Here is a 144,179-nt window from a genome sequence, read left to right as displayed (position 1 = left end):
TGCTCCTGGAGAAAATCCATTCTCCCTGGTGGAGGAGGAACACCTGCGCTTGATTTACTACAGAGAGCCAATGTTCTTAAAGAGGCCCCAGGTGAACCCCCCAAAACATGTGGAGAAACTGTTTGTTTACTGTCTTTATGTGTATACATAATATGAATGCTGAGCCGTGTGTGTGTGTGTGTGTGTGTGTGTGTGTGTGTGTGTGTGTGTGTGTGTGTGTGTGTGTGTGTGTGTGTGTGTGTGTGTGTGTGTGTGTGTGAGTGAGTGAGTGAGTGAGTGAGTGAGTGAGTGAGTGAGTGCGTGCGAATGTCAATGAAAGACAATTAAATAAATCATGTTTAGTTAGGAGGAATGCTGTGGGTACAGTATGTTTCATGAGATACTAGTTAACATTGCCATGGTCTAGACTATATTGTATATCATCTGTACCTGTTCTGTTAGTCTAAATCCTCCCTTCTCTTTTATGTCAGGCTGCATTACTCTGCTACGGTAAGTCAGAGAAAAGAGCAAATAATGCTCAGTACAAGCTAGTACTAAGCTAGTTCTCCTCTCCAGTTATGGCACCTGTTTAATGATGGATGTACCTGAAGGTATGGCCCCATTTGACAATCCACTGTCAGCACTGGCAATCTGAAATGAGTGAAGGATAGTTCCGATATGTTGTCAGCGCCTGGTGGGCTTCCACTGGCCCTGGAGTCCCTGAAACCAGGTAGGGTGTGTGTGCGAGACCACCCTACCCTGACACATGCCCACACTCCCGCCCCTACACACACACACACACACACACACACACACACAGACTCCCACTTCCATTTACATGTACAAAACATTAAGAACACTTTCCTAATGTTGAGTTGCACCTCCTGTTCCCCTCAGAACAGTCTCAATGAATCAGGGCATGGACTCTACAAGGTGTTGAAAGCGTTCCACAGGGATGCTGGCCCATGTTGACTCCAGTGTTTCCCACAGTTGTGTCAAGTTGGCTGGATGTCCTTTGGGTGGTGGACCATTCTTGATACATACGTTGTTGAGCAGTTCTTGATACAAACTGGTGCGCCACTACCATACCCCGTTCAAAGGCACTTCAATATTTTGTTTAGCCCATTCACCCTCTGAATGGCGCACACAATCCATGTCTCAAATGTCTGAAGGCTTAAAAATCCTTGTTTAACCTGTCTCCTCCCTTCCGCTACACTGATTGAAGTGGATTTAACAGGTGACATCAATAAGGGATCGTAGCTTTCTTGATGTGTTCTTAATGTTTTGTACACTCAGCGTATATTCTCACAAGAACACACACAGGCACAGACAAACATGTGCACATTCTCACAAACACACACACTCCACTTTACACACTGCAGGTGTAAAGTTACAGTGCGCCAATCGCTAATTAACGCCACAGTGCCAGCATCCTCTGCTCTGGCTCCAAATTACACGGCTCAACCACAAAAAGGGCGACGTGCCCGGCAGTCATTTGTCAGACTAATTATTTGTCTTGGGCTTGTAATTGCAGTGCGAACAGGTACTCAGGTAATTGTCTGGTGAGCTGCAATGTTAAGTGATGCTTTCCCTCCATTTGCAGGCAAGATGAAAGGAGAAGAGAGCGAGTGCTGAAGTGCGTGTGGTTCAATTCGGCCTCGCAATCAGTTGTGTTGTAGATTCTCAATGTAGCGCAGTGGGACTGAAACGTTTGGAGGTACGGTGATAAGAGAAGTGCAACTTGATGTTGATATTATCGCCGGTAAAGGCTCTTCATAACGTAATCTCGGCTTCCCGAGATGCTGCGAGTAATCAAGTCTCGGGATTATAAGAGACTTTAAGTTCATTAATCACAAGACACAGTCAAATGAGCGGAAAATGTATTAGATGTAAAGGGAACTAGTTAGTGTCAGGGAAGATTTATGTCTCTGGGAAATATTTATTGTGCTTTAAAGGAGCACTTTTTACTTCCCGCAGTATTTTGCTGCTGTATACAAATATAAACACACAGGCCACTGTCATTTGCAATGACGTCTGGCTCGCTACCACTGTCACCTATCATCATAATTACGGATGCGGCCTCTCTTCTTGTTATTTTTAAACGTGTATCCCATGATTCCTCACTTGGGTTACGCAAGGCCGACTGGACATGATGTCAGGTTGAATATTATAATGAGCAAAAAATAACTCATCGAGAAATAGAAACAGAATTGTGTGTATTTGCCCTGAATCCAATAGCTAGACCCCTGCTGTCTCAAAGAGTTGTCTGATCTCCACGATGGTCACTGTGGATTTCTACACGTCTCTTCCTGAAGATCAAATCAGTCTCACCGCGGGATCGTCTCCGGCCATCTTGGTAATGTTGTGCTGTGCAGAATAGCTAGCCCCTGGCTATTCTTGTTCTTCATGGTGGAAAACACGCAAGCTTTTGAAAAGGATCCATAACTACCCAAGACAGGGAGGGCCAGAGCAGGCTGGCCTTACAGAGAGAGGCCAGTTAGACATGAAAAGGTAGAGGCAGAATATAATCCTTTCACCTCCCTGTACTCCTACCGTGGCCCCTCTTTTTGATGGGCTTGAGCAAAAGAATGTCGGGCATGCCACTAAATCATCAAATACACATTACAGGCATTTCTGTCTCTCTCTCTCTCTCTCTCTCTCTCTCTCTCAAGCGTGGAATTGAATTGACTTTCCATCAATATTTTCTTGTCACTTTTTCTCCTGCTATTCTCCTGCCTTACATGAGTGAGGTTCGTCATTCCAGACACCTTTCCACTCAACACACTACAGTGCATGTCATGTAATGTACGCTCCCTTCGTGAGTGAGCGTGCATGCCGGAGGATGAGAATGTTGGAGTAGGCGTGTTTTTCTTTCTCTCTGTCTCCTCGCAGAGACACACGGTGCCATCTGCTTTGCATTGGTTCAGCAAAGATGTATTGTGCTGTGGCACACTAATCCAAAACACACATCACGCCTTCTCCTCCTCATCAGAGACCAGGGCTAAGTGAGGGATTGTGGGATTGGAAAAAGAACACTTGGCTCTACTCTCCTGCTTTTGTCAAACTCTCACTTGACAGAGGAGAGGAAAGCTCGCTGGCACACAGAGGTGAGGAATGCCAATTCCGTACCCTCCTCTGCCTCCACAGAAAAATACTGATTTAGAGTTACAATTATAAACGTGTCATGGACGTCGTGTGTACCGAGAGGCAAACGGAAATGTACAGGGCTTTGGGAAAATAGAAGAAGGAAATCAGAGGTACAAATTGCTTCGCTGTAGTTCTTCTAAAGACAAGGTCATTCATTTTTAAATGTGGCGCGGTGGGTCGTTAAATGCGCACATTAAAACGTCAAACATGTTACTGGATGTAGGGATTTCTTGCTTTCAGTGAAAAGAGGTCAAAGAAGCTCTCAGGAACAGTGTTTTTCATGTCAATTTGGGGAACATGAGCATGTAGCCTAGCCTGTTCACTCTTCTGTCCTGTCCAGCCACACTCTGCTTTCTGGTGACTCCAGGTGCCCCCCTTTGTCACACACATGCCAGGTAAAAGAGAGGTGTCCCTTGGGGGCAGAAGAGAGGGGCCCCTCATGGCCTTTCTACTAGTGGAGGCCACTCCAGAGGGTTGGTAAGGCCCCTCTGATACGACAGTGGGGTGAGAGGGCCTCTGGGATATGGCAGTAGGGTCAGTGTGTTGAGCCTCTCCTGAAACACTCGTCTCCATGTTTCTCCACTGTTAGGGAGGGGTGGTGGAGGTCTCCATCTGCCAACAGGCATTAGTACCGTGTTCGTCATTTGAGCACTAAACAAACACACACAGAAGTGTGCAAACACACACAGAAGCACATAAACATATACACACACACACACAGACACTCACAGGCATGCACACTCTGCAAATCAGGATGTACCCTAGAACTCCAGTGCCAGTGTAGAGTGGGGGCCCTCCAACCCTGGGGTGAGGCCCCTGCCAATTGAGCTGCCATGTCTGGACAAGGAGAGAGCCCCCAAGCCCAGCCAGGGCCGCCCTTACACTTACGTACTCAGCGTGGCAGGTCAAGGAGGCTTCACCCGCGCTTCCATTTCCTCTCTGCCAAACATAGCCTCCTGTCGCCACATAGCCCCTGCCTGCCTCTCAACAACCCACCCCTCTACCCCACACAGTCTGCCAGCCCTAGCCTTCTCACCATACAGGAAGTACACTTCAGTGGTGGATTGTACCATAGAGATCCTATAATACACCATAGAGATCTATATGTCATTCCATAGATTGTTCATACTCTCCTTTACCCCCATTCCCCTACCTTTTACATGGTATTGTGTTGACTTTTCTAGTCTTGTGTCATAATCTGCAAGGATAGCTCATGTGAAGACATCTTCCTGTTCCCATTCAACCTCTAGCTGTGATAAAGCGGTGCAGTTTGGTCAGATTGAGATGGCTTCCGACACTTCTCTCTCGGTGTGGCTTGACAAACTCACAAGGATCTGTATAAGCTTTTCAATCTGCCGTCTGCTTGCAGCTACTGTCTGCCACAGACATACAGGGGGGCCCTATCATACCTACAGTACATCTCACTTGTCATCCATCTCACCTGTACCCTTCCTCCCATACCCACATCTAATTAAAACAACAGCAGAATGGCACCAAAGAGTGGAGGTCCAATGGGAGGAAAATGCTGAGTTTTATTGTCTTGTTGCTGTCCCTTCCTCTTGTTTTCCAATGGTCTCTCTCTCTCGTTCTAAGTTGTTCAAAATACGTACTGTTCTTCTTGTTAATTTTTTAGGGTCCTTGCAATGGATTGTCCACTCCCTCTGTTTAAGTCTTTATCATTACATTGTTCTTTGATCTATTAAAGGAACAGTTCAGCGAAATTACATATTTGTTTCAGGGGTTGGAACCGAAAACCGGAAAATAACAAAACATTTAGAGGAACAGAATCAGAACCGGGAACGAAAGTGATCTATACTGTTCCAGAACAGTAAAGAAAGCATGTGAACTAGCAATAACGTTCTTTTATATTCCAGGCATATTTTTCCAGTCCCACAAAAAACTCAACAAAGCAAATATGCAAAGCCCTCACTCTGTCACTCAGAGTTCCAGTGTCTGCCTGCCTGCCTGCCAGCTGAAGATCTTTGCCAATGTGTGCGTGTAAGCTACCTGCCCCTCCCCCTCCAAAGCATAGTCTACTGTATCCTACTGACATTACAAGCGTGATTCAGAAATTACAGAGAGATATTTTTAATGGATTAACTTTTTCAATGCTAGTTAAGGATGTTATAGTTATGAATGTATTAACTACAAAAAGGTAAGATGTGTTTTTATTTGTATGCACATACAAGTTAGTTAGCTAGCTAGCAAGCTCCGGTCCAACGTTAAACCAACTCTCTGAAGTTCAAAGACATTCAATGTTCCTTCATAGATGCCGCTCCTCCTAAGTATAATTCTGTGGGCACTTCAAACCAAGCCTCCTCCTCCACCCTCTCTCGCTCTCTCCCCACTCGTAAAATTTCAGTAGTATCTTGCGCCCTACACTTGCCTGTCCAATGTACGTAAATAGCTTGCCTGCTCCATAGGAAGTTGCTCTATTGCACTGATTGGTGAAGTAAATTAATGTCAGGCAAAATGTAACAAAAATGCAGATTTCCGAGGTTTAAAAAGGAACAGAAAGGAACGATATAAACCGTTACTTTTTGGGGTTTGAAGCGGCTCAGAACTTTATTTTGCTGGTCGGAAGAGTGGAACGGAACGCAGAAGATTATGGAACGAATCAATAGAAAAATTCATTTGTTTCCAAATACTGATTTGTTTCCTTAACCTTGAAAGGAGTCTATGGACAAGGAGTGACTACTTTCAAGGTTTCAGGATACAAATATCTATGCATGTCATTTAGCTGAACTATCCCTTTAATAGGCTTGCTATAGTTTGACACCATTGAGAAAAAAACATCAATCAACATAGTATGACGTGACTGAACCATACAAATTATACAGTCTTGAAATACAGTTACTTAATAATTTCATAGATTCATATTCATTGAATTGTTTAGTTGACTTGTAACAATAAAGCACAAACAATTTACATGGGGGTGGGGATGGCTATATACGTACAGCGTTGTGTCCCTCAAAGTGTATCAAATTCCAATCTCAGATTGCCTTCTAGGATAATGTGGGAATATTAGAAAGGCCTTGATCTAAAATGGAGCATGGAAATGGAGAGGGGGAGAGAGAGAGAGGGAGAGAGAGAGAGAGAGAGAGAGAGAGAGAGAGAGAGAGAGAGAGAGAGAGAGAGAGAGAGAGAGAGAGAGAGAGAGAGAGAGAGAGAGAGAGAGAGAGCCCTGAGGACAGCCAGCCGACTGATCCCTTCGTCAGGCAAACATACCTTTGGGAGGGACCGCAGTCAGCCTCTCCTCTCTCTACTATGGAAATGGCCCATTCCCCACATTAGTCATACTACCTTAGTGTATGCTAAATTCTGCCTCGCCCATCAAACGGCCTGCCTTTTTCCCCCAAGACCCTTCGGATGTGCTGGTGATAAAGACCCAAGAGACCCCCAACCCCCTCGGGCCCTAAAGTGTATAGGCACACCAGTGCTTGACTGGTTGGACACCGCAGGTAAATGGTGAGGTTTTAAAATTCATTTTATGCTGATATGGTGGTTGACAGCTCTGTCTTGAAACTGGGAAATGCCAATAAAGACATGGATTTGTTTGAATATTGTTACAATGAGATGAAGCAACTAAATACCAAAATATCAAAATATTCTTTGATTACTTGAAAAGGAACATGATTTGTCTTTCACATACAGTAGGAGGTAGTTTGATTTATTGTACCCATGTAAAAGAGCCAGGATTTCAATCAAGTCAAATTGTCTTTACTTTTCACCGATCAATGCCTATGTATGGATCTTTGTATGGGCTCATCTTTTATTTTTAGATCTCTGTGTATTGTTGTGAATTGTTAGATATTATTGCACTAATGGAGCTAGGAACAAAAGCATTTCGCTACACCCACAATAACATCTGCTAAATATGTGTATGCGACCAATACCATTTGATTTGAAGGACCCTCCAGCCACGTACAGTACTTACAGTACATTGCCCATGTCACACCATCCGCCCCCAGATCTGAGCCGCTATTTCCATTGTTGAGTGTTCAGGTCCTGACTATGTTCGCAAATTTATTCCACGATTAATTGGTCTCTTGCTGTACGCCTGATTAAAACCTGTAAATCGGTTACATGGGAAATAAAATGAGAAAAGGGGGTGGGGATACTGCTGCTAGTGGAATGACTCAATTAGATGTTCCATGTCCAGTGAGGTTACACTGCTTCCATGTTGCATAGATTTTAGTAGAGAACAGATTAGTAGAGAACAGTTTAGTAGAGAACAGTTTAGAGTATCAGTCATAATGGATTTGTAAGTATTTCTGTTACATATTTACAGCTGGTGCACGATATCTAAGGAAGTCTCAAGGTTTTGCTCGCCTGAGATAGAGTATCTCATGATAAGCTGTAGACCACACTATCTACCTGGAGAGTTTTCATCTGTATTTTTCGAAGATGTCTACATACCACCACAGACCGATGCTGGCACTAAACCCGCACTCAATGATCTGTATACCGCCATAAGCAAACAGGAAACCGCTCATCCAGAGGCGGCGCTCCTAGTGGCCGGGGACGTTAATGCAGGGAAACTTAAATCAGTTTTACCTAATTTCTATCAGCTTGTTAAATGTGCAACCAGAGGGAAAAAACTCTAGACCACCTTTACTCCACACACAGAGACGCGTACAAAGCTCTCCCTCGCCCTCCATTTGGCAAATCTGATCATAATTCTATCCTTCTGATTACTGCTAACAAGGAAAAATGAAAGCAGGAAGCACCAGGGACTCGGTCTATAAAAAAAGTGGTCAGATGAAGCAGATGCTAAGCTGCGGGACTGTTTTACTTACACAGATTTGAATATGTTCTGGGATTCTTCCGAAGGCATTGAGCAGTACATCAGTCATGGCTACATCAATAAGTGCATCAATGACGTCTTCCCCACAGTGACTGTACGTACATACCCCAACCAGAAGCCATGGATTACAGGCAACATTCGCACTGAGCTAAATGGTAGAGCTGCTGCTTTCAAGGAGCGGGACTTTAACCCGGAAGCATATAAGAAATCCCGCTATGCCCTCCGACGAACCATCAAACAGGCAAAGCATCAATACAGGACTAAGATCGAATCGTACTACACCGGTTTCGACGCACGTAGGTGTGGCAGGGCTTGCAAACTATTACAGACTACAAAGGGAAGCACAGCCGAGAGCTGCCCAGTGACACAAGCATACCAGATGAGCTAAACTACTTCTATGCTCGCTTCGAGGCAAGTAACACTGAAACATGGATGAGAGCATCAGCTGTTTAGGGCGACTGTGTGATCACACTCTCCGCAGCCGATGTAAGACCTGTAAACAGGTCAAAATTCACAAGGCCGCAGGGCCAGATGGATTACCAGGACGTGTACTCCGAGCATGCGCTGACCAACTGGCAAGTGTCTTCACTGACATTTTCAACCTCTCCCTGTCTGAGTCTGTAATACCAAGCAGACCACCATTGGCCCTGTGCCCAAGAACACTAAGGTAACCTGCCTAAATGACTACCGACCCGTAGCACTCAAGTCGGTAGCCATGAAATGCTTTGATAGGCTGGTCATGGCTCACATCGACACCATTATCCCAGAAACCCTAGACCCACTCCAATTTGCATACCACCCCAACAGATCCACAGATGATGCAATCTCTATTGCACTCAACAATGTCCTTTCACACCTGGACAAAAGGAATACCTATGAGAGAATGCTATTCATTGACTACAGCTCAGCGTTCAACACCATAGTGCCCTCAAAGCTCATCATTAAGCTAAGGACCCTGGGACTAAACACATCCCTCTGCAACTGAATCCTAGACCTCCTGATGGGCTGCCCCCAGGTGGTAAGGGTACAACACATCCGCCACGCTGATCCTCAACACGGGGACCCCTCATGGGTGCATGCTCAGTCCCCTCCTGTACTCCCTGTTCACTCAAGACTGCACGGCCAGGCATGACTCGAACACCATCATTAAGTTTGCTGTTTACACAATAGTGGTAGGCCTGATCACCGACAACGATGAGACAGTCTATAGGGAGGAGGTCAGAGACCTGATCGTGTGGTGCAAGGACAACAACCTCTCCCTCAACGTGATCAAGACAAAGGAGATGATTGTGGACTACAGGAAAAGGAGGACCGACCATGCTCCCATTCTCATCGACGGGGCTGTAGTGGAGCAGGTTGAGAGCTTCAAGTTCCTTGGCATCCATATCACCAACAAACTAAAATGGTCCAAGCACACCAAGACAGTCGTGAAAAGGGCACGACAAAACCTATTCCCCCTCAGGAGATTGAAAAGATTTGGTATGGGTCCTCAGATCCTCAAAAGGTTTTACTGCTGCCCCATCGAGAGCATCCTGACGGGTTGCATCACGGCCTGGTATGGCAACTGCTCGGCCTCCGACCGCGTGGCACTACAGAGGGTAATGCAGACGGCCCAGTACATCACCGGGCCTAGCTTCCAGCCATCCAGGACCTCTATCCAGGCGGTGTCAGAGGAAGGCACTAAAAATTGTCAAAGACTCCAGCCAACCTAGTCATAGACTGTTCTCTCTGCTACTGCATGGCAAGCAGTACCGGAGCTCCAAGTCTAGGTCCAAGAGGCTTCTAAACAGCTTCTACCCCCAAGCCATAAGACTCCTGAACATCTAATCAAATTGCTACCCAGACTTTTTGCATTGCCCCCCCCCCCCTTCTATGCTGCTGCTGCTGCTACTCCCTGTTATTATCTATGCATAGTCACTTTAATAACTCTACCTACATGTACATATTACCTCAATTACCTTGACACTGGTGGCCCCGCACATTGACTCTGTACCGGTACCCTCTGTATATAGCCCTGCTATTGTTATTTACTGCTGCTCTTTCATTATTTGTTATTCTTATCTCTTACTTTTTTTTAGGTATTTTCTTAAAACTGCATTGTATGTTAAGGGCTTGTAAGTAAACATTTCACCGTAAGGTCTACACCTGTTGTATTCGACGCATGTGACAAATAGAAATACAGTAGCATCCTGCTGTGGGGATGTTTTTCAGCAGCAGGGGCTGGGAGACTAGTCAGGATCAAGGGAAAGATGAACGGAGCAAAGTACAGAGAGATCTTTGATGAAAACCTGCTCCAGAGTGCTCAGGACCTCAGACTGGGATAATGGTTTACCTTTCAACAGGACAACGACCCTAAACACACAGCCAAGACAACACAGGAGTGGCTTGGGGACAAGTCTCTGAATGTCCTTGAGTGGCCCAAGCAGAGCTTGGACTTGAGCCCAATCTAACATCTCTGGAGAGACCTGAAAATAGCTGTGCAGCTACGCTCCCCATCCAACCTGACAGAGTTTGAGAGGATCTGCAGAGAAGAATAGAAGAAACTCCCCAAATACAATAGTGCCAAGAAGACTCGAGGCTGTAATCGCTTTCAAAAGTACTGAGTAAAGAGCCTGAATACTTATGGAAATGTTATATTTCAGTAAAACAAATATTGTTTCTAAAAACCTGCTTTTGCTTTGTCATTATGGGGTATTGTGTGTAGATTGATGAGGGAGAAAAACGATTTAATCCATTTTAGAACAAGTCAAGGGGTCTGAATACAGTACGAATTACCTGTATAGTGTACCAAAAGTGGTAATTGGACCAAGTGGAAAGCAGTAACCTTGTAGATGTGGGCCAGATTTGGGCCATAATATTTTTACTGAGTAGCTATGTAGATTTCTATGGTCTGATCACCCAACCTGCTGAGGGTGTTATGACCAGAACATAGTAGGTATGTACATGCTAAAGATGCTAAAGATATTTCACTCTTTTCAAGTAGACCCACAGATAAGCGCCCCAGACATTTTCACTACACATGAATTGGATAAGATTGCCTGTTCTCTGCAGGCAGTAGTTATTTGACGTACATTATATCTCGAAAGTGCAGTTTTGCACCAATTCTCCCATATTTTTTTAATTGGCAGTGTACCGGTCGTATTGGACAGAATCAACCAGATAATCGCTATTCTCATCATGCTCTTTAAAACTGGACTCCTGGCTCCAAAACCTGCAACCAAGCAAATGTCATTAAATAAATAATGAATGATATGTATTATCTATCACTCCATCCAACTCAGGATTACCTATGTATTATGCATTATCTGGTCTAATTGATTCATTAAGTCTTGTTAGCCTCATTTTCCAGACCCGATTTTTGCTTCCGCTGAATACAGAGACAAACTTTTTATCTGCTTTGTGTTTGGGAACTGTGAAAAGGTGTACCTGACACGAGTAGATAGTGTATCGTTTTGTCACGTACAATGTGTTTGTGTAAGAACATCTCCCCCACTCTCGTTCGTTCCCACACTCACGCTCGGGAATATGTAAACATCAATAAAAGAACATCACGGGTTAATCTTCAAGCAAAGGAAACAGGCACATTTTATCTAGAGCGGCATGGGTTGATTTGCTGTAAGTCACAAGTGATATTAGCATTCACATTAGTGCTTCTCTTCTCCCCATGTATGATATCCTTCATTGCGGTTCGAAGCACACAAAACACTTCTCAGCATACTTATCTCACTAGTCATAAATTACAGGATGAATCCCTTCTCCCCAAAACATCATTAAAGGATGGAGTCATTGTGTGGTGTGCTGTTTTGACACCGTAATGATACGTTTTACAATCACCCCTTCTCCTTTTCATTCTGAGGAGTGGACCTGTCCACTCTAGCCCGAGAAATTAGCTTCTCAGAAATGACCACCGCATGCCAGGGGAGACATAAATGAGAGAGTGACATTGAGGAGACCAAATGTCCAGTGGGCAGCCCGGTCACATACACTAGACGTACTTTAGTATGATATGTTCAGTTTGGTGGGTTACAGAAGACACAAGTTTACTTAAGGCAAAAATGAAAGTAGGGTGGTTGATCGGGGTGGATGGGTGGGCGTATAACATGCTCCTGTTGCGTGTTCGAATCTCATCCTGGACAACTTTAGCATTTTAGCTAATTAGCCACTACTTACTACTTTTAAACTAATTTGCACCTACTTAGCATGTTAGCTAATCCTTCCATTAACCCTAACCTTAACCCCTAACCCCTAGCCGAGCTAATATTAGCCACCTAGCTAACATTAGCTACAACAAATTGGAATTCGTAACATATTATATATTTTGCAAATTTGTAATATATTGCACAAATTGCAATTCGTAACATATCATACGAATTGTAATTCGTAACATATCATACGAAATGGATGATCGACATCCAGAAATTAATATATACCATATGAAAGGTAACAAATCATACAAATTGGAGTAGCCTGGGTTTACATTTACTGTGTTTTATGTCTGGTTGAGCGGGTGGAGAAAAAAGGAAAAGGTAGCTAGGAGCTGGAGTGTATATTGATGCAGAGAAGGGGAAAAAGTGTTTGTTCTTAATTGCGAAATGGGGCTGCTGCACAAGCAAGAGGGGTACATCATTACTTACCTGAAAAAGTGCCACAATCACAACTCCTGCTAATAAATACACAACGAATACAAATAAAGTGAAGGTCTGTGGGAGGTGTGATCTAGTCCAGGTAGATATATCCTCACCACAGCAACCCATCTCTCTCTCATTACCGAGGAAGCCATGCTGAGCTGCTTAGGGGAACATGATGAGCCTTGGGAGAAATATCTACTGGGAGAGAGAGAGAGAGAGAGGGAGAGATTTTAATAAAAATCTACTGACTTGTCTTCAAAGAAGAAAAAAATAATTGAAATAGGTGGTGGGAGATTGAGTGCCTCCATGTTTGAGTTTTCCATTAAGTGAAGAAGAGTGTTGAAAAACTGTGTGGTCCTAGACTGAAACCAAACTGACACACACACACACAGATTGACAGAGGAAATGGCGAGAGAGTGAGATATGAAAGGATGGAAAATTGCATTGAAAACAATGAAATTGTCAGAGAATAATGTGATAACTGAAACTGTGGGAGAGCGAGAAACAGAAAGGGGCAGAGAGAGAGAGAGGAGGAGGAATAGAGAGAGCGAGAGGGAGGAAGAAGAGAGAAAAAGAGAGTTCAAAGTGTGCACAGACTGAGTCCTGTCCTCGTGGTGTCCTTCCTGGAGCCCCGAGTCACGCATTGCTCATCTTGTCACATTGAACTCCAGATGCTCCTACGCTGGAGAACGCACTGACGGTGGCCATTTTTCTTCATTCTCGCTAACAATTTGGTAATGAAATATTGATTTTTAGTTAGATTCATATTGATGCTATTAGGTTTGCATTGATAAATCGCGTTTGCCTGCTTCTCCGTGTGGCAGAGAGAGCCGCGGCAGGGCCGGAAAAGATTACAATCAAAGCCACTGACGTGTTCATTTGATGGATATTTCCCGGCCCTTTCTCTATGTTTCACTGCGTTTCATAACATTGTTATTTTTTATTACAAAGCACCTTGTGAGGATTTTATGTCCATTCTTCCAACGAATAGTCTTTCAGACTCCTGCCCATGGACCATGGATACAGGAGAGCAGAGAATAGATATATTCTCTCCATACAGTAGGCCGATACACATTACAAAATAGCAAGGCCATTTTCAGACCTGTTGAGGTAATAGAGGATGTATGATAGAACAGGACATGTCTCAGGTGTTATGTTGCCAAATAGCTAGATTCTGCGGGAAATTGGGGGAAATCATATATTGTTCTCATCGCTGAATGACAAAACCTCCTAACATGCATTTTCAGAGAGAGGGAGTCAGTCTAAACTCTCTAAATGCTACAGCTATCATCTTGTAGATTAGGGAGGTTTTAAATGAGTCTCCTGCTGCTGTCGACGCTGCTGCTGCTACACCTTACAGCTGCAATATGTGTCTGCACACAGTCCATCCTAATAAAAGGAAATGATGGCGTTCTCTTTAATGATGTCGAGTTCAAGGATTGCTATTTGTTCCAGAAAATAGCCATCTTTTCATGCTAATATGAGTCTGTTTTTTCATACTGCAATTTCATTTGAGAAACAGACAAAGAAGGTTAAATGTGCTAAACATGAAAAGGAAATCTGGATGTGAAACAGATATATTGATAACATCCTCTCTTGAAGATCGCATCATTTTGATAAAGCGCTGTCCTTATTCTTCCGATTTTTTATCTTTATGGTGATTATGCAAAACAGAGCGTAATCATAATTATCACAGACGCATGGACCATCCTTTTTGTTTCACTTCAATTCAGAAACTCTTCTACCACAACCATCAACTCAACCACTCCCTTTAAAAACGCCCTACACTCATCTCTAGAACGTCTCAACCATGAAAAAGAATTCAACCACTGACAATCCAATTTACAGCATGTTTACTGCGCATGTCACAAAGGGGTTCCTAGTTTACATTTCCCTGCTAATTTACTGCACAGCATGGAGCGAATCCCCAACATGCTCGTTCTCTAAATATTTTGGTCCAAATGTGATTTTGTTTGATAGAATGACAAAAGCTGGTATTATGAGGAGGCCGTTGAGTCCCAGACGTCTGGGGTGCACTGACATTTACTCCAAACATAATTAACCCAGAAAGTTATGGCTGCTATGTTTTCCATAGTTTCGCTTTGAATCCCATAGTGCCCCCTTCTGTCATAGATTATAGGGCCATTCTGGCTCCTTTGAAAAGGCACTGCCCATGACGTAACCATACATACAGATCCAAATGGAGCGGAATAGGAACATACAAGTGGGAGAATCTCAATTCCATTTCCCAGACTCCTCACATCGTCTCTCCTCGCTTCCTTCTCAAAAACCATTGGATAAAAAAAGTTAGAGGTCCCTCCCCTCTGACCTTCTCCTCCAATGAGTTTTGAGAAGGAGGTGAGGAGAGTGGACGCAAGGAGTCAAGGAAATGAAATTGAGATTCTCCCAGGGATGTCTTGCTTACTACGTCAAATACAGTGCATTCGGAAAGTATTTAGACTTTTGTTACGTTACAGCCTTATTCTAAAATTGATGAACTTGTTATTTTCCCTCATCAATCTACACAATATACCCCATAATGTCAAAGCAAAAACAGGTTAAGAAATGTTTGCAAATGTAAACAAAAATACAGAAATATTACATTTACATAAGTATTCAGACCTTTTACTCAGTACTTTGTTGAAGCACCTTTGGCAGTGATTACAGCCTCGAATCATCTTGGGTATGACGCTACAAGCTTGGCACACCTGTATTTGGGGAGTTTCTCCTGTTCGTCTCTGCAGATTCTCTCAAGCTCTGTCAGGTTGCATGGGGAGTGTTGCTACACAGCTTTTTTCACGTCTCTCCAGAGATTTTTGATCGCTTCAAGTCCGGGCTCTGGCTGGGCCACTCAAGGACATTCAGAGACTTGTTCCGAAGCCATTCCTGCATTGTCTTGGCTGTGTGCTTAGGGTCGTTGTCCTGTTGGAAGGTGAACCTTCGACCCAGTCTGAGTTCCTGAGTTCTCAGGAGCAGGTTTTCCTCAAGGATCTCTCTGTGCTCCATTCATCTTTTCCTCGATCCTGACTAGACTCCCTGTCTCTGCTGCTGAACAACATCCCCACAGCATGATGCTGCCACCACCATGCTCCACCGTAGAGATGGTGCCAGGATTCCTCCAGACGTGATGCTTGGCATTCAGGCCAAAGAGTTCAATCTTGTTTTCATCAGACCTGAGAATCTTGTCTCTCATGGTCTGAGAGTCATTTAGGAGCCTTTTGGCAAACTCTAAGCGGGCTATCATGTGCCTTTTACTGAGGAGTGGCTTTCGTCTGACCACTCTAACATAAAGGCCTGCTTGGTGGAGTTCTGCAGAGATGGTTGTCCTTCTGAAAGGTTCTCCCATCTCCACAGAGGAACTCTGGAGCTCTGTCAGAGTAGCCATCAGGTTCTTGGTCACCTCCCTGACCAAGGCCCTTCTCCCCCGATTGCCAAGATCTGTGCCTCGACACAATCCAGTCTCGGTGCTCTTCGGACAATTCCTTTGACCTCATGGCTTGGTCTTTGCTCTGACATGCACTGTCTACTGTGGGACATTATATAGACAGGTGTGTGCTTTTCCAAATCATGTCCAATCAATTGAATTTACCACAGGTGGACTCCAATCATGTTGTAGAAACATCTCAAGGATGATCAACGGAAACAGGATGCACCTGAGCTCAATTTCGAGTCTCATAGCAAATGGTCTGAATTATGTAAATCAGGTATTTCTGTTTTATTGTTCAACTAGCAAACATTTCTAAAAAACAGTTGTCACTTTGTTATTATGGGGTATCGTGTGTAAATTGTTGAGGATTTTATTTTATTTCATCCATTTTAGAATAAGGCTGTAACGTTTCAAAATGAAGGAAAAAGGAAGGGGGTGTGAATCCTTTCCAAATGTACTCTATGTGCACAAGTCATTGCTCTCTCGCTTGCTCTGCTGTGTGTGCATCTTACTAGCTATCACAAATGGCAAGGGGCTGAACCCTAGTCAAAATAAAATAAAACCAAATGTTATTTTTCACATGCGCGGAATACAAAAGGTGTAGACCTTACCGTGAAATACTTACTTACAAGCCCTTAACCAACAATGCAGTTCAAGAAATAGAGTTAAGAAAATATTTACTAAATAACTAATGTAAAAAAAAAAAAAGAACACAAGAAAATTACATAACAATAACGAGGCTTTATACAGGGGGTACCGGTACTGAGTCAATGTGCAGGGGTACAGGTAAGTTGAGGTAATTTGTACATATAGGTAGGGGTAAAGTGACTATGAACAGATAATAAACAGTGCGGGGGGGCCAATGTAAATAGTCCTGGTGGCCATTTGATTAATTGTTCAGCAGTCTTATACCATGGGGTTGAAGTTGTTAAGGAGCCTTTTGGACGTAGACTTGGTGCTTTGGTACCGCGTGCCGTGCTGTAGCAGAGAAGACTGGAGTCTTCAACAATTTTTTGGGCCTTCCTCTGACACTGCCTAGTATATAGGTCCTGGTTGACAGGAAGCTTGGCCACAGGAGACTGAAAAGATTTGGCATGTGTCCCCAGATCCTCAAACAGTTCTACAGCTGCACCATCGAGAGCATCCTGACCGGTTGCATCACCGTCTGGTATGGCAACTATTTGGCATCCAACCTTAAGGTCCTACAGAGGGTAATGCGTACGGCCCAATATATCACTGAGGGAAAGGTGTTTTCGTGAAACTCTCGACCCGCTGTTCGGCCCTGCTTTTCCTGTAGTCCACGATCATCTCCTTTGTATTGCTCACATTGAGGGAGAGTTTGTTGTCCTGGCACCACACTGCCAATTCTCTGACCTCCTCCCTATAGGTTTTCTCATTGTTGTCGGTGGTCAGGCCTATCACTGTTGTGTCGTCAGCAAACTTAATGTTGGTGTTGAAGTCGTGCTTGGCCATGCAGTCGAGGGTGAACAGGGAGTACAGGAGGGGACTAATCACGCACCCCTGAGGGGCCCCAGTGTTGACGATCAGCGTGGCAGATGTGTTGTTGCCTACCCTTACCACCTGGGGCTGGCCCATCAGGAAGTCCAGGATCCAGTTGCAGATGGAGGTGTTTAGTCCCAGGGTCCTTAGCTTAGTGATAAGCTTTGTGGGCTCTATGGTGTTGAATGCTGAGCTGTAGTCAATGAACAGCATTCTCACATAGGTGTTCCTTTTGTCCGGGTGGGAAAGGGCAGTGTGGAGTGCGATTGAGATTGGTTACATTTAGGCAGGTTACCTTTGCATTCTTAGGCACAGGGACAGTGGTGGTCTGCTTGAAACATGTAGATATTACGCACTCAGTCACAAAGAGGTTAAAAATGTCAGTGAAGACACTTGCCAGTTGGTCAGCACTCATGATCACATGCTCCCTGGTAATCCGTCTGTCCCTGCGGCCTTGTGAATGTTGATCTGTTTAATCGCCTTACTCACATCGGCTGCGGAGAGCTTGATCACACAGTCTTCTAGAACAGCTGGTGCTCTCATGCATGTTTCAGTGTTATTTGCTTCGAAGCGAGTATAGAATTAGTTTAGCTCATCAGCTCTTGACTGTGCTTCCCCTTGTAGACCGTAATAGTTTGCCATCGGAGGAATCCCGGAACATATTCCAGTCTGTGCTAGTAAAACAGTCCTGTGGCTTAGCATCTGCTTCATCTGAGCACAATTGTATTGATCTAGTCACTGTTGCTTCCTGCTTTAATTTTTGGCTTGTAAGCAGGAATTAGGAGGATATAATTATGGTCAGATTTGCCAAATGGATGGTGAGGGAGAGCTTTGTATGTGTCTCTGTGTGTGGAGTAAAGGTTGTCCATAGTTTTTTTTCCCTCTGGTTGCACCTTTAACATGCTGATAGAAATTTGGTAAAACGGATTTAAGTTAAAGTCCCCGACTACTAGGAGTGCCGCCTCTAGGGGTGGGCGTTTTCTTGTTTGCTTATGGCGGATTACAGCTCATTCAATGCTGTGTTAGTGCCAGCCTCTGACTGTGGTGGTATGTGAACAGCTACAAAAAAATACAGATGAAAACTCTCTAGGTAGGTAGTGTGGTCTACAGTTTATCATAAGATACTCTACCTCAGGCGAGCAATAGCTCGAGACTTCCTTAGATATCGTGCACCAGCTGTTGTTTACAAAAATACATTGTCCGCCGCCCCTTGTCTTACCAGACACCGCTGTTCTATCCTGCCGGTGCAGCGTATAACCAGCCAGCTGTATGTTGATAGTGTCGTCGTTCAGCCTAGTCTCCGTGAAGCATAAGATATTACAGTTTTGAATGTCCCATTTGTAGTTTAATATTCCGTGTAGGTCATCTATTTTATTGTCCAAAGATTGCATGTTTGCTAGTGGAATGGAAGGAAGTGGGGGTTTATTCGATGGCCTACGAAGTCTCAGAAGGCAGCCCGCCCTCCGGCCCCTTTTTCTCCGCCTCCTCTTCATGCAAATCATGGTGATCTGGGCCTGTTCCCGAGAAAGGAGTATATTGTTCGCGTCAATCTTGTCAGACTCGTTAAAGGAAAAAAAAGGATTCTGCCAGTCCGTGGTGAGCAATCGCAGTCCTGATGTACAGAAGTTCTTTTCAGTCATAATAGATGGTAGCAGCAACATTATGTACGAAATAACGCAAATAAATGAACAAAAAACACATTCAGTTGGGGGCACGTAAAATGTCTGCCTTCTTCTCCGGTGCCATTTTACCATGTTATCAGACTTTGGAACCAGTCCTGCTGGACTCTATGGGTTTCTAACTTATAGGATTGTATCCTATAGGATCCTGTAGGATTCCAATACAAGAATCACCCCCCCCCCAAAAAAAAAAGTTTTGGGAACCACTCATATAGATCAAAATCCTATAGGATAGGTCTTATAGGAGACAATCATATAGGATAGGTTCCAAGAGTTTCTAATAGGATCGTTCTTATCACAATCCTATAGGATTATTTTGACTAGGGACATCTCAAAAACCACATGGAAACTGGAAATATTGTTACATCACTCATTAGAGGACAACCAGCTACATTTTGGAGTGATGCATTTTTATTTGGAGGTCGCCAAAAATGGAAAAAGAAACGCGTTGGACTCCTATGGGATTCCAATACAAGAATCCAAAAGAAAAACAATATCTGATTTTGGAACCAGTCCTATTGGAGTCCTGTAGGGAAGCTAATTGCCTGGAACTGGAATTGCTGGAGGACTGGCCCACGTGAGGGAAAATGTAGGGAAAATGGCACTTCACAGCTTCCAGTAAACATTCACTTTCAAACTAGGGATTTTGTGGCTAATTGAGGTAACACAATCATTCTTCTCATAGATAATACATGTATGAACTAATCATTGACACATCCATCCCAAAGCGGGAGGTTTTAAAAATACTTACTATTTGCCAAAGTTCCGGAGTACGTCTTTAATAGAGGCTGAAAAAAACGATGACTCATTCCACAGTATGTGATGACCCATGTAGAGTAGGCTACAGTGACACCCGTGTACATTTGTTTTATGTTTGTTTATTCCATATTTAAGTTATTGTCTACACTCGAACTTACTCCAGTTGGTTTATAGCACCGGCCTGAGTCATATCTCATACCAGTCCAAACTTCCATCAAGTCCAAGGGATGTGTGTCTGTACTCCCCATTGATTGGTTAAGACCATACCCTCTACTCCCCTCCTATCTGTAGAAATATCCACCAGCTCAAGAGGATTTACTATTGATCTCCACTTCCTCTGGCTTGATACATTCAGCTACACATACACACTGGGGCTTTGCAGTCAAGGTGTGCAGCCCAGATATACTGTAAAATGAAACTGGACAGACACAGAGTTGTTTTCTGAGACACACTTCATAAAAGGTGACCAAAGGTTCAATCTTGGGTGAAAAATAATATATGCAACATTCCACAATCTTGGAACTACACATGGTAAAAAAAGAAATACCGAGCTCACTTGATCGGTTATATGCCGAATGGTCATTGAATCTGTCTTGTAAGGTGACACATATTTTTGTCCTACAATATGCCCTGACATGTCTCTCTGTTGTGTGTCATCCTGAGGTCATTGTCAGGGACCAAGGCCCTCTCAGGAGTTCTGATTGGCAGGGCCTACATTGATCAGCAGTGGCATGGCAGCTGTTTGGCAGGGGAGGGCGGGGCATTGTTAGCATTGTTAACATTGTTAGCCAGGCAGTGGAATCAATATCTGTCCCCCAGGCAGTGCCATGCTCCCCTAACCACGGAGAGAGGGCCACGTAGCTCCAGCATAGCTCACACATAGGGAACCACAGCAGCTAAATGAGAACGGGGCAAGCGAGGAGGAGCACAGAGAGCGAGAGAGAGAGAGAAAGAGGGAGTGGTGAGGCAGAGGGGTCTGAGAAGAAGACAGAGCAGTCAAACATTTCAGGCACGCCATTCCAGAGTAATGAAGCATAACAAGAGAATATACCTGTACAACATTTGATAAAGATGGGCTGACACACCAGTCCAAATAGGTTCTTCTGCATGCCAGCACATGTCTATCCATCACCGCTCTGGGCTACAGACAGGAAGAAAGAGAGGGAGGGAGGGTACACACAGACAGAGAAACAGAGATGAAATTGAGTGACAGGCAGAAAGTGAGTGTGAGGGAGAGTAAGGGCGGGAGAGAGAGAGAGAGAGAGTGAACGACTGGTGTGTATCCATGGCAGCTGGTGAATCCTATCAAGGCTGAGTGGTTTGTGAACGAGGCCCTGGCGGCCCAGGTGTCCTTGTACTCCACCCATTTGTTTTCACTCCTTCCCTCTCTTCCTCCCTCCTTCCTTCCTTCCTTCCTTCCTTCCTTCCTTCCTTCCTTCCTTCCTTCCTTCCTTCCTTCCTTCCTTCCTTCCTTCCTTCCTTCCTTCCTTCCTTCCTTCCTTCCTTCCTTCCTTCCTTCCCTTTTTCTCCCAGGGCGAAAGACAATAATGAAAAGAATGAGTAAATGTTACACATTTTACCTCCTTATCATCCCCTCCTTTCTGTCTCTTTTCATCTGTCACTCCATCATGCCACGACAGAGAAGGACAGATAGAAAGGGGGTGAGAGAGAGAACGAGAGGAGAAGACAACGACAACAAAAAGCATATGGTTGGTCTGCAAATGGTCTGTAAGGCTTATGTATACCCAGAGCTTGGTGCAAGGCCTGCTAGCTAGGACCAGGTATGCTGCTTCTCAGTAGTCTTTTGCGTGATTAATGAAATCTTAACGCCATGCCGGACACAAATATTCATCACCTCGCTGCCCCTATTGTACTGCGTCTGGAGTAGCGGGAGCGTGACAGAGAGAAGAGAGGAAAGAGAGAAAAGGAAAGAGCAAAGGAACAAAACACAACGCGAGGCAATGGGATTACTACCAGGCCCGCTGAAACACACTGCTTTTTTGTTCTCAAACAAAATGGAGGTGATTTGATTTATGGACAGCCAGCATCTGTTTAGTGCAGAGAGACACAGATTCATGTCTGCTATTATCAGCTGTATGTGTTATAAGGGTTGAAATGGGTAGTGGGGCCATTTAGAGCAAGACCCTAATGGAAAAGTACAGGGTGTGAATTACTTTGTGTGCTGTTATTGTATAGGATGTCAGGGTGTGTGTCTCAGATATTGTGTTGTATTGTACTGTATATCACAAATAGACATGACAAGAGCAACTAAAGGATGTTTTTGAAATAGTGTTTGAAAGTGATTGTGTGTGTGTGTGTGTGTGTGTGTGTGTGTGTGTGTGTGTGTGTGTGTGTGTGTGTGTGTGTGTGTGTGTGTGTGTGTGTGTGTGTGTGTGTGTGTGTGTGTGTGTGTGTGTGCGTGTGTATGTTAAGTATATGATGTGTATTTGTGTATGTGTAACAACACCCTAGAGTGCTCGCTGTTTATGATTGGCTGAGAGAGCGATTGTAGGATCATCCAAGAGAGTGAGCGAGAGAGAGACATGCTAGTAGGTGGATACCAGGCCCACCCACTGGGCACAGATGCCAATTCAATGTAATTCTGTTGATTTGACGTGGAAACAACGTTGATTCAACCAGTATGTACCCAGTGGGCAGACACTAGGGAGGAACTGTGTTTGATCTACCATGAACATGTGATGGAGGATATAGGGTGCCTTTTTCCAAATGTTGTTGTTTTACAGCCTGAATATAAAATGTATTAAATTGGGATGCTGTTTCACTGGCCAACACACAATACCTCATAATGTCAAAGTGGAATTTTATTTTGTCAAATTAATACAAATTAAAAGCTTAAGTCAATAAGTTTTCAACCCCTTTGTTATGACAAGCCTAAATTATGTTCAGGAGTAACAATTTGCTAAACAAGTCACATAATAAGTTGCATGGACTCAGTCACTGCAAAGATATACAGGTGTCCTTCCTTACTCAGTTGCCAGAGAGGAAGGAAACTGCTCAGGGATTTCACGACGAGGCCAATGGTGACTTTAAAACAGTTACTGTGCAGAGTTTAATGGCTGTGATAAGAGAAAACTGAGGATGGATGAACAATGTTGTAGTTACTCCACAATATTAACTTAAATGACAGAGTGAAAAGAAGAAAGCCTGTACAGAATAAAAATATTCCAAAACATGCATCCTGTTTGCAGTAAGGCACTATAGCGATACTGCAAAAATTGTGGCAAAACAATTAACTTTTTGTCCTGAATACAAAGTGTTATGTTCGGGGCAAATCCAATCCAATACATTACTGAGTACTACTCTCCATATTTTCAAGCATAGTGGTGGCTGCATCATGTTATGGGTGTGGTTGTATCTGGAGTCAAAAAGAAACGCACACCTGTTTAGATGAGGTGCTAGCTAGCGGAGTACAACACTTAAAAAAGAAAAGGAGAGCCACACACTCAAGGAGCTCAGATGCAATAATTTGATAACCAACGTTTCGACAGACAAGCTTTCTTCATCAGGGTATAATGACAAGCAGTGCGGGTCACTAGTTTATATAGTTTCAAAGGACACACAGGTGTCTGTAATCATGGCCGGGTGTGGCTTGATATCATAGGTTAATTTACAGATTAAGGACTGGGGAGTTTTTCAGGATAAACAATTTATGGAATAGGGCTAAAATTGGAATGGAGCAAAACCGTAGAGGAAAACCTGGTTCAGTCTTTTTTCCACCAGACACTGGGAGATGAATTCACCTTTCAGCAGAACAACAACCTAAAACACAAGGCCAAATCTATACTGGAGTTGCTTACCAAAAATATATATTTAATCAATTTTGAGTTCACAACAAAATGTGGAATAAGTCATGGGGTACGGATGCTTTCTGAATTCACTGTATGATGGGTGAGGTTTAAGGTGTTCTCACTGGTTTGTATTAACATCACATGATCTACATAAATAGCAAGTTGCTTGTTTAATTGTATAAGGTGTGTCTGCTTTCTATGGCTGTGTGTGTGTGTGTGTGTGTGTATGTGTGAGTGTGTGTATGTTTACGATGCACATGTGTGTGTACGTTTATGCACACGTGTGTAAGTGTGTGTGTGTGTGTGTGTGTGTGTGTGTGTGTGTGTGTCTGTGCATGCGTGTGTGTTTGCGCATATGTGTGTCCACTGTAGCATTGACTTTTGCATGCTCCCAGTGATAGATAGTGGTTAGGGAGCACAGTGGCAGGTCTCACACTGTCAATGGCATGGCTGTGGATGGGGAGGAGGGCTGAAAGGTTTCCCACACATCACTGATCCCTGTCAACATACACACTAACACACATGGCATCACCCAGGAATGTCTGAAATGTGTGGAACCCTGCGTGTGTGTGTGTGTGTGTGTGTGTGTGTGTGTGTGTGTGTGTGTGTGTGTGTGTGTGTGTGTGTGCATACGCGTGCATGTGTGTGTGCACATGCATGTTTGTGTGTCTATGCGTGCATTGTGTGCATGTCGGTGTGTGTATGTATGTATGTGTTTGTGTGTATGTTTGTGTTTGTGCGTATCTATGTGAACTCAGATTCATTCCACCTCTGTTTGAGGTTTAAGAAGCCTGTTTTCAGAGAGTATGCTTTTCACAGGCAAATAGACCATTCTTTTGTATGTTCTAGCATCTTGTCTCGTCTATTTTTTCAGCCATATTTAACATCCCTGAATCAAAAGCTTTAGAAAACAATTATACCAGCCCAGTTTTGTTTTGTTAGGATCTTTTCCTCCAGGCAGCAACAGAGAAAAAAGGCGTTCATTGTTCTATTGTTCACATTGTGTCATTCTTTGCCTCCGAACAGCGATTGTTTGCTGCATAGTTAGGAACACAATGGTGTTCACATAAAAAGCACCCACTTAGCTCACACACTAAATTAGTGCAGCCGAGGAGTCAGACTTTCCAAATTCGCTTATTCACATTTTCCTCTCCTTATTCCCTCATAAAACCGAGGTTGTTGCTGAGGTGGACAGAAACGGTGACAGCTCAAGTGAAAGCAGTATCGTTTTCAGCATGTTATGATAATGTCTCAAATGATAACATCCTTATACTAATCAGAATAATTATGATCATTATGATTGGTATCACCACCATCCTCATCGTTTTCATTATCCTCTCCTTCATCATTGCATATGTCATTGTTATCATAATCTTCCTCCTCCTCTTCCTCCTCCTGCTCCTGCTCCTCCACATCATCGTCATCACCCGCATCATCATCATCATCATCCTCTGATTAAGAGTATTGGTAGGGTAAGTTTGGGTAGGGTAAGTTGATGTTCGGACATGTTAACAAATTATTAGGTTTATAGTTAGGGATTAAGGACCTGTGCGTTGTTGACACTTCAATAATGGTTAGAATTATTTTGGTAAAAGTACGACAGTACCAGCCAATCCAACATCCCGTAAACCATCACTCTCTGCGGCCCATACTACTTTGATAATGACATGGGTAGCATGATGCTCTGCTGTAGCTTTAAATCAGAAAGGTGGCCATGAGGTAGGTGACGTGCGACTGAAAAGTATTGTGTCATCTGCGCACCCACACAAAATATTGAAGTACAGGAGAAATCGATTTTTCCAGGCACCGTTAAAAAATAGTTTTGCTTCGGTGCCTTTGCACTTCCCGTTAGTAAAACATGTCTCTAAACCCTCCTACTGCTGTGACCAAGAATGAAGTACTCTCCAGAGCCAGACAAAATCAATTTCTCACTTTTGCAAATTTCCTCCAACCATCTTTTTCTGTTTGGCTATTTGCTTTTAATGCTGGCATAGACTTATTGGTTCAGGAAGGTCGTAACGCGGAACTGCATAAACTCAACCTCTGACAAACACTCCAAATTCTATTTAACTTTCATTCATTTCACTGTGTCAGCCGTAACTTTTGGAGGCATTGTCACGAAGAGGTACCGGTATGAATTCCTACATTGCTCAGGAATGGCAGCCGGAGATATATTTGAAGAATTCTGCTCACAGATCCATCTCTGTCTGTGGAAAAACAATATTTGTCATTGAGATCAGTCTATCTGAATGACCTGTTAGAGGACAATACGGAACCAGAAGCATAGCAGGCAGGACCGCCCCACAGGGAAATCTGAGGCAGTGACACTACATCCAGCACTATCATCCCACTTGCAGCCTGTATCCCCCCCTAACCGCAACAACACATCAGCTAATTCACCTGATGGGAACATGGAGTGACAGTAAGGGTCTCAAGTGTTCCATATTTCTGCCTATACTAAATATATACTGAATATATATTTAGTAAACATATGCTTTAGCGGATACTTTTATCCAAAAGCACTTACAGCACAGTGAAATATGCATTTGCACTTACAGTAAATGATAACTGTTTTGTGTAAGCATGTGATCCCTGCAGGAATCAAACCCACAGCCTTCACGTTGCTGGCCCCACGTGCTAACTATCTGAGCCACAAAGGACCACAGCATGATACCAGTATATGAGCCTGTGACTCATTTTCTCTGCTTTTCTAATTCTATAGTGTTGGCTCCATGAATGGCATACGATTAGTAACTGAGCCAAACCACGTAATTTGCTCACGCTCTGAATGTGACATTAATATACGGAACGATCAGAATTGTCTCTCTAATCTATAAGCTATAGATTGAAAATACATTGTAACGCATTTGCAGGGGAGGAGCCCATTGTGCTCACAGAACTTCTTTTTTGAATAACATAAAAATCCCCTTGTGAGCAATCAGGCTCCCCAGTATTTGCCAGAGATGGGTTTCACACGGTTGTGAACCCCCCCCCCTCTCTCTCTCCCTCCCTTCTCTCTCTCTCTCGACAGGGTTGATTTCCATGAGAATCACCGTGGTGATTAATCACTAGCGTTCCTCCATTCACAGATGTCATTCAGCGCCTTTTAAAGCCATCACCCCTCATGATGTTTATGGGAGGAGAAAGACATGGTGCTCCACGGCCCCCCCCCACCCCCAACCCTTTCCGCCCCTCCCTCAGGGACCTCCACACAGTCAAGAACTGAACTGTCCCGGACCATCTAGGATCCATCCACCCTTCCCTTCCCTCGCCGCCAGCTGCCTCTTGTCCCCACAGCACTTACAGAATCTCTCAGAAAACCTTCCCCCACTTCTCAAGACGCTGACCGGAGCCCTCCACTCTATTTTTGGGATGAGGCTGCTGCAGCTTTTGATGTCACAAAAAAAAAAGCTGTTTATTTTTTTTAAATGTTTTCCTCACAGAAATGTTTGGTGAACCTCTTTCTAGATACATTTTTTCAAAAAGGGTAAGCGAGACAGGTCTTTTAAATAGTGCACAGTGACATTTGCCTTTACGTTAGCCGTTTAAATTTGCTGGTGTCAGCTGAGTTATCACCACTGAACAAAAGAAAACAAAAAGAAAGGGAAGAAGCGGGGGGGAAGGTGAAGTTTCCAATATTCTGCAGGTCTATGCTGATAACAGTACAAGCGTCAACTGTGTGAGTGAGGATGGTGGGTATCTGGGTGGAGCGGGTAGCACCAGCAGCTTTAGCTTAAAGGCCCTGGTGAAGTCAACGACATGTTAATAAACACTTATGGAGGAGTTTGGGGGGGGGGGGGGGGGGGGGGGGGGCACGAGGGGCTTGTGTGAGGGGTGAGAAAGGGTGAGGAGGGGGGGTCAGGCTCATGCTAGTCAACCCGCTGTTTCCTCCTGGGCAGGAGAAAGGAGTTAATGACACCCTAGAGCTTCACGTCCTTCCGCTCCTCCCTCTCCTTTATGGGCCTGTGAGCGACACCACACAGCCCTGCTGAGGTGTGGAGGCGACGGAGACAGCCCTCCCATCCTACCAGCCTGCGAGTGGGAGACTCAAAAAAAAAAAAGGGAGAGGAGTGGGGGGAGCCGGGCCACAGATAGCTGTGATTATTATGACTAAATATAATATAAACCGCTAGCGAGGGGGCGAGAGAACGATCCACCCTCCCACCCCCGCAGGGCCCCTATTGAAACCTCAACGCAAGGGCGCTGGATGAGGACAGGTTTAAAGACAGTGCCTTTTCAATGCCAGTGAGAGGAGGGTTGAGGGTGGGGAGTTAATGAAGGGCTTGGTGAAGAGAGTGTTCAGCGGGGCCAGGATGAGGGGAGGTGAGGCTGCCACGCTGTCCATCTCATCCCAGGGAAGAGGTGGGGATTCCAGAGAAGATTCCCGGGGACGAGGAGGGGGGCGGTGGAGGCGGCAGTGCAAGTCAAGGTCAAGGAGGGACTAAGCACCCTTAGAGGGCGACGGTCCAGTGCTCATGCGCCACAGCTCTCCACAGGTCTGGACAGAGGCCAATAACTCTGGGAGAGTCCAACTATGACTCCCAGGCCAATAAATCCCTCGTCTCCCAATCCAAAATTCATTAATGGCTACACAAAGAGAACAAGAGAGGAGAGAGGGGGAGGCAGTGTAGTAGTGTGATGCTTCAGCGTATGCGGATGCCAAGCTGGTGGGGGATTATACTGGTATTTCCATTGTAGTGTGAAATTATAACGCTTTACCTGCTTTAATTTTCCAAATACAAATTAAATCCTCAGTAAGTTGACTGTAAATCGATAGTTTCATTTAGGGGCCAGCATGATTTAACAAAAATGAAAACTAGCTGGTCTGGTCAATGGAAGCGGGTCATAAATCACAGAGCTTTGGGAGGCAAAAAGCCGATTTGACTTGTATATGGAGTGGCCCCTGGCCAGGGGGAGAGCAGGGTAGAAATGAACTCCTGGTTTATTAGAGGCCCTATTGACCAGAATCTGTTCTACCTCGTCCCCTCTGTATCACACACACACACACACACACACACACACACACACACACACACACACACACACACACACACACACACACACACACACACACACACACACACACACACGCACAGACTGCATCACAACGTCACACACCAACATCTTATTGAAAACCAAGAGGTTTTCCAATGGAAAACATTTATTACAAAAAAGTTATTCACCCCAAATGATTAATATTTTTTAAACAATTCAATTTGGGCAAATATATGATTAAAAACAATGCAAACTTTCAAAGAACGGAAGGGAAAACTCGACTAGATTCTCGAAACAACAGAAAAAACAACAAACGCTGTGTAAAAAAAAGCTGTCTGGTCTCTCTGGTAGGGTTTGTATTTGTACATCAGACCGACACACCTACATCAAACATCTAATGTCATGGCTCTTCAGAGACGCAGACGAAAGGGATAGAGATGCAAGCCTCACATTGTCATCAAACAATCAAACAAACAGTCATCCACTTCTCCAAACGCCTTGGAGCTGAGCAGCTGAGCTGCAACTAGACAGCAAGCCAGATTACAACAAACGTCCCCCTTAATGTAACACTAAGCAGTTAGCACTACATGCTAACACCATGTCACACAAACTGTGACAATACTCTTGTCTAAGTTGAAGTAGGGGTTTGAGTTCAGGGCCCATATTCACAGAGCATCTCAAAGTAGTGCTGATCTAGGATCAGGTTCCCCCTATCCATATAATCCTAATCAATATGATCTAAAATGCAAAACTGATCCTACAACAGCAATACTCTGAGAATCTTTGTGAATATATACCGGCTTCGGGAGCAGAAGAACAATTATTGGAGTAAAGGGCTTATGCCCCAAACACAGGTTAATATGACTGTTGTCATATCTCTGAGACCTAAACACAGACTATATCACATGCCAACCTGATCACTTCCTTCCCCTTAGGCCGGGATTCGATCCTGTTGCTCCTTTTCGGGTAATTCTCCATTTAAAGGCAATGCAACCGTATGGTTCTTCCGTCGTCTGGATTGAATCCTGGCCTCAGTCATGTAAGTCATGTATAAATCACAGACTATCAGCATGATGGAATATACTGTAGGTCTACTCATCTCAAAGCAGAGCATTATGGAAGGTGGCTGTGGATATTATCGCTGATTGTTAATGAATGGTTGTGAACGCCACAGTAAATCCATTACGAAGCTGTTATGTCCTACTTAAATTCTTCTCCAAAGTGTTTCTCATATATCTTTGCATTGGTTCATTACGGCCTTGGACAGGTAAAGCTTTCTGAGTTCTGCCCAGGTTGACCCCCACATGCTGCCTTTGTGTTTCCACTTAAAAATAATGGACATCCCTTGTCCTACACCCATCAATCAGCCACTTCAAATTCTCCAGGAAATAGTTTAGGGGTTACGCATTACAGTTCTAAGGGTTTTCTGACTCGGAATAGATTAGCGGGGCATTAACAATGTTTCATTAACCTTGCGTTAAGTGACATCCTCCCGTGATTAATGGACATTATTAACAAAAGGGAGATTGTGATTCCTAAAATGAACCTTTTTGTGAAATGTCTGCTGCAATGTTAATAGATTTGTTTATTAATCAAATCTCTTCAACAGATAGATAGAAGAACTCCCCCCTCTTGGCGCTTTGACTGACGGACGGACGGATGGACAGACAGACAGACAGACTTTGCCCTGAGAGAGAGAGAGAGAGAGAGAGAGAGAGAGAGAGAGAGAGAGAGAGAGCATCTGGGATGGGATATGTATGCTGAGGGAAGACTGAAACCTGTCACGTTGATTTTCAGCAGTCTCATGTTTGTGTGTGTGTGTGTGTGCGTGCGTGTGTGCGTGCATGGAGGTGTACTGGGGACAGAATAGCTGTAGTCAGGCTGTGGGAAACAATCAGTGTACCCATCTCAAACCCATTGCTTAGATACACTGTGGCAGCATTCAAAAACACAAAATAAGAGAGTCTTCATTTACGAAGGTTTATAAAGGATAGTACTGTATATTTATAGTTAATTCTAAAAATGAAGGTTCATTCAAATTATGAAATTAGATTGAATTATAGGAATATAATAAAAATGAGATGTTTTGCATTGGTTTTATTGCTAACTGATGTGTTAAGAAGATAGCACCACTGTTGTAAATCTTTACAGTAGACGTACCGACATAGCAAAAGGAGCTCACGTTCCACAGATTATATTTCTGTCAGTGATAATGTAATGATTCCCAGAGAGAGAGAGAGAGAGAGAGAGAGAGAGAGAGAGAGAGAGAGAGGGACATCGTAGGGTCACACTTCTCTTCTTGAGTTCCCAGTGGAGATTCTCTGTCCATCACCTTCAGTCCGCCAGGCCCTTCAGAGGCTGGCTGCTCTGCGTGTAAGAGGCAGGCATGGGGTGAGGGTACAGGAGGTGTTGGTATCCAGGTCTCCTGTCCCCCTGTCTCAGATATCTGCAGGGCCACGTGGGACCTCACCTTGCTGAGTGCTGTCTGAAAGGCTGACAAACCAGGTTGCCATCACATTTGGTGTGTGCACGTGTGTGTGTGTGCGTGCGCATGTGTGTGTTTGTGCATGTGTGTGTCATACTCTCTACTCCTCTGGGCCAACATATTGCACACGCTCTCCATCTGAGCTTCAGAAATAAATAAACATACAATGAAATAAAAATGAGCGTCTACCCATCAAACTTGACGGGACAAGCACCTCAATCAGCCTCAATCTGTAAAAGTCCCCACCCCTAACACACACACACACGCACAAACACACACACGCACACACGCACGTGCGCCCGCACACACGCACACACGCGCACACGCGCACACACACACACACACACACACACACACACACACACACACACAATCACAGCAGTAAGGACTCGACGGCATATACACACACACACACACACACACACACTCACGCATACAAATAAATATGTACACACACAGTTACAGTACCAGTCAAAAGTGTGGACACAGCTAGTCATTCAAGGGTTTTTCTATATTTTTTATATTTTTCTACATTGTAGAATAATAGTGAAGACATCAAAACTATGAAATAACACATATGGAATCATGTAGTAACCAAAAAAAGTGTTAAACATATTTAAATATATTATACATTTGAGATTCTTCAAAGTAGCCACCCTTTGCTTTGATGACAGCTTTGCACACTCTTGGCATTCTTTCAACCAGCTTCATGAGGTAGTCACCTGGAATGCATTTCAATTAACAGGTATGCCTTAATGCTTTTGAGCCAATCAGTTGTGTTGTGACAAGGTCGGGGTGGTATAAAGAAGATAGCCCTATTTGGTGAAATACCAACTCCATATTATGGCAAGATCTGCTTAAATAAGCAAAGGGAAACAACAGTCCATCATTACTTTAAGACATGAAGGTCAGTCAATACGGAACACTTCAAGAGCTTTGAAAGTTTGTTCAAGTGCAGTCGCAAAAACCATCAAGCGCTATGATGAAACTGGCTCTCATGAGGACCGCCACAGGAATGGAAGACCCAGAGTTGCCACTGCTGCAGAGGTTAAGTTCATTAGAGTTAACTGCACCTCAGATTACAGCCCAAATACATGCTTCACAGAGTTCAAGTAACAGACACATCTCGATATCAACTGTTCAGAGGAGACTGCGTGAATCAGGCCTTCATGATCGAATTGCTACAAAGAAACCATTACTGAAGGACACCAATAAGAAGAAGAGACTTGCTTGGGCCAAGAAACATGAGCAATGGACATTAGACTGGTGGAAATCTGTCCTTTGGTCTGATGAGTCCAAATTTGAGATTTTTGGTTCCAACCGCCGTGTCGTTGTGAAATGCAGAGTAGGTGAACAGATGATCTCCGCATGTGTGTTCCCCACCGTGAAGCATGGAGGAGGAGGTGTGATGGTGTGGGGGTGCTTTGCTGGTGACACTGTCAGTGATTTATGTAGAATTCAAGGCACACTTAACCAGCATGGCTACCACAGAATTCTGCAGCGATACGCCATCCCATCAATTTTACACTTAGTGGGACTATCATTTGTTATTCAACAGGACAATGACCCAAAACACCTCCACGCTGTGTAAGGGATATTTTACAAAGAAGGAGAGTGATGGAGTGCTGCATCAGATGACCTGGCCTCCACAATCACCTGACCTCAACCCAATTGAGATGGTTTGGGATGAGTTGGACCGCAGAGTGAAGGAAAAGCTGCCAACAAGTGCTCAGCATATGTGGGAACTCCTTCAAGACTGTTGGAAAAGTATTCCAGGTGAAGCTGGTTGAGAGAATGCCAAGAGTGTGCAAAGCTGTCATCAAGGTAAAGGGTGGCTACTCTGATTTGTTTAACATTTTTGGGTTACTACATGATTCCATATGTGTTATTTCATAGTTTCGATGTCTCCACTTTTATTTTACAGTGTAAAAAATAGTACAAATAATAAAAACTTTTGACTAGTACTGCACACGCACACACACACACACACACACAGTCCATGTAACTAGTGGAGGGCTCTCAGCTCCCTGTCTCTCTGTCTCTGTACTGCTTGTGGGTACACACTGGGTTCTCTGAGCAGATGACTGACACTGTCAGAATGCCTGGCAGTCAAACAGGCCTGGCCCTGACGCTTTCTGGCAAACGCGATGTGACACAGCGAGCAGTATCTGGTTTCTCCTGCACAGAGTACATTTCATATGGCTCATAGGGGCTTAGAACGACCAGGGGGAGTGTGTGTGTGTGTCCCTGTGTGTGTGTTTATACGTGTGCATTTGTGTTTGTGTATGTGCGCATGCATGCGTGTATGTGTGTGTGAGTGTGCGTGTACGCTTGTGTGTTTCAGTGCATGTGCATGTGTGGAGGGGGGAGGTAATGGATCAGATGTCAGAAGAGAATCTGGGAGATGCTGAGGGAAGACTGAAACCTGTCACATTGATTTTCAGCAGTCTCATGTTTGTGTGTGTGTGTGAGTGCGTGCTTGCGTGTGTGTCAGTCTGGAAAGGAGAGCTGTGTATTTGAGTAGAGTAAGTTAAGGCAGGGACCTGAGCTATGGAGGTGTACTGGGGACAGAATAGCTGTAGTCTGGCTGTGGGAAACAATCAGTGTACCCATCTCAAACCCATTGCTTAGATACACTGTGGCAGCATTCAAAAACACAAAATAAGAGAGTCTTCATTTACGAAGGTTTATAAAGGATAGTACTGTATATTTATAGCCAACATCGGTTAATTCTAAAAACGAAGGTTCATTCAAATTATGAAATTAGATTGAATTATAGGAATATAATAAAAATGAGATGTTTTTGCATTGGTTTTATTGCTAACTGATGTGTTAAGAAGATAGCACCACTGTTGTAAATCTTTACAGTGGACGTACCGACACAGCAAAAGGAGCTCACGTTCCACAGATTATATTTCTGTCAGTGATAATGTAATGATTCCCAAATCCCAAGTCCGTATGCAATTAACCCAACTTAATGGGGAAATTCCAATCATCCCTATCTGCAAATACAAGTGGCTGTCTAAAAAGGAAAAAAGAATCAACTGCAATCAACAGAAGCCGTGCTTAGACAACAAAATAAATTGGACAATGGAAGAAAAACCCATTTAAAAGGAGAATGTGCTTTTTGATACATGTATAATAATAAAACAATGTTATTTATCATGTGATACGAACAGTACATCAGAATTACAAGATACTAGCACTGTACAATATTACCTTAAATGAAAGAATTACATTTTCTTCTGTTTGGGGTTGATAAGAATAACTCAATTAGAGACACTGACAATTCACTTCAATGAATGATGAATAAGACAGTGACATTTGGGGCGGCAGCGTAGCCTAGTGGTTAGAGCGTTGGACTAGTAACCGAAAGGTTGCAAGTTCGGAATCCCTGAGCTGACAAGGTACAAATCTGTCATTCTGCCCATGAACAAGGCAGTTAACCCACTGTTCCTAGGCCATCATTGAAAATAAGAATTTGTTCTTAACTGACTTGCCTAGTTAAATAAAGGTAAAAAATTTGAATGTTTATACTCCCCTAACATGACACTATATTATCTCTAGATGAAATGTGCCAGTGTCTAGATGAAGAGTACCCTAAATGCCATGGTAGTATATCCTCCAGTCCATCACTGTGTAAACGGCCAAGCTTGTTAAACAACAGGGGCAAGGATATTACATGTACACATTACATCTATTCACATCAAGTGCTTCTCTTGCTCTTCCTCTATGAAACCTAACCAGCGGTGTGTTCAAAAAGGTGAAACGTTCAGAAAGTTTCAGATAGAATCGGAACGAATAGAACTGACATGTCCCCCTATTCTACATGGCAGACAATCGGTTTTGTTCAACACAATACACGTCCATCCGAAAGTTCTGTCAGAATGTTGCAGATAGAAGTGGAATGAATAGAGCTAACATGGCAGACAATCGGGTTGGTTCTACGTAATACATTTCTATCTGAACGTGCTGTAGTGTTGCACCGTTCTGAACAGACCCCAGTAATCTCCCAGTAGAGGAAACAGAGAAGGTTTTTTCCAGTCCCTCTGTTGTAACTATAGAGCGGTAACAGCAACAGTAGCACATGGCTCAGTCCTACCAGTAGTATACTGTAGGCTACAGGCTACTCGCTTACCATAGTGTGCCATCTTTTGGTCATCTGAGGAACTGCACCTTGTTGAGCTCATCTGTCTCATACCTGGAAAATGAATGGAGCTAAAATGACTGAACACCAGTGAAATGGGTGTCATCGTCTTGGGATATGTGTTGGACTAATGGGAATGGTAAGTTGAAAGAAATAGAAGCATCTTCTGCAACTTGTAGCTTGAATGGCAGTGCTGTGCCAACAGTGCAGCCTGATCACCAGCAATACACTTCGATTTCAGACGTTTGAAAAGATATATTCTCTCGGCTCTCACAAAAAAAAGAAAAACCATCACCCAGCACTGGGGGCGAACTCGTGATGCTCAGCACCAGAACGTGCTGCTTAGAACACTGCGCCACCACATTTTACAGTGCTCTAGCAAGCCGTCAGAATACTTGATGATACTTGATGGTAATAGCGTATCATTTTTTATTATTTTATTTTTAGCCTTCCCCAAACTATAACCTTAACCACTCGGAATGAATGCCTAAATGGTAAACCTTTGAGTTGTTTAGGTTTTAACCCTGCAACCACGTGGAATTAATGCAGCAGAAATAGACGTTCTTTCATAACACGTTGAGTTTCAAAGGGAAACTATGAGATCTTGTTGGCTGATGATGATGAAGGTGGCATATTTTTGAAATACAGTACCACAATTTATTTTGGAGTAGTTTGTAATGTTTCTCTTTTCTGTTTTCTCACAGAATGGATATTTAACAGATAGGCCTTCAATGAACCTTACAGTCATTGACACAGTCCGGGGGAAAAAAACATGTGAATATGACATACACAGTTTTGTTGCCGACCACATACATATAAAATATGCACACTAGCAAAGTATCATTTTCAGTGCAGAGATAGATCTATGTATACAGCGTGTGTGTGTCTGTGTGCACGCGCGTGTGTGTGTGTCTGTGTGCACGCGCGTGTGTGTGTGTGTGTGTATGTGTGAGCATAAGCATCAGATACATATAAAATATGCACACTAGCAAAGTATCATTTTCAGTGCAGAGATAGATCTATGTATACAGCGTGTGTGTGTCTGTGTGCACGTGTGTGTGTGTGTGTGTGTGTGTGTGTGTGTGTGTGTGTGTGTGTGTGTGTGTGTGTGTGTGTGTGTGTGTGTGTGTGTGTGTGTGTGTGTGTGTGTGTGTGTGTGTGTGTGTGTGTGTGAGCATAAGCGCGTGTGTGTGTGTGTGTGTGTGTGTGTGTGTGTGTGAGAGAGAGAGAGATTCACACCTTCGTCGGGTCACTCCTCCCTTCCTCTTCCTTGGCTCATTAAAAACAGGCCCATTAGCAACACTCCTTCAGTGCCTAGCTTTAGATATGCGTGTGTATGTCGTCTCCACATCTCTGCCGTTTTGGAGGCCTCTCGGCAGCCTAGGAATACATTAAAAACCAAAGAGCCCCTTCTCCCTGACTGACTCCTGCTGGGAGTACTTAGCATTTCTGGGGTGAAACTTTCCAGCAAGGTTGTCAAATGCTATACAAATTACAATAGACCTAAATTGCTCTTGTTTATTTATATATTTATTTACCTCTGTGGTTTGTTTATCTTAGCCCTGACAAAGCCTACTCCCCTGGCGCAAAGCAGCACACTGTGGGCAATGTCATAGGAATGGGGCAAAGAGAGAGAGTGGGGGGGAGAAAGATAAATCTGTTTAGTTTCAAACGTCTATAGAACCACAACTCCCAATAGACCTGCCTTATAGTTGATGATATGCCATTCAAAATGTATTTTAGCCTTTGATAAGACTCTGTAAATAACGATGTCATATTGTCTCTATTGCCAGGCAATCATTGGTGGGAGTGTATTTGATCTTTCACTAATCACTAACCCAGGGACAGTTCTATTCCTAGTCCCTACACAGCAGGCAACATGGATGTAAATTGGATTTCAGGTTATGAAGACATCTTGTAACCAGATTATAACCAATTGGTATCTGTTAAGCAGATAAAGACAACTCATAGGGAAGACATTGCATTTTGTCAAATCACCGGTGAAGCCAAGCCAGTAAAAAAGCCATATTACAACTTATGTTGCTCTATAACCCATTCGTTCATACGCCACCGTGATATACAGTGCCTTGCAAAAGTATTCATCCCACTTGGCGTTTTTCCTATTTTGTTGCATTACAACCTGTAATTTAAATGTATTTTTATTTGGATTTCATGTAATGGACATACACAAAATAGTCCAAATTGGTGAAGTGAAATGAAAAAAATAACTAGTTTCAAAAAATAAAAATAAAATGGAAAAGTGGTGCGTGCATATGTATTCACCCCCTTTGCTTTGAAGTCCCTGAATAAGATCTGGTGCAACCAATTACCTTCAGAAGTCACATAATTTGTTAAATAAAGTCCACCTGTGTGCAATCTAAGTGTCACATGATCTCACATATGATCTCAGTATATATACACCCTGCCCCAGAGTCTGCAACACCACTAAGCAAGGGGCACCACCAAGCAAGCAGCACCATGAAGACCAAGGAGCTCTCCAAACAGGTCAGGGACAAAGTTGTGGAGAAGTACAGATCAGGGTTGGGTTATACATTTTTTTTGTTGACATTTTGAACAGCCATTAAATCCATTATACATTTTTTTAAAGAATATGGCACCACAACAAACCTGCCAAGAGAGGGAAGCCCACCAAAACTCACGGACCAGGCAAGGAGGATATTAATCAGAGAGGCAACAAAGAGACCAAAGATAACCTTGAAGGAGCTGCAAACCTCCACAGCTTGGAGTATCTGTCCATAGGACCACTTTAAGCTGTGCACTCCACAGAGTTGGGCTTTACGTCGGAGTGGCCAGAAAAAAAAACATTGCTTAAAGAAAAAAATTGTCACGAATTCCACCGAAGTCGGCTCCTCTCTTTGTTAGGGCGGCGTTCGGCGATCGACGTCACCGGCTTTCTAGCCATCGCTGCTCCATTTCTCATATTCCATTGGTTTTGTCTTGTTCCATTACACACCTGGTTTTCATTCCATAATTACTGCATGTACAGTGCCTTGCGAAAGTATTCGGCCCCCTTGAACTTTTCGACCTTTTGCCACATTTCAGGCTTCAAACATAAAGATATAAAACTGTAATTTTTTGTGAAGAATCAACAACAACTGGGACACAATCATGAAGTGGAACGAAATTTATTGGATATTTCAAACTTTTTTAACAAATAAAAAACTGAAAAATTGGGCGTGCAAAATTATTCAGCCCCCTTAAGTTAATACTTTGTTACGCCACCTTTTGCTGCGATTACAGCTGTAAGTCGCTTGGGGTATGTCTCTATCAGTTTTGCACATCGAGAGACTGACATTTTTGCCCATTCCTCCTTGCAAAACAGCTCGAGCTCAGTGAGGTTGGATGGAGAGCGTTTGTGAACAGCAGTTTTCAGTTCTTTCCACACATTCTCGATTGGATTCAGGTCTGGACTTTGACTTGGCCATTCTAACACCTGGATATGTTTCTTTGTGAACCATTCCATTGTAGATTTTGCTTTATGTTTTGGATCATTGTCTTGTTGGAAGACAAATCTCCGTCCCAGTCTCAGGTCCTTTGCAGACTCCATCAGGTTTTCTTCCAGAATGGTCCTGTATTTGGCTCCATCCATCTTCCCATCATTTTTAACCATCTTCCCTGCCCCTGCTGAAGAAAAGCAGGCCCAAACCATGATGCTGCCACCACCATGTTTGACAGTGGGGATGGTGTGTTTAGGGTGATGAGCTGTGTTGCTTTTACGCCAAACATAACGTTTTGCATTGTTGCCAAAAAGTTCGATTTTGGTTTCATCTGACCAGAGCACCTTCTTCCACATGTTTGGTGTGTCTCCCAGGTGGCTAGTGGCAAACTTTAAACTACACTTTTTATGGATATCTTTAAGAAATGGCTTTCTTCTTGCCACTCTTCCATAAAGGCCAGATTTGTGCAGTATACGACTGATTGTTGTCCTATGGACAGAGTCTCCCACCTCAGCTGTAGATCTCTGCAGTTCATCCAGAGTGATCATGGGCCTCTTGGCTGCATCTCTGATCAGTCTTCTCCTTGTATGAGCTGAAAGTTTAGAGGGACGGCCGGGTCTTCGTAGATTTGCAGTGGTCTGATACTCCTTCCATTTCAATATTATCGCTTGCACAGTGCTCCTTGGGATGTTTAAAGCTTGGGAAATCTTTTTGTATCCAAATCCGGCTTTAAACTTCTCCACAACAGTATCTCGGACCTGCCTGGTGTGTTCCTTGTTCTTCATGATGCTCTCTGCGCTTTAAACGGACCTCTGAGACTATCACAGAGCAGGTGCATTTATACGGAGACTTGATTACACACAGGTGGATTCTATTTATCATCATTAGTCATTTAGGTCAACATTGGATCATTCAGAGATCCTCACTGAACTTCTGGAGAGAGTTTGCTGCACTGAAAGTAAAGGGGCTGAATAATTTTGCACAGACAATTTTTCAGTTTTTTATTTGATTTTATTTATTTAACGGATTTAAAGTGCGCCTGTTCACTACACTCTGCTCTCCTGCACCTGACTTCGCCTCCTGTACACACCCTTGACAGAATTACACACCAAACTATGGAGTCAGCAGGAGCAGGGACCCCGGTTAGAGGAGTCGAGGAGCGCGTCCAGGAACATTCTGCTATGTTACATCATCTTGGTACCATGACGGATCGCGTTGTCCAGACTATGGACCGCTGGGAGAGACAGGAAGTCTCCTCAGTGCCTCGACCAGCGCAACCGGGGTTACCTCTACCTGTCCCGTCCGGACCCAGTCCCAGTGGGATACATTTCTCCCTTCCCAGGGAATATGATGGGACGGCAGCACAGTGCCAGGGATTCCTGTTACAACTGGACCTCTACCTAGCCACTGTGCACCCAGCTCCCTCGGAAAGGGAGAGAGTGTCTGCCCTCGTCTCATGCCTCTCGGGGAGAGCTCTGGGGTGGCCCAACGCCGTGTGGGGAGAAGAAGACACGGCATTGGACCACTTCGGGGAGTTCACCCGTCGCTTCCGGGCCGTCTTCGACCATCCACCCGAAGGTAGAGCGGCGGAGGAACGGCTCTTTCATTTGAGGCAGGGGATGAGGAGCGCCATGGAATTCGCCCTGGAATTCCGGACCTTGGCCGCCGGAGCAGGCTGGAACGACAGGGCCCTCATCGACCACTATTGGTGCAGCCTACGCGAGGACGTCCGACGTGAGCTGGCCTGCAGGGATGCCACCAACTCCTTTGACCAACTGGTGGATTTGTCCATCCGGTTGGATAACTTGCTGGTCACCCGCGGATGTCCAGAGGGGGCTCTGTCGGTGCCATCTTCCAGCACCCCCGCTCCGGTGCCCATGGAGTTGGGAGGGGCTGCGCGTAGGGAAACTGGAGGAGGAGCCATCACGTGCACCATCTGTGGCCGCAGAAGGCACACTGCTGGTCGGTGCCGTGTCGGTTCCTCTGGGAGTAGAGGCAACAGGCAGGGCACTCTGGTGTCACCCCAGGTGAGTCTGCACCACACTCATCCAGAGTCCTCTGTTGACCACCTGTTTGTACCTGTTTGTTTTCCTGATTTTTCCCCGCATTCCCAGCATAAGGCGCTCGTCGATTCAGGCACAGCTGGGAATTTTATCAACAGAGCGTTAGCCCTTAGTTTAGGGATCCCCATTATTCCTGTAGTTAGACCTTTCCCGGTTCACGCTCTAGATAGTCGACCATTAGGGTCCGGGCTAATCAGGGAAGTCACAATCTCCTTGGGCATGGAGACGCAGGGGGGTCACGAGGAGAGAATCAGTCTCTTCCTCATTGACTCTCCTGCGTTTCCCGTGGTACTAGGCCTTCCCTGGTTAGCTCAGCATAACCCCACTATCTCCTGGCAACAGAGGGCTCTCACGGGGTGGTCGCGAGAGTGCTCGGGGAGGTGTGTAGGGGTTTCCGTTGGTGCTACCACGGTGGAAAGTCTAGACCAGGCTACACCGTGCGCATCCCCCCAGAATATGCCGATTTGGCTCTCGCCTTCTGTAAAAAGAAGGCGACTCAATTACCACCTCATCGACGGGGGGATTGTGCGATAAATCTCCTGGTAGACGCTGCGCTTCTCAGGAGTCACGTGTACCCCCTGTCGCAAGCGGAGACGGTGGCCTATGGAGACATATGTCTCTGAATCCCTGCGTCAGGGGTACATTCGGTCATCCACTTCACCCGCCTCCTCGAGTTTCTTATTTGTGAAGAAGAAGGATGGAGGTCTACGCCCGTGCATTGATTATAGAGGTCTAAATCAAATCACAGTGAGGTACAGTTACCCGCTACCTCTTATCGCCACGGTCGATTGAATCAATGATTGGGGCGCGCTTCTTCACGAAACTGGATCTCAGGAGTGCGTATAACCTGGTGCGTATCCGGGAGGGGGATGAGTGGAAGACAGCGTTTAGTACCACCTCAGGGCATTATGAGTACTTAGTCATGCTGTACGGGTTGATGAATGCTCCATCAGTTTTCCAATCCTTTGTAGATGAGATTTTCAGGGACCTGCACGGGCAGGGTGTAGTGGTGTATATCGATGACATTCTGATATACTCCGCTACACGCGCCGAGCATATGTCCTTGGTACGCAAGGTACTTGGACGACTGTTGGAGCATGACCTGTACGTCAAGGCCGAGAAATGCCTGTTCTTTCAGCAGGTTGTCTCCTTCCTAGGGTATCGTATTTCCACATCATGGGTGGAGATGGAGAGTGACCGCATTGTAGCCGTGTGTAATTGGCCGACTCCCACCATGGTAAAGGAGGTGCAGGGATTTTTAGGTTTTGCCAATTACTAACGGAGATTTATCTGGGGTTTTGGCCAGGTGGCTGCTCCCATTACCTCACTGCTGAAGGGGGGTCCCGTACGGTTGCAGTGGTCGAGGTCCCCAATTCACATCGAGCGTTTGGAAGGCGTTCATGGAACGTCTGGGTGTCTCGATCAGCCTAACCTCGGGTTTTCACCCCGAGAGTAACGGGCAGGTAGAGAGAGTCAACCAGGATGTGGGCAGGTTTCTGCGGTCCTATTGCCAGGACCCTGGCCGGGGGAGTGGGCGGCGTTCGTGCCCTGGGCCGAGATGGCACAGAACTCGCTTTGCCACTCCTCTACTAACCTCTCCCCCTTTCAGTGCATATTGGGGTACCAGCCGGTTCTGGCGCCATGGCATCAGGGTCAGACCGAGGCTCTTGCGGTTGACGACTGATTCGGGCGCGCGGAGGAGACATGGGAGGCCGCCCATGTTCACCTCCAGCGAGCTACGCTTCGCCAGAAGAACAGCGCGGACCGTCACCGCAGTGAGACCCCAGTGTTCGCACCGAGGGACCGGGTCTGGCTCTCGACCCGAAGCCTGCCCCTCCGCCTGCTCTGCCGGAAGCTGGGTCCGCGGTTTGTGGGGCCATTCAAAATCCTGAGGAGGGTGAACGAGGTGTGTTACAGATTACAGCTTCCCTCTGATTACCGTATTAACCCCTCGTTCCATGTGTCTCTCCTCAGGCCTGTAGTGGCTGGTCCGCTCCAGGAATCTGAGGTGCGGGATTTCCCTCCGCCCCCTCTGGACATCGAGGGGGCCCCGGTGTACTCCGTTCATTCCATCCTGGATTTGAGGCGTCGGGCAGGGGGCCGTCAGTACCTCGTGGAGTGGGAGGGGTACGGTCCGGAGGATGTCTTGGACCCCGAACTGCTGCGGGAGTTTCACCGTCGCCGGCCGGATCGCCCTGCGCCTCGCCCTCCGGGTCGTACCCGAGGCCGGTGTCGGCGCTCCGCTGGAGCCGCGCGTCAAGGGCACTGTCACGACTTCCACCAAAGTCGGCTCCTCTCCTTGTTCGGGCGGCGTTCGGCGATCGACGTCACACGCTTTCTAGCCATCGCCGCTCCATTTCTCATATTCCATTGGTTTTGTCTTGTTCCATTACACACCTGGATTTCATTCCATAATTACTGCATGTATATAGTCCTCTGTTCCCCTCCATGTCTTTCTATGTAATTGTTTGTTTGTGATGTGGATTATTGTCGGGCACTTTACTTTTGCCATGCTCTGTGTTTTTGGCACGTTATTGTTTTTATGTGCTGTATTTTGTGGAACAGAATTAAAGTGCGCCTGTTCACTACACTCTGCTTTCCTGCACCTGACTTCGCCTCCCGTACACACCCTTGACAAAAATAAGCAAACACATTTTGTGTTTGCAAAAAGGCCTGTGGTAGACTCTCCAAACATATGGAAGAAGGTACTCTGGTCAGATGAGACTAAAATTGAGCTTTTTGGCCATCAAGGAAAACACTATGTCTGGCACAAACCCAACACCTCTCATCACCCCGAGAACACCATTCCCACAGTGAAGCATGGTGGTGGTAGCATCATGCTATGGGGATGTCTTTCATCGACAGGGACTGGGAAACTGGTCAGAATTGAAGGAATGATGGATGGCGCTAAATACAGGGATATTCTTGAGGGAAACCTGTTTCAGTCTTCCAGAGATTTTAGACTGGGATGGAGGTTCACCTTCCAGCAGGACAATGACCCTAAGCATACTGCTAAAGCAACACTCGAGTGGTTTAAGGGGAAACATTTAAATGTCTTGGAGTGGCCTAGTCAATGCCCAGACCTCAATCCAATTGAGAATCTGTTGTATGACTTAAAGATTGCTGTACACCAGCAGAACCCATCCAACTTGAAGGAGCTGGAGCAGTTTTGCCTTGAAGAATGGGCAAAAATCCCAGTGGCTAGATGTGCCAAGCTTATAGAGGCATACCCCAAGAGACTTGCAGCTGTAATTTCTGCAAAAGGTGGCTCTACAAAGTATTGACTTTGGGGGGGTGAATAGTTATACACGCTCAAGTTTTCTGTATTTTTTGTCTTATTTCTTGTTTGTTTCACAATAAAACATAGTTTGCATCTTCAAAGTGGTAGGCATGTTGTGTAAATGAAATGATACAAACCTCCCAAAAATATATTTTAATTCCAGGTTGTAAGGCAACAAAATAGTAAAAATGCCAAGGGGGGTGAATATTTTTGCAAGCCACTGTACAATAAGGCCGTGACAACAAAGAGATTCAACCGCACGTACATTCGTTTCATCTCAAAACCGGAGAGCAAAGTCCACAAAGCAAATATTCCAAGTAACAAACAGTTATATGACCTGCAGCAGGGTCAAGGAGTTAATGTTTTCGACAGTTTACTAAACAACTACTGATTTAGAACCATGTAGTAACCGCAAGTCAGCACAAAGACATCAGGAGTAATCCTCAGAAATTCCAGCACCATTTCAGTTTAAACATTTGAACATCATCAAATCAACAAGGCTATACAGTATGCTTAGTTTAATACATTGAATTTAAAAATACCAAAAACAATTTAGTCCAATCAATGTTGCAAAGTAGCATGTGGCTGTCCATGGTACTGATTTCTCTCTCTCTGTATGTGTGTGGGTGTGTGTCTTTGTCTATCTGTGTGTGTGTTTGCCACATGCCAGCAAGTGTGTGCGTGCTTGTGAAAGTAAAACAATTGTTTTGACTACATCTAGGCAACATCTAGGCTACATATTGAACTTCAATCGTCTCAGGCCAGTGGCACAACATATGAATTTATGGTTAAATCAGAATCGCAGTCATAATCATTGGCCTGTACAGAGAACTAAGTCAAAACCACAAATCCAAATGCACATCTCCATCCATGGCTTAGGCAAGGGCTGATTTAGCAAGCTAGATACTGCAGGACATCAACACAAGCAGACCAGAAACAGACAAGTTTATCTGACAGTGATGAAGTTTAGCTTAGGATGTGATGATAGTATACAACTTGGCCATAACGTCATAAAAGACACCAAATTGATGCTTTGCAACCAGTTTTGCCTACTTGATATTGGTAATATACTGAACAAAAATATAAACGCAACATGCAACAATTTCAAAGATTTGACTGAGTTACAGTTCATATAAGGAAATTAGTCAACTGAAGTGAATTCATTAGGCCCTAATCTATGGATCTCACAAAAAGGTAGGGGTGTGGATCAGAAAACCAGTCAGTATCTGGTGTGAACACCGTTTGCCTCATGCAGCGCAACACATATCATTCACATAGAGTTAATCAGGCTGTTGATTGTGGCCTGTGGAATGTTGTCCATTCCTCTTCAAATGGCTGTGCGAAGTTTCTGGATATTGTCGGGAACTGTAGCGCGCTGTCGTACACATCGATCCAGAGCATCCCAAACATACTCAATGGGTGACATGTCTGGTGAGTATGCAGGCCATGGATGAACTGGGACATTTCAGCCTCCAGGAATTGTGTACAGATCCTTGCAACCCGGGGCCATGCTTTATCATGCTGAAACATGAGGTCATGGCAGATGAATGGCACGACAATGGGTATCTCACTGTATCTCTGCATTGAAATTGCCATCGATAAAATGCAATTGTGTTCAGTGTCCGTAGCTTATGCCCACCCATTCCATAACCCCACTGCCACAATGGGGCACTCTGTTCACAACGTTGACATCAGCAAACTGCTCACCCACACGACACCATACACGTGCTCTGTGGTTGTGAGGTCGGTTGGACGTATTGCCAAATTCTGTAAAATGATGTTGGAGGTGGCTTTTGGTAAAGAAATTAACATTCAATTCTCTGGCAACAGCTCTGATGGATATTTCTGCAGTCAGCATGCTAATTGCACACTCCCTCAAAATTTGAGACATCTGTGGCGTTCTGTTGTTTGAAAAAAATGCACATTTTAGAGTGGCCTTTTATTGTCCACAGCACAAGGTGCACCTGTGTAATGATCAGGCTGTTTAATCAGCTTCTTGGCAAAGGAGAAATATCCACTAACAGAGATGTAAACAAATTTGTGCACACCATTTGAGAGAAATAAGCATTTTGTGCTTATGGAACATTTCTGGGATCTTACATTTTAGCTCACTTTACATTTTTCGTTGATATTTTTGTTCAGTGTTGAGAGGAGACAGTTGGTTCCAGAGAGTCAAGAAGAAACAGGGGGTTGTCCAGTCCGGATCTCCTCTGTTTCTCCCATGGTTTCCTCCATTAGATCTCTCCTGTTGGTGTAATGAAGGATGCTGGGTAGAGTCAGTGATTGTCTCATTGGGACGTGCAGACAGAGAGTGGTTGGGGGGTGAAATCGTGAGCTGCTCCCCTGCTCCCCACCACCATGCAGTCATCCATTAAAGCTGAACCTGGACTCAAATACTTAACCCGTCACAGGTGCCAATAACGAGGGGCCCATGGAAAATTACAGGGGAATTTAAGTCTGCTGGCTAATGGCATTGGCACGGACAGTTTGCCAATATGCATTTAGCACTGTAGCCGTTCGGCCGGCCTGGGGTGCCTAAGGAGAGTGACACGTCTCTCTTGAGCCTGTCCAGGCGGGAGATTGGGCTGTCCATCAGCGCCAGTGCCCCTGCCATTACCCATGAGCACCCACCACCATCTCTCCCCCGTCCCCCCGTATCACCCCTCCACCTCTCCTCTTCTCCCTCCCCCAGGGGAGAGTGACCAGTTAGAGCGATTAGATGGAACAAGAGGAGATGAGCTCAGCTGCTGTCCTCGCTGTCTCCTTCTCTGACACTCAGTCACCGAGCCAATGCTGATGTGTTCATCTGCACGTTTGGTTTACACACAAAGAACACATGGGACTGCCAAGCCACAGGAAGGGACTGGCTGTTCAGTGCTCAATGTCCATGTTTTTCTTCTTTCTGTGCAGTCCTAAGAATGAGTAGGAACACATGGTAGCATTCCTCCTCTGATATTATATCCACGTTGTCCTTTCTGTGATTTGGCGTTGAGAGGAAGACTATAGGCATGCCACAGGGTTGGAGTTTGAAGATGAAGGGTATCGGACAGCATTTGTTTAAAGAGGGGGAGTGGGAGCTAAAATTAGAGATGTGCCCAGAAGAGACAAGAGAAAGCCCCCCCCCCCCCCCCCCCCCCCCTTAATCTCTGGTGATGCTGATGTCAATTGGTAAAGAGTTTGTGACCTATAGAATAGATTCTAAACTTAAAGGGGTTTACTACAATCCACAATCTCTCGCTTTAAGTCTTTCTCTTCTCCTTTCTTGTTGTTACTCCTCAAAAGAAGCAGGGTGGCTGTTATGGAGAGAGAGAGAGAAAAAGTAAAAGCGACTGAAGGATTTCTGCCAAAAGTGTTCCATTAAATTTAAGCTGTAAGAAGAAGCAGCCACAAGCATTAGCTGGTTAAGTATCAGCAGAATAGGGGGACATGAATGTGGAGGGGAAGACATATGAAATGTCATTAATGTTAATTCTAATCACTTTTTTGGCTATTAAGCACAAATTAGTGAAGGAGATGTTAAATGCCATGGTCTGTCCAGGGAATCATACAGAGGGTGGTGGGGGAGCACAGAATAGGTTCTCATTTGCATACTTAAGATCCAACTTAATTCTTGCAAGGAGTGATATAAAACGAACCAGAGCGGTAAACCGTTGATGTTGACACGTAGTGTTAAAAAACACATACGTTTTTTTGGCGGCTGATTGCTCATTGTTCGCTGGCTCAAGGTTATTTTCTTGAGCGTGTCATCACGAGAATATCATTCCCTTAAATAATTCCACTCAGGCTTCTCTTCCTTTTTGGCTTTAAGGTTCCAGGGGTATTTAAGACCAATCACGTCAACGTAAAAAAGAATTAATCCCACCTAAGAGGAAATTACATGACTGGAATGTATGTATTTCCTGATTCTGTCTCAGAATTTAGTACCCTGCAGAGTTTTACGGCAGGGCCGTATATAGTTGTTGCTTATATATGGCTTTGGTTTGGGGTAAAACTATTAAACAGACTGATATACCTTTAAGAAATAATTAATTATCATCTCTATTCACAATTCCATATTTGTGTGCTTGATGAATGAACCCTTAAACATCCATCCATGAAAAATAAAACAACAAACATGACATGTTATTTTAAATGAGTGACAGATGACCTCCACTCAAAGCGAAGTCCACACAGTCCTCCTATGCATTGTGCACAGAGGGCTCTGCAGCCCTCTCTCTCTCTATTTCTTTCCCTTTCTTCGTGTGGTTCATATACAGCCCCTTTCTATTCATTACTGTCAGTGTTGGTGGAGTGCAGGAGGCGCGGTGAGGCACAGGAGGCAGAGGTCACCATGTGAAGGTCCTCCTCAGGCAGGAGGAGTGCCTGTGGAAGCTGTCACTCCGACACCCTCTCCTTCTCGACCTCCCCCCAACCCGCCTTCACTCTCCTATTACCACAGGCTCCAGGTCATAACCTTTTCTGTGGCATTTGGCGATTCCGGAACCCTTTGATTAACGCAATATTTACATATTTCTCGGCGGAGAGGGCATTCTCGTGTCGCTGACACTTGAAGTGTTGTAAATGTGTTTGGCCTTTTGCCTGGATTTGCCGAGCAGAGTTCTACTGTTCTGTGTACGCGAGTGTGTGTGTGTGTGTGTTTTTAAAGTTTATTTCGACCCCCTCCCCCACTCACACACCCCCACACGGTACAAGTGCCATTTGGTCAGGGTTGGTGTTTGATGTGGCCCTTGTCCTCCCGAAGATGGTAGTTTAGTGACTATTAGAGCAGAATGCTGCACTCTGGTGGCAGGCTCAGATCATGCCCCCTGACACAGACACAACAGAGGGCCGTACAGAGACAAGAGACACATAGGAGAGCTAGTCTGAGGAGGCGATAGATACAGACATGTTTACGCAGTAGAACAACAGCAAAGAGCACTGGAGATGTGTCCTGTGGCTGTGAGTGTGAGCTGTGAGGTATACTATACACGTAATACTACCACGAAGGTCTGAGCTGTGTATTGTAAAGGGACGCTTGATATTTTGTGTCTCTCTGGGGGGTGAAAGCAGATGTATGATCACAAACATTTATAAAATATAGGCCTAATGAGTTTTATCCACAGGTGGTTTTATTTGGCCCCTCAAGTTTTTATTTCTTTTTCATGGTTGGACATAAAAGACCTTACATTTTTAACACATAATATAGACACGTGATCGCAAACAATGTAAGCAAGGTTTGAAATGATTATGTTTTTGTCAAATATTATATGTTTGGGCTTCTTGAGATCAATTTTCAATCTACTAATTATTTGTAATGATGTTTCGGCCCCCCGACTATCCACTCAGGAGAAAATCTCCCAGCGGCTGAATCTAGTTGATGATCCCTGGAGTACTCTAAACTGCAAAAACTGCATTTCACAAGTTTATTCAAGTTCAAATGGATAAATCTATTCAGAAGGCACATATCATATCCGTCATCAAAATGGAGTCTGCTGCCTGAAGGTTGATCCTCTTTCCTCTCTCTCTCTCCCGTCAGTAAGACAGAAAGCAGAGATGTCAGGGAACAGGTTTCTCAGTGAGTGCTGCCTGCATGGCCGTCATGTTGGGCGGCCGCTCTCAGTGACTGATGAGGGGGAGAGTGACAGGCAGCTGCTGTCTCTCTGTCTTTCCACCGGCCTGCAGGCCTCGCTGGCATTAACGTCATGTGCCATGTTCTCCGGGAAAACCTGTCACTCACCACTCAGCCAGTCAGTCCTTCAGTCAGTCAGGTCTCAAAGCACACAGTCACAGGCTAGTACATGAAAAGGACTGGTAAAGTGAGCAGCAGTACTGTCAAGTCCTAGGCAGTCATTGTGTCTCTGCAATATGTGGGTGGGAGACTGGGAGTCCATTTTTGAACATTGCCTCAAGTGGCCTTTGCCTTAACTAGGCAGAACATCAGAAATAGAAACAAGCTCAAGCAATTTTTCCACATTAAAAGGCCAAATGTAGCCATTTTTTTATCAAATAATTTCTGGGTATTAAGTACCTCTACTGTATTCGTTTTTGATTAAAATGGACAAAAATAGCTTTTTAGCAAAAAACTATTCTGGGAGTGGTCTGAGTGGGCAGGGGAAAACTAGCTGTTACTGGCAGAGAAGTTTGAAACACCAATTTACCACCTGGTGATGTCCCCAGGCAAGCTGAAACTTCCACCCAAGCAAACCTGCTGATTAGAAGATCCTGAGTAGATTGTATTTTCAAACAGCAACTATCAGGAAATAACACTGATCAACATTTTTCACACTTTTAGTTAGTTTCATCAGCTGTTATACAATACGATACAAAACACAGGGAAATGAATTTTGACTGGACTGGGCCTTTAAAAAAAAAACAGCCAAGATGGCGTAGCAGTCAGACGTCTTTGTCCTTCGTCTTGTCGTGTCCCATGTATATATTTACATCTTTTCTTCGCATATCTTGTTATATATTTTTTTCTAAAAACTCAACCTCAAAACACTCTCCTGCAACCCGCCTCACCAATAAAAATAAAAAAAGTATTATTTACCTCAAATCTGAAACCTACAATAGAAGCTAGCCAGAGGTTGGCCAGTTCACTGGCTAACGTTGGAGTTCAGCTAGCCACGGTTGGCGGTCATCAGCTATCCCTTAGCTCGAAAAGCTATCGCCAGTTTTGTACAGCGCGACTCAGACCAGAGCATACCGGACCTATTTTCTCTCCATATCCCCGGATTTCTACCGCAGGCTCTGGACATTTACACCGGGATCTTGCAGCTAGCTAGCTGCTACCCGAGTGACTATTGGCTCACGTCGGTCCCGGAGCTAACATCAATTATTCCAGAGCTAGCCAGCTGAAGAGTTCCATCAGCCACTCCTGGGCAACAATCACCTATCGGGACCCGTTTTATTGCCGATGCGGAGCCCCATCGGGCCTTCACGACTGGACTACCGACGTTATCTGCCCGAGGGAGTTATCCAACTGGCCCCTCCGTCGCGACGTAACCTGAACACCCATCTACGGCTGCTTATCGTTAGCTGTCTTATCGGCTGCTATCTGAATAGGTCTATCGAACAATTTTCTTGGGCCACTATAACTATAACTATTTTGCCAATTGGACTGGTCCCCCCACCACACGGAACCCCACTAATCTACAGATGGAAACGCACGAGGTGGCTAAAAACAGACCTTCCTCCATCTTCTGCCAGCTTGCTACCTATGGCCCGGCTAGCTGTCTGAATCCCATGGGACCCTTATGATCACTCGGCTAAGCATGCCTCTCCTTAATGTCAATATGCCTTGTCCATTGCTGTTCTGGTTAGTGTTTATTGGCTTATTTCACTGTAGAGCCTCTAGCCCTGCTCATTATACCTTATCCAACCTTTCAGTTCCACCACCCACACATGCTATGACATCTTCTGGTTTCAATGATGTTTCTAGAGACAATATCTCTCTCATCATCACTCAATGCCTAGGTTTACCTCCACTGTATTCACATCCTACCATACCTTTGTCTGTACATTATAACCTGAAGCTATTTTATCGCCCCCAGAAACCTTCTCCTTTTACTCTCTATTCTGGGCATCATAGACGACCAATTCTCATAGCTTTTAGCCATACCCTTATCCTACTCCTCCTCTGTTCCTCTGGTGATGTAGAGGTGAATCCAGGCCCTGCAGTGCCTAGCTCCACTCCTATTCCCCAGGCGCTCTCTTTTGATGACTTCTGTAACCGTAATAGCCTTGGTTTCATGCATGTTAACATTAGAAGCCTTCTCCCTAAGTTTGTTTTATTCACTGCTTTAGCACACTCTGCCAACCCGGATGTCCTAGCCGTGTCTGAATCCTGGCTTAGGAAGTCCACCAAAAACTCTGAAATCCTCATCCCTAACTACAACATTTTCAGACAAGATAGAACTGCCAAAGGGGGCGGTGTTGCAATCTACTGCAGAGTTCTGTCCTACTATCCAGGTATGTACCCAAACAATTCGAACTTCTACTTTTAAAAATTCATCTCTCTAAAAACAAGTCTCTCACCGTTGCCGCCTGCTAAAGACCACCCTCTGCCCCCAGCTGTGCTCTGGACACCATATGTGAACTGATTGCCCCCCAATTATCTTCAGAGCTCGTGCTGCTAGGTGACCTAAACTGGGACATGCTTAACACCCCAGCCATCCTACAATCTAAGCTTGATGCCCTCAATCTCACACAAATTATCAATGAACCTACCAGGTACCACCCCAAAGCCGTAAACACGGGCACCCTCATAGATGTCATCCTAACCAACTTGCCCTCTAAATACACCTCTGCTGTTTTCAACCAAGATCTCAGCGATCACTGCCTCATTGCCTGCATCCGTAATGGGTCAGCGGTCAAACGACCTCCACTCATCACTGTCAAACGCTCTCTGAAACATTTCAGCGAGCAAGCCTTTCTAATCGACCAGGCCCGGGTATCCTGGAAGGATATTAACCTCATCCCATCAGTAGAGGATGCCTGGTTATTTTTATTTATTTTTTATTTATTATTTTATTATTATTTATTTTTTAAATGCCTTCCTCACCATCTTAAATAAGCATGCCCCATTCAAGAAATTTAGAACCAGGAACAGATATAGCCCTTGGTTCTCTCCAGACCTGACTGTCCTTAACCAACACAAAAACATCCTGTGGCGCTCTGCATTAGCGTCGAACAGCCCCCGTGAAATGCAACTTTTTAGGGAAGTTAGAAACCAATATACACAGGCAGTTAGAAAAGCCAAGGCTAGCTTTTCCAAGCAGAAATTTGCTTCCTGCAACACAAACTCAAAAAAGTTCTGGGACACTGTAAAGTCCATGGAGAATAAGAACACCTCCCAGCTACACACTGCGCTGAGGATAGGAAACTCTTGTCACCTCTGATAAATCCACTATAATTGAGAATTCAATAAGCATTTTTCTACAGCTGGCCATGCTTTCCACCTGGCTACCCCTATCGCAGTCAACAGCACTGCACCCCCCACAGCAACTCGCCCAAGCCTTCCCCATTTCTCCTTCTCCCAAATCCAGTCAGCTGATGTTCTGAAAGAGCTGCTAAATCTGGACCCCTACAAATCAGCCGGGCTAGATAATCTGGACCCTTTCTTTCTAAAATTATCTGCCGAAATTGTTGCAACCCCTATTACTAGCCTGTTCAACCTCTCTTTCGTGTGGTCTGAGATTCCAAAAGATTGGAAAGCAGCTGCTGTCATCCCACTCTTCAAAGGAGGGGACACTCTTGACCCAAACTGCTACAGACCTGTATCTATCCTACCCTGCCTTTCTAAGGTCTTTCGAAAGCCAAGTCAACAAACAGATTACCGACCATTTCGAATCCCACCACACCTTCTCCGCTATGCAATCTGGTTTCAGAGCTGGTCATGGGTGCACCTCAGCCACGCTCAAGGTCCTAAACGATATCGTAACCGCCATCGATAAGAAACAATACTGTGCTGCCGTATTCATTGACCTGGCCAAGGCTTTCGACTCTGTCAATCACCACATCCTCATCGGCAGACTCAATAGCCTTGGTTTCTCAAATGATTGCCTCGCCTGGTTCACCAACTACTTCTCTGATAGAGTTCAATGTGTCAAATCGGATGGCCTGTTGTCCGGGCCTCTGGTAGTCTCTATGGGGGTGCCACAGGGTTAAATTCTTGGGCCAACTCTTTTCTCTGTATACATCAATGATGTCGCTCTTGCTGCTGGTGTGTCTCTGATCCACCTCTACGCAGACGACACCATTCTGAATACTTCTGGCCCTTCTTTGGACACTGTGTTAACAACCCTCCAGACGAGCTTCAATGCCATACAACTCTCCTTCCGTAGCCTCCAACTGCTCTTAAATACAAGTAAAACTAAATGCATTCTCTTCAACCGATTGCTGCCCGTACCTGCACACCCGTCCAGCATCACTACTCTGGACGGTTCTTACTTAGAATATGTGGAAACTACAAATACCTAGGTGTCTGATTTGACTGTAAGCTCTCCTTCCAGACTCAAATCAAACATCTCCAATCCAAAGTTAAATCTAGAATTGGCTTCCTATTTCGCAACAAAGCATCCTTCCTTCACTCATGCTGCCAAACATACCCTCGTAAAACTGACCATCCTACCGATCCTCGACTTCGGCGATGTCATTTACAAAATAGCCTCCAATACCCTACTCAATAAACTGGATGCAGTCTATCACAGTGCCATCTGTTTTGTCACCAAAGCCCCATATACTACCCACCACTGCGACCTGTACGCTCTCGTTGGCTGGCCCTCGCTTCATACTCGTCGCCAAACCCACTGGCTCCAGGTCATCTACAAGACCCTGCTAGGTAAAGTCCCCCCTTATCTCAGCTCACTGGTCACCATAGCAGCACCCACCTGTAGCACGCGCTCCAGCAGGTATATCTCTCTGGTCACCCCCAAAGCCAATTCCTCCTTTGGCCATCTCTCCTTCCAGTTCTCTGCTGCCAATGACTGGAACGAACTACAAAAAATTCTGAAACTGGAAACACTTATCTCCCTCACTAGCTTTAAGCACCAGCTGTCAGAGCAGCTCAAAGATCACTGCACCTGTACATAGCCCATCTATAATTTAGCCCAAACAACTACCTCTTCCACTACTGTATTTATTTATTTATTTAGCTCCTTTGCACCCCATTATTTCTATTTCTACTTTGCACTTTCTTCCACTACAAATCTACCATTCCAGTGTTTTACTTGCTATATTGTATTTACTTTGCCACCATGGCCTTTTTTGCTGTTACCTCCCTTAAATCACATCATTTGCTCACATTGTATATAGACTTATTTTTCTACTGTATTATTGACTGTATGTTTGTTTTACTCCATGTGTAACTCTGTGTTGTAACTCTGTGTATGTGTCGAACTGCTTTGCTTTATCTTGGCCAGGTCGCAATTGTAAATGAGAACTTGTTCTCAACTTGCCTACCTGGTTAAATAAATGTAAAATAAAATAAATAAGTAAAAATAATCATAGGTGTCAGTAAGCATCTAATTTCAAGTGTCACATGTGGTTCATAAAAAAATTATGGTCAACCCCTAAAAATGTATTTTTGTCCCTCCTGGTCTACCATACTTGCATCTGAAAATGGTTAATGCCTAATGAAAATAGCATGTTACTACAAGTTGAAAGTCAGTTCTCTGAATTATAAGAATAGTAGAATAGTGTAGAACAAGGTCGTGTTCATTAAGGCACTAAACAACAACAACAAAAAACATTTTAGAACCTTATGTAACAGTAAACACAAACAAGTGTTTGTTATTGGACAAGTTCAGGCTGTCCTTCCCTATTTTCTTCCATTTGGTGCCAAATGAACATGACCCAGTACTTCTCTGGACCTGTAGGGAGAGGGATAAATTGAGCTAAAGGGGTAAGTTGAGTAGCCCTTGTTTCGAAGAAACCATACACAAAATGTATGATTTGACCAACCATTTTGGTTAGAGGTAATCATTTCATGGAATTGGTAAAGGAAGCAACCACATGGAAAAAGTGATAAGCAAGTTAGGTCCAAAAAAACTATTTTCACCAAGTCAAATTAATTTATTGTGTTAGAAGTTTCATGATGCTTGTATCTAAACCAAAGTAGATCTGTTTTATATTGTTTAATACATCCGTTGGAGTCTCTAAAAGCTTCAAAATGAGGTCCTAAATCTAGCATGAAAGTGCATCCCTGTAGCTGTGTGGGCTAATATAGTCAAAATGTGTTTATTTCTTAACCTTTATTTAACTAGGCAAGTCAGTTAAGAACAAATTCTTATTTACAATGACGGCCTAGGAACAGTGGGTAAACTGCTTTGTTCAGGGGCGGAATGAAAGATTCTTACCTTGTCAGCTCTGGGATTCAATCTAGCAACCTTTCGGTTACTGGCCCAACGCTCTAATCACTAGGCTACCTGCCGCCCCAAAATGTTTGCCTTGGGGTAAGTTGAGCCAATGGCCATTGGCTAAGTTGAGCCAATGGCAAGTTGAGCAAATGTAAGTGTTTTTTCCCCCAGGTGTAATGCAAGGCTTTATCGCTGGAACGATGTTCAAAGTGTTTAAAAAAAGTGTTTGTTAGGTGTTAAGCCTGTGTTAAAATATGCTTAAAATGATTAAAAGACAAAAAAGTGAATGAATTGAATTTGGGAAATAAACATAGACATGGTTTAAGGTAGTGGGAATATTTAATTCAGTCAAAAAAAATGTATAGGTACCTTAATTTAAGTAAACTGTGCCAAGAGACCACTTTATTGTTCAAGCTATGTTTTCAAAACTGTAACGGTAACATGAATTCTGATTATTTCCAGAGATACACAACATCCTGAAATATATGTAGATATTTTTGTTAGAAAGAATACTATATTTCCTTTGACGGAGTGATCCTGAATGTAAAAAAAAAATGGCACAACTTACCCCACTCTCCCCTACTGCATCAGGAGCCTAGAGTATTTCATCTGCAGATCCAAACAGGATGCTGCTCATTCTATCACATGCAAGCAAGGGAGACTGATGAAACCGGTTGAACGGTGCCATATTTGTGTATTTAATGTGGACATGATGACTTTACATTTTCTGCAACGATGTACAAAACTTTAACAGAACTGAGAAGGTCTCAGACGAGGTAGAGCTTTCACATCGGGGACAGTGAAAACCAAGTATAAAAACAAATCTGAAAATAATCAAATAAAACAACTCCTGTCTGCTTCTGCTCTGATCATTGTAACTAATAAATACAGATGTCAACCAAATACATTCCAAATAATGTCATCTACGGAAAAATTACAATGTAGTTAATTACAAATAAAAAGCCAACACACACACACACACACACACACACACAACTTGGAGGCATTGTTAAAACCCCAACCAAATAGAAATAATGACTTCCACCACGTTCTTTGGGATGGTAACCATGGCTATCAACTGAAGAAGTCCTACTTTTTAGCAAAGAGAGAGAGACTAAAAACACACTCTTTATGAAAAAGATTTATGCGCCTATCATTTTCCATTCGAAAACTGAACTAAGCAGTGTAATACAAACCAAACGCCTAAAAAAAAAAACACATAGCAAATGATATTAAATAAATCATGGATATCTATAATAATAGAAAAATAATGATTAAAAACCAGAGGTGACATTGAACTGGACCACCTTTACCAATCAAAGACTGAATGAAATGAAGACAGTTAAACGGGTTAAAGCAGTAACCTAGTCTAAGTGCACCGGAAATGCCATTTGGTATCTAACGCTGTAACGGGTTTGGTAAGATTAAAAATACACACACACACACCTACATACACACACGCTCAAATACTCACTCTCTCACTCCCGCGTGGTCTGTTCATATCTGCTTAGTCACACTTAGGAGTACAAATGTGTATTTTAGGAGTTCATCTTAAAGGGTACAAATGTGTATTTTAGGAGTTCATCTTAAAGGGTCATTCTGTACAACAGTATTTAAGGGCACTAATTTATTAAGGACACTACTTGATAGGCTATATTATCCGTTTCAAGTATTTGACTATCCTCATGTTTAATATACACATACAGTATGTGTAGGTATACGCAAACACACTGTTGTATACGTATTCAACCAACCATACAAAGTAACTGACACAGAAATCGTTTCATCTTGTGTTCATGTAAAAACTACTACCGAGGTCTCAAAGTAGACAGTATTATATCCCATGACAATAATTCCATATCTTTGAATCCCCCCCCAATTTTTTTTGTTTTAAATCTAAACAGCTGATAATTATTCACTTCTATCTGTCTCACACTTTGACATTTGCGGTGTCTTGTACAGTGCATGTGGCCTTGCGTGTATACAACGTTTGCTCAAAAAGACTGTCTGACCAATAGTCTGCTTGTCTGAACGAACGTGTTGACATCCATGCACCAAAACAAGAACTGCTAACTTATTAGAGCTTCACCTCACCTGGGTTGTGTTCATTAGGCACCCAACGGAAGAAAGTGGACTGAAACAGTGGATTTGTCCAATCGGAAATGCTCATTTTTGTTTTCCGTTGCAAAATGTTTTTTTGGTGTCTGCCCTAACGAACAGGTAATCCAATAGTCATAGGCATGGCTATGAATCCAGGAGGCGTTTTATGAGGGTGAATGCAACTTTGAGAAAAACATTACACATATGGTTACAGTGAAGCCTCTACTTATATCGTATATACAGTATACAAGCATGGCTTTGGTCCTCACTTCATACCTGGCCGTACAAAAAACAAAACAAGCTTTTATTGCAAAGGAGGTAGTATGCAAAGCGTCTAAAGGGAGTCTAATACGCAGAGGTAACCAAGGAGGGGCAAAACACACACACGCACACACACACACACACACACACAAGCAGCACACGCACGCCAACCCTGCGACGGCTCCGCAGCCATCAGAAACAAAACACTGTCTCTAGTCGCCTGACCTCTCAACCTCCCCCCCCCCAAAAAAGCCACTGTTGAGAGGACTAGCTTTTAGGAGGGTACTCTTATTCAAGTAGAAAAGAGAGTAAGGGCAACTTGAACCAAACAGTCCGACCACTTTATTCCTGCTAAGAGGTTTCAGTAAGTGGGTCTAATTTGAGGTTGGAGGTGTGGGTGTGGGAGGAGGACTACGCTCGGATCAGAGGGATCAGAAAATGGCCTCTTCTTCTCCTCCCAATAATTGAATGACCGTTAAAACCGCACGCTCGTTTATACCCCCCATTAAAAGCGCAGACTCTTTTTAATGAGCAGTAAAGCAGGCACCTCCTCTCACACTGTCATTAGCCCTCTCTCACTCTCTCTCTCTCTCTCTCTCTCGTTCTCTCTCTTTAATGACCGGCCAAACAGCCTCGGAGTCAGATCGTGTAGTGGTCACCTCACTACAACCACTCATACTGGACTCATCATTGTGGTGCTCGAGAGGATAGAACACACACACACACACACACACACACACACACACACACACACACACACCGTCTTAAGCTTGTCAAGTTAGCTGCAATCAAAGGGTTAGCTAAGTGAGTTCAGTTCAGCATGGCTGCTCCATTCTGCCGTGTGTTATTAAGGGATCAGTGTCCTGAGGAATGCACAAAACCATTTCATCACAATCTAAATCAAATGGGGAAAAATAGGAAAACAGAAAGCTATAGGGATGTCGCTATGCCACCATGCCATCCTTGCCCATGGGTCCACAGAGGAAAAAAACAGCATTTGGTTGCACAGTGTCCAATTTTTCTTCTCTTTCCAAGAAATCCTTTTATTTCTTGTTTTTAAACACATTTCAAATAGTCCTGGTAATATTTCATCTAAAAGGGCAATAGGGGTGAGCTCATTCTGATGTCACTCTGTCAGGTGGTGTCTCTGACACATCTCTCAGGTCTCTCTGCTGTCTTTGGGGAGGGGCTGGGAATATGGATGGAGTCTCTATCTCTATCTTAGGCCCTGGGGATGTCACGTTGGTGGGTCTGTTATTAGGTCGGGGTGGGTTGGTGGTGGTGGGTGAGAACCAGTCCCCCTGCTCCTCCTCCTGCTCACGGCCCAGTCCCGGTGGTCTGTAATCAGGGTACTGGGCGTTGTCGAAATGCACGTGGTGGACACTCTGAACATGGGTCTTTAGGTTCCCTTTCTGAGAGGCTCGGTACGGGCAGAGGCGGCACCGGAACGGTCTCTCCCCTTTGGGACACACACAACAACACACACAGAGGTCACACATAGAGTTCAAAGGTCACGCAGAGGGCAGACATGGCATAACCTTTCAGAGTACAGGCGGCGGCAGAAATCTCCCCTGGAACGGTTTCATATGCGAGGGATCTAATACGAGGAACAATACATAAAATGACGTAAACCATGCTGCGACTGACTGTAGTTAAACAGTACAATGAATAAGACATGAATACATACACACAGTTATAACACAAAACAGGCACAAAAACAAATTTAACCCCAAATCATGAAACCTCATGGCAACAGACCACCATTAAAATATACTGCACCTGATTCCAAAAACCACAAGTTCACTTTCCTCTTTTCTAACCGACATGAACCTGCCCTCGTCTCCTGTGAGAGAAGCCTGACGTGTGCGTAAAAGGGCCACACAACCCTGATGTCAGTGAAGTCCTACTTCACTTCTCTCTCTCTCTTTCCCTCAATCAGCCGGCCCCACCCACTCGCTTTGCTAATTAGACTGACCTACAACGGCTCTGACGCCATCACATAAACAAGCAACAGCACACCATAACTAAACAAATGACAGTGCCATTTAATTGCGCCTAATTATCATTATGATAAATGGAAGAATATAAATGGGGGGGGGAAACAAATGACTCCTTCTGCCCTCAACCTCTCTTCCCTCTCTCTTACCTGAAGAAGAAACAGAAAAATATGTGTTATCATACATCATTATATTGCGGTGGGGGAAATAAAACCACAAAAATACACAATTAATCACGCGGAATCTAAAAGCAGAGCCAGGCGATCAGGCGGGCAGGTTGAGACGTGAGCGGAAAGCGAGCACCTCTAGGACACCGTCGTCCTGTTAGGAAGAGAGGCGGGGAGGGAGGCTGGATGGGAGTGGTGCACTAAATTACACTAAAGGTTATCGTCACTGTAAAGCACCGCCAACACTACATCTAATTGGACCCCGACGCTGTTTCTGCTCCCATCATTCATAGCGTTGCGATAAATTTGCGGATGGGTGATTCATTAAGATGGAGGTGCGGCTTGCAGACCTGGCTCTTTCCGAATGTCAAAGCAGAGGAGATTTACCTCGCCTAACCCACAATCTCTCTCTCCCCCGCTCGCTCTCTCTCTCTCAGAAAACTTTCATCTGATGCAGAGAGAAAAGATACATTTTGTGTGTTCTCAGGGCCAATCCTTCATACAGGGACAGACTGCCGGAACTCTATTGTTGCTGTCTATGGTTCTAGTCGCTTGGTGACATAGTGACAACAAGAAATATGTTACGTCTGAAAGTGGATGATTCCAGAAGGACACATAACTCATAGGTGAAAAAGACAGAATGAATATAAAACAATAAGGACATGAGCACCGGCAAACATGCATGCACGCAAACATACACAGACAAACACATGCACACAAAACTAACGGGCATAAGCAATGGGAAGCAGCAACCCAACGTGAATCGATGGGAACAACATACTTGTTTGGGAGCTTCCGAGGGGTTGGTTTGAGCGTCAGCACCTCGGAGTCCGTTATAATCAAACACGACTGTGGGGAAGAAGGAGGGTGGGGGGTGGTGGGGGGGGGGGTACTTGTTAAAAAAACCTCATAGTCTCCATTCACCAGCATCACCACAGCAACAACCAGTTAGTTAGAGAGAGACAACACAACAACAGCAGAGCGGAGTGGAGCTAGATGATGATGATGATGATGATGATGATGAGACCTGGTGGAGTGAAGCCAGTGATTTAATATGACACAGACATGCTAATGGGAGGCCTCGGGGTGACTGGCCTTTCGCGTGAGGATGACGTCCATGCTGAATAAAACCATCGGTGACAACATTAATTACAGCTCACTCTCTGTGTGTGTGTGTGTGTGGTGTGTGTGTGTGTGTGTGTGTGTGTGTGTGTGTGTGTGTGTTTACAGTGGATGCTGGGGGGTAAGAGGACTCCCTCTGCATCACTTACCGTTTGGCTCCTGTCACTTAGCATCACTGGCTGTGCCACAAATCATTCACACTCTCCATAAAGAAGTTACTTATCTCACTGTCTACCACTATTACAGCCGGCCCCCACTGATGGACATGACCAGAGAGGAGAAAGAGGACAAAGGAGAGGAGGAGCAGAGGAGAGGAAAAGATAAGAAAGGAGGCACAATAACTGGTTTGGCTGCTGAATAAGGATGAGTGATAATGGAGGCATATGTCGGTATGATGGATAAATTCTATGGTTCACTAGCATGCACAATTCCTTCTCTCTAACTGACAGGTGATTAATAATGTATAATATTCGTCACAGGTCAGCAAATCATATTAGTTTAAAACCTACAGACAGCTATTCTGGTCGAGGCCAAAGAATGGACCCACAGGGCCGAGGAGCGCAAATTAACAAATAATCTAGTTGAATGTTACTGATGTTCAATATTGGATATGTGTGTGTGTGTGTGTGTGTGTGTGTGTGTGTGTGTGTGTGTGTGTGTGTGTGTGTCTGTGTGTGTGTGTGTGTGTCTGTGTGTGTGTGTGTGTGTGTGTGTGTGTGTGTGTGTGTGTGTGTGTGTGTGTGTCTGTGTGTGTCTGTGTGTGTGTGTGTGTGTGTGTGTGTGTGTGTGTGTGTGTGTATGTGTGTGTGTGTGTGTGTGTGTGTGAGTTAATCCCCATTTACCTGTGTGGGATCTCATGTGTGTGCGGAGGTGACTGGGCTGACTGAAGCTCTTCCCACACTCTTGGCAGCCGTATTCCCCTTGTCGAACCAGAGACCTCAGCATCCCTACAACACAGAGAGAGAGGAACATGGGTTAAAACGTCATCTTAAAACACACATCCTCTGTGACGACACAGAGAGAGGGATATGGGAAGAGAGAAAGAGAGGTAACAGGGAACGGGTGATAAAGGAAGCGTAAGGGGAATGGGGAATTGAGACAAATAAATTAAAATCCACACAAAAGACCTGATGACCAAAATGAAGATGTAGAGATGGATGGGAGGATGGAAAGGAAAAAAGGAGAGATAGAAGGGAAGGACTAAATGAAGGGCACACGGGTCGCACCTGCTGCCTCGACCTCTGGATGCTCGGCTATGAAAAGCCAACTGGCATTTACTCCTGAGGTGCTGACCTGTTGCACCCTCTACAACCACTGTGATTATTATTATTTGACCTGGCTGGTCATCTATGACTGTTTGAACATCTTGAAGAACGATCTGGCCTTAATGGCCTTGTACTCTTATAATATCCACCGGCACAGGTCAAGGCAGAGACGGCATGACCTTCCAGAGAGGGCAGGTGGTGGCAGAACTCTCCCCTTGAGCGATTTCATTTGGGAGGGATTTAATATGACAAACAATATATAAAATGACGTAAACTATGTACTCTTATATGTACCCCCCCCCCCCCCCCCCCCCAGAGCCTGGTTCCTCTCTAGGTTTCTTCCGGGCCTTTCTAAGGAGTTTTTCTTAGCAACCATGCTTTCTACATCTACATGGCTTGCTGTTTGGGGTTTTAGGCTGGGTTTCTGTATAAGCACTTTGTGACATCTAGCTGATGTAAAAAAGGACTTTATAATCACATGTAATTGATTGATTGGAAGTGTATGAATGGAACACAGGGCCATGAAGGAGCAGACACCGACAGACATGGTCAGACTAGTCTCCAGTCTCTGGCTGGAGAGAGCTAGCCTCAACTCTAGTAGAGAAGAGTAGAGTGTAGAGAGGGAAGCATCATTAGTATGTCTAATGTGTCATTATGGGAGGCTAGCTCCAGGGGCTGGACTGCAGCTGTCACACAGCATCATCTCAGGCTCTGACAGGCAGACACACACAGCCACACGGCCGCCGCATAAATTACAGCCAATTAAAACGCCCCGGCTGTGATGTGCCCGCTCCGCTGCCCAGCCCGCGTGTCACATGTCAGGTGTGTGTGTGTTTGAGAGAGAGAGAGAGAGAGAGAGAGAAAGAGAGAGAGAGAGAGTGTGTGTTCTGTTTATTTGTACGTGTGTGTACATGTGCAGAAGGGGAATATAAAAGATCGCCGGCGTGTCACCCCGGTGATGCAGGATGCAGGGAGGCAGCAGGAAGACGAGAAAGACCAACTTGGTCCATCCATCGTCACATATCCCCTGTCCTCCCCACCACCGCCACTACCAACCCCTCCGATGACCTCTTCCCCTGCCAGCCAAAAAGCCCTTGGGGTGTGTGCAATGAGTGAGGGGGTGAGTTCCCAGCCCTGCCTTGGCATGTACCTGCGCTCGTGGTACCCGCTGGTGGTATGGGTGTCAGGGGAGGGGAGGTGACTGAGAGTGTCTCTGGCAGATCTGACCCTGCCTGGCCCCAGGAAACATCCGGCCAGACCCACAAGCCTCTCTCTCTACCTCTGAGGCACCAATGAAAGACAAGTGAGCTGGACTAAACACACTAATGCACACACACACACACACACACACACACACACACACACACACACACACACACACACACACACACACACACACACACACACACACACACACACACACACACACACACACACACACACACACACACACACCCACCCCCCTGCCACACACACACACAAACAACACACATCCTGGCTTTCTCAAAAAAGGTCACTTTATAGCATCTGACTCAAAGGGCTAAGGCGGAGCGTGACGGTATCTGCCTGGACGGGTGACAGCGATGTCATACGTCTGCCTCCCAGGCTGTTTCCTCTCTCTGGAACATGGGGAGGAATAGAAGCCTGCCAGCTGGGTGTCTTAAGCAGAGGCCCACTTGACCTTAGGAAAGCAGCAGCAGAATATGGGGGGAAATTCAGGATGTTTTGGTAATCACCATTTCTAAAGCAGCTGCTGCTGGGTTAATTATTATGTCTCTACCCCCTCCGTCTGTGGGAGCATCATCAGACGGAGCCCTGAACCAAACAGTCGGCGGCAGGTCACCGGGAGAGCGGAGATATGCCTCGCAGAACAGAGACCCACGAAGGTCCTGCCACATCTTTCACTGTTATAACATCACTCGCTACCAGTGGAGGCTGGTGGGAGGAGTTATAGGAGGACGGGATCATCGTAACGGCTGGAATGGAGTCAATGGAACCGATTGAAATGTGCGGTTCCCATATGTTTGACGTGTTTCATACCATTCCATGTATCCCATTGCCGCCGTTACAATGAGCCCGTCCTCCTGTAGCTCCACCAGCCGCCATTGCTCCCTACATATAGAACACACAGTGCCCCAGATACAGACTTTTTACAATATACAGTACCTTGTGTGCTCCTACACACAAACACACACACACACACACACACACACACACACACACACACACACACACACACACACACACACACACACACACACACACTGTATTCTGACACGGTCAGCACACGCACACACACACAGCTACTTTAATGCATCTCCCTTTCATTATTTATGCTCCTGTCAGACTGGCCAGTCGGCCTGTCTATCAATCATCTTCTGCCAGATGGTGTGTGTGTGTAGGCGTGCGTGTGTGTTTGTGTGCGTGCGTGCGTGCGTGGTGTGTGGGCATGCCTGCATACATGTATGCGTGTACACAACTGAGCCTATGTGTTTGTGTTGACCACCTCAGGGGCCAGTCCAGCTGGCAGATCCAGTCCAGTGAAGCTCCCCGCCACATGTGACATGAGCTGTCAATCAGCGAGCCAAAAAAGGTCTGCTCAACATCTCCTGACGTTTGGCCTTTCCTCTAAACACATGATCCTAAGGCGTGTTTATCATCATCCCTACTACCCTTCTCAATGTCTCCCCTTCTCATCACGGCACTGACAGGCTGCTCACATAATATAGATGAAAAACATGTCTGAGGATCTGAGTATTAGAGTAGGCCTAAATGTAGAAAAAAAATGGCATTTTTTTTCACTGTTTGTGAGAAGGGTGACTTTTGTGCCAGAGGGTGCCAGAGGGTGACTTTACCGTCATTAAAGATATCTTGTGAGAGTGGCAAACAATGAGTGGACGTTCCCTCTATTTTCTTGATGTTATTTTGTATCCACGTCATGTGCCAAGTTCGCTAAACATATTTTCCTATCGATTTAAGGACCTACGGTTGTTTCATAGCTCTGCCCTGGCTCTTACCTGTGGGGTCCAGTAGGGGGTTGGCGGCACCCCAGCGGTGGTATAGTGTCGCCAGGTCATTGGAGTTGCAGTTCTTCAGGAAGCTCAAGATGTCCATGGGCAGCTCTGGTGTCTCCACCCCCCGTGCCTCCTCCTGTTTCACCTCCGCATGCTGGGCTGAGGAGGAGTAGGAGGAAGAGGTGGAAGATCCCTGGACGGCGCTCCCAAGTGTCTGGGAGTGGGAAGCTCCATAGCCCTGGCCTGCCGTGGTGGTGTTGTGGGCTGGGCGCTCTGCCCGGGGTCTGCCCTGGGACTGGGGGTGAGACTGGGTGTGGGACTGGGAGCTGCTGGACTTGGGCTGGGGCGAGCTCCTGGCTCTGCTGTACTCTGCCAGGCCATGTTTGCTGGACAGCATGAATCCAAGGCCTTCCTGAGGCAACATGTACCTATCCACCAGCCTGGTGGTTCCTCCAACACTAGGGCTAGGGGCTGAGGGTCGCTGGGGAGCCCCGGCCGCAGTGCTCTTCTCCAGGGAGCTGGTCGAGGAGCCTCCCCGTGGGTAGATTTCCACCCTGGGCCTGGAGTTGGAGCGAGAGAGCTGGCCCTGATCCGGTACAGCCTCGCCTCTCTGTCTGCTGCCTGCCCTGGGAGGCCGCATACTCTGGGAGCCTGAGGCAGAGGAGGAGGACCCTTGTGTGGAGGAGGAAGAGGTGCTGGGTTGAGTGGCTGCCCTGTCCCTGCCGTCTTTCTTCTGGCCCAAATCCAACGATGGGGGGCGTGTGCGGTGGGTGCGCACCACAGGGGGCAACGGGGGACACTCCCTCCCATCCAGAGCGGGAGGAGGGCCCGTGCGTCTCCTGGAGGACGAGCCCTCTCGGGGGCCCTTGAAGCCATTCTTCAGGAGGGCCCATTTGGGGGCCAGGGCGCTGCTGTTGATGCGATGGGCGACAGTCTGGTGCATCCACAGCACCTCCAGGTAGTGGGTGGAGTGGGAGCAGTAGGAGCACTTATGACTGGGCAGGCCCTTCTGCTGAAGGGCTGAGGAGGCTGGGCCCCTGTGGCCCTCGGCTCTCACACACAGGTCCAGAGGAGCAACATGGTGAGGGTCAGTGGGTGAACTGCTCTCGGCGGTGCATTTGTCTCTCGACGGCCGGGCAGAGAGGTAAGGGTGGGGGGCAGAGGATTGAGCAAGCCCGTCGAGGAGGGCTCTCTTCAGCTTGGGGAAGCTACTGGGGGTGCCTCTCTCAGAGCTGGAGCTGGGGTTGGGAATGGTTCGGCCGTCACAAGTGTGCTGGAGACGTAGGTGGGACAGGAAGGCAGAGGACTCTGTGCTGACAAAGTCACACAGGCTGCAGACGTAAGGCTTCTCATCTGTGGAAGGCAAAACAGAACAGAGATGGTTTGGTCACTTCTCTGAAACATTCGACCAGCGGTGGGAAAAGTACTCAATTGTCATACTTGAGTAAAAGTAATTAATACACAATGACTCAAGTAAAAGTGAAAGTCACCCAGTAAAATACTACTTGAGTAAAAGTCTAAAAGTATCTGGTGGGAAAAGTACAACATTTTCATACTCGAGTAAAAAGTAATTACATCAAATTCTTTATATTATATTAAGCAAACCAGGTGGCACAAATATATTTCATTTGTATTTTTTTATGGACAGCCAAGGGCACACTCCAACACTCAGACATTATTACAAACAGTAGCAAATAGAGCCATGACTACATGGAAGTCTCTTTCACATCAGGTAGCTCAAGCTAGCATTCAAATCTGATTTTTAAAAACAGATAAAACAACACCTCATGGCACAAAGAGACACAAACTAGTACATTGTAAATTTGTGATTGTGGAGCAGTGTACATTTTTATAGCGCACAATGTCTTGTGTGATGTATTGTTTTATTAATGATGTAGACAATGTTTTTGTTGCGATCTGTTGTTTTATTCCTGCTTGGACCCCAGGAAGAGTATAGGCTGCCTTGGCAGCAGCCAATGGCAATCCTAATAAAATACAAAATACAAATCCAGTATTTGTGATTAGTGAGTCCGCCAGATCAGAGGTAGTAGGGATGACAACACGTTATATAGATAGGTGCGTGAATTGGACCATATCGCTCTCCTGCCTGAGCATTCAAAATGTAACGAGCACTTTTGGATGTCAGGGAAAATGTATGGTATGAGTAGAAAGTACATATTTTCTTTAGGAATGTAGTGGAGTAAAAGTAAAAGTTGTCAAAAAAATAAGTAGGAAAGTAAAGTACCGATACCCAAAAAACAAATAGAGAAGCCAGTTCAGAAACAGAACCTGAGTCCCTGCCACAGCTGACGCATCAGCTGAGATTTCACCAATTAGATGCTAGTAACAATCACACCTGCCTTATTTGGTAGTCTATTTAAGTGACCGGTTCTGCTCACATATCCTGCTACCACTTGCTGCTACTGCTACTATGCTTTTGCTTCTTTTGCCTCCACCTGTTAGGTTCTGTTTTCCTGCTGGGGGATATTTATAGCTTACCGCGCTCACTGCTCATTTTATATTTTGGGCAGTGAGCAACCCTGAAGGAGCAGAGCCTATATCGGCAAGACTGGCATTATCCATTCTTTAATAAATGGTTAAACATATTTCTACTTGGTGTTTCCTTTCTGAACTTTCTGTATTTTTACTTTGTTAATTTACACCACTGCATTCTACAAACATTATATGAACATTCTGTCTTACTAACGTCTATGAAACATTCTAAAAAACATTGATCTGCCTAGAGATATGCTTGAAATAGTAGCTGACAAGTTTAATTGAGTCATGTTCCATGAAAAAGGGGGTGTTGTGCTTCCTCATGACCACTTGGTGACAGTGTTGGCCTAAATACCAAACCACTGGTGGAGAGAATCTGAATTGATACCTCATGTCCCTTCTCCTCGCCTCCTTCCCAAAACCAATAGGAGCATAAGGTCACAGGGGTGGGAATTCTGATTTTCTTATACAATGGGTTTTGAGAAGGAGGCCAGGAGAGAGGACAAGAGTCAAGGAAATGCAATTGAGATTCTCCCATAGGCTAAAATGTATGGCATTCGCATCTGATTCAGTGCATCTGTACATGTCACAAAAGAGTGTCATTCCAGATTATTCCGACATATGAGAGTAAACAGTGTCTTTTATCAGGAAATTAACAACATGTAGAAATTGTAGGCCTAATGATGAGTATGATCATGGTTTCTGATATCACGATAAGAATAACTGAAGGGAAAATAGTCGTCCTGCCTTTTGATACCCTGCTTAATGTATTTAATTGGCTGCATTACTACACTGAACAAAAATACAAACATATGTCAAGTGTTTGTCCCATGTTTCATGAACTGAAATAAAAGATCACCAAAATGTTCCATATTCACAAAATGCTTAACTCTCTTAAATGTTGTGCACAAATTTGTTTAGATCCCTGTTAGTGAGCATTTCTCCTTTGCCAAGATAATCCATCCACCTGACAGGTGTGGCATAACAAGAAGCTGATTAAAAAGCATGATCATTACACAGGTGCACCTTGTGCTGGAGGCAAAATCCCACTCTAAAATGTGTAGTTTTCTCACACAACACATTGCCACAGATGTCTCACGTTTTAAGGGCGCATGCAATTGGCATGTTGACTGCAGGAATGTCCACCAGAGCTGTTGGCAGAAAATTGAATGTTCATTTCTCTACCAAAAGCCGCCTCCAAAGTTGTTTTAAAGAATTTGGCAATACATCCAACCGGCCTCACAAGCGCAGACCACGTGTAACCACACCAGCCCAGGACATCTGCATCTGGCTTCTTCACCTGCGGAATCATCTGAGACCAGCCACTCGGACAGCTGATGAAACTGAGGGTTTGCACAACCGAAGAATTTCTTCACAAACTGCCAGAAACCATCTCAGGGAAGCTCATCTGTGTGCTCGTCATCCTCACCAGGGTCTTGACCTGACTGCAGTTCGGCGTCGTAACCGACTTCAGTGGACAAATGCTCACCTTCGATGGCTCTGGCACGCTGAAGAGGTCGCGCTGCATGAGGCAAATGGTGGCCACACCAGATACCGACTGGTTTTCTGATCCACGCCCCTCCTTTTTTTTAAGGTATTTGTGATCAACAGATGCGTGTCTGTATTCTCAGTCATGTAAAATACATAGATCAGGGCCTAATGAATTGATTTCAATTGACTGACTTCCTTATCTGAACTGTAACTCAGTCAAATCTTTGAAATTGTTGCATGTTGCGTTTATATTTTTGTTCAGTGTATATTTCTACTGGTTGTAGAGTGCAGTTGTCAATGTTTGCCACATGGTGGCATATATACTGAGTTCCCCCCTGCACACACATATAAACAGAACCCCACGCAATCTATCACACATAAACATGAATACAAAAACACTCACACACCCACACTACTCCCGAGCATTGATCACCCACCTCTCACTCTCTCTCCCTCATACAGGAAGAAACACAAAACACACACAAATGTCCAGTAACACTTCTTGAGGCCCCTTAAGGCGGCAATCAGCAGTTGAAACAATAGCAAAGCATGCTCCTCGCCCCTGGAGATGGGACTGGCGATACGCAACCACTCTCAAATTCATAGACAGAGCAATGGATGTTTACTTTGTTTACAAACATCAGGGTCAAACAAGCTGGGGCACCGGAGTTGAACTAAGCTCATGAGGCATTTCTAAGTTATATTCTTCAAGAATCAAATAGGTACATATCCTTCATTTATCATTACAAAAATGGATGTAGCAACTCCAGATTGCCCCTTTAATTAAGAAGGACATGTGTCCACACACTCAGAGCCTTGTGATATACAAGACCTCCCTTGCCCACTGAAACAAATGGACACACACACACCACACACACACACACACACACACACACACACACACACACACACACACACACACACACACACACACACACACACACACACACCCCCCCCCCCCCCCCCCCCCCCCCTGTGTTTCCACTTCTCAATTAGAACATGCCACTGCCATCTGCTTTTCATTTTGGCTTCCCTATTATCCACATACTGCAATGGCTAACACCCAGCCAGGGTTGAGCTGGAGGCTAATCTGTGTGTGTGTGTGTGTGTGTGTGTGTGTGTGTGGTGTGTGTGTGTGTGTGTGTGTGTGTGTGTGTGTGTGTGTGTGTGTGTGTGTGTGTGTGTGTGCGTGTGTGTGTGCGCGCGCGCGCGAGTGTGTTTTACATTTGACATTTTAGTCATTTAGCTCTTATCCAGAGCTACTTATGGTTAATGCATTCATCTTAAGATAGCTAGGTGATACGACCACATCTCTCAGTCATACATAGCTACTTTATTGAGTCAAAATGTACTATCAGAAAAGTCAGTGCTAGTAGGCGGTGCATGCCTGCATGTCTGTGTTTGAGGAGGGGAAAGCCCTGGTTCCCATAGAGCTGTCAGTGCCATAACCTGCCTTGCTGCCAAGGGGAAACCACGAGGGGGGGGGGGAATAACATCCTTCTGACATAAACAAACACTGGGTGGGATGTCCGCCATTAACTGCAGCCCTCCCTCGCTCCCTCCCCCTCCTTCGCTTGCTCCCTCCCTCCCTCGCCTCTCCCACTCAGCACTCTGTGGGAGTCAAGGCAATCGAGACTGACACCGTGGCGACGCTCTTCTCCTCCACGTGTAGTGCAGACATGCAGGTAATCCTGGAACCCAGAACCAGATCTTGCCTTGTGCTCGCCATTTCCAGTGCCTACAGTAACCATACAAACGTTCTAAACGTACATTACTCAGCCATTTAGAAAGCCTATCCACACTTCATAAGTAATGGCCTGAAAATGATCATGTTCTCCTGTACAGTATGTACTGTAAATAGTAAATAGGTTTTAAAAAAAGGACTTTAAATACTGTCTCTGTCTGGGGATGATAAGAGTGGACAGGGTGGCAACCTGCCAAGTCCTCAGCAGTGTATCACCTCACCTCCATAGACCTGGTCACCTGATAGGATATCACCTGAGCAGCACACTCCTGCAGCCATCCAGTCATGTTCATTGGCATTTCCAAACTATAAACAACATTGCCAACAGCGCAAACCTTGAATGAACCCCTGATTTGAATGACTTGGGGACCGATTCGATCAAATCCGCTTTAACCAACATCCGCACGCTGATGTTTTGACGTGTCGGAGGTGGAACTGCATTAGAGCTGTCAAATCCACAAGAGGCTCACGGTATACCTAAAGCAGACATTACCATTGGCTGCACGGAGTCGCATTAAGAGAAATCTTGCAGCCATGCAGCCTTGTTTACTGGAACGCGAGATGCAATCTACAACCTGATTAGGCTGATATAAATCCTTATTATTTTGTTTAATGATTTTAATTTGGAGTATCGTTATTTTTATATAGCCTAGACTTTCTCTCTCTGAACTTCTAACGCGAGTGGGAGCGGTGTGGCTTCGTGACAACGATCACATTTGACAGCTCCAACGCAGTTCCACCTCCGACACCGCCAGAACATCAGCTATGCGGTTGCCGGCTATCGCCGTTCAACGCTTGATCTGATTGAATCTAGGCCTTAGTCTGCCCACCTGCCAACCTCACTCACGCTCGAGTGAAGTCTGGGAGTGAGTATGTGTGTGTGTGTGTTTGTGTGTATAACTGAGTGTGCGCATGCATTCATTTGTATTTTACCCTTATTTTACCAGGTATGTTGACTCACAATACATTCTCATTTACAGCAACGACCTGGGGAATAGTTACAGAGGAGAGGAATGGGATGAATGAGCCAATATTAGAAACTGGGGAAGATTAGGTGGCCATGATGGTATGAGGGCCAGATTGGGAATTTAGCCAGGACACCGGGGTTAACACCCCTACTCTTATAATAAGTGCCATGGAATCTTTAGTGACCACAGAGAGTCAGGGCACCCGTTTAATGTCCCATCTGAAAGACGGCACCCTACACAGGGCAATGTCCCCAATCACTGCCCTGGGGCATTGGGATCTTTTTTTAGACCACAGGAAAGAGTGCCTCCTACTGGCCCACCAACACCACTTCCAGCAGCATCTGGTCTCCCACCCAGGACCAACCCTGTTTAGCTTCAGAGGCAAGCCAGCAGTGGGACACAGGGAGGTATGCAGCTGGTGCATGCTAGGTGTGTGTGTGTCCTCTGAGAGTATGTGTGTCCATTAGGAGTGTCTCTATAAATAACAAATCCCTGAGACGTGGGGAGCAGGAGAGGGATCAGGGTGACTGGATGGCGTCAGCGGGGATTAGGTAACCAGCCAGTGGAACAGAGGGTATAGGTAGGGCAGAGGACGCCCTACCAGGCCCTGTTACCTGACTGTCTGACAGGGGATCTGAGATGGCTCTTTCCACCTTCTCCTCCCTACTTAATCTTCCACCCTCTCTGCCTCCCTCCTCCCTCTCTGCAGACGACTTTGTCAACCACTTTGAAAAGAAGGCTGACGACATCTGCTTCTCATTCGCTCAGCCTATTGAGTCCCGTGGTCCCACAGAACTACCCTACACCTTGACCGCTTCCTCCCCTCTCTCTCCAGATGAAATCCTGCGGCTAGTGAGGCCCGGCTGCCCAACAACCTGCCCGCTCGACCCCATCCCCTCCTCCCTTCTCTAGACCATCTCTGGAGGCCTTCTCCCATTCCTCACGACCCTCATCAACTCATCCCTGACCACTGGCTGTGTCCCCTCTGACTTCATAATGGCCCGAAGTCACTCCCCTCCTCAAGAAACCAACACTCAACTCCTCTGACGTCAAAAACTACAGACCTGTATCCCTTCTTTTCTTTCCAAAACGCTTGAGCGTGCTGTCTCTGATCAACTCTCTCACTATCTATCTCAGAACGATCTCCTTGACACCAACCAGTCAGGCTTCACGACGGTTCACTCAACCGAGACCGCTCTTCTCTGTGTCACAGAGGCTCTCCGCATTGCCAAAGCTGACTCTCTCCTCTGTTCTCATCCTCCTAGATCTATCCGCTGCCTTCGACACCGTGAACCATCAGATCCTCCTCTTCACCCTCTCAGGGCTGGGCGTCTCAGGCTCTGCACACTCTTGGATTGCATCTTACCTGGCAAGCCGCACCTACCAGGTGACGTGCAGAGGATCTGTATCTGCACCACGTACTCTCTCTACTGGTGTACCCCAGGGATCAGTTCTAGGCCCTCTCCACTTCTCTCAATACACCAAGTCACTCGGCTCCAAAATAACCTCACATGATTTTTCCTATCATTGCTATGCGGATGACACTCAACTACTTTTATCATTCCCCCCTTCTAATGCCCAGGTGGCAAAACGCATCTCTGTGTGCCTGGCAGATATCTTAACTTAGAAGTTGGCCCACCACCTCAAGCTCAACATCGACAAGACGCAGCTGCTCTTCCTCCCGGGGAAGGCCTTCCCACTCCAAGACCTCTCCATCACAGTTGACAACTCCACGGTGTCCCCCTACGAGAGTGCAAAGAACCTTGACGAGACCCTGGACAACACCCTGTCGTTCTCTGCAGACGTCAAAGTAGTGACTCTTGCTCCTGCAGGTTCATACTCTACAACATCTGTAGAGTATGACCCTACCCCAAACAGGAAGTGGCACAGGTCCTAATCCAGGCACTTGTCATCTCCTGTCTGCACTACGCTGTTGGCTGGGACCCCGCTTGTGCCATCAAACCCCTGCAACTTATCCATAATGTTGCAGCCCGCCTGGTGTTCAACCTTCCCAAGTTTTCCCATGTCACTCCGCTCCTCTGCACACTCCACTGGTTTCCAGTCGAAGCTTGGATCCACGACAAGACCATGGTACTTGCCTACAGAGCAGCAAGAGGAACTGCCCCTCCCTACCTTCAGGCTGTACTCAAACCCTACACCCGCAACCCGAGCACTCCATTCTGCTACCTCTGGTCTCTTGACCCTCCCACGAGGACAGCAGAGTCCCTGCCCATCTTCCGTAAACATCTGAAACTCTACCTCTACAAAGAGTATCTTAAGTAATCCCACGGCACCCCCCCCCCAGAAAAGGTTTTGTGAACTAACACACACTTCACTTTTTTCGCCGCCTTACTAGCTCTGACTTTACTAATAGCTACTTTATTGAGGGAAAATGTACTTGCTATGACTGTGATATGTGTTTGTCCAACCTAGCTTTCTTAAGATGAATGCACTAACTGTAAGTCGCGTCTGATAAATTACTAAAATGTAAATGTAAAATGTGGCCATCACTGCCACGGCCTGCGTCCTGTTCATTTGGCATCAAATGGGGGGAAAAATGAAAAGCAATGAAAAACCTGTCCTTGTCCAATAAGAAATTATTATTTTCATTTTCAGTTGTAGAACATTTAAAAATGTATTTCATTGTGTAACCTAATGGACATGACCCTGAGTTATGTTTTAAACCGACTGCCATGAGGAAAAAAAACAATGCTCACTCCTCACTCAGAATCCATTGCTGTGATCTTAAAATCTCCTCAATCTCTCATTAGCCTGGTCCCAGATCTGTTTGGACGGACTCCTATGGTCATTGTGATGACAAACATGTTGAGTTGTCTATACTGCACTAACAGTTCTGGAATCAGGCTACTCACTCATGGCTCTGACTGCACGAGTTAATATTCTTAATGTTCTCATACTTAGGCTACTGCACATAACATCCTAAGGGATATCATAAGTAAGATCCATTCTCTGCATACTAACTGAATAAATACATGTTTCTGTCTGAGGATTTAGTACATGAATGACAAAACAGGAAGTTCACAACAGACATGAAAAAGTGTTTTCTTTTTTTCTTGTGTGTGACACTATGTCGACTAAAAAAGCAACAAGTGTTCTTTTCTTTCTTTAGTCTACTGAACTTTTATGGCTGGGTGTTCTCATGCTATTTCTCTATTTCTCTCTGCTCAATTTTCAAACCTTCTCATGTTGAAAGCTGAGGGGGAGAAAAAAATACAGATTTTTCACTGTAAATAATAAAAAAAAGGAGAACAAAAACATATTCACACAGATAAAAGGGGGGGGGGTTTCCTGAGACAGGAAAAGCTGAAATAGCACACTGCTCGAGCCCGAAGAAAAGCTACTTCTATTTCTGACATTCTAAACTGCCAGGGAAGAGACTGAAAGACTAAGCTCTGATTCTTAACTGTGTATGAAAACATGATAAGCAGAGACATATTTTCAACAAGTCAGTGCTAACACTGACACCCACTCAAATACCTGTCTGTAGCCTACTGAAGAACAAAACATACATACCAAGCAATCTTGAATGTTAAATCAACCCAGATGTATATGTTTATCATGATTTTTCCCCCAGTGTTTATAGCTCAAGATTTTTGTTCACAGTGTTTATTGCTCAAAGGAGTGAAGAAATGATAGGCATTCCAAAAATTCCAACTCCATTGTAATGCCACTTTCAAAGCATAAGCTTTCATCAAACCACCCATTGACTTTTCATCTTGGTCTGCTTTTGTCAACAGTCTTGTTGTTTTCAACAGTGGCTTGAACACAAAAGAGAATATAATGACCTGACATGATGCAGTCTATCATGTTGTTTTTGTGAAGCTCACTCAAAAACAGATCCCGAGCAGTTCCGACTATCGCCACAGGGTGGCTCATGTCCCCACTCCATATGGGGCTGAGTTGATGAGATGGAATCACAAAGATAGGGATCTCACCAACAGATGTTTGCTAGTGAGAGTGTCAAGATCAGGGGCCTTGAAAGAGCTTGAAAAGGAATGAGCTCCTACAGCATGCTTAACATATTCCTTACATTGAAGCTTATCTCTTGGCTGCGCGTTGAGGACAGAGCTAATTAACTTGCTGTTGTCAGAGAAAGGGTTTTTTGTTTACATTCTATTTCCTCTCAAATGTTGCCCAATTCCCCCCTCACTAGTCCAACTAAGGTCACCCGACAGAAGGCTTATATTAGGGTCAGGGACTAACAGTCGAGGTATGTTCACTAACCTGCCAGTTGGACTGCATTGGCGGTGCCCATCTCAGGGGCGTCCTCTCCCGGGGTGGAGGCTGGTGGTGAGTTCCCGTACCCTGGGGTGCTGGGCCTGCTGGGGGAGCCTGATTCGGGGTCACTGGTGGATCCCCAGCGGTCCACTCCTTGCCCTGCCCTGTTGTCCCCTCCGGACCCGGAACCCCTGCCCCCGTCTCGCCTCTGGTGGACCCGCTGGTGCACAATCATCTGGTGGTGGCTGCGGAACACCTTTCCGCACTCAAAGCACTCGGTGGACTTGGCCTGGCTCTGCTGGAAGGACGAGGGACGTCGGCCCTGGCGGGAGGAGGGACGGTACTCCGAGTCGCTCAGGCTCTCGGGGGTGTGCTCCCCTGGGGAGGTGTAGTGGCTACTACCCCCTCCCCCGCTGGTGCTGCTGCGTCTCCCTGAGCGTCTCTCCCTCTGCTGGCCCTCCAGGATGTAGCGGCTGCTCTCCTTCTCGTACACCACGGTCCCTCCAGCCAGGACCTCATCCCCTTCTCCACCTGCCGTAGCCTTTATACTGTATGCCTCCACAGGCTCCAGAACCCTTCCCCGAGTAGCCAGCTGCCAGGCCTGGTAGCTACAAACTGGGTCCAGCTCGGGGATTCTCTGGCCCAAGCGCCTCTTCTCTTCCTGGGGCTTTTCTTCGGCAGCTGGGTGGAGGCTGAGGTAGTCCAGGAGGCGCCTTTTGGCACTGGGAGAGTCCCCGTCATCACTAGGTCGTCTCTGGCCCTGTGTCGGCTGCTTAGCCTGGTTGTGGACCTTCTCGTGGGCCCTCAGGCTCTCTCTGTCATGGAACAGGTTGCCACACTTGGAGCAAACCTGGTAAAGGCTTGTGGAGGTCACATTGGTCTCTGGGTCTTGGGCCACGTCATTGATGGTGGCTGCGGCCTCTTGGGAGTCTGCCTTGAGTTTCCCCCGGCCGGAGGCCTTGGAGCCAGTGTGGGTCTTCATGTGGCTCTTGAGGAACCAGGCTTCCCTGAAGCGGCGGCCGCACACCCGACAACAGTGCTCAAGGAGGCCTGCGTGTTTCTTCATGTGGGACTTTAGGAACCAGGCCTGTGTGAACACCTGGCCACACGTCTCACAGGGGAAGGCCCCATCAGTGACCTGAGTCCCTGCTTCTCCCTCCGTTGCCACTGCCTCCTGACTCACTGGGTTAGTCTCGTCCTCCATGTCGGCTGTGATGTGGACCTTCTCTATGTGACTGAGGAGTTGGTCCTCGCGCTGGGTCTGGTACCCGCACAGACGGCAGCAATATGGCCGCTGCTCAGAGCTCGACTTCTCCCTTTTGACGCTCCTCACCGCCGTCTTCCCTATGCCCTCTTCTGTGTTAGCGTCTCCGTTGACGACCCTGTTACAGGCCGAGCTGCTCTTTGTCGGACTGGTTCCACCGTCCAGGCCCTCTGACACACCCACTTCACCTGACCCCTCCTCTTCCTCCTCTGGCCCCTCCTCCTCCTCCTCGGGGTGGTGGCTAGTGAGTGTGCGCAGCTTGTGGCTGCGGATGTGGACCTTGAGGTTGCCCTTCTGGGAGGCGCGGTGGTCGCAGTAGGGACACTTGTAGGGGCGTGCGCCTGTGTGGCGCCGCATGTGCTGCGACAGAGAGCTCTGGAAGGGGAAGCTGCGGCCACACACGTTGCAGTCGTAGGCTGAGGCCTTGTCTTCTTCCCCCTCTTCTCCATCTCCTCCATGGCTGGCCTTGCCACCCTCCTCCCCCAACGCCAGCCCTCCCGCCTGGGTCTCCATGGCCTCCACTCCTCCTCCTCCGCTCTCTCTGGGGTTCATGGTGCTATGCCTCCCACTCCAACTCCCTGCCTGCGCTAGCTCGCTAACAGTGGATCTACACTGCTATCTGCAGTAGCTCATCTAGCTCTAGCGTTCTCCGTCTGTATCAGCCAATCCCAATGCTATCTGTCCGTGCTCATCCACTGCCAACTGTAAGGGTGCATCCAGTGCTATTTAGGCCGCGTTCATCTAACACTCTTTTCTTAATGAATCCAATGCCATCTATCAGTCTTCATCCATGCACTGACAGTCAGTGAATCCAACACTGTCGATGTCTCTGCACCTGCTATAGGGCCCTTTGTGAAATAGCTTACACAGCGCTATCTGGAATCGTACATCTCTGGGTACCTTACACTGTGTCAGACAGAATCCGTCATGGTATATGGCAACACATTAACAAGCTCTATCTGTCTGCGGCTGTGTATAGTCAGACACTGTTACTCCATGTCCCCTCTCCTGTTCAGTTCACTGGCTGGCTTTTCTTTGGCTTTATTTTTCAGCACATCAGCAGCTTCCAGGTTGCATCACTCTCTGTGAGCTCTCTGCACAGCCTGTGCTGGTCCTCACCCTGAGAGAGAGAGAGAGAGAGATCAAATGAAATCGAGTAACTCACTAATTCTGATAAATGTTTCTTAATGTCTTTTATATCTTATTGAATTGTTCAACATCCTTATTTTGGCAATACAGAAATGGAAAGAGAGAGAGAGAGAGAGAGAGAGAGAGAGAGAGAGAGAGAGAGAGAGAGAGAGAGAAAAACCGAGACAGAACAAAGAGACAGCGTTAGCATAGCCAAAGCATGCCACTTCACCTACAGTGATCCGTTACACATTTGCATATCATATCTCCAGGTATGTGTCAGAGCATGCAGCATGTGTGTACGTTTCTATGTAAGTTAGCACCTCGGCGTGTGTATGGGGTGATATCATATGTAAGTCTGTTGAAATGTCAGACAGAAAGGGCCACTGTGTGTGATTGTGCATGGCGCTGCCACTGACGCCACTCCAGCTGAGTTGACACTTTGAACACAATCGCACCGCAGAGCAACGTTCATTCACATCAGCAAGATCAGCACCAGCAGCCTGAGCCTAGCCACCATATTCCCCACGCCCGCTTCAACTGACACTATCACATGGCAGGGATCTTAAGCACACAACAGGAAGTGGCTCTTTTTACTCTTCCAGAGTAAAGAGAGAGAGAGAGAGAGAGAGAGAGAGAGAGAGAGAGAGAGAGAGAGAGAGAGAGAGAGACAGAGAGAGAGAGAGATCATTTATGAGTTGCTTTACACTCTCTCTCATGTCTCAATCTCACTGTTGCAAGTTCCACAATTCTGAATGTGGGCTCAACAAAAGCCCAATTGAAGTGCAGGACACATACCAACAAAGGACAAAGGCACCAACTAATGTGAACTTTTTACCTCGAAAAGCCCCTGACTGTATTCAGATTCATTTTAATTTGACAAGATACCAGAAGAGACTAAAAGGAATAATAAATATATAGAAAGGGAGAATAATAGAGCAGTGAGTTGGAGTTATGAGGAAGGATGATTGACAGCACAATTACAGGTTATTACATAACTCACAGCTCATAGCTCACCAGGCTGAGTGACTGACTATCGTTATAAGTGGATAATTGACCTTGATCATAAGAGGATGAGGTGGGAAATGAGGGGCTATCAAAACACACACAAGCGCGCAGATACACACACACACACACACTGCCATCACAGTGAGTAAATGGTGTTGCTTTTACATGGGGGGAGAGTATAGCACTATATGTAAGTTTAACCGTGACTATGTAAGTTATCACAAAGCAGTAATCATCTGCTATACATGGACATCATATGGATTGAGCAATATGTCAATAGCAAGTCAGGCATAAACGCAATAGGTATTGCGCCATGCCTACATTTGTGGGAGCATGACACTGCCTAATGCCTACGACAGAAGCCCATTGTACTGTATCAGAGAGAGTGAATATCTCAGACGTTAAGATTTCACTGGTCCACATGTTACAATCTAAGCCGCTTAAAGTTAAAACCAGTTGGAACACTTTGGTTTCGCCTCTATTCTACATCCTCCCCAAAAGAACTAAGCGCTAGCCACAACCTAAATGCTAAACAGTCACCGTTAAATAAGTGAGACAGTACAGGTGCATCAAAGTACTCTACCCTGCACCTTAAGAGACTGCTGACCTATGTACATAAAGTCACTGAACACTGGTCACTTTAATAACATTTACATACTGTTTTTACTAACTTTATATGTATATACTGTATTCTAGTCATGGCTTATCCTATATAACTAGTGCTGTACACAACTTTTCTATTCTTATACTGTCCACACTGTCTATACACACCATTTATATACACTGAGTGTACAATATATTAGGAACACATTCCTAATATTGTGTTGCACCCCTTTTGCCCACAGAACACCCTAAATTCGTTGGAGCGTGAACTCTACAAGGTGTCGGAAGCGTTCCACAGGGATGCTGGCCCATGTTGACTCCAGTGTTTCCCACAGTTGTGTCAAGTTGGCTGGATGTCCTTTGGGTAGGTGGACCATTCTTGATGCACACGGGAAACTGTTGAGCGTGAAAAACCCAGCAGCGTTGCAGTTCTTGACACACTCAAACCGATGCGACTGGCACCTTCTACCAGACCCTGTTCAAAGGTACTTAAATATGTTGTCTTGCCTATTCACCCTCTGAATGGCACACATACACAACCCATGTCTCAATTGTCTCAAGTCTTAACAATCCTTATTTAATCTTCATCTACACTGATTGAAGTGAATTTAAAAGGTGACATCAATAAGGGATCATAGCTTTCACCTGAATTCACCTGGTCAGCCTATGTTATGGAAAGAGCAGGTGTTCCTAATGTTTTGTATTCCGGTCTCTGACATAGCTCGTTCTGATATTTCTTAACTTCTTGTTATTATTTTTCTACTTTTTGGATTATGTGTGGATTGTTATTGTATTGCTAGATATTAGTGCACTGCTGGAGCTAGAAACATAAGAATTTCGCTGTACCTGCGATAAGATCTACAAATCCATGATTTGATTTGATCAAAGTAAAGTCTAAGAATGATTTTACTGGCAGAGCATTGAGCCTCAAAGAACAGATATTAGTAATCACAAAAAAAACTAAAAGAGACTAAACTTCATTGAATCACACTAAAACAAGCCTTAAGCAAATTACATATGGGCATTTCCATGTAAAAGGACCTATCAGAAAAAGTCTTAAAAGGTATCAAAAATACATCAAACACAATAATGTTGACGTACAGACCCTGCCAACTAATATCAACACTTATATTTAATTTTTGGAGAAATTGTTGACCTTCTGTAGGTTTAAGCAATATGGCCTTATGCCTTGTAATTCCGTAACCAAAAACCCACATATCTTTAAGATATTTTCAAATGTCTCTCCCTCATCAGGAAGGAGGATAATGAAAGTTCACAGAAGTAACAAGTAAAGGTAGACCCATCAATTAGCTATAGTTATTTTACTTATATCAATTTGGTTTATGAATTATTAAGTGATTCAAACTCATAATTCCATTACCAAATTGGTAACGAAATTACCCCAAAATCAGTAACGGAATTACTGCAACTGAATTGGCCACAATGGGAAATCAGAGTAGTCACAAACCACAGTTGGGTCATCTGCTGCTGTCCTCCCTTCCACTGGCACTGTCACGTCCTGGCCAGTATAAGGGTTAATTATTATTGTAGTTTGGTCAGGACGTGGCAGAGGGTATTTGTTTTATGTGGCTCGGGGTGGTGTTTTTCTAAAAAGGGCATGTGATTTAGTATTCCGGGGTTTTTGGGCACTGTTCCTTATCTACGTATTTCTATGTTGATCTAGTTGGTTGTATGTCTATGTTTGGTTAATTGGGGTGGACTTCCAATTGAAGGCAGCTGTGTGGTGTTGCCTTTGATTGGAAGTCCTATATTAGTTGGGTGTGTCTGTCTGTGTATTTGTGGGAGATTGTTTCTTGTTTTGCATGTGTGAGCATGACAAGACTGTTTTGTTGTTCGTGAGTTCTTCGTTTTTGTTATTTTGGTGTTCACTTGATTTTAAAATAAATACAAGATGAGCATCCACATTCCTGCTGCGTTTTGGTCCTCCATTCCCGACGACAACCGTTACAGGCACACTGTTATGTTCAGTTGATAACTGTTTCCTTTGTCTTTCTTTTGTGGTCAAACCAAGAGTGTTACAGTCTGAGTCTAGACAACCCCTCCCTCTATCTCTCTCCCTCTCCAGGTCACCTCTCCCAGCTCTTACAGACACCTACCCATAAGCACCCTCTCTTTCCATTTACTGTAACCAGCATTTTCACCCACTAAGCACTGGACGTCCATGGACGTTGAAAAGTAGTTGAAATTTGGTCAGTCCACACTGGCGTTGATGTTAAAGTCCACAGACAGGCTGGACTGGGACAAATCTGAACCTATCATAGACGTATGATTCACAAGTTTGGATAGTACAGTACAGTAGAGATTTTTTTTTTACTGTACTGAACTATACTCTACTTTACTGTAATGTACTGAACTCTACTGTGCTCTACTGCACTGTACTCTACCCTGCATTACTCAGCCCTACTCTATTCTACTCTGCCCTGTCCTGCTGTGCTGTGCTGTTTTGTACTGCACTGTACTCTGCTGTGCTGTGATGTTCAAACTTGTGAAACATGAGGAGAATTAGATTCAGATCCATAATTATGCATTTCTGTGTAGTACAGATCATGTAATTCCGATACCGTAATTCCGTTACCGGGTGTAAATCCACTTCAGTTACTGTAGTTCAATAACCAAGAGATTTTTTTCAAATTCAAGGTACCATGTCATAGCTGACACCCCATTCTTCTGCAGACATCTTTGAATCATAATTCGGAGTATATATTTAACAGAGCTTTTGGAAAACGTGGTCGCATAAAAACCTGAGGGAGATTTTACCATAACTCTGTGAACAAAGTTTGCATCTGCACAGTTCTTCAAATAAATTCGTTTTTGTAAACTTTTCTGTAGAAATTGTTAAAAACTATTCCTTGTGCATAGAGTTGTAATTTGAAATCAATGGTTTTTGTTTGGCATCCATTTTAAAGTCAAAGCTTAAATACCTTGGAATCGCCCATAAGGAATTCACATTGCTGGAAAGGACTGACAAGTAAACACCTAGATCTTCATTCTCCCCCTTTTTCTTCCTTAATATCCCTCCCATCTGTCTCTTACCTCATTTAGTCTGAGAGTGGTTACAATTCTCCAGCCCCATTCCTCAGCTGTTTATCAAATCAGTGGCGGGGAGTTCACTTCGTTATTGTTCGAACTGCAGACTGCCCCTTTAATAAATACTTCCTGGTTTATTTCTTCCTGTTTAAGCGTAAAAAAGAGGATAATGATCTTATTTGTTATTAAATGGGGTTTGCTGATTGGATAAGTATTCAGCGAGCATTAAGCCTGTCATCCACCAGACGATCACATGTCCAAATTAAACTGTAATGAGATTAGCCTAGCTAAAGGAGAAACAATGTGTTCCCCTCTCAACACAAAGTAAGAAAAAAAGGACAAATTGGCTAATAGTGTATGTGTGTCTCTGTGGATGTGTTTAACTATTCTTGTGGGGACCAGAAGTCCCCACAAGAATAGTAAACAAACAAAAATTTGACCAACTGAGGTAATTTTGTTCATCCCCCACAAGGTCAAATGCTATTTCTAGGGGGTTTACAGTTAAGATTAGAATTAGTGTTAGGGTTAGTATTAGGTTTAGGGCCAGGGTTAGGAGCTAGGGTTAGTTTTAGGGTTAAGGTTAGGGTTAAGGTTAGGTAAGAGTACGGGTTAGGTTTAGGGGTTAGGGAAAATAGGATTTTGAATGGGACTAAATTGTGTGTCTCCACAAGGTTAGCTGTACAATACTTTTTGTGTGTGTGTGTGTGTGTGTGTGTGTGTGTGTGTGTGTGTGTGTGTGTGTGTGTGTGTGTGTGTGTGTGCCAGAGGGACAACGTTACCATTCATTATTAGGACTTCTGTGATGAGCGCTACACAAATGCAAAAACTACACCCACCAAGGGTTTCTTCTCAAAGACTTGATTTCAACATGTCCACCCCCATTCTCCCCACCCCACTGATCCAAAAACCTCCTCATATACTATGATAAGCCCAACCTTGAAATGACTGCCTTGGCTGTCATGTAGCCCACTCCATCTTGCTAGCGTTGATCCCAACCCTGATGCAGATGCATGGTTTGAGAAGGGCTAAGTCTATTATACTGTAGCTCTATAAATGTATCGTACCATGAGTTTAAAACCCAAATAACCCTTATCAGCTGAGATAAGGGGGGTGTTAGTGGAAAGGAAGACAAAAACACACTTCCCCCCACAAAATGTTGAACTCAGGCAGCTGAAGGTCTAGCTGCTGTGTGAAACGAGGAAATCCGCTCTTATTTTTCCCATCGGTCCAGAACCCTTCAAAGAAGGGGGCCTATTTCCATCTCAGATCTCAAGGAGGTTCTTGGGACATCTGGAGCTGGTCTTGCAGCACATTCATCTGTGTGTTAGGCAGGGAGAGAGACAAGGAAGGAGGGCAAGAGGGTGAGGAGAGCGGAGAGCCATAGCTTTACTCTCATCGCTGTGATGGACGACACTGTCAGCCAGAGGGAGGGCTCTCAATCACAACAAACAGCGCAAAGAGAGACGGAGATGCAGCACACATCTCCAAACACAGAGGAGGGGGGTGGAGTGATTTGGCCTTCAAAAACACACTCTTTCTCTCCTTCTCACTCACTATACGCTTTATTAAAGCAAATGGCTCAGGGCCATTTCAGTGTGGGGTATCGTCAGCCCTGCTGTCTGTTGTAGCCTCATTGGTTACAGAGAGCACAGCATTGTATGCTCTCGTTGGCTGGCCCTCAATACATATCCGTCGCCAAACTCACTGGCTCCAGGTCATCTATAAGTCTTTGCTAGGTAAAGCCCCGCCTTATCTCAGCTCACTTGTCACCATAGCAACACCCACCCGTAGCACGCGCTCCAGTAGGTATATTGCACTGGTCATCTCCAAAGCCAACACTTCCTTTGGCCGCCTTTCCTTCCAGTTCTCTGCTGCCAATGACTGGAATGAATTGCAAAAATCTCTGAAGCTGGAGTCTTATATCTCCCTCTCTGTCTGAGCAGCTTACCGATCACTGTACCTGTACACAGCCAATCTGTAAATAGCACACCCGACTTCCTCATCCCCATATTATTACTTACCCTCTTGCTCTTTTGCACCAAAGTATCTCTATTTACACATCATCATCTGCACATCTATCACTCCAGTATTAACGCTAAATTGTAATTATTTTTGCCTCTAGGCCCTTTTTATTGCCTACCTTGTTTATGTGTAACTCTGCGTTGTTGTTTTTGTCACACTGCTTTGCTTTATCTTGGCCAGGTCGCAGTTGTAAATGAGAACTTGTTCTCAACTGGCCTATCTGGTTAAATAAAGGTGAAATAAAAATTTTAAGAGGAACCTATACGGATAGAAAATGAAAAGTGGACTGCTTATTCCCACACACATGCTTGAACAAATGCACAAACACGCACATACACACACCTGCACACTCACACAGAAACGCGCACACAGAAAATAAATTGCCAAACAGAGGGGTGCTTTACAAAATTATCCACCCAGATTTCGATGAGGTCCACACACACTGTGAGCTTCTAACACTGCTCCTTACAGAGAGAGAGAGAGAGAGAGAGAGAGAGAGAGTAAGCTTTGAAAGTGACTGGTACATACTGAGAGCTGCAGTCAGTCACATGTGTGCTTTGGGCATTAGACACAGAGAACTCTTTAAAATCACACACACACACACACACACACACACACACACACACACACACACACACACACACACACACACACACACACACACACACACACACACACACACACACACACACACACACACACACACACACACACACACACACACACACACACACAGTATAGCGACAGGGGCTCATAAAGTGGACATTCAGTGCTCAGAGCGGGACAGCAGTGGTGTGGACAGAGCCCCCGTCCCCTCGTCTCTCCCTCCATCAACCCCAAGCCAGCGGATTCTCAGACCAATCAATAATCCATTATGAACAAACTGTGCTTCGCCTCCCCACTCCCGGCAGGCAGACAAAGAGCCCTGCTGTAAACCGTGTGATGGAGAGAACCAGAGAACGAGAAGAAGAGAGGGATAAACAACGACAGGAGGACAGGGCAATAGACGACCCATGGCATGCCCAGTTTGGAAAAGCATAGGCTACTACTTCTGCATACAACTTTTTAGACACTGTGGAGTTATGTTATCTAATGACTTTTGTACGTATGTAATGCATGTTAATGTACATGTACGTATCACCAATTGGTGTCGCCTGTAGCATACAAATAAAAATCAAATCAATTTGATTCTCTGTAGCTTACTTTGTTGTTTAACTCTTCTTGTCATGCTCCCTGTTCATATAGCTGAATGTATTAGCTTCAATGACAATAATGAGGCTTTGCGTTCTAGTGTAGTCCCAGTCCTGCTGTGTGTGTGTGTGTGTGTGTGTGTGTGTGTGTGTGTGTGTGTGTGTGTGTGTGTGTGTGTGTGTGTGTGTGTGTGTGTGTGTGTGTGTGTGTGTGTGTGTGTGTGTGTGTGTGTGCGTATGCATGCATTTGTGCATGAGCACTGTGGTGTGTGCGTGGGACAGGCTCATGTAGTGTTTGGGTGGAGGGCAGCAGAGTCCCATAGCCCAGCACCCTGTGGACTGCCTGGGCCAAGGTCTGGGTCTGGGACTGTCAAAGCAGGTCAAGCTCACAGACAGGGAGACCAGCGGGGGGGCTCACGGCGTCCATTGTCTCCCCCCACCCCCCCATTCTCCGTCCCCTATACCCATACCAATCATACCCCCCACCCAACCCCAGCCACAACCGCAACAGAAACCCTCCATTAATGTGTCGGCATAGACAAAACAATGGAGGGATCCTCTCTCTCCCTCTCTCTCTTTCTGTCTCTGGTTGTCTCCAGACCTTTGATAAGTGGGATGGGAGGAGGGTGGTGGGTGGTGGGTGGAAGAGGAGGGTGGGGGTCTCTCTATTTACGTGAGAAGGGTCTTACAAATGAAAAGCACCCACTGGGTCCCTGCTTGGGTGTATATAGCAGGGCTGTAGGAGGGAACAGGGGCCAGAGCAGGTGTTTGGGTCAACAATGTCATGTTAGATTTCAGAGAGTGGGCCGTGCTGCTGGATTTACTGCATGGTCAAGGAAAGGAGGGAGGGGTTTTCAACAACAAAAAACTGTTGTTCTGCAGCACCCGGCCTCCCACCACTAGAATCTGAAGTCAAATGTCTACTGTTTGCTGATGATCTGGTGCTTCTGTCCCCAACCATGAAGGGCCTACAGCAGCACCTAGATCTTCTGCACAGATTCTGTCAGACCTGGGCCCTGACAGTAAATCTCAGTAAGACAAAAATAATGGTGTTGCAAAAAAGGTCCAGTTCCCAGGACCACGAATACAAATTCCATCTAGACACCGTTGCCCTAGAGCACACAAAAAACAATACATACCTCGACCTAAACATCAGTGCCACAGGTAACTTCCACAAAGCTGTGAACGATCTAAGAGACAAGGCAAGAAGGGCCTTCTATGCCATCAAAAGGAATATAAAATTCGACATACCAGTTAGGATCTGGCTAAAAAATACTTGAATCCGTTATAGAACCCATTGCCCTTTATGGTTGTGAGGTCTGGGGTCCGCTCACCAACCAAGAATCCACAAAATGGGACAAACACCAAATTGAGACTCTGCATGCAGAACTCTGCAAAAATATCCTGTGTACAACATAAAACACCAAATAAGGCATGCAGAGCAGAATTAGGCCGATACCCGCTAATTATCAAAATCAACATTTACATTTTACATTTTAGTCATTTAGCAGACGCTCTTTTCCAGAGCGACTTACTTTGACTGTCCCAGTCAAGAAAAGAGATGTTCAATTCTACAACCACCTAAAAGGAAGCAATTCCCAAACCTTCCATACCAAATCCATCACCTACAGAGAAATAAACCTGGAGAAGACCCCCCTAAGAAAGCTGGTCCTGGGGCTCTGTTAACAAACACAAACAGACCCCACAGAGCCCCAGGACAGCAACACAATTAGACCCAACCAAATCATGAGAAAGATATATATAATTACTTGACACACTGGAAAGAATTTACAAAAAAACTGAGCAAACTATAATGCTATTTGGCCCTAACAGAGAGTACACAGTGGCAGAATACCTGACCACTGTGACTGACCCAAAATTAAGGACATCTTTGACTATGCACAGACTCAGTGAGCATAGCCTTGCTATTGAGAAAGGCCGCCAAAGACAGACCTGGCTATCAAAAGACAGGCTATGTGCACACTGCCCACACAATGAGGTGGAAACTGAGCTGCACTTCCTAACCTCCTGCCAAATGTATGACCATATTAGAGACACATATTTCCCTCAGATTACAGAGACCCACAAAGGGATTGAAAATAAATCTAATTTGATAAACTCCAATATCTATTGGGTGAAATACCAGTGTGCAGTCACAGCAGCAAGATGTGTGACCTGTTGCCACAAGAAAAGGGCAACCAGTGAAGAACAAACACCATTGTAAATACAACCTACATTTAAGTTTATTTATTTTCCCTTTTGTACTTTAACTATTTGCACATCATTGCAACACTGTATATAGACATAATATGACATTTGAAATGTATCTATTATTTTGGAACTTTTGTGAGTAATGTTTGCATTCACTTTTGTTTATTATCTATTTCACTTGCTTTGGCAATGCAAACAAATGTTTCCCATGCCAATAAAGCCCCTTAAATTGAATTGAATTGTTCTGGACACTTTGGAATCGGTTTGATTTCTTCTCACATTGTCGACTTTGCTAATTGCTAAAAAAATATCCTTAATTCTTTATTCTATGTGCCTTACTGGCAGCATCTTACTCAATTCTTGTAAGAAACCATACCAATTACCAAACAAACCAACTTAAAACAACTGTACCTTTATTTCTAAGAGTGTACTATCTAGAACCTAAAGGAGAACCCTTTGAAGAACCCTTTTTGGTTCCAGGTAGAACTCTTTTGGGTTTGATGTAGAACCCTTTCCACAGAAGGTTCTACATGGAACCCCAAAGGGTTCTACCTGGAACCAAAAAGGGTTCTACCTGGAACGTAAAAGGGTTCTCCTATGGGGACAGCTGAATAACCCTTTTTTTCCATAGAGTGTAGTGTAGTGTATACTTGTTGCCTGTATGTTGCGCTGTCTAATCCAAATGCGAGAAACATCGGAAAAAAAGGGAAACACACTGAGGCTGTCCCCCAACTGGCCCTCACATCTGCAGGGTTAACTCCAGAGGGCCGTTTGTGTGTATGCTTCAGTCTCCCTCCCCCCACCACCCCGGTCTGTTTTTCTCACACCACTCGTTAACCCTTAGCTGCTCCCACAGGAACGCCCTGTTTGCATGAATCTGAATGACCTCTTCTACTCATAATAGCATTCCACACAAAGATGCAGAGTTGGCCACTCAACTTAACCAGTGACTAACTTCTACTGAGCTAAACCACCCAGAGAGATTGAGAGATACACCAGTGGCTTTACATTGAAAGTAGTGATTAGGGATGGCACAATTAACATATAACTGCGTAACTGACGGTTATGGATGAAAATAAAATTGACCCCTTTTTTTTTTTTGCTATTCAAATTTCCAGGGTTAGAGGTTCCAAGTCTGTTGTAATAATTATATTTGAATGTATGCTGCTGCATTGTGGGGGGCATTGCCTAGGCAACTGAAGACTAGTTTGCTCCAACACCTTGCTTGTTGTAAAAAGGATCAGCAAAGTTTTATCACGTGAAGAGTCCGCATAAACTACCTAAATCACATGAACACCCGGCCGTCCCTTCTTCAGTCAGCTGTTAGATAAAAAACAACATATACATTCTCCTTAAAATGCAAATCATTTTATAACATTTTTCACATGCGTTTTTCTGGATTTTTTTGTTGTTATTCTGTCTCTCACTGTTCAAATAAACCTACCATTAAAATTATAGACTGATCATTTCTTTGTAAGTGGGCAAACGTACAAAATCAGCAGGGGATCAAATACTTTTTTCTCCCACTGTAATGAAGCAACATCTCAAGACATCAGTCAGGAAGTTAAAGCTTGGTCGCAAATGGGTCTTCCAAGTGGACAATGACCCCAAGCATACTTCCAAAGTTGTGGCAAAATGGCTTAAGGACAACAAAGTCAAGGTATTGGAGTGGCCATCACAAAGCCCTGACCTCAATCCTATAGACAATTTGTGGGCAGAACTGAAAAAGTGTGTGCGAGCAAGGAGGCCTACAAACCTGACTCACTTACAGCTCTGTCAGGAGGAAAGGCCCAAAATTCACCCAAGTTATTGTAGGAAGCTTGTGGAAGGCTACCTGTAACGTTTGACCCAAGTTAAACAATTTAAAGGCAATGCTACCAAATACTAATTAAGTGTATGTAAACTTTAATCCCACTGGGAATGTGATGAAAAAAATAAAAGCTGAAATAAAACATTCTCTCTGCTATTATTCTGACATTTCACATTCTTAAAATAAAGTGGTGATCCTAACTGACCTAAGACAGGGGATTTTTTCTAGGATTAAATGTCAGGAATTGTGAAAAACTGAGTTTAAATGTATTTGGCTCAGGTGTATGTAAATTTCCGACTTCAACTGTATATATATATATATATATATATTTATTTATTTATTATTTTATTTTTTGTGAGAGCATCTCGGGGTTAACGAGTGGTGTGAGAAAAACAGACAGGGGTGGTGGGGGGAGGGAGAGAGGGAGGGAGGGAGAGGAAAGCACACACAGACACACAAACAAGGCCCTCTGGAGTTAACCCTGCAGATGTGAGGGCCAGTTAAGAGTGTCTTTCATAAGCGGACAGCCTTAGTATGCTTCCCTTTTTTTTCAGATCCTTCTCACATTTGGATTCGACAGACCAACATACAGACAACAAGTATACACTACTGTTGTTTTAAGTTTATTTGTTTGGTACTTGGTATGGCCACATCAGTTCACATCCTTTGAATGAAACTTCTACATTACCATGGAAATTAGTGCATCAACTAACAGCTGACTGAAGAAAGGACGGCGGGGCAATTTAGTCAGTTTTTGCAGTAACATGGACTCTTAGCAATGTGATAAAACTTAGTTGTTCCTTGCTGAAACAAGCAAGGCGCTGGAGCAAACAAGTCTTCGGTTGCCTAGGCAACGGCATCCACAATGCAGCAGCAGCACACATAGAATTAGAATAAATAGAACAGACTTGGAACCCATAACTGTGGACATTTTAATGGTAAAACCATAGGTACAGTCACTATAGCTGTCTGGTATCATGATGCAATAATTTCCATGGTAATCTAGAATGGTAAACCCATGGGTACACTTGCAATAGCTGCCTGGTATTGTGGTGCAATAATTTAGAATGTTCATTCAAATGATGTAGGGTGCGTTCTCTCTCTCACTCTCTCTCACTCTGGAGTACCAGAGTGCGCTCTGGGTGTTTGTAAATTCAGAGTTGTCAGATCTCAGAGCGTTAAGAGTGCACACTGGACACTCTGGCCGAGGAGTAGGGTTGATCAGAGTGTTCTGACCTCACAATGGTAGTCAAGCACCCCAGCTTACTGGCTAACATTGGCTAGCTTGCTAGCTACTTCCAGACACAAATGAGAGAACACCTCACTCAGATGAGAGTGCTCTGAAATCGGAGTAGATAGCCAGAGCAAATTTACGAATGCGGTTCACGCAAATATACGAATGTGGTTCACACAATGGAATGTATTTTTTGTAATGTCAGTTGAGTTGAATCAACAAATCACAGCAAATATTGATGGGTACACTTCCTGCTTTTATTTCCTGCTTTGCCCCTATGGATACACTCACAATTACGCCATCATGGACTTGAATGGCAGCACATGCAGTCAGGAGTGGAGGAGAACATTTGTATCTATATATATGTTTTTTGCTAATCGCATGGTTAGTACGGAGACTGCGGCCATTTTTTTTGTTTTTGCTATTGTTAGCTGGTGCTAGTCGACTGCACTTGCGCCAAACTCTGATCCATCCTACAGCTTGTTCTCCATCTTCCTTATAAATAGTGAGCCAACATGTTTTCAGCACTTCTATTTCCCTGATTGATCAAAACTAGTTCTCATTCTATCTCGTCTCTATGCAGCAGATATAGTGAACAATATGTTCGCAACATCGAATCGCAATAAAATCACAATATCGAGTCGCAATCGTGAGAATAGCAATACATATCATATCAGCACCTATGTATCGTGATAATATCGTATTGTGAGGTCCCTGGCAATTCCCAGCCCTAAATGAGAGACCGCTAAAGAGCTAGTGTGAATGTAGGATTTGTCTTACTAATAAAACAAGAAATCCGGTTTAAGCTCCCAAGACAAGACATCTGGTTTCACAGAAAAATTAAAACAAAAATAGTGGATGTTGGAACTATAAACACACTTGGACAGTGATAAGATGCATTTGTTTGTTTTGGTCATTTCATGTTGAGTTCTTTACCAAACCAGTTCTAACAGGTTTCTTATGGACTTGCTGTGACTGAGGCGAGGGAGAGAGTAGTAGGCTGCGATGAGACTCCCATATGGAACCTCCATCCCAGGGTCTGTCCCAGGGTCTTCTCTCGCTAAGCCCACCTGTGTAGGCAGCCCAGAATAACCCCTGGAACAGCAACGTAAAGGAGCCTCTCTGGAATGCAATTAGGCCACTGAACTCCCCGTGCATTCCCCCTCTGCAGCGCAGGCCCACGAGAGACACTTCCAGCCAGCCCCACAGCAACACACACACGTGGCCACAAACAAATCAGGAACAAAAATAATGGATGGAAAGAAGGACATTATCTATGTATAGCTGTACCAGGGTTTCTCCTCTGTCTTTTCTTTTGTGTCTATTCCATTCTAATCATTTTTAATCTTGCTGTCTAACTTGAGGTATACACTAATGATAACATAGCACGTGTACATTATAGAAAATGAAGTGCATAGGAGGATGAGATGAAGAGATACGACAAACAGGGATGGAGAGAATGGAGGAATTGATACAGAGAAAATATCTCTCTCTCCCTGTCTCTCGCTCTCAAGGATATGTGTTTTCACAGAGAACTCCTCAGCTCAATGGAGACTGTGGATGCTCAAACACTAACTTGGCTCAAACCGTTCAAAACAAATACAATAACACAAAGGTGCAACCTAAATAAAATAACCAGTGGGTGAAATCCAATTTCTTCGCCACAAACACTTTGTTATTGTGTCACGGAGTCCACTTCACTATTGGACTGGGAACAGAAAGAAACATCTGCTCGAGGCCTCGGAGCCAACAACAATAAGTCAGAACCAGCACACAGGAAAACCACTACTTTAGGTGTTTTATATTTCACAGTTTCACACAGGACTTTACAAGGAGTTCACAAGCAGGCCTGGGTTCAAATAGTACTTGAAAAGTTTCAAATACCATGAGAGTTTGCTCTAGCCAGCCAGGAGTGCCAGAATGGCAAGGTTTGGTGTTTTGGAACTATTATATTGGTTTATTGAGCCAGGCAAGATCAATCAAGCTCAGATGAAGTATTTGACATGATTTAAAATAGTATTTGAACCCAGGTCTGTTTACAAGGAAGCTACATGTAAAATAGTTCCTTCAAACTGCCTCCGAGACATTACAATGAGCATAATGATGTGATTGATAGCAGAACCATGGACATCTGGGTCATGTCTTTACAGGGCTGACTGATTCCCGCTGGTGAACATCAGCCTTGCTTGTTATCTCACCAAGTGGAAAGTATAAAGTAGTGAAAGCTCCCTCTGAAAAGAGCATGGTGGAGAGAGAGGGGTGGAGGGTTGAGAGATACAGAGAGAGAGAGAGAGAGAGAGAGAGAGTATGAGAAAGCAAGATAAAGAGAAAACAAAAGAGATTGTGTGAATGATTGAGAGAGAGATACAGAGAGAGAGAGGGTAAACCGCAGGCACAAACCACAGCAAGGAAATGCTACATGCTCTCCAATCTCCAAACACTCCTAGCCAAGAAAGCTCCTATGGGGGAGAATCTGATAGGATTAGTATTTCAGAGGCTTCCTCTTTCTGTCAGTTTATGGCTTATGGATGCTACATCCATGTTGAAGACAGGAGTCTCTTTCTGCATCCCAAAGGCAACACAGTATAACACCACAGTCACTGTGTGTTAGCATAGCATCATGACTCGACATAGTTTCATACTGCATCTACCGAAATGTTTCCTCATGTTGCATGGGATTTGTTAATACAGATACATTCAAATGGTCTGATTTAGAGTCCCCTTCCATTTGAAATGCTACAAGGTCAAAGTTCAGATACATGAGGTTAAAAACAAGTAGTAGTAAGGACGTAGTGATGTCTGTCACAGGTGGTTTCAATGGACGTGTCTTATCCAGAAGGACCAGCACAATACGTTGGTCTGCCTCAAGTTCCTCGAGGTCTCCACTCTGCTTTGTTCTCTGAGAGAGAGAGGAACCTGGGCTGGTCTGTTTATTAGTTACTGTTGATCAGGATTGACTTGAGTCGGGAGCCACAACCTGCCAGCGTCAGAGAACACTACAGCCATAGCGTCTCCTACAATGACTACCAGTGCCTCTGAAATACTGTCGCCCAATCCAAAATTGACCCCTAGACCCTATGTCCTATGCCCTATGCACTTGTATTTTTTTAATTCTTTTTTATTTTGTAAAATGTGTGAAATTGTAAAATGTTGGGCTCCCTTGTGAAAAAGACCTTGGACTCAATGGGACTCCCTGTAGAATTAAAGGTACAATTAACTGTGACGATCGGAGAGAATTTGATTGACGTGAGTGATATGGTTCTAAATCTATCTTGCCCTTTGATAAGCTAGGTGAAACGTTCACTACATTGCTTAGACATACGTCAGCATTTCCCAAACTTGGGTCCTGGGGACCCCAAGAGAAGCACGTTTTGTTTTTTTGCTCTAGCACTATTCAAATAATCCAAGCTTGATGATTAGTTAATTAAAGGAATCGGCTGCGTAGTACTAGGGCAAAAAATTAAACGTGTACCCCTTGGGGACCCCAGGACCGAGTTTGGGAAACGCTGACGTAGGTGCAAGGGGTCGATTTGAGATAAGGCACATGGCTGTAAATCTATGGACGGTGTTTGAATGTAAACCTAATGTAAGTGTTATAATACACTGAATGTATTTAAAAAACAGAATGGAAGTACTCTGAAACACAGAAATATTCATGTTTTTAAGAGAGTCTTTTGAAAACCATTGTTGGTGTTTCAGTGCATGTAAAAGGCAACATCAAAACACAAAACGCTGATTTTGGCAAACTGTGCCTCTCATACAATCAAATGGTTTTGAAATGCCAATGCTTTGTAGTGTACATATTGATTAACATTTTACAGAAGACAGTGGGAATTGAATACTTTCCTAGGGTAGGCAATGGCACTAATTACAGGCTACAGTTGCCAAGCCCATTGTGAGATTATAAATTATGTTACAATCAAAATATTTAGGGCTATGTAAGTTATAGCAGCAGAGGTAAAATGAGGTAACAGAACAAATACATTTGCAAAGAAAAGAAAGCATTTGAAGCTTCAAAATCATGTCTTGGAAAAATACATTTTGTGCTCATGAATTATTATCCTGGACAAACGTATTCATTTGTACTTTCACAAAACGATATTTTCTTTTACCCTTTGTTTGAGCATAATACTGTATATTTGACATTTGGGAATGACCAATGAGGCGTTTATCAGCACACCATATAAGAGCAAGGAATATACAACACGAGGAGGGACTCCCATTTACAGTAGTATTTGGAAACTCCAGAAGAAGGGATCTTTTTTTGCACTAGACAGAGTTCGACACACCATAACAGTGTTTAGGAGCTTAAGAGAGAGGAAACAGCACCAAAAAATAAGAGGTCAAATTCTGCACTAGACAGGACTCGAAATGCCATAATAGCGTACACAACCTTTTCCGGGTTAGCACTCCCAGTCTCTTGCAAGGTGTTGCCCAACTCTTGATTAAGTGGTGTTACAACAAACTATTTCATGTTACAGAACACCTCAGGATGAATGTTTCAGTACACCTTCAATCTGTATCATAACCCCTTACACCCATGTGTTTTAAAACTCGAGGAAAGTTAAGGTTTCGTCTCCTTAACGATGGTGGCAGCTTAGTTGCTACTAGTTTTAGTGTTACAAAACACTTAATTTTAACAGTGTACCAGTCACCTATAACAGAATGTTAGTGTCCTGGTGGTGTATATTAACCTGGGGTGAGATAATGAGATTTCTGCACTGGTTTTAGATAGTACGGTAATGTGTGGTAAACGACGAGTAAGGTAAGGTAACCTAGACAATGATGTCATCAGAGGGTTGAGCGGACTAATATGCACAGCTAAGCTGAACACACACAGATGAACATAACCATACTGTAAACAGTAGGGATTACAGCATGTCTACAGGTCTCTGGAGAACTCAGGACAGTCAGTGACGGAGCTCAATGATTCCAACGGGATTCACCTGCCGGGCGGGCCGCCAGGTTGCCGTGACGACAGAGACCTGGACTGTGCGCGTCTCTCTCTGTCTGCCCAAGCGATGCTAAACCCTCAGCCCTGTTACACAACAAATAAGCAAAGGATTACTACTCTTTTTTTTTCTTCACATCAGGCCGAGCTACTGCCCTTCCTTACACAACACACTTTGTCTGTGTGTATATGTGTGTGTGAGTGTGCTTTTGCAGCATTTAGGCTAGATGGTTTCTTGTATATACTGTAGCTGTGTGAGGATGCATTACTGATGGAAACATCAACAAGACCTGTACAGGTGTACGTTCTTAATTTGATACCCCGGTTGTTGCAGGAAATACAACCATGTAGTGCAGGGGTATTCAACTCTTACCCTATGAGGTCCGGAGAATTCTGGTTTTCTGTTGTATCTGATAATTAATTGCATCCACCTGGTGTCCCAGGTCTAAATCAATCCCTGATTACATTGGAATAATGAAAAATTGCAATGGCACTGGCTTCGACGCCCATATTTGCATTTGAGGGGTGTAGGTTTATGCAAGGTTTAAAAAAGTTTCTAAAGTTTGTAATTTCCACAACCGGCCGTGACCGGGAGTCCCATAGGGCGGTGCACAATTGGCCCTGCGTCATCCGGGTTAGGGGAGGGTTTGGCCAGGGTAGCTTTACTTGGCAACTCCTTGTTGCTAGAGCACGGTATGGCGGCATGGAGGACGTATGACTCGACCTGCGCCTCTCCTGAGCCCGTTGGGGAGTTGCAGTCATGAGACAAGATTGTAATTGGATCGCAATTGGATATCATGAATTGGGGAGAAAAAAAGGGTGTAAGATACAGAAATATATATATATACAAAAGAAAATATATATAATGTCAGACTTGATTTCCCCTAACAAAAAATTTATTAACCCCTACAAAAATGGCAATTTATTATAATCCACACAATAATTCACATTGCCTGTTGCTGCAGGATTATTGGTCAAATTAAGATACGACATCTGTATGTCTGTGTGTTTGTCTTATGTACACGTGCGTGTCTATAAGCACAGAGAAGGGCGTCATGACTGTAGAGAGCAGCATATAATAGCAGACATAGGTATGGGTGTGTATTCTGTGTAAATCAGCAGCATGGAACAGCACAGTGGAACACAAACACACACAGCAGCTCAGTGCTACAGCGCCCTGCACAGAGAAATACACTAGCCTACATAGGACTCATGTCAGTGATGTCTGCACTGCACAGAATGAGTGATTTAGACTAGAATAGACGAGCACCGAGGAGAGGAGAGAATAACATATTGGCACAGCTGAAGACAGTTGAAGACATACAGTATAAGGTAGTGATGATACACTGACTGTAACGATCCACAGAGACAAAGGACCACTGTAACATAGCAGCACAACGGAACAGGCTGCAGACAACACAAGTGTTCACTTCACAATTGTCCGCTAGCATTATCTGGGCCAATGACACCTGCCTGCAACCCCTGTAAACTGACTCCCTTTCTGCCTTAATAGCAAGGGTCGTGTTCATTAGGCACCAAACAGGAGAAAACAGACTGAACCAGGGAGGGACTACCTCGACTTGCCCAATAAGGAACAGACATTTTTGTTTTCTGTTACTAAATGTTTTAAAACATTGTATGTGTCATGCTCAAATGAATACGGCCCTCCTGTATATTCCATTGGTTACAGCGGTGAACAGAATTTTCCACCCATGGCCATGGGGCACGAATTGGGTGATTTTGTGGTAGTCGGCCAGGTATAATCTAATGAGATTAGTTTGCTCTTTAAATAGAGTTCTGTGGCCAGAGATTAGATTATCACGGCCAGGAGCCTCAAGATCAAAAGAGCCTCTGTCTCGTTGACTTTGTTATGGGAATACCATGACAACAATCATTCCGAGCAAGATAATGGTATTCGAGAGAGTCTCTGTGTGTGTGTCACCTCTAATCAATAATATTCTGACAATGAGTTCTGAATCTCCGAGGTCTATTCGATTACCATTCATATGTGGGCTCAGCAAAAACAAGTGTCGTTTTTTTTATGGCAATGTTTTCCTATGGTGACACAGGTCAAACTTGAAGCAATGCTAGAGACCAAACAACTGAATTTCCACAATTCTCATGGAAATATTTTGCGCACCTGTCTATTTACCACCACAAACCAATGCTGGCACTAAGACCGCACTCAACGAGCTGTATAGGGCCATAAGCAAACAAGAAAATCCTCACCCAGAGGCGCTGCTCCTAGTGGCCGGTGACTTTAATGCAGGAAAACTTAAATCTGTTTTACCTCATTTTCACCAGCACGTGACCTGTGCAACTACAGGCGAATAAACTCTAGATCACCTTTACTGTACACACAAAGACACACACAAGCTCTCCCTCGCCCTCCCTTTTAGCAAATATGATCATAACTCTATCCTCCTGATTCCTGCTTACAAGCAAAAGCGTGTAAGGAAGTACCAGTGACCCGCTCAATACGGAAGTGGTCTGATGAAGCGGATGCTAAACTACAGGACTGTTTCGCTAGCACAGACTGGAACATGTTCTGGGATTCATCCGATAGCATTAAGGAGTTTACCACATCAGTCACCGACTTCATTAATAACTGCATCGACGACGTTGTCCCCACAGTGACCGTAGATATAGAACATATCCCAACCAGAAGCCATGGATTACAGGCAACATCCGCACTGAGCTAAAGGCTAGAGCTGCCGCTTTCAATGAGGGCGACACTAATCCGGACACTTAGAAGAAATCCCGCTACGCCCTCCAACAAACCATCAAAAAGGCAAAGTGTCAATACAGGACAAAGATTGAGTCATACTACACCGACTCCAACACTCGTCGGATGTGACAGGGCTTGCAAACTATTCTTATAATTAAGATCGCAGAAGACACAACGGTGGTAGGCCTGATCACCAACTATGAGGAGACACTCTACAGGGCGGACGTCAGATACCCGGCAGTGTTGTGCCAGGACAACAACCTCTCTTTCAACATCAGTAAGACAAAGGAGCCAAGTTATCGTTACTTATTGTATTTATTCCTTGTGTTATTATACTTCTATTTATACCTCGTTTATAAAATATATTTTTTAAACATTATATTCTTTTATTGTTTTTATTCTTTTTTGCATTGTTGGGAATGGTTGTAAGTAAGCATTTCACTGTTAGTCTACACTTGCTGTTTACAAGGCATGTGACAAATAAAATGTTATTTGAAATTAGTTAAGTTACAGTGAATCACGGAAACAAAACAAGATCACGACAAAGAGTTTATTGTGATTCCTAAAGTGTTATAACCCAGTAGAGCTAAGAGAAGCTAGTTTAGATATCTCCAGGGCCTTGTTTGAAAACTTAAAAAAAGATACCCTTTCTACCATCCTTGAAGTTATCAGTGTTCTGACATTAATTGTGACAGCAAGAGTTCCATTCACCTATTGTCATGCCAGATAAGTGATTGCTTCAATGAAGGGAGGAAGGAAGCATGCTTTTTAAAGAAAAATAGTAGTCGTATGTACAGGATACACATTTATGTGGAAATACATGTAAATTGAAAGAGTTGTAAGAGGGCATGGTAGTCAGTTCATCATGATGAATTCTGACTTCCTTTCTCTCAGTAGTAGGGTAAACAGAGTCTAGTGAATGAGTGTGTTCAACAGCAGCTTCAGATAATCTGAGTCTGGGCCTGGCTACTGGGGGGCCCCTCCCTCACACACACACATACATATACAGGACACACACACACACACACACACACACACACATCTGGATATAATGTGGGAACGGGACACCGAGGTCAGCGGGGTAGGGGAGGGTACGGGGGAGTGTAAGGAGATCTAGGTCTTTAAAAAATACCAATGGACCAATGAGGAGGGGCGAGTGGGGGGTCGGGGGTCATTGCTAAGAGCTCTCTGACTTTGGTTTCCCCTCTCTGAACCGCTACTACACCACCAAGCCACAGAGCGAGAGGTACAGAGGCAGCTGGGAAACGTGCGACCCCAGTGGAAAACACTGGTCGTTGGCAGCAGTAGCCCATGGAAGACAGAAGGTAGAAGACAGAATCTGGACTAGAGGAAGGTGGAAAACATAGAGAGTCGGGTTCCCAGACTCAGATTAAGCCTAGTGCGGTAGGTAGCAGCAGGGGCGGCAGGTAGCCTAGTGGTTAGAGCGTTGGGCCAGTAACTAAGGTTGCTGGATTGAATCCCCGAGCTGACGAGGTATCAATCTGTTGTTCTGCCCCTGAACAAGGCAGTTAACCCACTGTTCCCCGGTAGGCCATCATTGTAAATAAGAATTTGTTCTTAACTGACTTGCCTAGTTAAATTTTTTTTAATGTATTTAAATTAAATTAAAAATAGTGGAGCCTTTCAGCAAAGAGAGAGGATGGGGGGAGGCAAAGAGAGAGGATGGGGGGTGGGTGGAAGAAAGAAATGCCACTCAGGAAGCAGTGATGTTTCATTGCCTTGGCTGATGTAGCGGAGAGAGGCCAGGATAGTCAGTGGATAATGTGGTAGCTACCTCTGTCCAGCTTTACATTCAGCTCCACACGTGGCTATGGGGCAAGTTCATTAGCCCCTGGCAGTCATCATCCTCACCCCCATCCTCAGTGACCTCAAAGCCAGTCTGCCGCTGTCTCCCTTTTCCACAGCTCGCGCTCTCTCTCTCTCTCTCTCTCTGAATTTCAATTTAAGGGGCTTTATTGGCATGGGAAACATATGTTCAAATGTCATATTATGTCTATATACAGTGTTGTAACGATGTAGAAAAAGTTCAAAGTACAACCTAAGTTAACATAAATATGGATTCTCTCTCTCCCTCTCTCACTCCCACTCCCTCCTTCTCCCTTTCTCTGTCTCAATCTCTCTCCCTCATTCTGAGAATGCAGACACAGCTACTGACAGAAACAGAGAAATCAAATAACCATCCTAGACTATCTCTCCCTCCGTCTGGCTTTCCACATGAGTAGCTTTGTGAGATAGATGCTAACTAAGAGAGAACACAACCACAATAAACATTTCAGTCTTTTTTGTGGGGGGGGGGGGATACTATAATGTGCATGAAAGCACTTTATTACAGGACAAGTAAAAGCAGAACTACTGTTCTGTACTACTGGGACACACATGTACGTGGCACACACTCACACACAGAAACACATTTCTAGTGAAGTAGTGTGTTTAACAACAGCTGGGCCTGGCTACTGGGGGGGCCCCTCCCTCCTCCCTCACACGCCCACACACGCACCCACATGCAAGCACGAATGCACACACACACACACGCGCATTTACATACACACAACCCAATACGCACCCATACAAATAGGAACAGAAATATCCCCCTCCATCATGGCAAGGTTAGGTTTGCATCAGTGGCTAACGATCAGTTCCTCTGTGGTGAATGATTAGCTCTAGCCCAGAGACATTTCCAGCTTGTTTCCCTAAGTCATTCAGACATCTAACATCACCAGGCTTCAAAGAGCACAATAACTAGGCCTACATCCATCCTGTTCCACTCTCAAAGCCCACATTTACTCAGTGTCCTTATCTAGAAACTAGATCATCGTCATAGAATTCAAGTTAAGTGGAAAGCAGAAACATAACTTCTGTTCTGTTTTGTTTTCGAGTTATTCTACAAAGTTTCTCCCTGCAGGCAGTCCACTGAGTCCGAGGTGCTAAAGGAGCTCCTTAAACTTGACCCCCAAAAAACATCTGGGTCAGATGGTTTAGACCCTTTCTTCTTTAAGGTTGCTGCCCCCTATCATCGCCAAGCCTATCTCCAACTGTTTTAACCTGTCTCTCCTTTCTGGGGAGGTTCCCATTGCTTGGAAGGCAGCCACGGTCCATCCTTTATTTAAAGGGGGAGATCAAGCTGATCCTGTTATAGGCCTATTTCTATTTTGCCCTGTTTATCAAAAGTGTTGGAAAAACTTAGCAATAATCAACTGACTGGCTTTCTTGATGTCTGTAATATTCTCTCTGGTATGCAATCTGGTTTCGGCTCAAGTTATGGATGTGTCACTGCAACCTTAAAGGTCCTCAATGATGTCACCATTGCCCTTGATTCTAAGCAATGTTGTTGTGCTGCTATTTTTATTGACTTGGCCAAAGCTTTTGATATGGTAGACAATTCCATTCTTGTGGGCCGGCTAAGGAGTATTGGTGTCTCTGAGGGGTCTTTGACCTGGTTTGCTAATTACCTCTCTCAAAGAGTGCAGTGTATAAAGTCAGAAAATCTGCTCTCAGCCACTGTCTGTCACCAAGGGAGTACCCCAAGGCTCGATCCTATCCTCTTCTCAATGCACATCAACAACATAGATCAGGCAGTAGGAAGCTCTCTCATCCATTTAGATGCAGATGATACAGTCTTATACTCAGCTGGCCCCTCCCCGGATTTTGTGTTAAATGCTCTACAACAAAGCTTTTTTGTGTCCAACAAGCTTTCTCTGCCCTTAACCTTGTTCTGAACACCTCCAAATCAAAGGTCATGTGGTTTGGTAAGAAGAATGCCACTCTTACCACAGGTGTTATTACAGGTAGTCACCTCATACAAGTACTTGGGAGTATGGCTAGACGGTGCACTGTCCTTCTCTCAGCACATATCAAAGCTGCAGGCTAAAGTTACATCTAGACGTGGTTTCCTCTATCGTAATCGCTCCTCTTTCACCACAGCTGCCAAACTAACACTGATTCAGATGACCATCCTACCCATGCTAGATTACGGAGACATCATTTATAGACCGGCAGGTAAGGGTGCTCTCGAGCGGCTAGATGTTCTTTACCAATCGGCCATCAGATTTGCCACCAATGCTCCCTATAGGACACATCACTGCACTCTATACTCCTCTGTAAACTGGTAATCTCTGTATACCCATCGCAAGACCCACTGGTTGATGCTTATTTATAAAACCTTCTTAGGTCTCACTCCCCCCTATCTGAGATGTACTGCAGCCCTCATCCTCCACATACAACACCCGTTCTGCCAGTCACATTCTGTTAAAGGTCCCCAAAGCACACACATCCCTGGGTCGCTCCTCTTTTCAGTTCGCTGCAGCTAGCGACTGGAACGAGCTGCAACAAAACACACAAACTGGTCAGTTTTATCTCAATCTCTTAATTCAAAGACTCAATCATAGACACTCTTACTGACATTTGTGGCTGCTTTGTGTGATGTATTGTTGTCTCTACCTTCTTGCTCTTTGTGCTGTTGTCTGTGCCCAATAATGTTTGTACCATGTTTTGTGCTTCTACCATGTTGTGTTGCTACCATGTTGTTGTTGTGTTGTGTTGCTACCATGCTGTATTGCCATGTGTTGCTGCCTTGCTATGTTGTTGTCATAGGTATCTCTTTATGTAGTGTTGTCTCTCTTGTGGTGATGTGTGTTTTGTCCTATATTTATATTGTATTTATTTTTTATTTTTAATCCCAGGCCCCCGTCCCCGCAGGAGGCCTTTTGCTTTTTGGTAGGCCGTCATTGTAAATAAGAATTTGTTCTTAACTGACTTGCCTAGTTAAATAAAATTAAAATAAAATAAATGAAATACATTTGTCATCCACAAATATTAGGGATGACAAGCAGATCCTTTGTTTTGGGTAAACAATATATGTTTTGGCTCACGGGTGTGGAAATATATGCCCCTTTCTTTCCAATTAGGTATTTTCTTGACAATATTTCAGTCTAATTTATGGGACCCCTTTTGGCTCAAGAGCAACCCAGAGGCAAAAGTTCTGTATAGCCACTTAAAATGTGCTTCAATGAGTCTGCTGTGCTATTTGTATGTATGACTGTGACTGTTGGGTGTGGTCTTTGTGTGAGCCTGTCCAGCCTACGATGTTGTGCTAATCTCATCTAATAAGAACATTCACTAACCACCATGAAGCAGCCTCACTCACAGCAGGACCACATCTCCTGTTGTTCATTTCATGGACCAGTAAAAATAACATGCCAGCTAGTTGTCCCACTGTACATAAATCTCAGCTAAATGACGTGTTTGTTTACAAGTATAAGAGCTCTGTATCCGCCTGGGATTCAAAGGAATTCGAAGCACCACTTTCGTGGCAGAAAAACAGTAGTATGTATTTTTAAACCAGCGTTGTCATTAAAAATGTGGTCACCTCTCGAGATTTGAATGAGATATAGGCCAAAGCCATGGACAGAGGAGTCTCCTTTGAGAATCGTTGCCACAACCCCCACCCCACTTTGTTGCTCTTTAGAACACAGAGTTTGGATTAAGTTTGTAAGTGTCGTCATCTCTCCACCCCTTCACCCCTATCCCTCCACCTCTCTACCCCTTTACCCCTGCACTCCTCCCACCCTCCACCTCACCTCTCTTCAGGCCTTACGGTGGGTGTTTAGAGCTCGCTGGGGCTTAGCGACTCGCGGTGGCTCATCAAATATGAACAAGGTCGTGAGGAAGGCCACAGCCTCAGTCACACAGCAGAGACAGACACAGAGGCATGGCCAGTGGAAGGCACAGTGTTGAGGGGAATAGTGTTAGGGCACCAGTAGTGTTAGGTAGGGATGGGCACGGTTATTCGAATATCCGAACGGATGTTAGTGTTTCAATACTTGCGAAACCTACCACAGGTTTCACGCGTTTGTTGCTATCATTGGCAAATCAAAGTGGCACTGTCAGTGGCTCCATGTGTAACAACCAACGTGAGAGATCTCTAATCAATGCAAAACGGAGTTAAAATGACAGAATTAAGTTAGTTAAATGAGAAGGAGTAGGCTTCAATGAGCAACCATCAGGTAGGCTGTTGTTTATCTGAATGGAGCCGTCGTGGACAAGGATGGAAAGCGCAACAGAATAGCTTCAAGTCCCACTTATTATTGATTTAATGATTATCATTTGATCGACTGGTACATTTCACCAAAAGGTTTCCTTTGTTTATGGAAAAGTCACGTTCAAAAGCGAAAGGCCTAATTGAATCAATTTAATTTGATGACCTTTGTCATTTGAATAAAAAGGCAACAGAAGAAGGTAACTGATCAAAAGGCAAAATATGATTCTATTAGCGAGCGTTTTACCAGTCATTTTTACTGTATCATGTTGGTCTTATTCAACACACTGTCTGCTTATAATGTCATTATTCTATTGAGCAGTGGGTCTATAAAAAGGGGATCAATAATACCAGTGAGCTAGTCGCTAGTGACATCTGGGCTGGACAATGAGCTCGCCCCAGAGCGCGCGAGCGCACACACACACACACACACACACACACACACACACACACACACACACACACACACACACACACACACACACACACACACACACACACACACACACACACACACACACACACACACACACACACACACACACACACACACACACACACACACACGAGTCTCTTTCCAATCCCTGATTGCATCCACGTGGCTCAGGGCTACTTCTCCCTAATCTTATTTCTCTTCTTTAATCCCTTAGCAATCAGAGCAACAATGCCACCATTGGTTCAGCAGGCAAAAATCTATCAGATATATGTTATTTTGTTATAGCATACCACAACCGACGGGGATTCAAATAATTACTGTAAGTATTAATCAAAGTAGTGTTTTGAGAATGTATTTGTGATCTGCTGTGGGGGTAAGATATTGACTCACCAGGAGTGGGACAGATGCATCATCAACATGGTGTTGTCCAATCATTCTCTCTCGCTCTCTCGTGTGAGATGAATGGCCAATAATAGGCATGATGTGTTAATGGGAAAGGAAGCATTTATATGTGTAAAAAAATAATAATCGAACACTCACCAGGCAGTCTCGAAATCCCCCAATCAAATCTTCCATTGAAACTCCTCATTCAATCTCAGATTCAGCATTCCAAAATCAGTCTCACTACAACAGTCCCTGAAAAACAACAGTAACACTTTTTTTAATAATGCTTCTAATGTTCACAAATAATGACATTTTTATTTGTAATGCTTATTCATGAATGTGTGTTATCAAGTGTTACCAATACACCATATTAAATGTGCCCCCATCACAACAGCACAGCCTCTTCACTACCTAACCATGCAGTCTCAAATGTGCCATGTTAAATCCCTCGGCCACAGCCTCCCCCCAACCTCATTCCAACCCCTCTCCTCTAACCCCTAATCCCCCGATGTCTAAATCATTTTCTTCGGGTCTAATTTGGCCAGATATCTTGCTAGATAGCTTACTATCAAGTCCATGCTTACGTAGCATGGCATTTTATTGATCCAGCCATGGGGTTACAGGTGTGACCCAAATATGGGGATTACACACCCAGCTGTTACCCCTTGCTCAGAATGTGGAGAAAACACACGTGGTGTGTGTGTGTGTGTGTGTGTGTGTGTGGCCTGTGTGTGTTTTTGTGTGGAGTGATGATGAGAGGAGATACAGCAGTGCCTTAAAGGGACTGCAGTCAGTCTTTTGCCAAATACATTCCTTTTGATTATACTGAGGACATAAGCAATGAGTTTCCTATGGAGGGGCTCATTTATAATTTAATCCAGGAGCCACAGTCTTTCCGAGCTGGCAGAGAGAGACTGCCCTTTCACAGGAGGAGTCCCACTGTGCAGCTGAAATCAATGCCATGGCCACAAACTAACACAGCCCGGTACCACTTCCTGTCAGTCTGACGATAAACTAATTATGGGATTGTCTGTAGATAGCCATCAGGTAGAGATTCCATTATAGTAAATTCATTTCATAAAAACAAATAGCTGTTTTAGCTGTTTTACCCAAGCCAAGTAAGCCACAAAGAAATGAGTCAACACTGTGTGTATGGATAAAAGACTATAGGAAGTATTTTCTACTCTGGATACAGGTTATGCAACAACATTAGGTATCTTATATATCCTAGACTGTAGTAGAGGTGTGGTGTGTTAACCACATCAGACTAGCCCATAAAGGTGTCGCCATGCTAGACACAAATTGAGGAAACAAAAGACACACAACTGTGTGTCTTTTATCCGGACAAAGAGACTGGATACACAGGAAATTAAGATGCATAACCAGTATCTCCGAATAGGGTTCTATGGATTTTCCATAATGACATGATATAAGATATATTAAGACGTGTATGGTTCCTGTGTGTGTGTGTGTGTGTGTGTGTGTGTGTGTGTGTGTGTGTGTGTGTGTGTGTGTGTGTGTGTGGGTGTGTGGTGTGTGGTGTGTGGGTGTGTGTGTGTGTGTGTGTGTGTGTGTGTGTGTGTGTGTGTGTGTGTGTGGTGTGTGGGGTGTGTGGGTGTGTGTGTGTGTGTGTGTGTTGCAAAAAGCCCAACAGAGTAATCAGTAATGAAAACAGCAGAGGGAGTTACTGGTGCCATTCAGCTAGGGCCTGCTGCTGTGGAATGTGAGGCACCATTCACATGAGTTAAAAATGCATTGCAGCCACCACAAAGGCCTCCCTTGTCCTCATTGTTTCACATAGGCCGATAAAACACGTTCGGGTCAACAAAAAAATGAAATCACTAATTTGACTCCTACAGATAGAGAAAGGGAGGGGGAACTATGACAAAACGTCTTTGAAAGACATTTCATGGTACAGTGTGTAAAGTTTAAGTGTGATAAGCCAAGAGATGGAAAGTAAAGTTGTACAGAAAAACGAATGTTTCAATTTATTTATTTTATTCATCATTCATTTGGAGTCAAAAAATGCATGATGGTAAAAGGCAGGTAGCCTGGTGGTTAAAAGCATTGGGCCAGTAACTGAACGGTCGCTGGTTGGAATCTCTGAGCCAGCAAGGTGGAAATATTGGCCATTCCGCCCTTGAGCAAGGCAATTGACCCCAAACAACAACTGCTCCCTGGGTGCCGATGACTTGGATGTTTATTAAGGCAGCCCCCCGCATATCTCTGATTCAGAGGGGTTGGGTTAAACGCGGAAGACACATTTTGGTTGAATGCATTCAGTTGAGCAACTGACTAGGCATCCCCCTTTCCCAATCAAATAAAATCTCTGTTCGGTCATGTACTGTATGAGCCACTGTGTGAATTCATGAATATAAAACATTGCAACAGGCTTTTCCACCAGTGGCATTCTTTTGTGAAGCTCTGCATTTTTGGAGCTCCAACAGGGTCAGCTGTGGATCGTGGTATGTTGCTACAAAGTTGATCCTTAAATGGATTTGGCTTTCCAAGATGACGTAGCAGTCAGACGTCTTTGTCTTCGTCTTGTCGTGTCCCGTGTATATATATTTTTTATATTTCTCTTAACCTCAACTTCAACATACTCTCCCGCAATCCGCCTAACCCAATGTGGTATGGATCTGCTATTTTCTTTACTTTAGAACCGGAACCCCAAACAGAACCGAGCCAGCTAACTCGCTACTAGCTAGTAGTCAGCTAGCCACAGCTAGCGGTCATCAGCTAACCTTTAGCCCGGAAAACTCTTGCCAGTCTGCACAGCGCGATTCCAACCAGAGCATATCGGACGTATTTTTCTCCATATCTCTGGATTCCTATCGCAAGCTCTGAACCTTTTCACCTGGATCATCGCTGCTAGCTAGCTGCTATCCGAGTGGCCACTCCTGGCTAACGTCTCTGTCCTGAAGCAAGCACCAATTAGCCTGGAGCTAGCCTACGCTAGGCCCATCCCCCGGCTAGCTGAAGAGGTCCATCCTTGGGCTACAATACCTATTTTTCCAATTGGCTTTGACCCCTTTTACTGCCGATACGGAGCCCCGACAATCCATCATGACTGGACTACCGACGTAATCTGCCCAAGGGGGTTTTTCAACAGACTCCTCCGTCATGACATCCCCTGAATGCCCATCTGTTAGCCTGCTAGCCGCGGCCCGCTAGCTGTCTAGAGCATATCGGACTGTTAGCTGAAGAGGCCCATCGGCCAATTTCTTGGGCCAGTGAGTAGCGATTTAGACAGCTAGCGGGCCGGGGAAAGCAAGCTAGCAGAAGGGCCTTAGGGGGACGTCGCAACGGAATAAATCTGTTGTAGCCCCCTCGTGTGGTTACGTCGGCAGACCAGTCGTTATGGATCAGCAGGACTCTGTGTAGTAAAAGGGTCCAGGCCAATTGGCAAAATAGGTATAGTATGATCACTCGGCTACGCATGCCTCTCCCTAATGTCAATATGCCTTGTCCAATGCTGTTTTGGTTAGTGATTATTGCCTTATTTCACTGTAGAGCCTCTAGCCCTGCTCAATATGTCTTAGCTAACCCTTTAGATCCACCTCCCACACATGCGGTGACCTCACCTGTTTAAAATGATGTTTCTAGAGACAATATCTCTCTCATCGTCACTCAATGCATAGGTTAACCTCCACTGTATTCACATCCTATCATACCTTTGTCTGTACATTATGCCTTGAATCTATTCTACTGTGCCCAGAAACCTGCTCCTTTTACTCTCTGTTCCGAACGTACTAGACGACCAGTTCTTATAGCCTTTAGCCGCACCCTTATCCTACTCCTCCTCTGTTCCTCTGGTGATGTAGAGGTTAATCCAGGCCCTACAGTGCCTAGCTCCACTCCCATTCCCCAGGCGCTTTCATTTGTTGACTTCTGTAACCGTAAAAGCCTTGGTTTCATGCATGTTAACATTAGAAGCCTCCTCCCTAAGTTTGTTTTATTCACTGCTTTAGCACACTCTGCCAACCTGGATGTCCTAGCCGTGTCTGAATCCTGGCTTAGGAAGACCACCAAAAACCCTGAAATATCCATCCCTAACTATAACATTGTCCGACAAGATAGAACTGCCAAAGGGGGCGGAGTTGCAATCTACAGCAGAGATAGCCTGCAGAGTTCTGTCTTACTATCCAGGTCTGTGCCCAAACAATGACCTTCTACTTTTAAAAATCCACCTTTCCAGAAACAAGTCTTTCACCATTGCCGCTTCCTATAGACCACCTTCTGCCCCCAGCTGTGCCCTGGACACCATATGTGAATTGATTGCCCCACATCTATCTTCAGAGCTTGTGCTGTTAGGTGACCTAAACTGGGACATGCTTAACAACTCGGCCATCCTACAATCTAAGCTTGATGCCCTCAATCTCACACAAATGATCAATGAACCTACCAGGTACAACCCCAAATCCGTAAACACGGGCACCCTCATAGATATCATCCTAACCAACCTGCCCTCCAAATATACCTCTGCTGTCTTCAACCAGGATCTCAGCGATCACTGCCTCATTGCCTGCGTCTGTAATGGGTCTGCGGTCAAACAACCACCCCTCATCACTGTCAAATGCTCCCTAAAACACTTCAGTGAGCAGGCATTTCTAATCGACCTGGGAGGATATTGACCTCATTCCGTGAGTAGAGGATGCCTGGTTATTCTTTAAAAGTGCTTTCCTCACCATCTTAAATAAGCATGCCCCATTCAAAAAATGTAGAACCAGGAACAGATATAGCCCTTGGTTCACTCCAGACCTGACTGCCCGTGACCAGCACAAAAACATCCTGTGGCATACTGCATTAGCATCGAATAGCCCAAGCATTATGCAACTTATTCTGGGAAGTTAGGAACGAATATACACAGGCAGTTAGGAAAGCAAAGACTAGCCTTTTCAAACAGAAATTTGCATCCTGTAGCACAAACTCCAAAAAGTTCTGGAACACTGTAAAGTCCATGGAGAATAACAGCACCTCCTCCCAGCTGCCCACTGCACTGAGGCTAGGAAATACTGTCACCACCGATAAATCCACGATAATTGAGAATTTCAATAAGCATTTTTCTATGGCTGGCCATGCTTTCCACCTGGCTACCCCAACCCCGATCAACAGCCCTGCACCTCCCACAGCAACTTGCCCATGCCTCCCCCATTTCTCCTTCACCCAAATCCAGATAGCTGATGTTCTGAAAGAGCAGCAAAATCTGGACCCCTACAAATTAGCCGGGCTAGACAATCTGGACCCTCTCTTCCTAAAATGATCTGCCGAAATTGTTGCAACCCCTATTACTAGCATGTTCAACCTCTCTTTCGTATCATCTGAGATCCCCAAAGATTGGAAAGCTGCCACAGTCATCCATCTCTTCAAAGGGGGAGACACTCTAGACCCAAACTGCTACAGACCAATATCTATCCTACCATGCCTTTCTAAGGTCTTTGAAAGCCAAGTTAACAAACAGATCACCATTTCAAATCCCACCGTACCTTCTCTGCTATGCAATCTGGTTTCCAAGCTGGTCATGGGTGCACCTCAGCCACGCTCAAGGTCCTAAACGATATCATAACCGCCATCAATAAGAGACAATACTGTGCAGCTGTATTCATCAACCTGGCCAAGGCTTTCGACTCAGTCAACACTCTTCGACACCACATTCTTATCGGCAGACTCAACAGCCTTGGTTTCCAAATGACTGCCTCGCCTGGTTCACCAACTACTTCTCAGACAGAGTTCAGTGTGTCAAATCGGAGGGCCTGTTATCCGGACCTCTGGCAGTCTCTATGGGGGTGCCACATGGTTTAATTCTCGGGCCGACTCTTTTCTCTGTATACATCAATGATGTCGCTCCTGCTGCTGGTGATTCTCTGATCCACCTCTATGCAGACGACACCATTCTGTATACTTCTGGACCTTCTTTGGACACTGTGTTAACTAACCTCCAGATGAGTTTCAATGCTATACAACTCTCCTTACGTGGCCTCCAACACTCTTCATTTACAAAATAGCCTCCAACACTCTACTCAGCAAATTGGATGCAGTCTATCACAGTGCCATCCGTTTTGTCACCAAAGCCCCATATACTACCCACCACTGCGACCTGTGTGCTCTCGTTGGCTGGCCCTCGCTTCATAGTCGTCACCAAACCCACTGGCTCCAGGTCAAGCATAAGTCTTTGCTAGGTAAAGCCCCGCCTTATCTCAGCTCACTGGTCACCATAGCAGCACCCACCCGTAGCACGCGCTCCAACAGTATATTTCACTCGTTACCCCCAAAGACAATTCCTCCTTTGGCCGCCTTTCCTTCCAGTTCTCTGCTGCCAATGACTGGAACGAACTCCAAAAATCACTGAAGTTGGAGACTCATAGCTCCCTCACTAACTTTAAGCACCAGCTGTCAGAGCAGCTCACAGATCACTGCATCTGTACATAGCCCATCTGTAAATAGCCCATCCAACTACCTCATCCCCATACTGTTATATATTTTATTTATTTTGCTCCTTTGTACCCCAGTATCTCTACTTGCACACTCATCTTCTGCACATCTATCACTCCAGTGTTTAATTGCTATATGGTAACTATTTCACCACTATAGCCTATAGCCTTACCTCTTTTATCCTACCTCATTTGCACACACTGTCTATAGACTTTTTTCTATTGTATTATTGACTGTATGTTTGTTTATTCCATGTGTAACTCTGTGTTGTTGTTTGTGTCACACTGCTTTGCTTTATCTTGGCCAGGTCGCAGTTTTAAATGAGAACTTGTTCTCAACTAGCCTACGTGGTTAAATAAAGGTGAAATAAAAAAACTAATTAAAGCGCAAATCAGATGGGATGGCATATCGCTGCAGAATGCTGTGGTAGCCATGCTGGTTAAGTGTGCCTTGAATTCTAAATAAATCACAGACAGTGTCACCAGCAAACCACCATCACCATCACGTGTTATTTCATAGTTTTGATGTTTTCACTAATATTCTACAATGTAGAAAATAGTAAAAATGAAGAAAAACCCTTGAATGAGTAGGTGTGTCCAAACTTCTGACTGGTACTGTACTTTAGCTTTAGACTATTAAGATAATAATATTTCAATACATGTCAGACTTTAATTCAACTGAAACAACAACAATAACATCCCCTACTCTTGTAAAATTGTAAACTTACAGAAAGACTAGTAAATGTGCCTGTCAAGTGTCATTCTCACAAAGCCATACAAATCTATCGCATTGAGTCACAAGCTCGATTTCCATTCAATTGGCGACAGATTTTCATGTGAATATTCTAAATTCCACATAAAGAACACCATTGACGTGTTTCTACCAAACGGACTTGTTGCAGAAAATAGTCAGTCAATGATGACATAGTGCACACAAAATTTACTTTTTCACTTACGTTTTCATGTACCGAAAACAAATTGAAAGTTCAATGTGTTTCCATTGCATTTTCAACTCTACTGAGAGTTTTGTCACAAAAGCTGTTGAGTTAAATAGCAAATGTGCCTACTGTGGTCTTGGCACATGCACTTTAGCAGACAGCTCGCAGATACAATGTGGGTGGTTTGTGCGGGTAGGCTAGTCTACATGTTGAGATTATTATGGATAAGAGCGAGAATATTTGTATTTGTCAAATGGCAGTCAAGCCTCAATCATCATGTCACCAGAATAAGACCCTCGATATTTATAGGAAAGCATCAAAATCACTGTGCACTTTCACCACCCTGTGAAGTGCATAATAACTTATTTAATCTGTAGCCTAATAAACTGCATGGTTTCTCAAATCATAGTGGGAGGACCAGACACCATATCATCACGTGACTTCAAGTTTACATCGAATATGATGGTTATCATATCAAAATTTCTCATAAAGGCTTTTCCACCACCAATTTCAAACGAAAAATGATCTGTCGACATTTAGGAAATCACAGCTGTCAATATTTTTTTTTTCATATGGTATGACTTTACTTGCATAACAACTGTGGATGGAAGCGTGGTTAGTAGCTAGGTTTCCATCCAATTCGCTACAGTTTATATTCTAAAATCTAAATATATATATATATATATATATATATATATATATATATATATATATATATATATATATATATATATATGTATAGATATATATATATATACACTGCTCAAAAAAATAAAGGGAACACTTAAACAACACATCCTAGATCTGAATGAAAGAAATAATCTTATTAAATACTTTTTTCTTTACATAGTTGAATGTGCTGACAACAAAATCACACAAAAATAATCAATGGAAATCCAATTTATCAACCCATGGAGGTCTGGATTTGGAGTCACACTCAAAATTAAAGTGGAAAACCACACTACAGGCTGATCCAACTTTGATGTAATGTCCTTAAAACAAGTCAAAATGAGGATCAGTAGTGTGTGTGGCGTCCACGTGCCTGTATAACCTCCCTACAACGCCTGGGCATGCTCCTGATGAGGTGGCGGATGGTCTCCTGAGCGATCTCCTCCCAGACCTGGACTAAAGCATCCGCCAACTCCTGGACAGTCTGTGGTGCAACGTGGCGTTGGTGGATGGAGCGAGACATGATGTCCCAGATGTGCTCAATTGGATTCAGGTCTGGGGAACGGGCGGGTCAGTCCATAGCATCAATGCCTTCCTCTTGCAGGAACTGCTGACACACTCCAGCCACATGAGGTCTAGCATTGTCTTGCATTAGGAGGAACCCAGGGCCAACCGCACCAGCATATGGTCTCACAAGGGGTCTGAGGATCTCATCTCGGTACCTAATGGCAGTCAGGCTACCTCTGGCGAGCACATGGAGGGCTGTGTGGCCCCCCAAAGAAATGTCACCCCTCACCATGACTGACCCACCGCCAAACCGGACATGCTGGAGGATGTTGCAGGCAGCAGAAAGTTCTCCATGGCGTCTCCAGACTCTGTCACGTCTGTCACGTGCTCAGTGTGAACCTGCTTTCATCTGTGAAGAGCACAGGGCGCCAGTGGCGAATTTGCCAATCTTGGTGTTCTCTGGCAAATGCCAAACGTCCTGCACGTGTTGGGCTGTAAGCACAACCCCCACCTGTGGACGTCGGGCCCTCATACCACCCTCATGGAGTCTGTTTCTGACCATTTGAGCAGACACATGCACATTTGTGGCCTGCTGGAGGTCATTTTGCAGGGCTCTGGCAGTGCTCCTCCTGCTCCTCCTTGCACAAAGGTGGAGGTAGCGGTCCTGCTGCTGGGTTGTTGCCCTCCTACGGCCTCCTCCACGTCTCCTGATGTACTGGCCTGTCTCCTGGTAGCGCCTCCATGCTCTGGACACTACGCTGACAGACACAGCAAACCTTCTTGCCACAGCTCGCATTGATGTGCCATCCTGGATGAGCTGCACTACCTGAGCCACTTGTGTGGGTTGTAGACTCTGTCTCATGCTACCACTAGAGTGAAAGCACCGCCAGCATTCAAAAGTGACCAAAACATCAGCCAGGAAGCATAAGAACTGAGAAGTGGTCTGTGGTCACCACCTGCTGAACCACTCCTTTATTGGGGGTGTCTTGCTTATTGCCTATAATTTCCACCTGTTGTTTATTCCATTTGCACAACAGCATGTGAAATTTATTGTCAATCAGTGTTGCTTCCTAAGTGGACAGTTTGATTTCACAGAAGTGTGATTGACTTGGAGTTACATTGTGTTGTTTAAGTGTTCCCTTTATTTTTTTGAGCAGTATATATATCACCTGACATGTCTGTGTCCAACGAAATAAGGGGCTGAAGTGGGTGTGGCCTTTTGTCTGGGGGTGGAGCAGTCCTTTCAGGAAGCAAAGCCGCATGGGACACAGAGCCACCAATTGGTAAGATAAAATCACTTTTTAACATGTTTAAATTGAAATAACTTTATATAAAAAATATACTGCTCAAGAAAATGAAGGGAACACTTAAACAACACATCCTAGATCTGAATGAAAGAAATAATCTTAATAAATTATTTTTTCTATACATAGTTGAATGTGCTGACAACAAAATCACACAAAAGTAATCAGTGGAAATCCAATTTATCAACCCATGGAGGTCTGGATTTGGAGTCACACTCAAAATTAAAGTGGAAAACCACACTACAGGCTGATCCAACTTTGATGTAATGTCCTTAAAACAAGTCAAAATGAGGCTCAGTAGTGTGTGTGGCCTCCACGTGCGTGTATGACCTCCCTACAACGCCTGGGCATGCTCCTGATGAGGTGGCGGATGGTCTCCTGAGGGATCTCCTCCCAGACCTGGACTAAAGCATCCGCCAACTCCTGGACAGTCTGTGGTGCAACGTGGCGTTGGTGGATGGAGCGAGACATGATGTCCCAGATGTGCTCAATTGGATTCAGGTCTGGGGAACGGGCGGGCCAGTCCATAGCATCAATACCTTCCTCTTGCAGGAACTGCTGACACACTCCAGCCACATGAGGTCTAGCATTGTCTTGCATTAGGAGGAACCCAGGGCCAACCGCACCAGCATATGGTCTCACAAGGGGTCTGAGGATCTCATCTCGGTACCTAATGGCAGTCAGGCTACCTCTGGCGAGCACATGGAGGGCTGTGCGGCCCCCCAAAGAAATGCCACCCCACACCATGACTGACCCACCGCCAAACCGGTCATGCTGGAGGATGTTGCAGGCAGCAGAACGTTCTCCACGGCGTCTCCAGACTCTGTCACGTCTGTCACGTGCTCAGTGTGAACCTGCTTTCATCTGTGAAGAGCACAGGGCACCAGTGGCGAATTTGCCAATCTTGGTGTTCTCTGGCAAATGCCAAACGTCCTGCACGGTGTTGGGCTGTAAGCACAACCCCCACCTGTGGACGTCGGGCCCTCATACCACCCTCATGGAGTCTGTTTCTGACCGTTTGAGCAGACACATGCACATTTGTGGCCTGCTGGAGGTTATTTTGCAGGGCTCTGGCAGTGCTTCTCCTGCTCCTCCTTGCACAAAGGCGGAGGTAGCGGTCCTGCTGCTGGGTTGTTGCCCTCCTACGGCCTCCTCCATGTCCCCTGATGTACTGGCCTGTCTCCTGGTAGCGCCTCCATGCTCTGGACACTACGCTTGACAGACACAGCAAACCTTCTTGCCACAGCTCGCATTGATGTGCCATCCTGGATGAGCTGCACTACCTGAGCCACTTGTGTGGGTTGTAGACTCCGTCTCATGCTACCACTTGAGTGAAAGCACCGCCAGCATTCAAAAGTGACCAAAACATTAGCCAGGAAGCATAGGAACTGAGAAGTGGTCTGTGGTCCCCACCTGCAGAACCACTCCTTTATTGGGGGTGTCTTGCTAATTGCCTATAATTTCCACCTGTTGTCTATTCCATTTGCACAACAGCATGTGAAATGTATTGTCAATCAGTGTTGCTTCCTAAGTGGACAGTTTGATTTCACAGAAGTGTGATTGACTTGGAGTTACATTGTGTTGTTTAAGTGTTCCCTTTATTTTTTTGAGCAGTGTATATATACATGTGCATGAGTATGTAAAGGAGTATATTTGATTGTTTAAAGACTTATTTCGTTTTTATTTATATACTAAAACTGTGTTTTTTGGTTCGTTGCCTCAGGGCAACATTGTGCAGTTAGACCACTTTTGTTTAGGCAATATCATGCTAAAGTGTGGAGATGTGCTTGAATGCATAATTATGACCATAGTCAATGTATTTACTTTACTATCTACTGATACTTACAGGAAATGGACACAAGAACATTTTATAGGCGGAAGGAACATGATCAAGCAGTTAGGGTCATTCCCTCTGACAGTGAGGACAGTGAGCTTGAGGAGAGTCAGGAAGAGTGGATCCCCGAATCAGGTTTGAGAGACAGTTAGGAGGTCAGGGGTCAGTTAGGGGTCAGTCAGCAAAGTAACGTGTGTGTGTGTGTGTGTGTGTGTGTGTGTGTGTGTGTGTGTGTGTGTGTGTGTGTGTGTGTGTGTGTGTGTGTGTGTGTGTGTGTGTGTGTGCCAGTGGATGAAGATGGGTATATGTCTGTTGACAATGAGACTGAGACTGAGGATGAAGATGTAGCAGAGGTTGATCTTCCACGCCTACCCTGGTGCAGAACACCCCATAACGCATACTTCAATGCTTACTCAGAATGGCAGGAACTGCTTTCAAGATCTGATGATATATGTACTTCAAGCAGTTTTTCTCTGAAGACATTCTGGAAGTTATTGTAGGGCAGTCAAATCTATATGTGATATAATGTAACGCAAACAAGCCCCTTAACCTCACAACAAAATAATTGGAGCAGTTCCTGGGTATTGTGGTGTACATGTCATTGTTTGGTTTACCAGGCACCCGCATGTTTTGGAACAAAGCCTGCCCAGTGTCCCAAGTAGCTGGCACCATGATACTGAATAGATAGGAGGCCATCAAAAAATCCCTGCAATTCAGTAACAATGAAGAGAGACAGGAGGAAAATGATGATCCACTCCACAAGAACCGACCACTGGTCACTCATCTAACCTCAAAACTGACGTCAATCCCAATGGGTGAGAAGCTGGCTGTTGATGAGCAGATGGTCCCATTCAAGGGAAGAAATAGATTGAAGCTACAAGATACTCATCTTGGCTGGCTCTGATGGTGTCCCACACAACTTAGAAATCTAAGGGAGAGTTGCACAACCTCGAGCTAGCAGATGTGGGAGCAAGTGGCAACATTGTCCACTGCCTGGCCCAGCCTATACCCAAGCAAGAGAACTACAAGCTCTTCTTCGACAACTGGTTTACGAGTGTCCCTCGTGCTCACACTGGCTCAGCAGGGAATTCACTGCACTGGTACTGTTCATGGCAACAGACTACCAGGCATTGACTTGATGTGCGATGCTGAGCTGAAGAGAGCAGGACGTGGATCTTTTGAACAGAAGATGGCCATGGTTGGAGAAACCACCTTGCACATTGTGAAGTGGTACGATAACCGCTCAGTGACCCTTCTGAGTGATTACACTGGAGCCCACCCAGTCACCGAGGTTGACAGGTGGGATCGCAAGCGAAAGATGATCACCAAAGTCCCCTGCCCTGCTGTGGTGAAAGAATACAACAAGAATATGGGTGGGGTGGATCTGCTTGACTCAGTGATTGCACTGTATCGGAACAAAATCAGATAAAAGAAGTGGTACCCCCGGCTGGTGTTCCACTTCCTGGATATGATCATCGTGACCACCTGGCTGCTCTACCGAAGAGATTGTGAAGGCACTGGCATGAGAAAGAAGGAACAAATTAAGCTGCATACCTTCAAGCCATACATCGCTGAAGGCCTATGCAAAAGTGGAAAGAGTCGGGAGCAAGAAAGGTCGTCGAGGTTCCACAATTGCTGGTGAGTATGGGGAGAAGAGGAGAAAAGGACCTGCTGCTCCAATTCCAGTCCCTGATGTGTGCCTGGATGCCACAGCCTACTGGATGATTATAGCTGAAAAGAAGGGGGGATGCAAGGTACCAGGGTGCACATGTACACCAAAAGCCAAGTGGCGGAAATGAGATGTCCACCTCTGTTTCACATCCACCAGCAACTGCTTCCTGAGGTTCCACACAGAATAGGAAATCAAAGTGTGCTTTGTCAAAAAGAGTAACACTGATTCAAACAATAACCCACGCATCACAGACACACTGAAACACACGCACACACTCGCACATATACCCGCACACACAGGCTAACCCCTCCACACATCACAAACACACAGTCATTTGGATGTTGGTTTATATGTTCATATGAAATGTGAGAATCATTTATACATGAGGTGTTAGTTGTAATTAGTAGTAGTTTGTTCATTTGATTGTTTGATGTTTTGACTTTAAAGCTTCTAATTGTGATTGGTTGGAACCATTTGTGGATTTATGTTTGTCAAAATAAAACTTTTTCTAATGCATATATTGCTTGTTTTCCTTATTCCACTTATATGTATTATAGAAAACCTTGGTGTTTCAGTACCCTCGTAGCACATTGTTCCCCCCCCCCCCCCAAAAAAAAATAAATTAATAAAAATCATGCCATAGAAGGTTAAATTCCCATGTACCTAATAAAAAATGCAAATGAAAAGGGTTTCCATCGCATTTTCAACTCTACTAATGGTTTTGTCACAAAAGAAAAATGTGTTGCTTTATTTAGCTAATGTGTCCACTCCGGTATTAGCACGTGCACATGCACATGCGCTCTAGCCAACAGATTGCGTATACAGTGCAGGTATAGCCTACATGATGAGATTATTACGGACAAAAGAGCGAGATTATGTTTATTTGTTAAACTGCAGCCAAGCATTGATCATCATGTCACCGGAATAAGACGCTCAATATTTATTGAAAAGGTGGATGTTGTTGTTGTTGTTGGATGTTGCTTGCCACCTTGCACTTTCACCAACCTGTTATTTCATCTGTATCTTACTAAACTGCATGCTTTCCCGAGTCGTAGTGGGAGGACTAAATAACATCTCATTTCGTGACTCCAAATTGACTTCGATATAAAGGTTATTATATCAATATTTGCGCACAAAAGCGTTTTACGCACAAACATTTTTACCAACACAAAAAGATCCCACCTTGCCTAGAGTATTTGTTTAGTTGACATTTGGAAAGTTTACCAACAAATATGATGTTTCCATCAGGCCTGTCATGAAATTTTTTTATGCGACATGTAATTTACTCTGATAAAAAGGTTGGATGGATACCTTTTTACTGTAATGAATTTGAAGATAATATGTAGTCCTATTACGTCAGGTGGCGCTCCAGTGGATGATCATTTCATTTCATTGGCTACTCAATTCTGAAGGAGAATGCAATTAGGCTACGTCATGTGTTACAATCATGTCCAAATGTCACGGAAGAGATTGTGGATCTCAAAAAACTGTTTTCATCAGCGGACTTTTGAAAGGTGAATACAATTGTCCTATACGTCTGAAACCTGACTCCGCCAGAGATGACAACTGCATCCTGTAAAACAGGTGTGCAAGGCTAAGGCAACTGTCCCCAATGCTGACCACTGCACTGTTATTAGCCTGCTAAAGTCTGCTTTGTATCAAACATGTCAAGTTATTTTCCATCTTTCAAGTTTTGTCTTGTTGTAGGACTACATCATAACTTTTTTCAGCATGCAGGGTCATTCAAAACACTTAATGATTGTACACTACATTGTTGCCGAAATGTAGCCAGACAAGTACACTGCTATACTGATACATTGTTGCAATGTCCTCGAAACAAAACAGCCATGTTTTGATGTTATGACATTCTTCAAATCAGGGCACAAGCAAATAAAACTAAATAGTAGCCTAATTTAATGACCACTCCCATTCCTCATCAAGTAACACTGTATTCACAGGGGCAAGGAAATTAATGCTTTGAGTCTTTAGCCAGTCGAAGAAGTCTGTCTGAGGCTATAATACCATTCAGACCTGCAACCAGGAACAATAATATGTATTTAGCGACTTCCTTCCCAGTAAGACAGTGGACAACCGTTTTCCCTTAGGAGAGGTATGGTTATGCAATATGAGGGAATTACTCCAGATAGGCCTAGCCTAGACTACTTGGGGCACTATTTCGAGAGTGCCGGTTCCGCTATCATATTTTTTATTCTATGAATTATTAGTTCCATTGCATGAAACGTTTCTCGCGTACTTTCCTCGCGCTGCTCTCTTGTTGCCGTAGGACTGTACAGGTTCCATGCTCTCTCTCTCTCTCTCTCTCTCCTCTCCCTGTCTGTCTGTCTGTCTGCCCCTGTCTGTCACCCGCTCTCTCTCTCTCTCTCTCTCTCTCTGTCTGTCTGTCTCCCTGTCTGTCACCCGCTCTCTCTCTCTCTCTCTCTCTCTCTCTCTCTCTCTCTCTCGTGTCACTTGCGCTAAGAATGTAGAGCACCCGCGGGTGACGTCCCTGCAACTAGAACCGAGGACAGGCTGCTCGATTGAAAAAAGGGAAACAGAAAAGTTGAATCAAAATTATGCATTGCATACTAACCCACAGCTGGCTTAAATTGTTGAGGCCTTCATGTTTCATTGTTAGCCTATACGGCAATAGATTTGGGTACTGTGCCTATAGCCTTTACCGAATTCTGCCAGTAAATAAAACCAGTCAAATATGTAAATCCATGTTTAAAAAAAAAAAATATATATATATATATATATATATATATATATATATATATATACAAAAAAAACATTTAACATGGATTTACATATTTGACTGGTTTTATTTACTGGCAGAATTCGGTAAAGGCTATAGGCACAGTAGGTTTGAATAGGTTTGAATAGGCTACGCGTAGCCTAATTGCCGGAAATATGTGCGCAGACTTGTGATATGCTCCCTTGCGCTACGTGGACACTAGTTTGTGATTGTTAAGGCACAGCCCTCCTGCTTTTCTTCCTTCCACAATGTCACACACATCTCCATGTATAGGAGATTTAGGCTTCCCCATGTAGAGCATAGGACATACGTCCACAATGGTTTATTGAAGTTTATAAAGGACAATAAAACATGAATACCATGTGGTTCAAAAGTTGTGCTGATTCCGACACCCCCACCCAGCCCGCATCTTTCGACTCCCCACCCCCGCCACATGTTAATGAGCTCCAACTAATTTTGATGGTAGGCTATTTAAGTTGTTGGGGACTTTTGGGTACGATCTCAAAATCAGCTCTTATGAACGCATGACATTTGTGCCATGTTCTTCTAACTAAATGACAGCTATGGCATGTCTATTAGGCCTAAATGTAGGACATTTGACTTCCTAATATGGATGTGCTTTCCTCTGTCTCTGCCTGTTTTAAGGAACAAACATCAAAGTATATTAAATAGCCATTTAATAATTGACTATGATTATAAAACAACAATAATGAATCTAGTCAACCAAGCTCTTCCAATATCGTTCCTCCAAACGGATTAATCCCTTGGGTTTTGATGTTGCATGATAACAGAGCAACCTTTTCAACTTCACATTTTCAAGAATATGACAAAGCAAAGGTAGCCTGTATTAGGGCAGCTCTATCAAACCCATACGATATAACCACGTACTAATGTCGTTATTGATACAGACTATTGATAATGGAACGTTTATTGTGTTTGTTGTGTTTGTTTGTTTGATATAGTCTCGAGTAGGTTAATAGGTTCGTATTTGCTCATATTCCTACTCAAACTCCTCGACTCGGCTGCCATTCAAAACCCTCAGCAAACACACGGAAGCGAAACATCAATGTAATCTAATATAGTTACGTACCTGTGTGCAAGTGTGTGATCAAAAAAAATATCCTGGAAGCACTCCCAAAGAATAGGCGAAAGCAAAGGTGAAAGCATGCGCTGTATGTTGAAGTGCATATGATTGAGTGAGTCGAAACCACTGTGACATCGGGATAGTCATCGGTCTCCAAGCATTCAATGCACTATGAGCTTGATTCCTCTCGAGCAATGACGATAAGCAAAGCCTCAAATTGCTTCTTTAACTCCTAAGTATAGCCTATTTCCTGGACTGTGTTACATTATGAGCAAAACCAAGACGTTTGCGCCTCGATCGTTTCACAGAATCACCTTTCAGTGCTGTGGATGGTCTCTCCCGCATTAAATGAACTATTTACTATTGTCTCCATCAGCACAAAGTTCTTGATACTATACTAAATCAAGTCTTCGGTTGACATACACGACGACATGACATGTCGTCCTAACACTTGTATATTCGCCAAAATATTGAGTATCAATGTGTTACCATTTGGATTCAATTCAGACAGGTTCTCAAACCTGCTTACGGACGTCATAGACAACAGCCGTTTGGAATGCATGCGGTTACAGACAGATGAATCAGATAAATCCAAAACAAATAGCCTAGTTGAACTACCCTAACTTCTAATTGGCTTAGGTAATTATAAGTAATATACTGTAGCGACCCACGCTATATGAGCCAAGTTACAATTCCCATCGAGTTAACATATTGGTACGATGCGTAGGTTGTATGCCTTTCACAGAGGCCCGGGTTCGCTTCCCACGCCCCTCGTTAGCTATATCGGTGTCAGAAGTGGGATGGGGGCCGTGGGGCCATCGGATTGCATCGTGAGACTTAAGTTAGTCGAAGCATGGGGACGTACCTTCCTCCTCGGATGGGGCAGTGTAGCCCTCGTTATATGAGCCACATTACAATTCCACAAAGTGAGTTAACCCTATTGGTACGATGTATACGTGGTGTGCCTTTCCAGAGACCCAGTTCGCTTCCTGCGCCCTCCGTTCGCTACAACACCATGGCATTTTATTAAAATATCATTTATTAAACATGTATTAGCTATATTAAAATCTTTACAAAGGTGAAATTACATTTTAATTCTGTAATGATTGCTAAAAGCAAAGTGTATTCATTTGTCAATTGCATTAATACAGGATATGTAACCTAATCTATTATTTTTGATACAGTGGAATTCACTTGTGGTGTTAGAGGTCAAAATAATAATATACTGTTTCAGTGAAAAAATATCTGTGTGGTAGGTTGGCCGGTTTTTGTAGACTCACTAGCATAGGAAGGCTGTATAAGCACACCGATTTGAAAGACACATTGAGGGTTATTTCTTGAACAGCCTAAATTGTCTTTAGACTATGGTAGGTTGAATTTAAAATAAGAGGCCTAGATAATATGAGAGAACTTTTAAATTGTGCCACTTTGGATTAAATGTAGATTGTGGGTAGATTCACATCTGCATTGCAGTGAGTAAGCCAATGATAGGGGTGTTTGCTTAGCATGCATAGGGAAGAAGCCTTCTTCCTAACTTCTGATGTACCAGTGATTTAAGTCACTGACACATCTTATCAGCCACAAGCCCTTGAATCGGTATGCACTGACACACCACCCTCTAGCTCACAATGGCTTCCATGGGCATGAACATATGCAGTGCCTTTGGAAAATATTCAGACCCCTTTACTTTTTCCACATTTTGTTAGGCTACAGCCTTATTCTAAAATGGATCAAATATATATTTTTTCAGCAATCTACACACAATACCCCCTAATGACAAAGCGAAAACATGTTTTGACAATTTTTGGAGATGTGTCCAGAACTTGATTGGAGTCCACCTGTGGTAAATTAAATTGAGGTCCCACAGTTGACAGTGCATGTCAGAGCAAAGACCAAGCCATGTGGTCGAAGGAATTGTCCTCAGAGCGCCGAGACAGGATTGTGTCGAGGTACAGATCTGGGGAACAGTACCAAAACATTTCTGAAGCATTGAAGGTCCCAAAGAACACGGTGGCCTCCATCATTCTTAAATGGAAGAAGTTTGGAACCACCAAGACTTTTCCTAGACCTGGCCACCTGGCCAAACTGAGCAATCGGGCATTGGTCAGTGAGGTGACCAAGAACTCTATGGTCACTCTGACAGAGCTAAAGAGTTCCTCTGTGGAGATGGGGGAAACCTTCCAGAAGGACAACCTTCTCTGCAGCACTAAACCAATCAGGCCTTTATGGTAGAGTGGCCAGACAGAAGCCACTCCTCAGTAAAAGGCAGCCCTCTTGGAGTTTGCCAAAAGGCACCTAAAGACTCTCAGACCATGAGAAACAAGAATCTCTGGACAGAGAGATCATAAAAACCTTGAAAAAACCCTGCTCCAGAGCGCTCAGAACCTCAGACTGGGGCGAAGGTTCACCTTCAAACAGGACAATGACCCTAAGCACACAACCAAGACAATGCAGAAGTGGCTTCGGGACAAGTTTCTGAATGTCCTCAAGTAGCCCAGCCAGAGCCCGGACTTGAACCCGATCGAACATCTCTGGAGAGACCTGAAAATAGTTGTGCAGCAATGCTCCCCATCCAACCTGACAGAGCTTGAGAGGATCTGCAGAGAAGAATTGGAGAAACTGCCCAAATACAGGTGTGCCAAGCTTGTAGCATCATACCCAAAAATACCCAAAATGCTGTAATTGCTGCCAAAGGTACTTCAACAAAGTACTGAGTAAAGGGTCTGAATACTTATGTACATGTAATATATATATATATATATATATATATGTTTTTTATTATACATTTGAAAAAATTCTAAAAACCTGTTTTTGCTTCATCATTATGGGTTATTGTGTGTAGATTGATGAGGGGAAAAAACGATTTAATACATTTTAGAATAAGATGTAACGTCACAAAATGTGAAAAAAGTCAAGGGGTCTGAATATTTTCCGAAGGCACTGTATATTCACACACACACACACATGCGCACGCGCACACACACATACACAAAGACAAGCGAATAAATCATTATTTTGGGAGAGGTAGTTACCCTTTAAAAAAGGTATATGCACTGAACATGTGTACAGTACACACAATGCCATATAATAACACCATGGCTATAGAGCTCCCTTCCTCTTTAAGTTTTTCTGCAGTGACTTAGACTGGTGCTCTGAGATGCATCTTGTGACAATAGAGGGGTCGTACTCCAAGTTCCCTCTATCTCTACCATCTGAGAGGCAGGGAGGGTCAATAGACAAGGTGTCCTCTGTAAGCCACTCATTCAAGAGGCTTCCCTGTCATTTGTCAAATGTCCTGTTGCAGGTTCTTTATTCACACTGCAATAACGCTGCTTTCAGGGTTGTAACAAAACTTCAATGAGTCATTTGAAGCAATGTCACCCTAGCCTTCTAGGCTTCATTCATACTCACACACAAGTAACTAGTGTAGTGCACACGTACTCACACACACATACACACAAAAACACACAAACACACACAACAACACACACACACAAACACATGCTGGTCCTAACCTCAGGACAGGCTTTTAATAGCTTCTACTTGTATTCCCCACAATGCCATACACTATGTAATATTCCACTCATACAGGAACGCGACAGAGACTATATTTATAAAAGCCCTTTAGTTGAGCTAGCTTGTAGTAACAGTGAAGGTGTGTTACACAACTGACTGACACCACAGCCCCTTGTGCTCAATTAGCTCCCAGTGCAATATTGACACCTTGCTAATTGTCAGCTGTTTGGTGTGCACTGACAACCTTACTGCCTTACCACAGGGATTGAAGGGGAGGGCTTTGTTACCTCACGGCCAATGACCACATCATGAGCACACGCAATTCCCACCATAAGGCTATACAGTATAAAATATTCATGTGATATATCAGATTACTTGTTTTGAATAAGAGCCAAATAACTAACACTCTATTTACCCTCTGTTTTCCATCCCTTATCCTTCGTAGTTTAAAAAAAATCAGTTTCCTTAACGCCCCTCCTTTCTCTCTCTCTCTCTCTCTCTCTCTCTCTCTCTCTGTCCCCCCCTCTCTCTCTCCACCCCCCCTCTCTCTGTCTCTCTCTCTCTGTCTCTCTCCTCCACCTCGCAGTCTTTTTAAAGCACTGTTTGATTTTCCCTCTTATCAAGTTCCACTGTGGCCTTAGAGAGGGGATCCGCCCCCTCCATTGATCATGCTATTTTAGCCACGTCGTTCAGGACCCGGGGAATACATCCGACCACTGGCCTTGACATGCAACACAAAGCATTACATCACAACAACCCCTGTTATCAATGCCAACAGAACAGGCAACCACCCGGGATTGGTGGTGAACACCACACGGCGTCGCACAAACATTAAAATGCTGTTCTTTTGTAAAATGTGTTGTGCACCGTTAATAAAAGGTGACTATACTTGACCTCTAGGCATTACACATTGGTCTCATCTGCATTTTACTATTGAAGTGGATATTGGTGCAGGTCCATATTATTGTGTAATAGGAGTAGATGCCTGCCATTGTTTATTGGGTGTGTGATTGTGTTGACAAGTATTGCCTCAGATAGGGAATAAGGCGATTGATTGGGAAGTCCCAGGTTGCATCCTCCTCCGCTAATATAATAATGTGGTGTAATCATGTAATATCATGTTCATCTTGGATGAGAAAGTGGACTCCTGCGCAGCCAGCAGCCAACCCAGGAAGTGAACCCATTTCCTGTGGGGGCTGTGTGTGTGTGTGTGTGTGTGTGTGTGTCTCTGGCAGTGCATTTTAACAGCAGTGACTGCAGGAGGAGGAGGAGGAGGAGGAGGAGGGAGCCTGATGGATACGGCACACAGTGATGCCGCTGCAGCGCTGACATTGTCTTCTTCAGCTCTCCTTTCTCCACCCACCCCTCCTCTGCCTCTCTTCACCAGAATTATCACTGTCTAAAACCCACTCTCCTCGACATACACATGCACACGACTTGCGTGCAGGCACACACTCACCCATGCAGATATGCACACATGCACGCATACAGGCACACATGCACGTATGCAGGCACAAACACACATGCACACACACTGTGTATCCCCCCTACCTCATTCACACATACAATACCGGCTGCCACACGTATAGGAACGAGATCATTCAAAGCAAGAGAAGCATGCACACAGACAAGGTGCCGCGAGAACAAACAACAAAAACAAAACAGGAGTCTATGACGTGAATGTATGTGTTTTATACAGTAAGCTGCCAGAATGGCATGGACAAAAATACAACTAAGAGGATAATATGATTCCTGAGCTGAGGAGGTGAACTGCACATTGTCATCGTACCCTACCTTTACAGCTTATTGAATACATTGCATACATATCCTGTTTTGGAGCACAGAGGCAGGAAGTACTTTCTCATTCCTTGCCATGCATGGTTTCTCTTTCGTTGATGGCCTCATCGTATGTAGCTGAGGACACATTATATGGAGGAGAAAGGAAGGAAAAACTCTCCCTTCTCATCAGTGTCTTTTAAATACAGGGCTTGGCTTGCCTCTAGCAGGGTCATTTTTAGCTGTTTGAATGCACTAAGACGGCTTTTACTTGTTGACAAGTAGTTGAATACACCATTGCCCTTGAAGGAAGTACACAACATGACCAAAAGTATGTGGACACCTGCTCGGCGGACATATCATTTCAAAATCATGGGAATTAATTTCCCTTTTCTGCTACATCAGACTCCACTCATCTGGGAAGGCTTTCCACTTGATGTTGGAACATTGCTGTGGGGACTTGCTTCCTTTCAGCCACAAGAGCATTAGTGAGGTCGGGCACTGATGTTGGGCGATTAGGCCTGGCTCGCAGTCGGCGTTCTAATTCATCGTTCAATGGGGTTGAGGTCAGGGCTCTGTGCAGGCCAGTCAAGTTCTTCCAAACCATTTCTGTATGTACCTTGCTTTGTGCACGGGGACATTGTTATGCTGAAACAGGAAAGGGCCTTCCCCAGCAACAGGTGTGGCTGAAATAGCCGAATCCACTAATTTGAAAGGATGTCCACATACTTTTGTATATATAGTGTATTTGATGCTATTCATAGTGACTAAATAATGCATAATATGCACCTATGGCTTTAGGGGTATAGTAACTTTAAGATGATTTGGATATGAAGCGCAAAGAATGCTAACATGGGGGATATTGACTTCTATTGGTTTTGTAATGCTAAAAAGTTAGCATTTGAGGATAGTGGCCAGGTAAACAAAACCAAAGCATGGATTAATGTCTTACCTTGTCCATAGACCTCTTGCAGGGTAAGGAAGCAAATATCTTATAGATTGGGTGAACTATCCCTTGAATCATGTCGAACAGACATTTCTACCAACACTGTGTGTATGGTTGTGTCTGTGTGCCCGTGTGAGTGACAGCTCAGCTCGTGAAATGTTCTGATTATCAAGCTCATTTTATGTTGGCACACTCCAATACAAGACGTTTGCTCTCGTACTATAATGTCACTGAAGCTAGCTGGTTGCACTTTCTGCTGCTTAGGGTGTCCAATGACATTGTTCTGAAATAGCACCTGTACATAAGCCCCTTATTTATTTGTCATTGTAAGACTTCATGTAACAGTTCATCAGGTAGAGTGAGCCACCAGTCATTTCATTCAAAACATGCCATTTTGTTAATACCTACATGTTTCAAGCAGCCCACCATAGTCCCTGTGCCCAAGAATGCCAAGGTAATCTGTCTAAATGACTATCGACCTGTAGCATTCACATCTCTAGCCATGAAATTCTTTGAAAGGCTGGTCATGGCTCACACCAACACCATCATTCCAGACACCCTGGACCAACTCCAATTCGCACTCCACCGAACAGATCCACAGGTGACGAAATCTCTATTGCACTCCGCACTGCCCACTCCCACCTGGACAAGAGGAACAGCCATGTGAGAATGCTGTTCATTGACTACAGCTCAGCATTGAACACCATAGTGCCCTCCAAACTCATCACTAAGCTAAGGACACTGGGACTGAACATCTCACTCTGCAACTTGATCCTGGACTTCCTGACTAGGAAAGTCAGTTAAGAACAAATTCTAATTTACAATGACGCTCCACACCAGCCAAACCCAGACGACACTGGGCCAACTGTGTGCCATCCTATGGGACTCCCAATCATGGCCAGTTGTGATACAGCCTGGATTCGAACCAGGGTGTCTGTACTGACCTTCTAGCACTGAGATGCAGTGCCTTAGACCGCTGCGCCATGCTGACCCTCAACATGGTGTCCCCTCAGGGGTGCGTGCTTAGTCCCCTCCTGTACTTCTTGTTCACCCACGACTGCATGGCCACACAAGACTCCAACAACATTCATTAAGTTTGCTGACAACACTACGGTGGTAGACCTGATTTAGAGCTGATCAGCCTACAGTATATTGAGGTCAGAGACCTGGCAGTGTGGTGCCAGGACAACAACCTCTCCCTCAACGTCAGCAAGACAAAGGAGCTGATGGTGGACTACAGGAAACGGAGGGCCGAGTATACCCCCATTCACATCGACAGGGCTGTAGTGGAGCGGGTCGAGAGCTTCAAGTTCCTCTGTGTCCACATCACTAAGGACCTATCATGGTCCACACACACCAACACAGTTGTGAAGTAAAGACAGAACAATGCCTCTTCGGCCCTCAGGATGCTGAAAATATTTGGCATGCAATTGTAGAAAAAGTTATACAGATGCTCCATTGAGAGCATCTTGACTGGCGGCATCACTGCTTGGCATCCGACCGCAAGGTGCTACAAAGGGTAGTGTGTACGGCACAGTACATCACTGGGGCCGAGCTCCCTGCCATCCAGGACCTCTATACCAGGCGCTGTCAGAGGAATGCCCTAAAAATTGTCAAAGACTCCAGCCACCCAAGTCATAAACCGTTCTCTTTGTTACCACACGGCAAGCGGTACCTATGCACCAAGCCTGGAACCAACAGGACCCTGAACAGACTGCTAAATCGTTAGTCCCCGTAACTATTTGGTTAACTATTTAACTATCTGCATACTTTTTTTACTTTTCACATACGCTGCTGATACTGTTTATTGTCCATCCTGTTGCCTAGTCACTCTATTCCTAGTTATATGTTTTGCACATATCAACCTCAATTACCTCATACCTCTGCACATCGACTCGGTACTGGTACCCCGTATATATAGCCAAGTTATTGTTACCCATTGTGTATTTATTATTATATGTTATTACTTTTCTATTATTTCTCTATTTTCTTTCTCTCTGCATTGTTGGGATGGCCCGTAAAGTAATCAAATCAAATGTTATTAGTCACATGCGCCGAATACAACAACCTTACAGTGAAATGCTTACTTACGAGCCCCTAACCAACAGTGCAGTTTATAAAAATATGGATAAGAAGAAGAGATAAAAGTAACAAGTAACTAAAGAGCAACAGTAAAAATAACAATATATACAAGGGTGTGCCGGTACAGAGTCAATGTGCGGGGGCACCGGTTAGTTGAGGTAATATGTACATGTAGGTAGAGTTAATTAAAGTGACTATGCATAGATGATAACAGAGAGTGGCAGTGGTGTGGAGAGGGGAGGGCAATGCAAAAATTCTAGGTAGCCATTTGACTAGATCAGGAGTCTTATGGCTTGGGGGTAGAAGCTGTTTAGAATCCTCTTGGATCTAGATTTGGCGCTCCGGTACCGCTTGGCGTGCGGTAGCAGAGAGAACAGTCTATGAATAGGGTGGCTGGAGTCTTAGACAATTTTTAGGGCCTTTCTCTGACACCGCCTGGTAAAGAGGTCCTGGATGGCAGGTCGCACTACCATCTGTAGTGCCTTGCGGTCGGAGGCCGAGCAGTTGCCATACCAGGCAGTGATGCAACCAGTCAGGATTCTCTCGATGGTGCAGCTGTAGAACCTTTTGAGGATCTGGGGACCCATGCCAAATCTTTTCAGTCTCCTGAGGGGGAATAGGTTTTGTCGTACACTCTTCACGACTGTCTTGGTGTGCTTGGACCATGTTAGTTTGTTGGTGATGTGGACAACCTCTCAACCTGCTCCACTGCAGCCCCGTCAATGAGAATTCGGGCCTTCTTTTTCCTGTAGTCCACAATCATCTCCTTTGTCTTGACCACATTGAGGGAGAGGTTGTTTTCCTGGCACCACACGGCCAGGTTTTTGACCTCCTCCCTATATGCTGTCTCATTGTTGTCGGTGATCAGGCCTACCACTGTTGTGTCATTGGCAAATTTAATGGTGGTGTTGGAGTCGTGCCTGGCCGTGCAGTCATGAGTGAACAGGGAGTACAGGAGGGGGCTGAACACGCACCCCTGAGGGGCCCCTGTGTTGAGGATCAGCGTGGCGGATGTGGGGATGTGGGGGCGGTCCATCAGGAAGTAAGCATTTCACTGTTAGTCTACACCTGTTGTTTAAGAAGCACGTGACAAATAACATTTGATTCAATTTTTTACTTGATTTGATCATCTTTTATTTGACCATCTCGGCAGCTCCTTGCCCTAAAGGTTTTGATGCACATCATTGTCTGACATTAGGATTCTATTAGCCCAATTGACTGGGCTCTCCAGCCAGCACATTGCTGCTGAGATATCCTCAGTAAACACATGATGCAACCTAAACACTCATTCTTTAAAATAAATATGTCACAAAATAATGCAAAGCCTTGCTTGTAGGTGACTATAGAATTTAAATGGCAAAGTACAATTATATTGCAAGACCAGTATAACACATACTAGGAAATTCACAGGCTCAAAGTAGATCTATTGCTTATCTCTTCATCTCTTCACTCATCTTGATCACACTAATTACATCTAAGTAAGTAGTGTGTGTGTGTGTGTGTGTGTGTGTGTGTGTGTGTGTGCTTGTGTGCGTGCTTGCGTGTGTGCACGTGTTTGTGTTCGCACGTGTGTGTGTGTGTGTGTGTGTGTGTGTCAGTCAGAGACAGCTGTTGTTTGTGTAGGGCTGAGTGCTCAACCCGTCTTGTAATTAAGACAAACGCTTCAGTTTAGTGAGTTTGCCAAAAAAATAGAGGACTAGAATCCCCAATCTCCAATTCCTCCCTCCTCGACACACTACCCCTCCCCCAAACTGACACATGCACACACACACAAAAACTCACTCACACACACTCCAGACAATAATAGCTGAAGCCAACAGAAGCCCAGCTGACTTTGAGATATATGGTATCATCCGACAGGTGAATGAGAAAACGTTTCTGGCTTTAGGAGTGAGTTGTGAGTACATTTCAGGATTTAGCGACTACATCTACAATGTTATGTTATCTGTATTCATAACCGAAGGACCTTTTCTCACCTATTTTTGGGGAAACCTGTTGCGTTCTTGATAGGATTGAGTCTATTTCACATTAGGGCAACTCCATTTGTTGTAGTTGAAGCAGCAGTAGCACGAAGTGCGAGAAGCTCAGATGGAAGTATTTCAGGAAAAGAAAGAGGGGGAGAAAGAAGGGAAAAGAACAGCGCCAACATCAGAAGGTAAAGGAGGAAATCATGGAGCTTTTTTTGTGAGAGGGGGGGGATGGGTGGTTTTAGATTCTCCCTCCTCCCTCTTCCTCTGTTTTCTCCTCTCATCTTTGTTCGAGTGCTTGACGAAAAACACTCTCTACACCCTGAAATACAGTAAACAAGTGAAGAACAACATGTCTCAAACTTCAAAATTAGAGAAGCAAAGTAAACATACTCTGTCAAAGTATTTGTGTCGGCGTGTAGTTATATGATATGTCATGGAGTCAATATGCACCTTTGGTTACATTTAGAGGACATTTCTAAGCATGGGACAGTGGAATAGTTTTATACTCGTTTTTATGAAAGGAAATGTATATTAATAGGATGCTATACAGTTGACACACTATGGATATTGGAAATTACAAAACCACTTTTTGCCTTTACAGTTCACTCACTCAATGTGCACATCGATCATCATCATCATCATCACCACCTCCAATCACCCGTGGTCAGTCCTATGATATGCTTTGAGACAGTCCTTTGGGGCGGCAGGTAGCCTAGCGGTTAGAGCGTTGGACTAGCAACCAAAAGGTTGCAAGATCAAATCCCTGAGCTGACAAGGTAAAAATCTGTTGTTCTTAACTGACTTGCCTAGCTAAATAAATAAATAATCAAAGGAATGATCAGTCCTTATCTAATGAGGAGGGAGTGGTCACAGCAGGGTGCTTCATCCTCCTTCTCTCTGGGCTGGGGACACACAACAATAGCCTTGCTCTGGGTCTTGTCTGCGCTGTCTCAAACGTCCTGTCTTCCAAGAACTGCCTGTCATCTGTAAATCCCATTTAGAATTATGACATTGGAGGAAGTAGTTTTCCCCAAACTTTTAGCAAATTTCATTCTTAATTGGAGTCATATTAAATATTTATGGCACTTGATCTAGACTAATTCAGTGAGAGCTTATCAAACAAGTAGATAACATGTTTGTGTGTCGACTAAACATTGTCAATGATAACGTTGTCAATGATAACCAAACTCATTTGGATCTCAGCTAAACACCAATCAATGTGGTTTCCTAACCATATTTTTATTTTAACCAAATAATAAAAACGTTACTTCTGTGAAAATGCATCGAAGGGGAAATTGAGATCAGATATAAAAGTAATTGTGTCTTTTAGGGGTTACACGTTCATTACTATGGATACCAAAGCTGTGAAATAACTTGAGACCAGAGAGTTTAGTGGATTAAAATCCAAAACAAAGGCGTCTTGTCAACAGAATAAATCACACAGGAATATTTCTGTTGAAAAATGGGAATTACTGGAGGCTCTCAATCATGTGATGTGTTATCAAACTGGGTTTATGGCATGTTTTCACTTAGTGTGTTGAACCATGACATATTTGGGCTCTGAATACAACCAAGGCGATTGCCAAGTGGAGAATAGAAATTTGCAATATGTCGTGTTATCATCATAATGATAATATTCCTCAATATTTTACAATTTTGTGTTTGAATTGTAAGAATTCAGAATTTTTATTGTATGACTCCTTATTTTAGTTAATGAAATGTCTTTGGATACGTTTATTTAATCTTCCATCAACACAAACAAAAACAACAGTCAGAAATCAGTCAGAATTGTACTTTTCCATTGCATACAGGAAGCTGTTTAGCACTTAGTTTATGAAAGCACAGAGAGAGAGAGAGCGAGAGAGAGAGAGAGAGAGAGAGAGAGAGAGAGAGAGAGAGAGAGAGAGAGAGAGAGAGAGAGAGAAATTGAGAGTGAGAGAAAGAAATTGAGACAGAGAGAAAGAAATTGAGAGAGAGAGAAAGAGAGAGAGAGAGAGAGGGAAAGAAATTGAGAGAGAGGGAGAAGAAGAGGAGGAGGGGCAGAAAGACCCCTATACGTATTTACTCCATACCCACACTGCATATTGACACTGTTCACACTCCAAGGCACAAACTGAACTGAATCTTCTGAATAGGAAGAGCGCTACTGCTGCTGCTGCTACAGATGTGACCTTTAAAACTGATACAACTATCATGCAACAGCCCCATGCTTTCATGATTTACCTTAAAATACGTTCTCATGCAATATTAATGAGGTGTACTTTGTTGAAGGATAAATCATTTATTCACTCCCTACTGCCTGCTTCCAACATCCCCATTAACCCAGCGCTCACGCTCAAATCCCTTATAGAAAACAGGGCTGGGAGAAACTATGTGAGGAGGGAGTGGAGGTGTTCTCTCTCACTCCACACTACCACCACTCCACTACCGTTCTATTGAAATGATAGATTTCTGTTTCCCCCCGGGCTTCAAAGTTTATTCACTACTGGTCTCTCACGGCTCCTGCTATTTTGCTTTTTCGCTCTCTTTCTTCTCTCCCCCACCTCTACTCTCCTGTGCCTTTTGTATGAGGCCATTGCATCATCCCTATTGTCATGTTAATGCCCTGTTTGTTCTTTTTGCAGAGGCCTTACCATCCATCAAAGCATCTTCCAGCTTTTCATCTCGCCCAGACTATCTATACCTGTAATTAGGTTTGGGTGAGGGAGAAGATGGATTTGGTTTGCAGCACCATGCAGAGAAAAACAAGACATCAGGAAGTCCTTACCGCTGTTCTGGGACCAGCCCTTAATGGTGTCTAATTGACCTGGTCTGTCATGTGGCCATGGCTTCATACGGTCGGGGGGCGATTATCTATATGTGTCATCCTGAAAGGATTAGCATTAGTAGTGTGTGTTTGTGTGTGTGTGTGTGTGTGTGTGTGTGTGTGTGTGTGTGTGTGTGTGTGTGTGTGTGTGTGTGTGTGTGTGTGTGTGTGTGTGTGTGTGTGTGTGTGTGTGTGTGTGTGTGTGTGTGTGTGTGTGTGTGTGTGTACGGTTGTGGGTGAGGGGTGGCTGCATGGGGTTGCTATAATTGCCTTCCAGATGAGATGTGAGTGAATCAGGAAAACATTAATGAATTAAGATAGTAGCCTTCAACCTAAAGCTAACCCAGTGATCCGGCTTCCAGATTTCCAGCATTGTAATTTGTACAACATAGGTGGACAAATCGAAGAGGGCAATCACATTCTTTGCCTACTCAAATGCATACATGGGCTTAACAACACATTATCTGAAAGAGGACCGTTAAAATCTATTATCCAAGTGCTCTAGAAAAAGAGAGGAGTGAACCCAGCATCTCTTTTATTTACTTCCTTCTCTGGTGCAGCTGTACTGCAGACACGCACATCGCTTCAGTGACCTTCAGGATGATATGAAAACGAAGGATGATGCCTCCGGTGTGTTTCTGGTGTGTCTCATCTCCCAAGATGGACAGCCGTGCATTATTGATCACAAAACGCTTCAACAGTGCTATGTACTGTGTCGCCTATGGAAGTACATTTGAGAGAACACATTATAGCAATTCAGGTTTTTCTGCTATAAAGCGTGTGATGAAATGGTGTTAATCAATTGCGTCGGTTTGTTTGTTTGTTCGTTGTTATCTCTCTTCCCCACGGTCTCTCTCCCGACCCCTTCTTGTTTGAAAACCCACAGGGAGGCTGGATGGTAGAGCTGGAGTGACAACTCCCTTACCTCTCCTCTCTGTTCTGTTGTTCACAAGGCGACGGTCCCTTCCATAACAACTCCCCCTCATCTACATTGAAAAAAAGCAATTTCCTTTCTGCTAGCTTGTGTTCAACATGCAGTCATAGTCTGAAGCTCATTGCAAGCATTTGAAAGTGTGTTGATAGAGCCCCATCAGACCAAAATTGTTTGTAATACCAGACTATTTGTCAAATAAATGCACATCTTTCTACAAGAGAGAGAAACGCAATGGCCTTTTCATGTAGTATGAAACCTATTTACCTATTGATAGATGTGTCATTTCTTCAAGGCAGGTAGAGCAGACCTTTAACAGTACAGATAAATGGATTCTGTACACCCTGCTATGCAAGCTGGCAGACACTATTTGATATCAGCCAAATAAGAGATGACAAATTAGAAAAACAAGACGTGTGTGTGTGAGAGAGCTAGAGAGAAAGAAAGAAAGAAAGAAAGAAAGAAAGAAAGAAAGAAAGAAAGAAAGAAAGAAAGAAAGAAAGAAAGAAAGAAAGAAAGAAAGAAAAGAAAGAAAGAAAGAAAGAAAGAAAGAAAGAAAGAAAGAGAGATGGAGAGAAAGAGAGATGACTGTGGTCAGATACAGGAAAGGGCTTTCAAGTGTCATGTAGAATAGATATCTCATGCATTGACTCAAAAGTACAGAGTTACTCCATATTAAGTGAAATAACCTAACCTAATATAAATTCAAAAATACAAGACAATGTAGAAATATGAAGATACAATACAAATCAAGGCAGGGGAAATAGAAAATATAAATAAATCAAGCAACATTGATTCTAACTGCGAACACATTGATCCCTTTTGTTTATTTTACCTATTATCTAATATTTTACCTAATACCCACATTTATCAGCCTACATATATCAATTAAATTTAAATTCTAATTAAATAACTATGTATTGATTACAATAATATTGGTAATCATACATGCCCTGTGAGAAATTGTGATGCGTATTTTGAATTTTCAGCTCACAGTAATGCACTCAAGAATCCCCGAGTTTGATTTAATTACTTTATTTTTCCATAATGAATTTCAGTTGTACTATTTTACAGGGGAGATAGATAGAGACGCTGAGAGACGCTGAGAGCGCATGGCTGTGCTTCCTCTGTCCCCTGTCGAGGGGCCACAGGGGAGGAATGCCCATAGCGAGCACTGAGCCACCCTGTCAGATGTTATTTCCATGATGCCTAAGAATGATTGGGTTCATAGATCCAGTTGCCCCTCTCTGACAGCAGAGGGGACACATCACCGTGGTTACCACACCTGGGAGATGACGTATGGGCAGGATGGGAAACGTAGTCAGTACAAGGTCATACCAGAGGTCGTCGGCTCGTCTCCACACCTGTCACACATCACGTATAACCCATATAATTATGCCAAGTCTTACTAATGGACAAAACACAGAGTAGGTTTGATAATAATTAGATGATTAATTCAAATGACTAGATTTTTTTGTAAACATCTTATTTATTAAAATGTTTTATTTGCTGGCAGATGTATTTATGTGTGTGGGAAATGGCTGATGTGATAATGACATGTTTGTTAGTAAAGGAAATATGTTATTCTCCATCTCTGGAGATTACGTTTTGTTTAAATGCATACGAAGATGAATAATACCCCCTCAGCAAACAAGATTCATTTTGTTTTATTATTATTTACTTAACTCATGGATATTCAGGTGACATCACAACATTATGTAGGCCTAACCATTACTGATCTTTCTGGTGTTAGCCTAAACAGTAGCGGTGTGTGGGTAAAATCACCGGGGAAGCCAACCACGAGGGAAGCCAACCACCGGGGAAGCCAAGCCAGGGGGAAAAAAGCCATATTACGTTGTTTGCTCAATAGCTTGTTAATTCGTATGCCTTGCGACCGTGATATATAGACTTAAATGTCAAGACAATAAGAAGACACAATGGCAGAATAAATTCAACCACACCTTTGGTTCATCACAAAACCGGAGAGCAACCTCTGTCCGGTGAAATCCACAAAGCATTTTACATGTAACAAACAGTTACATGATCTACGCATGGTCAAGCAAGTTAATGTTTCCAACATTTTCAGACTACTAAACAACTATTGATTTAGAACAACAGAGAGTTGCCACAAGTCACAAAGAAAACAGGAGCTGCCTCCACCATTCCAGCACCATTTCAACTTCAACATCATCAAATCATCTACGCTTCGTCTAATACAGTGACAAAACTAGAAGATACCAAAAACTATTTCGTCCAATCAACGTAAGATAAATATGATCTGGCTGTGTGCATGTGTGTGTGTGTCTACTCAAATTTGGCTGTCCAGACAAATTTGTCAACATTCTTTGCCAGTTCCATAAAGGGATAATGGCTCGGTGGCCATTGGAGGGCAGGAGTCAATGCCCTTTTGAGTAAGCATCGGAGACAGGGGTGTGTGCTGGCGCCTGTACCATTTAAAATCTTCATCCTATGTGTCTCCCAGCTTCTCCGTAAGGAGCTTGAGGACAGCAGCGGGGTTGCGGTGGACTTCAGGCTGGATGGAAACCTATTCAACATCAGGAGGCTCCAAACAACCACCAAGGTTTTGACAGAGCAGGTTCTTGAGCTGCAGTATGCTAATGATGTGCTCTTGTGGCCCACACTCCAGAAGACCTTCGGTCCGTCCTTGAAGTGGCTGTGAGGGTCTACAGAAGGATGGGACTGTCTATCAACACCACCAAGACAGAGGTGGTCTGCCAATGAAGATCCAGCCCTCCACCCACAATGCCTGTCTTCACCATTGGACACAAATCACTGGCAATAGTCGCGTCCTTCAAATACCTGGGCAGCATCCTCTCGGAGGACTGCAGCATTGACCTCAAAATTCAAAACAGGATCAAGCAAGCATCATCTGGCTTCAGGAAGCTCAGACGCAGGGTCTTCTAAACAGGGATCTCCAACTCCACATCAAAGTCGCTGTCTGTCAAGCCATCTGCATCACCACACTTCTTTGCAGCTGTGGTCACTTACAGTCGCCACAACAAGCAGCTCGAGCAATTCCACATAAGATGCCTGCAGCGCATCCTGAGAATCACCTGGTGTGACCGTGTGCCCCGTACAGAAATACTAGCTAAGACCAACTGCAAGAGTATGAAGGCCATGGTCACCCAACACCAACTGCGCTGGCTTGGGCATGTCTGTCACATCTGCTCCTGCAACGCCCTCTACTGCTCATCCTGTGCCTCCTTGACCTGCCGCCTACCCCAGTGCTCTTTTCCTGTCTCTCTCTCTCTCTCTCTCTCTCTCTCTCTCTCTCCTCTCGCTCTCTCTCTCTCTCTCTCGCTCTCTATCTCTCTCTCTCTCTCTCTCTCTCTCTCTCTCTCTCTCTCTCTCTCTCTCTCTCTCTCTCTCTGTGTGATTGTGTGATTGTGTGGGCAGAGACAGGTGTGCTAGAGTCAGAGCAGATCCCCACCAGCTGCAACCTGTTCCATAATCAAGACCTCTACTAATACTCAGCCCTGCCACTTTCACGCTGCCAGATCGTAATCTCTGCTCAGTCAGTCTACGTTTCTAGCCGTTTGTTACTATTCAGATCCCGTTATCCTGCTATGCCTGTTTTCCTTGCCTGATGCTGTTTTCCTCTCCGCTTCAATTGTGCCCGTTCTGTCTCTTGTCCCTGTCTCCAGTCTCATGTCTTGTCATCCTGCTACTCTGTCCTGGATTCCCCACTCTACTACTCCTTTGGATTCCCCTCCGGACCTGCTTACCCTGTCCCAACACCTCTTGCTCCAGCCTCAGCACCTGGTTTCCTGCAACCCGCCTGAGCTTCCCCTGATCTGCACTCCATCTTCCCCCTGTGTTTCAATAAATATCTTGGTTACTTGATCCTAGTCTCCTCGTCTGAGTCTGTTCTTGGGTTCCCCTATTCCATTCGGCATAACAATGTCATTAGAATGTCTCAGGAGCGCTTGCCACGGAAGATCCTATATGGCCAGCTACACCTTGGTCGGCGGTCTGCAGGGGGGCAGATGAAAACATCACTGAATAAGTGCAACATCAAACCCACAGACATGGAGGTTGCTGCTGCTGCCAACCTTTCCACCTGGCGGCAACTCTGCCAGAGAAGTGTATAGAGGTGGGAGGGGAGGAGCAGAAAGAAACAGGAAAAACAGCTCAGGAGACATGCAACCATGCCTGACCACGCCAACACAGACTGCATACTGGACTCTACAGTCACCAAAGAATCGACCGTTACCTCAGAAGTGGAAGTCATCATCGGATACGATGGACTACCATAACGTAACGTGTGTGCTTGCGTGTGCTTGCAAGTAGAAAAAAAACATGTTGACTCACCCTACTTGTAGAAATGACATCCTCCTCTCTTCCATGTTGCCGAAACAGTCTATGACTCTGTTGTACAGTGCACGCTGTTAGTTTTTGTTGTCCTACACTACCTGGCAAAAATGCTTGCTCACTAGTCTAACTTCCTTTCATGGGTAACGATGAGCCAGGCCAGCTAGTTAACATTAGCCTACTACATCTAGCTACATATTGAACTTCCATCCTTTCAGGCCAGGGGCACAACGTTTTCATTTATGGTTGGATCAGAATCGTGGTTATAATCATTGGCCAGTACAGAGAATTAAGTAACACCACAAGTCCAAATCACTATCTCCATCCATGGCTAATTTAGGAAAGGGACAATTTTAGTTAGCTAGCTAGCCACTGGAGGACAACAACTCAACGAGATGCAACAGTTTTTTCTGTAAGAGTTTTTCTGTACATTACGTTCTGCTTTTGATGTGATGTGATTGGTGTGAAGCCAAATTCAAACTGGCTTCCCTTGACACATTTTTTGGGTGTGCCAGGACCATTCACAGTTGAGCTCACTCAGTTTAGCTCAACGCTGATTGGCTAATATATATATATATATATATATATATATATATATATATATATATATATATATATTTTAATCTATCAAGGCAGGCCAAATGCTCGCTGGCTCCCTTGCATTCAATGCTATGGGCGGCAACAATATCATACTCTTTTTGACCAGACAGCATCAGACAGAAGGGCTTGGGCTTCACATACTGAGAAAGAGGGCCACTGTTTTGCTCGCTTGTATGCTTTTTCCGGTGGGATTCATTCAACCTCTTGCGAATTGAAGGAAAATTATGAAACACAAAGAGACAAAAGATACGTTATTTAATATGTTTTTTATTTTTTATGAATCGGTCAATTTTGGGGGGAAGCCTGGCTTCCCTCCCTCGTGGTTCGCCAGGACCACTGATCTAAATGATGAAAACAAAAGCCTGGACATCACACTGACCTTGAGGGATCCTCAACGCCCCTGTTTTTCTCTCTTTTCTTATTCAGCTGTCTGTTTCTCTCTCTCCACGGTGAAGAGGAGAGTGATCAATCATGAAGATTGTCATTGCCAATGGCAGGGTGATTGTAAAGCCCACCTCTCTGTTAGAGAGGGACACACTGAGGGACACTGCAAAAATGCTAAGGAATAGTGATGAGAACATTGTGATAACCTCATCCCTGCCCCAGTCCAAAGCCTTCCCACTAACAAGTTTCTCCGCTTACACTGACATCAATGATACAGAGTGTCTGGCAATGCAGACATTGAGTCAGACTTGAAAATAGAGAGCTAACACTCTTCATTGTCCTGTCTGTACTGGACATGTGCTTGAGGTGTGTGATGTATTGGAGTTTGGATTGTCTATATTTAGGTTCGGTGGTGTGTACTCATGGATGCCAAGACAGGCAGAATAAACTCTTAGAAACAAAGGTGCTATCTAGAACCTAAAAGAGTTCTCCGGCTGTCCGCATAGGAAGAACCCTTTCTGGTTCCAGGTAGAACCCTTTTGGGTTCCATGAAGAACCCTTTTCATAGATGGAACCCAAAAGGGTTCTACCAGGAAACAAAAATTATTTTACCTGGAACCAGAAAGGGTTCTATGGGGACAGCCAAAGAACCCTTTTGGAAACCTTTTTTCTAAGAGTGTACCTAAGGTGGCAGGAACAGATGTTCTAA

General features: G+C 44.5%; 1 protein-coding gene and 1 long non-coding RNA gene across 2 annotated transcripts; one reads left to right on the top strand and one right to left on the bottom strand.

The window, feature by feature from the left end:
* Nucleotides 1–56,317: 56,317 nt before the first annotated feature.
* On the bottom strand, nucleotides 56,318–124,857 carry LOC106605073 (zinc finger protein 516). The gene is made up of 7 exons (XM_014200347.3): nucleotides 124,134–124,857; nucleotides 107,090–107,185; nucleotides 76,868–79,245; nucleotides 65,927–67,276; nucleotides 62,487–62,591; nucleotides 61,304–61,371; nucleotides 56,318–59,817 (listed from the first exon to the last, which is right to left on the bottom strand). The coding sequence occupies exons 3-7, from the start codon at nucleotides 78,675–78,677 to the stop codon at nucleotides 59,758–59,760; spliced, it is 3,393 nt and encodes a 1,130-aa protein (XP_014055822.3). The 5' UTR covers nucleotides 78,678–79,245; nucleotides 107,090–107,185; nucleotides 124,134–124,857; the 3' UTR covers nucleotides 56,318–59,757.
* A 9,325-nt stretch (nucleotides 124,858–134,182) lies between these two features.
* LOC123743117 (uncharacterized) lies at nucleotides 134,183–139,810 on the top strand. The gene is made up of 2 exons (XR_006769903.2): nucleotides 134,183–134,602; nucleotides 137,042–139,810. It is a non-coding gene; the product is annotated as an uncharacterized LOC123743117 (long non-coding RNA).
* Nucleotides 139,811–144,179: the final 4,369 nt, after the last annotated feature.

This window comes from Salmo salar, chromosome 05 (genome assembly GCF_965601325.2).
Source record: "Salmo salar chromosome 05, fSalSal1, whole genome shotgun sequence".
NCBI classification, from domain to species: Eukaryota; Metazoa; Chordata; class Actinopteri; order Salmoniformes; family Salmonidae; genus Salmo; species Salmo salar.
This window is presented reverse-complemented; position numbering and strand designations above follow the sequence as displayed.

Bases quoted from the DNA above. Each gene is read 5' to 3' on its own strand.
- LOC106605073 (XM_014200347.3), bottom strand. From the start codon at position 78,677: ATGAACCCCAGAGAGAGCGGAGGAGGAGGAGTGGAGGCCATGGAGACC. The intron at 62,592-65,926 runs GTAAGAGCCAGG...TCTGTGTTGTAG, and splicing joins CCCCCTACTGGACCCCACAG to GGATGCTGAGGTCTCTGGTT. The intron at 61,372-62,486 runs GTAAATGGGGAT...TCTTCCCCACAG, and splicing joins ACACATGAGATCCCACACAG to TCGTGTTTGATTATAACGGA.